General features: G+C 45.0%; 1 long non-coding RNA gene across 1 annotated transcript; it reads right to left on the reverse strand.

Annotated features, from left to right (window-relative positions):
• Window positions 1-18158: 18158 nt before the first annotated feature.
• Window positions 18159-58026, reverse strand: LOC138641431 (uncharacterized). Its single transcript, XR_011313833.1, has 3 exons — window positions 57947-58026; window positions 19258-19282; window positions 18159-18219 (listed from the first exon to the last, which is right to left on the reverse strand). It is a non-coding gene; the product is annotated as an uncharacterized lncRNA (long non-coding RNA).
• Window positions 58027-144179: the final 86153 nt, after the last annotated feature.

The following is a 144179-nucleotide window of genomic DNA, read 5'->3' on the forward strand; positions in this document are numbered from 1 at the left end:
ATGGACGGATTCTCAGTTAACTCATTCAGCAGTCAGATTTAGTCGGTGCAACACAAAGGCTATAGAAGGCAAACAGTACAAAATTTGGACTGAAACCAAATAGCAACAATTATTTTTAGCCCCAAATACATACATTTAATTAATCAAAAGTCCCCCAGAAGTGGTTCTTCTTTTATTTTGCCAACAAACGTACCTTTAGTTTATTGTAAAACTCAGGTTTTCTGCTGCTTTTCTCTTTATTGCATGTGTAAACTGTGCTGTAATTGGTGCCGGACCATTAAAAGGTGGCCAGAAGGAGAAAGTAAACAGCCCACATACCAACAAAAGGCATTATAAAGCTGTGTGCTTTATGGAGGCTATATTATATGTGAGACCTGGCAAACACAACTAAACCCAACAGACTTTTAATCTCTGGCTGGGGACAAGGATGGAGGGACATAAAGGTTAGAGATGAAAACTTTGGGTTGGAGCCTTGAGTCTGAAGATAAACAAATGTGCCTGGTGAGAGTGACCAGCAGTAGGTCAAGCGAAGGGTTATTCAGAGGTCAGGCCGACCTGGAGAAAATGCGCCATAGAAAAGACCCTGTAGACCCTCAGTAAACAGGCAGGGGGCAGTGTAGGACTCTTCACTCTGAGTCCACTCTCCACACATGTAGTATAAAGGAATACTTGCACGCTGATAAAGACTAGACATAAATGATATACAAAGAGACGTGAAAATGCACGTTGCACTGATAGCTAGCATTCATTTGCAGTTCCGCTATATGTCATTATCAAGTTTAGTCACAGGCTGCGCTATAACAGTCTGTGGCCCCCAATTCAGTCACAGACTGCTGTGTGTGAAACTTGCTGATAATAATAATAATCATCTTTTATTTTTATATAGCGCTAACATATTCCGCAGCGCTTTACAGTTTGCACACATCATCATCACTGTCCCCGTTGGGGCTCACAATCTAAATTCCCTATCAGTATGTCTTTGGAGTGTGGGAGGAAACCGGAGTACCCGGAGGAAACCCACGCAAACACGGAGAGAACATACAAACTCTTTGCAGATGTTGTCCAGGGTGGGATTTGAACACAGGACTCCAGCGCTGCAAGGCTGCTGCGCCACCGTGCTGCCCCTATATATGATGAGCCTGTAAGGCAGTTCTGATTGGGATCTAAATTTCGCCACCGCGCAAAAGATTTTATGGGTATAATGAAAGGTTAGGAAATAAGGCTTCTTCTACAATTATAATGGTAGCAAATAGAATTGGGCGGATATATTGGTGGTCTATTGGCCAGGTCAGTAGTCTCTGGCTATTGGATGGGAGGCTCACAAATCTCTTACCTTCCAATATTCCCACCCCATCCTGAGGTTTTTGATTAATGTTTTACTGCAATATTCTGTCCTCAAAAAACAATGGTTTTCAAACTTTCACCTAATAGACCAAGAAAGTTCCATAATCTGGTTTGAATTTTGCACAAAATGTTGTACCTTGTTGTCACTGTTATTGCCGTATTGTGCTGCGATACACTATATAATGTGGGCATATGGTATACAGTTAATTCCACTACAGTTATTGCTCCCATATTGTGCTTTCATAATGCATCCATTCAACTGGAGTAGATTCTGCCAAATATTGTAAAGATAATGTCTCCATTTTGTGCGCTATATGCAAGGTAGACCCTAGTGTTTACTGCTCGATACCATTTTTTTTTAATCATTTCAGCATTTGAGCCATATCTATAATATAACGCTGGGAGCGTCACTCTGTCCGAAGCCTCTATGGACTGCGCAAGCGCCGGCGCAGTCTGGGCCTCACAGAGCGACGCTCCCGGGAGATCGCGGTGTGCGTTCACACTGAACACACACCGCGATCTCCACCGCAGAAGCAGGGACCTCCAGGAGGGTGAGTATCGGCCTATATTCACCTGTCCCCGTTCCATCGCTGAGCGGCGCCATCTTCCCGGTCTTCGGTCTGTGGCCTTCAGTTCAGAGGGCGCGATGACGCGCTTAATGCGCGCCGGTGCCGCCCTCTGACTGAACAGTCACAGCCAGGAGATCGGGAAGATGGCGGCGCGCAGCGATGGAACGCCGGACAGGTGAGTATAGTAAGTGCTGGGGGGCCTGAGCTGGCGGCGATACCGGCACCTGACCCCCACAGCGCGCCGGTGTCCCCGCCTGCTCAGGCCCCCCAGCACTCGGCGCCGAGCGGGTCAGAGGCAGTATGGGGACGCAGGATGGAGCAGCACATAAGGATGGGGACGCAGGATGCAGCAGCACATAAGGATGGGGACGCAGGATGGAGCAGCACATAAGGATGGGGACGCAGGATGGAGCAGCACATAAGGATGGGAACGCAGGATGGAGCAGCACATAAGGATGGGGACGCAGGATGCAGCAGCACATAAGGATGGGGACGCAGGATGGAGCAGCACATAAGGATGGGGACGCAGGATGGAGCAGCACATAAGGATGGGGACGCAGGATGGAGCAGCACATAAGGATGGGGACGTAGGATGGGAGCAGCACATAAGGATGGGGACGTAGGATGGAGCAGCACATAAGGATGGGGACGTAGGATGGAGCAGCACATAAGGATGGGGACGTAGGATGGAGCAGCACATAAGGATGGGGACGTAGGATGGGAGCAGCACATAAGGATGGGGACGTAGGATGGAGCAGCACATAAGGATGGGGACGCAGGATGCAGCAGCACATAAGGATTGGGGACGCAGGATGGAGCAGCACATAAGGATGGGGACGCAGGATGGAGCAGCACATAAGGATGGGGACGCAGGATGGAGCAGCACATAAGGATGGGGACGCAGGATGCAGCAGCACATAAGGATGGGGACGCAGGATGGAGCAGCACATAAAAATGGGGACACAGGATGGAGCAGCACATAAGGATGGGGACGCAGGATGCAGCAGCACATAAGGATGGGGACGCAGGATGGAGCAGCACATAAGGATGGGGACGCAGGATGCAGCAGCACATAAGGATGGGGACGCAGGATGGAGCACCACATAAAAATGGGGACACAGGATGGAGCAGCACATAAGGATGGGGACGCAGGATGCAGCAGCACATAAGGATGGGGACGCAGGATGGAGCAGCACATAAGGATGGGGACGCAGGATGCAGCAGCACATAAGGATGGGGACGCAGGATGGAGCACCACATAAAAATGGGGACACAGGATGGAGCAGCACATAAGGATGGGGACGCAGGATGCAGCAGCACATAAGGATGGGGATGCAGGCTGCAGCAGCACATAAGGATGGGGACGCAGGATGGAGCAGCACATAAGGATGGGGACGCAGGATGGAGCAGCACATAAGGATGGGGACGCAGGATGCAGCAGCACATAAGGATGGGGACGCAGGATGCAGCAGCGCATGACAGGATGGGGATGCAGGATGCAGCAGCACATAAGGATGGGGACGCAGGATGCAGCAGCGCATGACAGGATGGGGACGCATGATGGAGCAGTGCATGACAGGATGGGGACGCAGGATGGAGCAGCGCATCACAGGATGGGGACGCAGGATGGGAGCAGCGCATCACAGGATGGGAGCAGCGCATCACAGGATGGGGACGCAGGATGGGAGCAGCGCATGACAGGATGGGGACGCAGGATGGGAGCAGCGCATGACAGGAAAGGGAACGCAGGATGGAGCAGCGCATGACAGGATGGGGACGCAGGATGGAGCAGCACATGACAGGATGGGGACGCAGGATGGAGCAGCGCATGACAGGATGGGGACGCAGGATGGAGCAGCACATACCATGATGGAGACAATATACCAATATAAATGCTCGCCACCCGGGCGTAGAACGGGTTCAATAGCTAGTAATCATATAATACCGTAATGTCTTCATATGGTGCTGACATAATACTATCATGTACAGTCCACATAACACCATCATATAGTGCACATGAAATGTGCAATTTCCAATAATACTCCTTTAAGGAGATCGGATAATATTGCCATATGGAGACTGTATTATATTATATTTCAATTTCCGAACTATGATCAGTAGAATCCCACCTCTGGATTATTATCACCTTTGCTTAAAGAGAACCAATGGTTGTTAAGAGCACTTTAGTCAGGGGACCTTTAGATACCTGTTTCCAAATAAACAAGAACAGTACCCAAGTCTTTTACAACTATCTAAAGGTACCTTCACACATAACGATATTGTTAACGATATCGTTGCTATTTGTGACGTAGCAACGATATCGTTAATGAAATCGTTATGTGTGACAGCGACCAACGATCAGGCCCCTGCTGGGAGATCGTTGGTCGCTGAATAAAGTCCAGAACTTTATTTCGTCGCTGGACTCCCTGGAGACATCGCTGGATCGGCGTGTGTGACACCGATCCAGCGATGTCTTCACTGGTAACCAGGGTAAACATCGGGTAACTAAGCGCAGGGCCGCGCTTAGTAACCCGATGTTTACCCTGGTTACCATGCTAAAAGTAAAAAAAAACAAACAGTACATACTTACCTACAGCGCTGCGCTCTGCACTCCTCCTGTACTGGCTGTGAGCCGGAAAGCAGAGCGGTGACGTCACCGCTCTGCTTTCCGGCTCCCAGACAGTACAGGAGGAGAGCAGAGAAGCAGAGCGCAGCGCTGGAGGACAGACGGCTGTAGGTAAGTATGTACTGTTTGTTTTTTTTTACTTTTAGCATGGTAACCAGGGTAAACATCGGGTTACTAAGCGCGGCCCTGCGCTTAGTTACCCGATGTTTACCCTGGTTACCGGCATCGTTGGTCGCTGGAGAGCGGTCTGTGTGACAGCTCTCCGGCGACCAAACAGCGACGCTGCAGCGATTCGGATCGTTGTCGGTATCGCTGCAGCGTCGCTAAATGTGAAGGGGCCTTAAGAGCTACTCCAGTGGGGATAATATTATGGTTCCAAAATTAGAAACCATTACAGTTCAAAAAAATATTTTTAGAAGGCTTTTTCCTGTACATACTACATAGAACAAGGCTGAATATAATATAATAGGCCAAGGTCTTATAATTCGCATTTTTGAGAAGTATTTCCTTTGTGTGACACAATATAGGTTATTTACAGCACATGCAGTATGACATAAACCTTTGCATCCAAATGTTGGTTTAGTCCAAATTTTATATTCTCCTTTCCGCTGCCCATTGGCAGCCAATTGCCTAATCAGTGCTTAGAGTTTATCATAATTTCTGTGTTTTTATTTATTCACCCACTTTTTTTGAGAATTGACCACAAGATCACAATGGGATTGAAATCTTGGGAGTTTCCCAGCCATGAACCAAAAAGGATATCTCCACCTAGCATGCCTCCTACAACACCTCCACAAGTGGCTACTGGGAGTTAGCATGAAATCTACAGTCATGGTCAAAGATTTTCATCAGAAAAAATTTTTGGAAGCGCAGGGAATGGACTGCAGAGGACGGCGATAAAGATATTTTCTCTGATGAAGAGACCCCTTCAGACTGTTTTGGACATCTGAAAGAATGAGTGTCCTGAGAAGAAAAGGTGAATGCTACTGAGTCGCCCCACGGGCTAGGAGTACTCGGTACCGGGTCCTGCGGTTCACAGGGGGATGTCACGGTGGCTGCGACCCGGTCCGTGTCCCAGGGTGCCCATGTAAAAGGGAAAGGTCTTTAACCTCTTTCTGACCTCTGATGGGATAGTACGTCCGAGGTCAGATACCGCGGTGAGCCCGCATCAAAGCCGGGACATGTCAGCTGTTTTGAATAGCTGACATGTGCCCGCAATAACGGCGGGTGAAATCTAGTTAAATGCCGCTGTCAAACGCTGACAGCAGCATTTAACTGGCGCTTCCGGCTGGGCGGCCAGAAATGAGCGCATCGCCGACCCCGTCACATGAACGGGGGTCAGCGATGCTTCTGCATTGTAACCATAGAGGTCCTTGAGACCTCTATGGTTACTGATGCTGGCCTGCTGTGAGCACCACCCTGTGGTCGGTGCACATAGCACACCTGCATTTCTGCTGCATAGCAGCGATCTGATGATCGCTGCTATGTAGCAGAGCCGATCGCGTTGTGCCAGCTTCTAGCCTCCTATGGAGGCTATTGAAGCATGGCAAAAGTAAAAAAAAAAAAAGTTAAAAAAATGTGAAAAAGAAATAAATCAAAGTTTAAATCACCCCCCTTTTGCCCCATTCAAAATAAATCAATAAAAAAAAAAATCAAACCTACACATATTTGGTATCGCCGCATTCAGAATCGCCCGATCTATCAATAAAAAAAGGATTAACCTGATTGCTAAACGGCGTAGCGAGAAAAAAATTCGAAAAGGCAGAATTACGTTTTTTTGGTCGCCGCAACATTGCATTAAAATGCAATAACGGGCGATCAAAAGAACGTATCTGCACCAAAATGCTATTAAAAATGCCAGCTCAGCATGCAAAAAATAAGCCCTCACCTGACCCCAGATAATGAAAAATGGAGACGCTACGGGTATCGGAAAATGGCGCAATTTTTGTTTTTTTTAGCAAAGTTTGGAATTTTTTTTCACCATTTAGATAAAAGAGAACCTATCCATGTTTGGTGTCTATGAACTTGTACTGACCTGTAGAATCATAATGGCAGGTTAGTTTTTAGCATTTAGTGAACCTAGCAAAAAAGCCAAACAAAAAACAAGTGTGGGATTGCACTTTTTTTGCAATTTTACCGCACTTGGAATTTTTTTCCCGTTTTCTAGTACACGACATGCTAAAACCAATGATGTCGTTCAAAAGTACAACTTGTTTTGCAAAAAATAAGCCCTCACATGGCCATATTGATGGAAAAATAAAAACGTTATGGCTCTGGGAAGGAGGGGAGCGAAAAATGAACACAGAAAAACAGAAAATCCCAAGGTCATGAAGGGGTTACAGGTATAGAGTTTATGTTTGTGACTCCACCTGTGGTATTCAGTCAGGGTGAACGACGCTGCTTTAAGGGGTCTGCTGGGGTGATGTTATGGCAGCTAGATGGTATAACTTCCAGGGCCATATTTGCCACTAGGCACTCGAGGGCACGTGCCTAGGGCGGGGACGATGCGGGGGGCGGCACTAGAGCAAGGTTTTTTTTTTTTAATAAAGTCCAGCGGCGTCACCTTAATCCCCCCCGCCCGCCCTTGCCCCGACATCATACAGTGTATGAGTCATGAGTGAGTAATCATACATACTCACCTAGCTAGCTCCAGCGATGCCTGGTCTGGTCTCAGCGTCGGCCGACTGCAGCTCGTTAAATAAATAGGGCAGCACACTGCAGCGCCAAAACATGCAAACTTGAAAAAACTAAATTTGAACTGCATTACTGCACTAGAAATATGAAAAATGAGAGCTTTTAGCGCACAAAAATGGCCAATTTTATGTGTACCTCGTAGCCACGTTAAGGCATCTCTCTTATACGAGGTCCTACGTTTGACCTACCTCACTGAGAATAAACGTCTCCATCTGAACGGGTACATGTGAAACCTCTTCTTGGACTCAAATTCTCTCTCTATGTGGAGGGGTATTGGACCTACTATAATTAAAACACCTGAAGCTAGGAGGCGGGGAGTGCACGATCAGAAGGCTAGAGAATACATTTCAAAAACCTGACCTGCACATCCAAACATAGACTGAGTGTGAACAGGTGCTGAACCCAGAGTCGCCAACTCGCATATAGTTAAATAAATAGGGCAGCACACTGCAGCGCCAAAACATGCAAACTTGAAAAAACGAAATTTGAACTGCATTACTGCACTAGAAATATGAAAAATGAGAGCTTTTAGCGCACAAAAATGGCCAATTTTATGTGTACCTCGTAGCCACGTTAAGGCATCTCTCTTATACGAGGTCCTACGTTTGACCTACCTCACTGAGAATAAACGTCTCCATCTGAACGGGTACATGTGAAACCTCTTCTTGGACTCAAATTCTCTCTCTATGTGGAGGGGTATTGGACCTACTATAATTAAAACACCTGAAGCTAGGAGGCGGGGAGTGCACGATCAGAAGGCTAGAGAATACATTTCAAAAACCTGACCTGCACATCCAAACATAGACTGAGTGTGAACAGGTGCTGAACCCAGAGTCGCCAACTCGCATATAGTTAAATAAATAGGGCAGCACACTGCAGCGCCAAAACATGCAAACTTGAAAAAACTAAATTTGAACTGCATTACTGCACTAGAAATATGAAAAATGAGAGCTTTTAGCGCACAAAAATGGCCAATTAACTATATGCGAGTTGGCGACTCTGGGTTCAGCACCTGTTCACACTCAGTCTATGTTTGGATGTGCAGGTCAGGTTTTTGAAAGGCCGACTGCAGCTCGTCCTGTGTGTGCGGTCAGGTGGTACAGCTCATTAAGGTCATGAATATGCGCATATTAATGACCTTAATGAGCGGTACCACCTGACCGCTCACACAGGACGAGGGTGCTGCGCCGGGACAGAGGTGGAGAGGATTCCGTTCCGCGAGGTGTGGAAAAGGACAAAGGTGAGTATGATGTGACAGCCAGGGTGGGAGGATGGTGGGGGGAGGATGAAGGAGGACCATGGACAGGGAGCAGCCAGGCCATACAAGAGAGGAGCGCGGAGCGGCGGGGAGCCGATGAAGATGAGCCATGCATGGAGCCTGGGGGCGGCTGGCCAGGGGGGGGGAGATGACGCCCATGCATGGAGCCTGGGGGCGGCTGGCCAGGGGGAGATGATGCCCATGCATGGAGCCTGGGGGCGGCTGGCCAGGGGGGAGAGATGATGAGCCATGCAAGATGGGAGCCGGCGATGAGCCAGGCGTACAGGGGGGTATCATATGGGAGATGAGCCAGAGCCACCCCTGCATACAGGGAGGGGGACATGAGCCCTGCATACGGGGGGATGGGAGATGAGCCAGAGCCACCCATGCATACAGGGAGGGGGACATGAGCCACGCATACGGGGGGGATGGGAGATGAGCCAGAGCCACCCATGCATACAGGGGTGGAATATGAGCCATGCATTCAGGGGGAAATATGAGCCATGCATACAGGGGGGAATATGAGCCATGCATACAGGAGGGGGAATATGAGCCATGCATACAGGGGGGAATATGAGCTATGCATTCAGGGGGGGAATATGAGCCATGCATTCAGTGGGGGGGAATATGAGCCAAGCATACAGGGGGGAAAATATGAGCCATGAATACGGGGGGGGGGGAATATGAGCCATGCATACAGGAGGGGGAATATAAGCCACGCATTCAGTGGGGGGGAATATGAGCCAAGCATACAGGGGGGAATATGAGCCATGCATACGGGGGGAATATGAGCCATGCATACAGGGGGGGGGAATATTAGCCATGCATTCAGGGGGGAATATGAGCCATGCATACAGGAGGGGGAATATGAGCCATGCATACAGGAAGAGGGGGATATAAGCCATGCATACAGGAGGGGGGCTCATTATACAGTATTGAGCATCATGTGGCATCATTATACAGTATGGAGAACTGTGTGTGGCCATTATACAATATTGAGCATCATGTGTGGCTGTTATACAGTATGGAGTATCATGTGTGGCCGTTATACAGTATGGAGCATCATGTGTGGCCAATGGCCATTATACAGTATGGAGCATCATGTGTGGCCGTTATACAGTATTGAGCATCATGTATGGCCGTTATACAGTATTGAGCATCATGTGTAGCCATTATACAGTATGGAGCATCATGTGTGGCCATTATACAGTATGGAGCACTATGTGTGGCCATTATACAGTATGGAGCACTGTGTGGCCATTATACAGTATGGAGCACTGTGTGGCCATTATACACTATGGAGCATCATGTGTGGCCATTATACAGTATGGAGAACTGTGTGTGGCCATTATACAGTATGGAGCATCATGTGTGGTGGCCGTTATACAGTATTGAGCATCATGTGTGGCCATTATACAGTATAGAGCATCATGTGTGGCCATTATACAGTATGGAGCACTGTGTGGCCATATTTTTTTTTGTTTATAATTATTGTATATAAAACAGTGTGATTAGCAGTGCTAAATGGGTGTGGTTGGGACGTGGATATGGATGTGACTAGTTGTGAAATGGGTGTGGTCAGAGGCATTGCCTAAAATTTGCCGTGGCGCACCACGCGCGTCGCAAAATTTATAACTCCTTCCCTTCTTCAAAAGTTGGGAGGAATGGTACTGCATTTGCCAGATCATGGCAAGTGCCGCAAATCCCATAGGGAATGAATGATGCCAAAAGCAGTGTTGCCGTAATTGATCTGTTATGCGGCACATGCAGAAAACACTGCCGGATCTGCTGCAAAAGGCGACTTTCACATCAGCGATTCTTGCCAAAGTCACTGCCAATAGTGTCATACTCAGCAATGGGGGAGGCAGCACTAAAAGTGCCTAGGGCAGCAGAAACTCTAAATACGGCCCTGATAACTTCCCACAGGTGAAGTATGTCCCCAGGGCTTCCCAGTGTATAGCTGGTGGTATGATGAGAGGCGCAGAGAAGAATGAGGGCACAAGGTTGCAGTCTCTTTACCTTTACTGAAGACGTCAGCATCCACAGTCCAGGGCACCAGATCACAGGGCAGACAGAGTCCGGTCGGTCTGGAGGCAAGTCCAGAGTTCCCTTTGTCCAGGTGGAAATCAGTAGCCTTCCCTTGCGCTGCGGTGGTGTAGTCCCTTACTGCCTATGGCTTCACATAAGTGTCTAACAGATGTGGTGTTTCGTAGGATAGGACAAAACCCGTATGACTGGTGACTTGAGCCTGTTTATAGGGTCTCTTAGATAACCCGGCTCTGTAGGTGTCACCGTGCCTCGAGGGTGTAGGTGCGGACAGGTAACCTGCAATTAGCTGTCCTGCCGGTCTCTGAAATAAGGTGTAGAGGTCCTTACTCCCTCGGTGTTCTGGCTACTGGGATTTTGCGCCTCAGAAGGAGATGGCCTGAGCGGAGCTGGTCTCCTTCTGGTATCCTCTCCTTTGCTTCAACTTCCTTCGCGCTCGATGCAATACAATTGTGCCTTTCAATGTCTCTTTCTGGGAGCTGCAGCTCTGAGGGCATGCACAGCTCCTTTAACCTTCTGTCCTCCTCACACTCTGGTCTGGAACCAACTGAGCTGAGCTCAGCCAGCAACTAACTAACTTTCCCTACAGACTACCAGTTATATCTATATATGGGGAGTGACCTAACAAAGCAGAAGCTCCCCCTGGAGGTCTGGAGTGTGAAATGTGTTGCATGTTTGTGATACCAGGATGCAGTTATCCTTCTTTGCTTCCAAACGTAGCATCACTCTCCTCGAGAGGAAAGCAATACCACTGCGATGACCAGAACCCTAGGGCGCCGCACTACTATGTGTCTTGTGTCATGCCATCAATAAAGCAATCATTCCTATGTGTGGTTGCTTTTAATTTAAGGGAGTAGGCTCAATGATGGATGGAGCATCATGTCAGAAGGAAAATGTGATAACTAAGTAGCTCAGTGACCAAAACATTGAAATTTTCTTCCATGGTCAAGAAACCTCCCAGATCTCAATCACATTGGGAACCTGAGGTCAATCCTCAAAGATCGGGTAGAGAAACAAAAAACACAAAAATTGTGATAAATTCCAAGTACTGATCAGGTATGAATGGGCTGACATAAGTCAGGATTACAACACTGTAAATATTCAGTCTTTTGATCATTTTGATGTATTTTTTAAAAAATATAAAACTTATGAAAGGTTCATAATAGTACTTCAGTAGCCATAGAAATCAGTGACTAAAACATCTAAAAACACTCTGTGTCAAAACTTTTGGCCTTGATTGAATATTTCATGCATTATTCCAGCAGCCACTAAGGTGTAGGAGGCATATTAAGTGGAGATACCCTTTACCCATCCAAAACTACCATCATCTATCAACTCAAGACACAATACAATCTTGATTTTCTGCTCTTCATAACAGGAACTTCCATTGTAAGTTTGTAGGAAGGAGAGATCTTCACTAGCCAACAAGAACATAAAGCTTCACAGCTGGAAGAAGGAGGGACTGTAACATACTTGGACCTGAAATCTTCTTAATTATTCATTTCCTTCTCTTGTTTGCTTTACATTACTTACAAACTCGGCATTTTACTCTGCGTACAGTTCTTAACGTACACTAACCAGCCATGGCATTAAAGCAACCAACCTAGCATATTGTATGTTCCTCTCATCTCACAAACAACTGGAAATGGTATCTAATATTGAGATATTAGCAGTTGATCCTTTAGAAGGGTTGGCCCCTTTCAAAAATTATTGAGGTGATGAAAACAAACAAATAAACAATCCAAGCTTTTACTCACCCTATAACGCTACTTCTTGCCCATACATTGGTCTGTGTTGACACTCTGCAGAGGTGACGTCAAGTTGACAGGACTGCCAACTGTCCCTAAGCTCAGTGGCCTTGCCAATGTAGCCGGTGGCAGCTGTGTCTGTATGACATCACCCTGGAAAGATCAAAAAAACTAGAGCGAGAGGCAGTGCTGGTGTCAAAGGAATACCGCAACTGAGAGGGGTCAGAATATCGTGGCGTTTGGTTACACAAACTTCTGTACTTATTAGAACTGCTTCACCATCCTATTAAACAGTGCAGGTTTTCCTTGTTCTTTCGTGGCAAGGGATAATCGGTTCAGTTGATCTCCATCATGAATTGTCTCAGCTGTTCTGTGTTGGCCACTGCCCTCTGGTATATATGCTTGTCACTGGCACTTGGGAGTTGCCAGTGATAGTTCTAGTTCCTAGTTTGGTGGTGAAGGAGAAATATCAGGGTTTGGAGTTGGTGGTTGGACAGTTTTCCTTGAGATTGCTGCTTGCAGTTGGTTTGTGTGTTTATCCTTATCCTATCACATTTATTTTCCTCTTCCTATACCTCCCCTGTTTCGCACTCGTATATTCGTATATTTGTATGATAGTAATTTTCTTTTATCCCTGTCTGTTTGCCCCTGTCTGTCTGGGTAGTGTTTTCCTATATACTTCGGCCTCTCGCCTCCCAAGGAGGTGGAGGGATCAGATAAGGGTTAAGTTAGTATCATAACTAGGTATGAGTTCCCAGTGTCTCTGTCATCCAGGGTAATCAGGGATAGACTAGGGTACCCCTAGTTTGAGGGATTGGGTAGATACCCACAGTCCCTTGTCACTTCATGACAGCTTGTTCCAAGGAGGGTTATTTTTTTCCTCTCTGTGCTTTTGGTGCAGGAATATTTAAAAGTGCTCCACAGCTTCAAGTTATATAAGTGGGATCACCATAAACCTTTTTTTTTTCAATACACCCCACAGGTGCTCAATAAGATTGTGATCTGGGGACCTTGAAGGCCAAGTCAACACTTTGATCTGATTGTCACGTTCTTCAAACCATTCCTGAACAGTGTTTGCAGTGTAGCAGGATGTATTATTGAGCCGAACTGCTCACTACTCTTAGGGAATAACAATGCGATGAAGAAGTGTACTTGGTTTGAAAAAAATGCTCAGGTAGATGGTGTCAAAGAAACATCCATATTAATGTCCGGTTCCAATGTTTCCCAGCAAAACATCTCCCAGAGTATCACAATGTCTCCATTTGCTGCTCATACAGACTCAGCCATCAACATGATATAAAAAAGTCATCAGACTAAGCTGCCCTCTTCTATTGTTCTATGGTTCAGTCTTAATGCTCATGAGTCCATTATAGGTGCCTTTATTGGTGAGCTGGGGCCAGAAAAGACACTCTTACCAATATACAGCTACGTAGCCCTACAGTGAACGCCGTGAGATTCTCTTGGAATCTTTCTTTACTGTATCAAACAAATCTGTGACTTTTCAATCATCTGTTCTTACAAAACATTATATTGGAAACTACAAAAATATATTGGTGCAATTAATGGACTATACATAATAGGTAAAATGGGCAAACGGTTTCTGACATAGTACAGGCAAGAAAAATGAAAAAGCAGCACTCACCCGATCCTTTTGGCTAAAAGTCCTTTAATTAGCTCAAATGACATTTTCATTTTCCATATGCAGTTATACCGCTATAAGGGAAATTTCAGCGAGGGGAGACAAATGACATGCACGGACCGCAAATTAAAGGACTTTAGGCAAAAGGATCGGGAGAGTGCTGCTTTTTCATTTTTCTAGTCTGGACTTTGTGTTCTCTTATAGCTTTGCACCACCTAGTTGATATTGTAGAGAAGATTGTCCAATAATCAGGTTTGATGAATTTGCTAAGGCTATAAAATTGGTGCCGCTTCATCTTTCTACATGGTTTCTGACATAGTGCCCTTCATTTTACATATATATATATATATATATATATATATATATATATATATATATATATATATGCCCAAGATAGTATTAGTATTAGTCTGTTCCCTCTCTCTCTGGGTGTGCTAAATACTGTGTGCATTGTATTGTGAGACTTCATAGAAAACTTTTCATTTCTCTTTAATTCAAAATCAGTGGCATGCTGTTCTTGAGTAGACATGTAACCGCCTTCCTCATTTTTTAAAAAAATTTGGAGACAAAAGGTGGAGATTGATGGAGATAATTGCAAGTTTAGGAGCTCTGACCATTTCTTTGTGTGAGGTCTAGATATTTTGGATGGTAGCCCAGCATATATTAATTTGTAGCAGTTCAATCATTAACCTACTTTGTACTAAAATTTCTGCTGCTGGGTACAAAATGTTGATTTATTTCTCAATTTTTCAGGGATTCCCTGCTCAGGATACCACTCAGTCACTGCAAGAGTTTACAATGATCCAACTTTCTCAGACTGATTTGTAGTAAAATTTGACACCACTTCACCCAGTCTTATTTAGGTGTTAACTTTACTCTGAAGGAAACCAATCACACATTTCCTTTGCTGATTAATATTTGGTCTCAATGACTAAGTTGTTTCTGGAACAATATTTTCTCGCAATTCTTTACTTGCTCAGTTCTGACCCAAAAGAATCAAAATATTTCGATATTATTATTTATTATTTTAGCACCATTTATTCCATTGGGTTTTACATGTGACAAGGGGTATACATAAAAGAAACAAATACAATTATCTTGAGCAAAACAAGTCACTGACTGGTACAGGAGGAGAGAGGACTCTGCCCGCAAAGGTTCACAGTCTACAAGGGATGGGTGAGGATACAGTAGGTGAGGGTAGAGATGGTCGTGCAGCAGTCTAGCGGACTAAGGGTTACTGCAGGTTGTAGGCTTTTTGGAAGAGGTGGTTCTTCAGGTTCCTTTGAAGGTTTCCACGGTAGGCGAAAGTCTGATGTGGTAGAGAGTTCCAGAGTTGGGGGGATGCGCGGGAGAAATTTTGTATGCGATTGTGGGAAGATGAGATAAGAGGGAGGTAGAGAAGGAGATCTTGTGAGGATTGGAGGTTGCGCGCAGGTAAGTACCGGAAGATGAGATAACAGATGTATGGAGGACACAGGTTGTAGATGGCTTTGTATGCCATGGTTAAGTTTTGAACTGGAGTCTCTGGGCAATGGGGAGCCAGTGAAGTGATTGACAGAGAGGAGAGGCCGGGGAAATATAGAGGAGACAGGCGGATTAGTCGGGTAGCAGAGTTTAAGATAGATTGGAGGTGTACGAGAGTGTTAGAGGGGAGGCCACAGAGAAAGAGGTTGCAGTAGTCGAGGCAGGCGATAATGAGTGCATGCATTAGTGTTTTGCAGATTCTTGATTAAGGAATTTGCAGATTCTGGAAATATTTTTGAGTTGGACAAGGCAGGAAGTAGAAAGGGCTTGGATATGTGGTTTGAAGGAGCGATCACTGTCAAGGGTTACTCCGAGGCAGCGAGTTTGCAGGATGAGGGAGAGTGAGCAGCGATATGCAGCTTTAAAGTCCCCTCCCCAGACTTTATGTTTGCAATGCAACTGCCTATGTGTATAGAAAAATGGTAGCATTTTGATTTTCATATTGCCTTTGACTTGAAGATGTAGTACAACAAGATAAGTATTATCCACCAGTTATATTTGTGTAAACCTGGCATGCCCTTAGTAACTCAATACTTAAATCTGTTTTCACTTCCCTTTCTTCCTCCCTTTAAGTAAGCCATAAATAAACAGCTATGTCTTTGTTTGTGCACTACTTGGCCAAAAAAGCATATGAGAAGCGTTATGGTATGATTTGCTAGTATAAAATGACTAGACAGTTTGGACCTGTATTTAGAGATTAAGAAGTTGCCAGGATGTCACTATGCGGCTATGTACTACTGCTATACTACTAATCCTTTAATACTCGCATTTCCTTCATCTGAACATACTAAATCTACTTAGCATCCTATAAGGCTATAATTATATCAGCTCGTTTAAAGGGAATGTCTAATCAGAAAGTTCTTATTGTTTAAATCAGGTTTTTATGTTAAAGGGAACCTGCCAACTGATTCATGCTGCCCAAACCATGGGCAGCATAAATCAGATTATAATACATACAAAGAAAAAAAGAGAGAGTTTGTGATCCAAACTAAAAAATATATATAATACTAAATCACGGTTGCTCAAAGGAATCACATCTCACAGTTTTGTAAAGTTACAAACCAATTTATTAAACATATTATACAACCATGAAAAAAATACATATAATACCAAACAAAAGAATAATGACAAAAAGGAAGGGAGCAAGCAGGCAACAATGTCTAACTATGGAAAACTGTGGGCAGACCCGAGAGCATATGTGACCAGTCAGAGAAAAAGGGGGAAACAAAAACCCCAATTTGTCAAAAAAGTGCATAGTGCATAATGAGCAGCAATTAAAGTTATCTGAATGTCACAGTGCTATACCAAAAACACGGGTATAGAGGGAAGGAGGTGAGATAGTATTCAGATGCGATCAGAGTAGTGATCGCCCAGACGCCGGTAAGGTATAATACCTTACAAGTATCATATACAAACAGAATGTCTCCTAACACACTCACCCATGTTACTGGCTGCCCGAAACGCTGATGCCCCGACGCGCGTTTCGCTGTTGCTTCTTCGGGGAGCCTGGTTGCATGATTGAAACCAGGTATATTTTTCTCTGAATCGCTCCAGCGTTTCAGAGGGAATAGTTAGTTAGAAGATCCATCTGGAGACCAGACTAGTCCAGTCCTGCCCCCAGCTAGTTCGCTCCAAGTGATTGACAAGTTGATGGGAGTTACTGGCCGGGGCCCGTAGCAGAAACGAGACTAGTCTGGGCCATTCCTGACCAGGCACATTTTTGGGTTTTATTGCATATGTGCTTTTAAGAACTATAAAATCTTTTCTCGTTCAGATGATTTTTCAGTCTTTTTTTAGCAATATATGGGACTTAATTTTTATATGATTTTTGTATTCCTTTTTTTTGCTGCTATGTATGGGAAAGTGTAATGAAAAATAAGAAATATAGCTTTAGCTTATGAGTCGCTCGCCAGGGCTGTGGGGTACCCGGTACCGGGTCCAGTGTTCACAGGGGGATGTCACGGTGGTGGCGACCCGGTCCGTGGCCCTGGGTGCCCATGTAAAAGGGGAATTGAATAAAGTTTATGTTCGTTACTCCACCTGTGGTATTCAGTCAGTGGGGACTGACGCTGCTTTAAGGGGTCCGCTGGGGTGATGTTATGGCAGCTAGATGGTATAACTTCCCACAGGTGAAGTACAGTATATCCCCAGGGCTCCCGGTATGTAGAGGGAAGATGATGGTGAATGGTGCACTAAGGAGCGAGGACACAGGTTGCAGTCTCTTTACCTTGTTTACTGAAGACTTCAGGCAGCCACAGTCCAGGGCACCAGATCACAGGATAGGGTATAGTAAATCTACCGCACTCCCTAAGTGGAATATCTTATGCAGAAATGTAGTTTTCAGAATGCTAATTTATTTAAATACAATAGAATCACTCATAAACATCGGATCAAACACGAAGTAACTAATACAATATGTACATGCGACACAACAGTGATGACGTTTCGACCCTCCCGGGTCTTAGTCTAAGGTCGCTGTGAATATAAAAACAACAACATATAGAAATGAACACAATAGTAAAGGATGCAACATAGTACAGATGCCGTAGTAAAAGTAGTTCACATTTATGTACGTTCCTAATATTATTCATAGCCCAGGGCAAAATATCGTCTCCATATGTAGTGAGGCTAAATTAGTTGTTTACTGAAAGGAATACATCACATGAACCGGTATCTAAGGAGAACCTAGTTAATGGTGATAAGGTATTACCTTAATCCAGGTACTGTGAGTGACTTTTTTTGGAGCAAGGTATCCCTGTAATATCCAGGGGCTAGAAGCAATAATAGTGGTATTAACATCTTGTGGTTAAATTGAAGGTTATCAGCCATATGGGGTTATGATTTACAGTTTAAAGCTCATTGAATGTGCGACCTGGTTGATGATCCGTATAAAATGAGAAACCTAAAAGGTCATAAGTGTGATGATGAGGGGAAATGACAGAAATGCATAGCAGGTTTTAATGTGGTGCCCTTATAATGTGGAATAGGCATTTACCTTAGTAGTGCGGTTTAAGCGGCGCATCTGCGTCTTGCTTATGAAAAAGTGAAAGCCTGCAAGGGTCACCAGAGCATACAGTAAGACGTGAGTAAAGCGTAATGAGGTATGGAGTGTGTACTCCATCTGTGGTGCGGCAAGGAGCTAGCGTTTACCTGGTAGAGTGGAAGAGCGGTGCTCCTGCATCCTGCTGTGTGGTGTGCCCTGATCGCTATGGAGCGACCTTACATAGTCCTGCCGCTCTGTGGACCGGAAATTGTAAACCGGAAGTGACGTCGCGTCACTCCTGTCCTACGGAATGCGCATGTCCGAGCGTTGTTAGGGACTCTCCCTGCTTGGTAACTGCAAGCGCTAATGTGCGCTAATGTGCGCTGTGTGGGGACATGAATACTTGTCGAGATGGTGGGTTTTATCTAACGGGGCATAGTCAGTGCTACCCGGATCATAGTTAATGAAAGCATGACCCCTATATTAGTTAGTAGTTAGTTAGTGAAGGTCTACATTCAAGTAATAGTCTGCAATGTAAGAACCTTTCACATAACCAAAAGAAAAATTATAAGGAAAAAAGGGAGGGAATAAATTAGAAAATAAAAGTAAAAATAAAAATAAAATAAAATATAGGCGGGTATATACATGAACCTAGGGAAAAAAACAGTTTATATGGTCAATGCCCAGAAAATTAAGAACGAAAAAATGAAAGAAATGCAAAAATTGAAAAGAATGAAAAAAATAAAAAGAATGAAAAAAATAAAAAAAATGAAAAAAATACAATGTAAAACTATAAAAGCCCCAGAGGTTAGGAGTAGACACTCACCTAGATATAGATGGCATCAGTGTGTCTAGAAGGCAAGAAAAAAACGGTTAATGATATCATAAAAGCCAATTAATTTCCCTGTTCAGGCCTTTAGGTTCAAGTGTGTCTAAAGTGTGAATCCAGTAAGACTCTCTTTGTTTTAGGATTTTCACCCGATCGCCACCTCGCCTAGGGCGATCTATTTGTTCCACCACTTGGAATTTCAACAGTGCCACCGAATGGCGATGTTTGAGAAAATGATCCGGGAGAGGGAGCCAGGTCTTCCCACATTTGATTGTAGATTTATAGCTGGCTATCCTGTCTTTCACATGCTGTGTGGTCTCCCCTACATAGAGGAGGCCACATGGGCATTTCACTATGTAGATGGCAAAATTGGTATCACAAGTGTAATAACCGCGTATGGGATAGGATTTGCCAGTCGTGGGATGTGTAATATTTTCAGACTTAATAATGTTAGAGCAGGAGGCACAATTCAAACAGGGGAATGTGCCATGGCGTCTAGTGCTTAAAAGTCTTTGTGTGGTAGTTAGGCGGGCGCTGCCTATATCTGCTCTTAATAATCTGTCCCTCAAGTTGGTTGCTCTTTTGGTACACATCAGAGTAGGAGTGTTGAAAGACTCAATTTTGGGGTAAGCACCGGCCAAAAGTGGCCAATGTTTTCTAATAATAGAGTGGACCTTTGGCATCAGGGGTTGGTGTGTGTGCACAAATAGTACCCTTTCCCTTGGTTAAATAGGTGGAGAAGGTGATGGTGGAGTAAGAGCGCAAGCTTTTTCTTTGGCTGGTAACTTTGAGGGATAATTCCTCTCTTTGAATTTCTGTGCCATAGTGTCCAATCTGGTTGTTACTGTGTCCGCTTCAGAAACTATACGTGTAACTCTGTTAAATTGTGAACGGGGTATACTGTCTCTAGTGGTTTTCGGGTGGCAACTTGAATAATGGAGTAAGCTGTTGCAATCTGTCGGTTTGCAAAACAGATCTGTTTGAAGGTGTCCCTCTGGGTCTTTGATTACTGAGGTATCGAGGAAGGGTACTGAGTCTTTGTCCTGGTGAATGGTAAATTGTAACTCAGGGTAAATGGAGTTCAGGTACCGGTGGAACGTATTTAAGGTAGCGGGTGTGCCTTTCCAGATGAGAAATATGTCATCTATGAATCTATGATAACAAATGGCATTTTGTTGGAATAAAGAGTGGGTAAAGACATATCTGATCTCAAAATGATTCATGAAGGCGTTTGCGTAGGCAGGCGCTACATTTGACCCCATCGCGGTACCCCGTTTCTGGTTATAGAAAGTGTCCTCATAAAGAAACATTTTTTCATGGAGCACCAATTTAAGTAAATCCAAACATAGTTGGATCGAATCCGCTGATAGATCTGAATCTTCTAAAAGGAATTTGGTTGCCTCAATGCCCTTGTCATGTGAAATTGACGTGTACAAACTATTGACATCTAATGTCACTAGTAGGGTGTCAGGGGGAATTGAACCCAGCTGTTTCAAGATAGTTAAGAAGTGGCCCATATCAAGTAAAAGGATTTTGTTGTTCTTATTAGGGGCGTGAGGACTTTTTCCAAAAATACTGACAGAGGGGAGAGATTGGACTCTGTGGAGGTCACGATGGGCCTCCCTGGTGGATTGTTGAGTGATTTGTGTATTTTTGGTGGAATGTAGAGAACTGGCATGATCGGGTGGGGATGTGATAAAAAAGAGGCCATTTTCTGGTCTATTGTGTTTTGCTCAAGATATAGTTTGATGAGATGTTTGATCTTACGATCAATGTCAAAGGTGGGGTCCCTTGGTATAACTTGGTATGTTTCAGTGTCTGACAGTTGTCTATATACCTCCTGGTTATACGTCAGTCGGTCCATGACCACAATGGCCCCACCTTTGTCAGCCGGTTTTATGATAATCTCCTTATTTTCCACTACATTTCTGCATAAGATATTCCACTTAGGGAGTGCAGTAGATTTACTATACCCTGTAATTAGACCTCACAGTCTGTCATACCAGCACCCCGATCTATCATAGAGTGCCGGTCAATATTTTGGATTTAAGATCACAGGATAGGCAGAGTCCGGTCGGCTTAGAGGCAAGGATTCCCCTTTTCCAGGTGGAGATTAAGAGCTTTCCCTCTAGCGCGGTGGTGTTGTAGTCCCTTACTGCCTATGGCTTCAGATAAGGTCCTCACAGATCTTCTCTGTCCCCCATATAGGATAGGACAATACCTGCCTGACAGGTAAGTCAAGCCTTTTTACAGGGACTCTATCACGCCCCGGGCTCTATGTGTTACTGTGCCTCAGGCGTGTGTGGTGGACAGGTAACTTGCAGTTCAGCTGTCCTGCCAGTTTCTGATGTAAGTCCTAGAGTCCCTTACAACCTCGGTGGTCCGGCTACTGGTGTCTGCGCCTTGACGGGGAGACAGTCTGCTCGCTGCCGTCCTCCCCCTGGTGTCTTTGCCTGTGCTCCTCTCTCCTACACGCTCACTGCAATATGTTCTGCTTTCGGTGTTGTCTCTGTTCAGGAGCTGCAGCAGTCTGTCGTGGCTGCACGGCCCCTCATACTTTCTCCCTGCCTCAGACTGATCCAGTCTGCTGTCTGGCACTAACTGTTTAACTTTCCCTCCAAACCACAATTTATATATAGGGGAGTCACCTAGGAATAGGATCAAAAGCTCCCCCTTGTGGCCTTGTGTTTACCTTGTGACAGTTATCCTCCCTTGCCTCAAAGCGTAACATCACTCTCTCCCTGTGGGGGAAGCAATGTTACCGTGACGACCAGGATCCTGGGGCGCCACACTTATAACATGTACCATATATACTTCATTCCTGTAATGAGCGGTACCAGTGACCGCTGACAGAGGAAGAAGCTGCAGTGCCCGGAGACCATCTGTCCGGGAGAAGGAGCCAGGGACCGCGCCGAAGCAGGTGAATATTTCATATTTACCTGTCTGCGTTCCACCCGCTGGGTGCCGCTCCGTCTTCCCATTCTCTTGCTGTGACTGTTCAGGTCAGAGGGCGCGATGACGTATTAGTGTGCGCGCTGCCCTCTGCCTGAACAGTCACTGAGGAGAGACGGGACGCTGAGGAGCAGTGGGCAGCATCTAGAAGTGAGTATGTCATTTTTTTATTGCAGCAGCAGCATTATATTTGGCACAGCTTTATATGGAGCATCTATGGGGCAATAATGAACGGTATGGAGCATTATATGGGGCATCTATGGGGCCATAAAGAACTGCATGGAGCATTATATGGGGCATCTATGGGGCCATAAAGAACTGCATGGAGCATTATATGGGGCATCTATGGGGCCATAATGAACTGAATGGAGCATTATATGGGGCCATAAAGAACTGCATGGAGCATTATATGGGGCATCTATGGGGCCATAAAGAACTGTATGGAGCATTATATGAAGCATCTATGGGGCCATAAAGAACTGCATGGGACATTATATGGGGCATCTATTGGGCCATAAAGAACTGCATGGATCATTATATGGGGCATCTATGGGGCCATAAAGAACTGCATGGAGCATTATATGGGGCATATTTTAATATGAAGCATCTTATGGGACCATAATGAACTGTATGGAGTATTATATGGGGCTCCTGATTCAATATGGATATTCAAAAACACTTAACCTACTGATGTCTCAATTAATTTTACTCTTATTGGTATCTATTTTTATTTTTGGCATTTACCGGTAGCTGCTGCATTTTCCACCCTAGGCTTACACTCGAGTCAATAAGTTTTCCCAGTTTTTTGTTGCAAAATTAAGGGGGGTCGGCTTATACTCGGGTCGGCTTATACTCGAGTATATACGGTATTTATTTTTTTACAATTACAATTACATTTTAATTGGCGTTCCCCTATATGTCAACTTTATTTTTATAAACATATTATTTGACAGGGGCGAGGCTAGTACCCATTATATAGACTGTTCAGTTTCTCATTTTTTGTCTTGTTTTCTTTTATTTATTTATTTTTTGCTTCTATTTTATTTTTGTTTTTTTGTTTATTTATTTTTTATTTATTTCACAAACTGTTTGCCCCATAAGGTCTTAAAGTATGTTTGGTGGGAATTTTAACTCACCACTCCAGCGTTTTTTTTATTGCAGGGCTGGAGTGCTGAAACTAACCCAAGCTCCCTAACCTTAGTTTTATACTCACAATCTGCCATCTTCATCTTTAACCTGCACCACTCCGGTCATTCTCCAGCAGTTTGTGACCTGCCGGATTGCTCCATTGGTTGTTGAAGTCACAACTCAATGGAAGTCTATGAGACCAATAACAAGGGGTCTCACAGACTTACATTGAGGGCTTGTTACCTTATCAGTCAGAAGTTGCGGTCCCAAGATGGTGGCACAGGACTGGAAAAAGCCAGAAAGAGCTGAAGACGACAGCTGGTAAGTACTATATAAGACTATGGTCAGGTAACTTAGATTAGGAGCATCATTCTAACGGTGAAATAAAAATAACACTAGAGTGATGCTATAACATATTAATTCTTTTTATTGCTGATTTCACATGGCCTAGCTAATACAGAGTGCTGCTGTGTTTTCTTTTTCTATATAATGCAGCCATCACAGCTTGTACCTGTTCACACTTAGGAGGCGCTAGTCAGGATTTCCTTAGTATTGCACAGGGGTTGGAATAATCACCTGTGCAGATGATCACATTACCACCGATGCAATACTAAAGAAATCCTGAAAATCTGCACTGTTGGCGGCCCTCGAGGCCTGGAGTTGGGGACCACTGGCCTAGCGTATGCAGAGTACTGATGTGTTTTCTTTTTCCATATAATGCAGCCACCACAGCTTGCACCTGTTCACACTTAGGAGGCGCTGGTCAGGTTTTTCGGTATATATATACAGTATATATATATATATATATATATATATATATGAGCCCTCAAGGGCAGGGTCCTCGCTCCTCTGTATCAGTCTGTCATTGCTAGTCTGTTTTCTGTAATTTGTATGTAACCCCTTCTCATGTACAGCACCATAGAATCAATGGTGCTATATAAATAATAATAATATATATATATATCAGATAAAAGCCGAAAGCCGTACTATTGATTTAGCATAACCAGCAACTATAGGGTCATAGCAGACAGGTGGTTAGCTCAGCCCCAGTGGATACTGGGAAAGTTGTTATTGTGGCCGGGACATCCAAGAGTAAGGTGCATGCTAGAGAGTCTCCAGTCAGGCTGAAGTCAGACAAGCTGTATAGGCCAGTTCTTCCTGGGAAGCAATTGCTGTAACCATGGAAGCAGTGAGGACAGACAGGAGCATATTTATTACCTCATGATAGTAGTGAGGGAGCTACAGCACCGGACTCAATTCCGTCCCCCCACTTCACTGCATGAGAAAGGTACAGTTCTGCTTAGGTTAAAGGTACCGTCACACTAAGCGACGCTGCAGCGATACCGACAATGATCCGGATCGCTGCAGCGTCGCTGTTTGGTCGCTGGAGAGCTGTCACACAGATAGCTCTCCAGCAACCAACGATCCCGAGGTCCCCGGGTAACCAGGGTAAACATCTGGTTACTAAGCGCAGGGCCGCGCTTATTAACCCAATGTTTACCCTGGTTACCATCGTTAAAGTAAAAAAAACAACCACTACATACTTACCTACCGCTGTCTGTCCTCGGCGCTGTGCTTCTCTGCTCTGGCTGTGAGCGCCAGGCAGCCGGAAAGCAGAGCGGTGACGTCACCGCTCTGCTTTCCGGCCGCTGTGCTCACAGCCAGAGCAGAGAAGCAGAGCGCCGAGGACAGACAGCGGTAGGTAAGTATGTAGTGGTTGTTTTTTTTACTTTAACGATGGTAACCAGGGTAAACATCGGGTTACTAAGCGCGGCCCTGCGCTTAGTAACCCGATGTTTACCCTGGTTACCAGCGAAGACATCGCTGAATCGGCGTCACACACGCCGATTCAGCGATGTCAGCGGGAGATCCAGCGACGAAACAAAGTTCTGGACTTTCTTCCCCGACCAGCGATATCACAGCAGGGCCTGATCGCTGCTGCCTGTCACACTGGACGATATCGCTAGCCAGGACGCTGCAACGTCACGGATCGCTAGCGATATCGTCTAGTGTGACGGTACCTTTAGACATTGTGTGTGAAGAAAAGTTATCTGTGAAGAGAAGTTATCTGTAAAGATACTTTAATATACAGCTCTGGCAAAAATTAAGAGACCACTGCAAAAATTAAGAGACCACTGCAAAATTTTCAGTTTGACTGATTTTTCTCTTTATAGGTATATTTTTGAGTAAAATGTAAATTGTTCTTTTATTCTATAAACTTCTGACAACATGTCTCCGAATTTCCAAGCAATAAATTTTGCTTCTTTTGTTGAAAAGGAGAAATGGTCCAAATAAAAAAAAACAATGCTTTCAGACCTCAAATAATACAAAGAAAAGAAGTTCATAATCATTTAGAAACAACAATACTAATGTTTTAACTCAGGAAGAGTTCAGAAATCAATATTTTGTGGCATAGCCATGATTTTTAATCACAGCTTTCATGCGTCTTGACATGCTTTCCACCAGGCTTTCACACTGCTTCTGGCGTAAAAATGTAAGCAGTTCTTCTTTGTTTGATGGCTTGTGACTATCCATCATCCTCTTGATTACATTCCAGAGGTTTTCAACGGGGTTCAGGTCTGTAGATTGGGCAGGGTTTTGATGCGATTGTCTCTTAATTTTTGCCAGAGCTGTATGTTGATGAAGCATTGCACGAAGAGAAGTTATTCTGTGTGATGAAAAGAAGCTTGAATAAAACCCCGTGATCAAATTCAGCTCAGAACTGTGTCATAGCTGTGTGTCTGTAAACCGTTATCTCTTTTCTACTGTAAAGAATTATAATTATTGATCGCCCTGAGTAAGATTTCCCCAGGATTCCATAAAGAACTCATGTTTCCTTTGTATCGCCCTCATAGAGTGGTGTGCATGCAACATAATAATAATAATAATAATAATAATAATCTTTATATATCAATAACATATTCCACAGCGCTTTACAGTTGGCACACATTATTATCACTGTCCCTGATGGGGCTCACAATCTAAATTCCCTATCATTATGCCTTTGGAATGTGGGAGGAAACCAGAGTACCCGGAGGAAACCCACGCAAACACTGGGAGAACATACAAACTCCTTGCAGATGTTGTCCTTGATGGAATTTGAACCCAGGACTCCAGCGCTGCAAGGCTGCAGTGCTATCCACTGAGCCACCGTGCTGCCCCAACATATATCTGAAGGCAAAAACAATTGAAAATACACACTAAAAGTATGAAAAATAGTGAATTTTAATAATAGCCCATTGTGGCAACATTTTGATCTATAGTGCTAAGTTTTCTCAAGCAGTTGATAAAGTGCAAATGCAATATATATAACTCCTTAACAACCGCCGATATGCATTTTAATGGCGGTAGTTAAGGGTACTTATTCCTCAGTGCTGCTTTTTAAAAACACTGAGAAATAAGAGAATAGCACCCCCTAGTGTCAGAAAATATCCAGGATCTTGGCTTCCGGGGGTAGCCGAGACCCTGGAGAACATGATTAGGGCCGGTTTTTATGGTCCCGTCACATGATCGCCATTATTCACCGAATAACGGCGATCACAAAAAGAAAGTCTGATTTACAATTCATTTCACTCTTCTCTGATATGATCTAGTCCCCCGAGCCTTCTTGGTGCCTCCTCCATCCCTGGACCCTCGTGTTCCATCCCCGGCTCTCCGCGTCGTCTTCCTGGAAGAAAATGGTGGGCGCATGTGCAGTGCGCCCACCGAGATCTGCCTGTCGGTACCCGCCGACATTTTTCCTATTGGTTTCTTTTGAGCACTGTGATAGACCCTAAAAATAGTAGATCAAACCCCCTTTTGTCACGCCCTTAGTTAGATTAAAAAAAATTTTTTAAACTTTTTTCCATTCTTTGCAGTTAGGGTTATGGTTAGGATTAGGGTTGTGTTAGGGTTGTGTTAGAGTTAGGGTTGTGTTAGGGTTGGGGTTAGGGTTGTGTTAGGGTTGGAGTTGTGCTAGGGTTGGGGTTAGAGTTGTGTTAGGGTTAGGGTTGTGTTAGGATAGAGTTGAGGTTGATGTTGGGGTTGGGATTAGGGGTGTGTTGGGTTTAGGGTTGGGTTTAGGGTTGAAGGTAGAATTGTTTTTTTTTCAAAGGTAAAAAAAATTATGATGATATGATGGCTAGTGTTGAGCGCAAGTGCTCAATGCTGAAGTTTGTATTGGTTGATTGGATATGCACGGAGAATTGCAGAACCCTGCATGCTTTTTTTTGGGTGTCTAATAGCCATGAAACATGCAGGGCAGGGACTTGTCACTCTCTCACCCACGATACTCAGGGCATACCGAGCACCCGATGCAAGCTGGAGTTGCAAGCACTTGCCATCAAAACTAATGATGACATATTCAATATTACGATCTAATGTTATAAAATTCTGTGACGTACCTGTGGGTTCAAAATGCTCACTATACCCCTGGATAAAATCTTTGAGGGGTGTGGTTTGCAAAATGAAGTCACTTGTGGGTGGCTTCCACTGTTTAGGCACATTAGGGGGCCATGGTGCCCGCCATCGATTCCCGACAATTTTGCATCAAAACGTCAAACGGTGCTCAATCCCTTCTGAGCCCTGCCATGCACCCAAACAGTGGATTTCCCCCACATATGGGGTATCGTTATACTGCACAACAAATTTTGTGGTCCATTTTCTCTTGTTACCCTTGTGAAAATAAAAATGTTTGGGTCTAAAATATTTTTTTTGTGAAAAAAGTTAAATGTTAATTTTTTTCTTTCGCGCTGCTTTAGTTCTTGTGAAGCACTTGAAGGGTTTTAAACACCTTGAGGGGTGAAGTTTTTAGAATAGTGTCACCTTTTGGTACTTTCTGTCATATTGACCCCTCAAAGTCACTTCAAATGTGATGCGGTCCCTAAAAAAATGTTTTTTTAAATTGTGTCGGAAAAATGAGAAATTGCTGGTCAACTTTTAACCCTCATAACGTCCTAACAAAAACCCCCATGTTTACAAAATTATACTGATGTAAACTTGACATATGGTAAATGTTGTTTATGAACTATTTTGTGTGACATACTGTAACTCTATGATTTAAGGGCACAAAAATTAAAAGTTTGAAAATTGCAAAATTTTCAAAAAATTTTTTCATTAATAACTGCAAATTATATCGAAGAAATGTTACTACTAACATGAAGTACAATATGTCACAAAAAACATTCTCAGAATCAGTGGGATTCGTTGAGGCATTGCAGTTATTATAACCTCATAAAGTGATAGTGGTCAGAATTGTAAAAATTGGCTTGCTCATTAAGGTCAAAATTTAAGAAACATTCAAAATGTGTCAAGATATAAATACATCATAATGATCAGTGAAAAATTTCACAGTGAAATGTAAAAAAGTCCATAGTGCTAAATTGACATACTGTAGTACACATGTAAGCATCATTATTGCAAATTAAATAGATGACTCACCCTGTCTTATAAAAGCTTATGATAGCCCAAAAACCTGCATTTGTTGTTCTAAGGGTATGTGCACACGTTAAGGATTTGGCTGCGGATCCGCAGTGAATTTGACGCTGCAGATTCGCAGCAGTTTTCCATGCGTTGTACAGTACCATGTAAACCTATGGAAAACCAAATCCGCAGTGCACATACTGCGGAAAATTCCGCGTGGAAACATTGCAGTTCATTTTCCGCAGAATGGCAATTTTTTGTGCGGATTCCGCAGCGTTTTACAACGGTTCCATAATTGGAATCCGCAGGTATAAAAACGCAGGTGAAATCCGCACAAAATCCGTAGTAAATCCGCTGTAAATCTGCAGGTAAAACGCAAGGCGTTTTACCTGTGGATTTTTCAGAATCTGTGCGGAAAAATACGCAATGGAATCTGCAACGTGTGCACATACCCTAATAGTTCCTCTGCGCTTGTCTAAAAAGATCAATAAACTAGAAAGGAAGAAAAGGTCCCGGGTGTGTTGTGCAAATTTGCATGTGTGCAGTGACATGTAAAGTCAATTGCACCAACTCGCAAGAGGCAAGCAGTATACTGCATATGTGGGCGCATGCTCTGTGATATATAGAGTCAACCGATGCCATCTTAAGGAAGGGAAAGAGAAAAATACATAGAGAAAAGAAGAGCAGCCGCACTACTAGATCCTTCCGTGTAATAAAAACCTTTGTCCTTTATTTCTTACAACATTGACATGGTGAGGAGGGCAGGAAGATTTGCAAAAATGCCGCTAACAAGATGGGACGACGTCCGTTTTGCGTCTTACATGCTTCAATGGGCCCTTCCAGAGTGCTCTGTACCTCAGACTTGGCTGAAGGTTCACCTTCCAACAAGACAATGACCCTAAGCACACAGCTAATATAACAAAGGAGTGGCTTCAGCACAACTCTGTGACCATTCTTGACTGGTCCAGCCAGAGCCCTGACCTAAACCCAATTCAACATGTCTGGAGAGACCTGAAAATGGCTGTCCACCAACGTTCACCATCCAGCCTGACAGAACTGGAGAGGATCCCCAAATCCATGTGTGAAAAACCTTTTGCATTATTCCCAAGAAGACTCATGGCCATTGCTAGACTGGCCATCTGGCAATTCTATAAAATGCCAGAAGAGCCTGTCTGGTCATGGGCCACCTTGTCTGCTACTTTGTTAACAGAATCAGTGTTCTCAAGATATCCATACTGTTAAAAAATGTGACGAGCACAAAGTCACTGACTCCCTCACAAACCCCAGCAGGCCACTGGTATCATTAGAAATACTGGTCTTGTAGTAAATCTAGCCAGGGTAATATTAGTAATATGGTGCTTCGGGACAGGGACAGCATGGGCCTGTGTGATTTCAAATGCCAGAGCTGAATTTCATCCCCAATCCATACCTGCTCATGGCTGTACTAGCTCAAAAGAGTGCTTCTACTCAATACTGAGCAAAGGGTCTGAATACTTATGACCATGTGATATTTCAGTTTTTCTTGTTTAACAAATTTGCAAAAATTTCTACATTTCTATTTTTTTCAGTCAAGATGGGATGCAAAGTGTACATTAAAGGTAAGGTACCGCGTTTGTAGATCATTAATAAATCACTGTAATGTAGCATAACATTCTACTATAAGCAAGTTTTGAATGCATGTGAAACAGATTTCATGTGTTATATGAGTTTAAAGAATGCACTGGGGGCTGACATCTTGGTTTTGCAGCAGTAGCAGGACACTATCAGTGTCAGATTACGGCACCCCATGGACATAGGAGATAATAGACCAGCGCTGACCCTATCTCTCACATTGTAGCAGCATTAGCAGTGAGCTGGGCACGCCTCTGTGGGCTGCACAACTCACTGCTGTAGGTGTGACTAGCTGCCATTTTATTATAGCCCTGTGCTACCTGCCGAGCTCCACTTACTCTCTATCGCAGGACAGAAGAAGCGCTCACTGCTCCTCTGTACTCCAGGCAGGCACATCCTGGGCAGACATCGTTTGCTCCTCACACGCTTCTCCTGCTGTGTCTCCGCCTCCCCCTCACACACAGTCCCTGTGATCTCCTGTAAACTGCACTCACAGCCTGCAGAGAGGGAGGTGACACCTGGAGAGAGAGAGCAGGGCAGCTGACAGGACAGGGATTAAGGTGGGGGAAGGGGGATGGCAAGAATGTTATTCAGAAAAATGCTGCTGAGCCCACTGTGTTCTGCTCCTCTGTAAACAAGCTGTGCCTCTGATGCAGTAACTGCTGGTGATAGCAGGTCACAGGGCAGTCACACACAAAATGGCGCTGCCCTGTGATGCTGCTCTTCATTCTGCCCCAGGGATATTAGACCACCCAGAAGGGGAGGGAAATAATGTCAGCAGTTACTGCCCCAATTTTGCTGCTAACAGTAAAGCTGGTAAATCTTACTATAGCTGCTTGAGGTCTAACACGGAAAATGCTCCCCCTAGTGGTAAATATGTATAATTGTAAAAAAATATATAATATTTTTCATATAGCAATGTTTGCAAACAGTGCAAACATTGCATTAATACATTTTAATTACTATTTTAAGCTTAATTTCACAAAAAAATAACACAAAATACAAGAAAACTGGTGGCACCTTCCCTTTAATGAGAAAAAAATGAACTTTTTTTTTAATTTACCAAATGGCTGCAATCAAACATAGAGTAAAAAATTTAAAGGGGTCTGAATACTTTCCGTACCCACTGTATGTATACGGGTGCTCAGTAGTAAGCAAAGACATAAGCTCCATCTTGGAGTAGGTAAAGCAGTGCCCATGAATGTAAATCCATCTGGTTGTAAAATCTGGGGAATGAATGGAATGCAGGGGAACGTAGCTACCTACATGCTAGAGTTCGTTTGATTTTATGCCAGCAGGGGGCGCATAACCAGGCTCCTGGTTGTAAATTTATTTCACCCCTTCAGATGGATTTACAGCGTGGGACATGACTGGTCACTGGAAAGGTATGGGATATTGTTGCTTTTTTATTTTATTTTTTTCACAGAATGAGGGTCTTCAGGTGGATTAAGCGTATAATAAAGATATTAAAACCCCATGTGTGTATTTATTTCATTAAAATACTTTATTCATAATGTGTTTGTATATTATTAACCTTTTACTACTATTGGATTAATAATGGATAGGTGTTTTATTGATATCTCTCCATTATTAACCTGGCTTAATGTCACTTTACATTAGCAAAGTGACATTAACCTTTATTACCCCTTATCCCACCGCTACTCGGGAGTGGGAAGAGAAAGGCTAAGTGCCAGAATATGTGGCGGATGTTTTTAGCCAGGGGGAGCCAATAACCATGGTCCCTCTCTAGGCTACTAATATCTGCCCTGCAGTCACTGGCTTTCCCACTCTGGTGGAGAAAATTGCGCGGGAGCCCACGCCAGTTTTTCAGTGATTTAACCCTTTATTTTAACAGCTAGAGCTACCAAATTTTGCACACAGACACTTCTAACATTAGTAGTGAGGAATATGTAAAAAATAAGGGATATTAAATGGTTTACTGTATGTAAACCATGTCTCATATCATGTCGGATTTGATAAGGAGATAGGAACAGCAGTCAATTGAATTACCGGCTTTTAAGCTATCAAACACTGTATGAACTATAAATATACATATGTGTGTCTCACTGACAAATATATATATATATATATATATGTATATATATATATATATATATATATATGTTTTCACGAATATTTGAGCCCATGGATCCATTATATGTCCATTTTGCAAGGTTGCGAGAAAAAGACACAGTACGGATGCCATACGGATTACATACTGAGGATCAAACAATCAAATAAATAAGGCAGCACACTGCGGTGCTAAGGCTAGGTTCAGATTGCGTTAGAGCAATCCGTTTAGCGCTAAGCGCTAGCGGGTTGCGCTAACGCAATGTGATTTTCGGGGTCGCGTTTAACGTCCCCGCTAGTGCAGATCCCTGATCTGCGAGAGCGGGGAACGGACCTCGGGCGCGCCGCGGACGCTGCAAGCAGCGTCCGCGGCGCGCTACAAAAAACCGGCACATCGCTAGCGCGTGCCGAAAATGGCACGCGCTAGCGATGCGCGTTCCCATTGCCTTGAATGGGCGCGCTAACGGACGCGTTGCACGGCGTTAATTTCGCCGTGCAACGCTGTCCGTTAAATGCGATCCCATAACGCAATGGGAACCCAGCCTAAAACATGCAACCTTGAAACATGAAAATTGAACTGCATTACTGCACTAGAAATATGAAACAATGAGAGCGTTTAGTGCATAAATTGGCCAATTCATATGTACCTGGTAGCCACATTAAGGCATCTCTCGTATTCCAGGTCCTAAACTTTCCTTTCCTCGCTGAGAATAAACGTCTTTATCTGAAAGGGAACCTGTGAATCCTCTTAGACTAAATTTCTCTCTCTCTGTGGAGGGGTAATGGACCTGCTGCGATTAAAACACCTGTGGCTAAGAGGTGGAGGAGTGCTCAGTCAGAAGGCTAATGAATATTCGCGAGCAGTCAAGCACAAGGGAGGGGATAATAAAGAGCGACTTTCTCTCATCAACACATACACTTTCACAAGTGTACACTAGCGCATGGCCGAGAGGCCATGCTAACCTTTTATAGCGGCAGTGCTACAAGACCTTTCTAGATGGACTAATAGGAGCCGCAACAGGACCTGAGCATGTGATCCCCGACCTCCAATGGGAGGTTGTCCCGTGGGCATGCTCAGTAAGGGAAAAGCAGGACTTAGTCCCAGAAAGACCTGCTCGCTGCTGAACATTGCTGGCTACAAGGACAGAGCCTGGAAGGGCAGTAGTAACCAGTCATCCAGTATCATCCTGAGCTAGACGCTGGGACTGACGTCTCCACTGAGCAGACTCCACTGCGGCTGGAGAAGAATGGGAGACCGCAGCGGAGATGGTTTGAGATTCCCCATGTGCAGAGGCGGGAACTCGACACCTAACATTGACCTCGCTACGCTCGAAGGCAGCAATGAGCTGTGGAGCTCGAATGTGCTCGGCAGGCTCCCAGGACCTGTCCTCTGGGCCATAACCTGTCCAAGCCACCAAATAGAATTTTTTGTCACGTACCACCTTGCACCCCAAAATAGCGTTCACCTCGTAATCGTCCGTAGATCAACCCGATGTCCCAGCAGATGACTCGGAAAACCGAGACATGTATACGGGCTTCAAGAGGGACACATGAAAGGTGTTGGTGATACCTAGGCATGGAGGAAGGGCCAGACGGTAGACCACAGGGTTAACCTGTTCGAGGACCTTGAAGGGACCCAAGTTGCGAGTTGCAAACTTAGTGGACTCAACTTGCAGCCTGATGTTACGGGCGGAAAGCCATACCAAGTAGCCAGGAGCAAAGGTCGGAGCGGGGCTCCGATGTGCATCGGCGGAGGTCCTCATTCTCTCCTTGGAGGCCCGAATGGCATCCTGAGAGCGGTCCTAAATGTCCCGTGTCTCCACAGCCCAGTCTGCCACTCTGGAGTTGTAGGAAGACACGGGCATGGGCACAGGGACACACGGATGCTGGCTGTAATTTAGGAGGAATGGAGTCTGACCGGTGAAGTCAGCTACGGCGTTGTTAAGTGCAAAACTCCGCCCACAGTAGCAAGGATGCCCAGTCATCCTGCCAGGCAGAAACAAAATGTCGTAAATATGTGACCAGGGTTTGGTTGGCCCTCTCAACCAACCCATTCGTCTCGGGATGATATGCCGAGGAGAGATTAAACTCAATACTGAGTAGACAACAAAATTCTCTCCAGAATCGAGATGCAAACTGGGGACCCCGGTCACTGAAAATTTTGTCCAGCATACCATCTAGAGGAAAGATATGCTTGATGAACAATGCTGCCAGAGCCTGTGCAGAAGGTAGCCATGGAAGAGGCACCAAGTGCACCATTTTGGAAAAATGGTCGGTGATCACCCAGATAATGGTGCAGCTACAAGACTTGGGTAAGCCCACCACAAAATCCATCCCGACCATCTCCCAGGGCCTGTCCACCACCAGCAGGGGGTAAAGCAACCCAGCTGGCCGTTGCCGAGGAGACTTGTTCTTGGTGCAAGAGACACACGCCCAAACATAGTCTGCGATGTCACGAGCCATATGCGGCCACCAGTAATGTCCTCACCAGTAGCTCAGATGTCCTTTTGGACCCAAAATGTCCACCCACCCTGGACGAATGAGCCCAAGAGAGAGCCTCCGGACACAGGCTGGATGGTACAAAAGTCTTGCCCGGAGGCACAGACTCTAGTGAAACCGGGGCCACAGTTCTCAGGATCTCGTGGGGACAATAAGCTGAGGCTCCTCTTCCTCCTCCTCAGATGATACAATGGAGCGAGAGAGAGCGTCGGCATGAATGTTCTTCTCCCCGGAAAGAAAATGGAGGGTGAAATGAAATCGGGAGAAGAACAAGAGCCATCTGGCCTGGCGAGAATTTAACCGCTGAGCTGTCTGCAAGTACACCAAATTCTTGTGGTCTGTGAAGACTTGGAAGGGAAAACGAGCCCCCTCCAAGAGATGTCTCCACTCTGAGAAGGCCAACTTCATAGCTAGCAGCTCCCTATCCCAATGGAATAATTGCTCTCTGCTGGTGAGAAGGTCTTAGAAAAGAAGAAGCAAGGATGCTTCCGACCTTGAGCATCCTTTTGGAAAAGGACTGCTCCAGCACCAACGGATGAGGCATCCACCTCCATTATAAATGGCTTATCTACATCAGGGCGATGTAGGATGGGAGTGCTAGCGAAGTGTGACTTAATGGAGTGAAAGGCCATGGAGACCTCCTCAGACCACAATTTGGAATTTGCTCCCTTCTTGATGAAGGCAACCAAGGGAGCTACCAAAGTTGAGAAGTGTGGAATGAAATGGAGATAATAATTAATGAACCCCATAAAGCGCTGCACCACTTTAAGAGAATGGGGTTACTGCCAGTCCATCACAGCCTGTAGTTTGGCAAGATCCATAGCCAATCCCTGGGCGGAGATAATATAACCCAGGAAAGGTAAGGACTCCTGCTCAAATACACATTTCTCCAACTTTGCGTAGATGGAATTTGCCCATAAGAGGTCAAAGACTCTGCAAACATCTCTCCGGTGGGAGTCAATATCTGGAGAGTGGATGAGAATATCATCCAGATAGACTACGACCGAGGTGGAGAGCATATCCCGGAAGATGTCATTCACAAAGTCTTGGAAAATGGCTGGGGCATTACAGAGCCCAAAGGGCATCACCAGGTATTCATAGTGCCCATCCATGGTGTTAAAAGCCGTCTTCCATTCGTCCCCCTCACGGATGCCAATCAGGTTGTAAACACCCCTCAGATGTAATTTTGTAAATACTCTTGCTGCCCGAAGCCTATCAAAGGGCTCAGATATCAGGGGCAGAGGATACTTATTCTTAACGGTGATGACGTTAAGACCCCTGTAATCTATGCATGGACATAGTTCCCCGTTCTTCTTCTGCATGAAGAAGAACCCAGCCCCTGCAGGTGACACTGACTTCCTAATGAATCCTCTTGCCAGAAATTCCAGGATGTACTGTGACATTGCCTCGTCTCCGTGAGAGATAACAGATAGACTCGACCCCAGGGAGGCTCAACACCAGGCAAGAGGTCAATAGGACAGTCATAGGGGCGGTGAGGCGGAAGGGTCTCCGCAGCTCTTTTGGAGAACACGTCCGCATAGGGCCAATATTGCTTGGGGAGAGGATAGATCTGCGGGTACCTCAGTAGTAGCAACCTGAACACATTCCCTCTGACATCTACCCCCACAAGATTCACCCCATCCCAAAATTCTGCCTGTGGACCACCATATGAGGAGAGTGGTACCGTAGCCAAGGTATCCCTAACAGGAACTCATCAATTTCCTCAGGAATGATGAGCAGAGATATAATTTCCTGATGAGATGGCGACATGGACAGAGAAAAAGGGATGGTCTGGTGTGATATCTGTGAGGGCAGTGTCGACCCACTTACCACTCGTACGGTTACTGGTTGAGCTAACATTACCAGGGGAATTGTGTGATGTTGGGCAAAGGCAGAAGACATAAAATTGCCCTCCGCCCCAGAATCCATGCAGAGCTCTACCGAGTGGGTAAATGAGCCTATAGTAATTGTCCCCTTAAAGGACAATTTGGAGGCAAACGTCGCTGTGTCTAGTGTACCTCCACCTACTACCACTAGAGGCTGACGTTTCCTCGACCGCTGGGGACATCGGGTGGCAAGATGTCCTGACTGCTGGCAAACATGACAAACCTGGAGTGCACGAGCGGTCCGGGACTTAGATCCCGCTCGTGACACTACCATAGCCTCATGTGACTCAGGGGCCTGGACTGGTGATTCCAAAGGTTTGGCGAAGGTGGGAGCCAGCCGAAACCTCTGCCTACACTGGGCTCACTCTAACCTCCTTTCATGAAAGTGGAGGTCAATACGAGTGGACACAGCTATTAACTCTTCCAGTGTGGCGGGAATCTCCCTAGTGGCTAGAGTGTCTTCACGTGGTCAGCCAGCCCCCTCCAAAATATTGGAATAAAGGCTTTATCCGACCACTCCAGCTCAGATGCTAGGGTGTGAAAGTGGATGGCAAAATGGCTGACCAAGGATAAGCCCTGAGTCAATGCCAACAGTTGTAGCGCTGTATCATGGGTGACATGAGGTCATAAAAAGACCTGTTTCAGAGTGCTCAGGAACAACGGCGCACTCAGCACCACATGATCGTCACGCTCCCATAGTGGTGTAGCCCACTCCAACGCCCTGTCCGACAGGAGAGACATAATAAATCCCACCTTAGCCCGCTCTGTGGGGAAACGTGCGGCCAGAAGCTCAAGATGTATAGAGCAGTGGCACGAAACCCCTACAAGATTTACTATCACCAGAAAATTTTACTGGCAGCAGGAGGCGAGATAGAGTCGGAACAGGGGTGGCAGTAGACAAGGTTGCTGCAGCCACGCTAGCAGCCTGAACAGCAATTGCGGCTACATCCACAGCTGAGGTTGTGTGCTCGAGAGCCGCCAACCTACCCTCCAGTTCCTGGATGTACCACAAGGATTGCTGTTTGTCCGTCATCACTAGCCAGACCCTGGCGCTAGTGTAATATTAGGACTAGCGGAATGCACCAAATAATTAGAAAGATAGGGTAAGGTGCATTCACAGCCCTGGGTCCACAGTGCAGAGATGGAACCTGCTGCTAAGTAATGACGGACTATATGGTGGTACAATATGGATTCACACACGGGTTAACTTCACCCAGTATGAAGAAAGGGAACCCTGTTGCATCACAGGGCCACGGTACCGCACAAAGAGAGCAAGCAAGGAGTCACAGAACTCTACCCCTAGACTAGAGGATTAGAGTAAAACTAGACCTCTTGCGCTCGACACTGCAACTGTGGTGTCAGCGTAACCGAAATAATAATTTAGATGCACAGGAGTGCGTGCGGTGCTGCTCTGACAGACACCACTAACCACCCAGGCTTGACTAGGGAAAGCACTGTGATAGCGCATGGCGCCGCACTGGCGGTCATAGCAAATAGACGCTGTTTTGTGTGTTCAAGTGTTGATAACAAAGTTGGACGCTAAATAGCAATCATCCACCTTTCGCAAGCAGTCAAACACAAGGGAGGGGATAATTAAAGAGTGACTTTCTCTCATCAACACATACACTTTCACAAGTGTACACTAGCGCATGGCCGAGCAGCCATGCGAACATTTTATAGTGGCAGTGCTACAAGACCTTCCAGATGGACCAATAGGAGCCGCAACAGGACCTGAGCATGTGACCCCCGACTTCCAATGGGAGGTTGTCCCGTGGGCATGCTCAGTAAGGGAAAAGCAGGACTTAGTCCCAGAAAGACCTGCTCGCTGCTGAACATTGCTGGCTACAAAGGCGGGGCCTGGAAGGGCAGTAGTAACCAGTCATCCAGTATCAGCCTGAGCTAAACGCTGGGACCGACATCTCCACTGAGCAGACTCCACTGCGGCTGGAGAAGAATGGAAGACCGCAGTGGAGATGGTTTGAGATTCCCACTGTGCAGAGGCGGGAACTTGACACCTAACACCTGGCCTGGAATGTGAACGTGTTGTGTGTTTGGTGATTACCTGGTGAAAGAGATCTTCCTTGGCTTCCAAGCGTGACATCACCCTCCCTGTGAGGAAAGCAATGCCACTGTGACGACCAGTACAGCACTGATTTTGTCAGGAGACTTGATGGTAATGTCATCATCATGAGTCAATTCACAGAGGGCCACCTAGACCCGTAGAAGCGCTGGCATAGCGCGAAACGGCCGTCGTTCTGACCTGCTCGCACTAACTCCTTTCCTCACTCTCCCGGCCATGGACTCTTTTTAATGAAGACTCAATAAAGCTAAGGATTTTTCAGATCGGTGAGTGCTTTTCTTTTTTCTATTGTACAAGTGATCACATTTATCCGGTGCTCCAGGTATGAGCACTCTCTTAGCCAGATTGCTACAAAGAAAAAGCCAATACAGATAAGGTGAAAAACCTTGGGGTTAAAGTTATTGTACAAGTGCTGGATAGTATAAATACAAAAATGTCCTCCAAGTCTTGAACACATGTATGACATGTAAGGTTTTTCCACCTCCCGAGTAAAATTATTATTATCATTATTTATTTATATAGCACCATTAATTCCATGGCGCTGGACATCAGATGGGGTTACATCAAAATTCAAATATCACTTACAGTAAACAAAACTAACAATGACAGACTGATACATAGAGGAAGAGGACCCTGCCCTTGCGGGCTTACATTCTACAGGATTATGGGGAAGGAGACAGTAGGTCAGGGGTTGCAGTAGCTCCAATGGTGTTGAGGTGGCCGTGTGGTCATTACAGGTTGTAAGCTTCTTTGAAGACATGGGTTTTCAGGTTCCATTTGAAGGATCCAAATGTAGTGGATAACTGGACGTGTTGGGGCACAGAATTCCAGATGATGGGGTATATTTGGGAGAAGTCTTGGAGGTGATTGGGTGAGGAGCGAATAAGCGTAGAGGAGAGAAGGAGGTCTTGGGAGGACCGGAGATTACGTGAAGGAAGATATTGAGAGATTAGTTCGGAAATGTAAGGAGGAGAAAGGTTATGGATGGCTTTGTAGGTCAGTGTTAGCAGTTTAAACTGGATACGCTGGGAAATTTGGAGCCAGTGAAGGGATTTGCAAAGAAGGGATGCAGGAGTGTAGCGAGGAGAGAGATTAATTATTCGGGCAGCAGACTTAAGGACAGACTGGAGAGGTGCAAGAGTGTTAGAAGGTAGGCGACAAAGAAAGATATTGCAATAGTAGAGGTAGGAGAGGATTAGGGCATGCACAAGCATTTTGGTAGAGTGAGGGTTGAGGAAAGGACGAATTCTGGAAATATTTTTGAGCTGGAGGCGACAGGAGGTGGCAAGAGCCTGGATGTGTGGTTTGAAGGACAGGGCAGAGTGGAGAATTACTCCGAGGCAGCGGATTACAGGTGCTGGAGAGAGCGTGATGTCGTTTACCATAATAAATAGATCGGTTAGGGGAGATACGTGAGATGGAGGAAAGATGATGAGTTCAGTTTTGTCTACATTGAGTTTTAGGAAGCGAGAGGTGAAAAAGGAGGATATGGCTGATAGACACTCTGGGATTCTGGACAGTAGGGAGGTGACATCTGGCCCAGAGAGGTAGATCTCCGTGTTGTCCGCATACAGGTGGTATTGGAAGCCATAGGACTTTATGAGTTGTCCTAGGCCAAGGGTATAGATGGAAAAAAGTAAGGGCCCCAGGACAGAGCCTTGAGGGACACCAACAGAGAGAGGACGGAAAAAGGAGGTAGTGTGAGTCAAGAGTCAAGGGTTACTCCTAGGCAGTGGATTACTGGGACAGGGGAAAGTGTGAATTTGTTTGTTGTGATAGATAGATCAGGTAGGGATGGTATGCGAGATGGAGGAAAGATAATTAGTTCAGATTTGTCCACATTGAGTTTGAGCAAGCAAGAGGGGAAGAAGGAGGATATGGCTGATAGACACTCTGGGATCCTGGGGAGCAGAGAGGTGACATCTGGGCCAGAGAGGTAGATCTGAGTGTCATCAGCATACAGATGATACTGAAAGTCACAGGACTTTATGAGTTTTCCCAGGCCAAGGGTATAGATTGAGAAGAGAAGGGGTCCTAGGACAGAGTCTTGAGGGACACCAACAGAGGGGGGGGGGGGGGGGGGTGAGATGAAGAGGTAGTATGGGAGTAGGAAAGGCTAAATGTGTGGTTGGTAAGGTATGAGGAGATCCAAGATAGGGCAAGGTCTTTGACACCAAAGAAAGAGAGAATCTGTAGTAGGAGGCAGTGGTCAACTGTGTTGAAGGCAGAGGACAGGTCTAAAAGAAGTATAGAGAATTATCTGTTATCTTTGGCTGTAAGTAAGTCATTCGTAAGTTTGGTCAGGGCAGTCTCAGTGGGACGGAAGACAGATTGTAGGTTGTCGAGGAGCGAGTTAGATGCAAGTTGAAAGGAAAGGTCAGCGTGGACGTGCTAAAAAATACTTTATTTAATAACAGCAAAAACAGATCTGTAGATCCAGTAGCGTAGCTACCGGGGGGGCAGAGGGTGCGGGCGCCCCGGGCCCAGTGCTCTGAGGGGGCCCACCCGGAGCTACGCTACTGTAACTGTATCGGCGCGCTGCTCGTGCCGATACAGTTACATTCTGCAGCAGAACAGGGAAAATTGATCTCCCTGCTCTGCCGCCCGGCCGCTATGGGGCCCCTGAGCAGGTGGGGGGGCCTGGTGCTAGTAGTGGGCCCCCACCGTCATCAGAAGATCAGCTGTATCGGCATTTAGCCGATACAGCTGATCGCATTGATGGGAGAAGGAGCGCCACGCTCCTCCCATCATCCCCCTGTCAGTGTCGGCATCTGACGCCGCCGACACTGACAGCGGGCGCGATGACGTCACTGCCCAGCGCCCACTGTCAGGAGATCAGCGGGAGCAGCGCAGGAACCAGGAAGAAGAGAGGTATTTATTTATATATTTTTTGGGTGCTGCTGACTTATTACAGGGTCTGCCTATGGGGATCTGTCGCCTTATTACAGGGTCTGCCTATGGGGATCTGCCGCCTTATTACAGGGTCTGCCTATGGGGATCTGCCACCTTATTACAGGGTCTGCCTATGGAGGTCTGCCGCCTTATTACAGGGTCTACCTATGGGGGTCTGCCGCCTTATTACAGAGTCTGACTATGGGGATCTGCCGCCTTATTATAGGGTCTGCCTATGGGGGTGTGCCACCTTATTACAGGGTCTGCTGCCTTATTACTGGGTCTGCCTATGGGGGTCTGCCACCTTATTACAGGGTCTAGCTATGGGGATCTGCCGCCTTATTACAGCTTCTGACTATGGGGATCTGCCGCCTTATTACAGGGTCTGACTATGGGGATCTACCGCCTTTTTACAGAGTCTGCCTATGGGGGGCTGACTTATTACAGGGTCTGATTATGGGGGTGCTGCCTCATTACAGGGTCTGACTATGGGGGTGCTGCCTCATTACATGGTCTGACTATGGGGGCTGCCTTATTACAGGCTCGACCTATAGGTGTGCTGCCTTATTACAGGGCCTGACTATGGGGGTGCTTCCTTATTACAAGATCTGACTATTGGGGTGCTGCCTTATTACAGGGTCTGTCTATGGGGGTGCTGCTTTATACTACAGAGTCTGCCTATGGGGGTACTGCCTTATTACAGTGTCTGCCTATGGGGGATGCCTTATGCTACAGAGTCTCCCTATGGGGAGTGCATTATACTATATTGTGGACTATTTGGCGCATTTATGCTACTGTATATGGAGCCTATCTAGGGGGCCATCATACAGTATGGAGATTACAGTGTGGGGGTCATTATACATTGTTGGAGCCATCAAACAGTTTGGGGATTACTAAGGGGTCAGCATACTGTGTGGTTGGTACTATACAGTGAGGGGGCATTATACTGTATAGGGGAGCTGTATAGGGGGAGACCCGGGACATTATTAAATCTAAAGTGGGCACTTATTGTTATAGGGGAACTCAGGTTACTGTGGCTATCAAAGGGGCACACAGGACAATATTACTTTCTAGGGGGCAAAATATGGGCACTGTTTTTCAGGGCACTTGCACCCGGTATTACTATATTATAGAGGGGTGCTTTAGACCTTAGAGGGCACAGAGAACCACACAGCAGGTGCAGTAATAGGGACACATACGGCAGCAGCGGCTCAGTATTAGGGTATCAGCGGCAGTAATAGGGACACATACGGCAGCAGCGGCTCAGTATTGGGGTATCAGGGGCAGTAATAGGGACACATTCGGCAGCAGCAGCTCAGCATTTGGATATCAGGTGCAGTAATAGGGACACATACAGCAGCAATGGCTCAGTATTGGGGCATCAGGTGCAGTAATAGGGACACATACGGCAGCAGCGGCTCAGTATTGGGATATCAGGGGCAGTAATAGGGACACATACGGCAGCAGCGCCTCAGTATTGGGGTATCAGGTGCTGTAGGACATATACGGCAGCAGCGGCCCAGTATTCGGATATCAGGTGCAGTAATAGGGACACATACGGCAGCAGTGGCTCAGTATAGGGGTATGAGGTGCTGTAGGACATATACGGCAGCAGCGGCCCAGTATTCGGATATCAGGTGCAGTAATAGGGACACATACGGCAGCAGTGGCTCAGTATTGGGGTATGAGGTGCTGTAGGACACATACGGCAGCAGCGGCCCAGTATTCGGATATCAGGTGCAGTAATAGGGACACATACGGCAGCAGCGGCTCAGTATTGGGGTATCAAGGGCAGTAATAGGGACACATACGGCAGCAGCGGCTCAGTATTGGGGTATCAAGTGCTGTATGACACATACGGCAGCAGCGGCTCAGTATTGGGGTATCAGGTGTAGTAATAGGGACACATACGGCAGCAGGGGCTCAGTATTGGGGTATCAGCAGGATGAGGAGTTTGTGCAGGTTGGAAATAGATGTGATGGGACTGGAATATGAGAAGTGAAACGTGTCTTTGTTGTATTCTCTGCAGACGAGTTGTAGCTGGAAGAAGCTGTCATGTCGGTCTGGGCCAGAGGGAAAAGACGGGAAAAGTGAACTATTCCATCAGAAAGGACGTCAGGGGTAAGACACTATCTGTAACTGTGCAGTGATCTCTTATATGTTCTGTAGGACTGGTATCTACCACTAACTATATGGCGGTAATATCCATATTGGTCTCTATATAGACGTTATCTTCAGTAATAGTGCGGTCATCTGCTGAGGTTCTCCTCCAGTATTAGGGCGCGTCACCCAGTTGTAATCAAGGTTACCTGGTAGGGGCCCACTCAGAAGTTTCGCCTCCCCTGAACCAAAACCCTAGCTACGCCTCTGTGTAGATCTGTTTGCTCTAGCATAGACTCAATCATGGTTGCAGTCTAAGAAAAATGTAATCCTTAGTGCAGATTTAATATCATAATTTATCCATAGACCTGTCACTCCCTCAATGATGACATATTTAAAAGGTAATTTAATTTTAATATTTTGGAATATTTTTAATATTTTAGATTTTTTAGTTTGTTATGTTTTCCCTTTTGAAAGTTTTTTTTATATCTTTGTGTTGATATAAGAGGAAAAAAGTTGAAATTAACTCGACTTTGACATTATCCACCTTTACTTTTGGAAATAATACAATACATTGTTTGTTTCCTCCAGGTTACACCTCTCTACTGCCAGCTGGGGAACAGGTGTTGGAGGCATAAATAACAGATGCTGTTCGTGAGGCTTTACTGAAGTTAATAAAATATTATACATAAGTATTTATATACATACACAAATACAAATACACATATCGTACACATAACCATGAACTAATATATTTACACAAAAAAGTATATTATTATTATTATTATTATTTATTAGTGATGAGCGAGTGTACATGTTGCTCGGATGGTCTCTGAGTATTTATGACTGCTCAGAGATTAAGTTTTCGTCACCTCAGCAGCATGATTTACAGCTATTAGCCAGCTTGATTACATGTGGGGATTACCTAGCAACCAGGTAACCTCCACATATACTCAGCCTGGCTAATAGCTGTAAATCATTTAGCTGCCGTGATGAAAACTAAATCTCCGAACACTAACAAATACTCGGAGGTCACCCGAGCAACGAGTACACTCGCTCATCACTATTATTTATTTATATAGCACCATTAATTCCATGGTGCTGTACATGAGAAAGAGGTTACATACAGGGTTATAGATATCGTTTACAGTACATGAATTTACAGTGACAGACTGGTACAGAGGGGAGAGGACCCTGTCCTTGCAGACTTACATTCTACAGGATAATGGAGAAGAGACAGAAGGTCGGCTGTCATGATCCCAATGGCAGGGGATCACTAAAGGACAAGCACAGATACAAACAAGCTCTAGGGCGATGGAACCTGAGCTGACCGCGACCCTGAACCTAACACACAAATAAAAGTAGCCGGGGAACGTGCCTACGATGATCCTAGACGTCTCGCTCCAGCCGAAGATCTAACTACCCCTATTAGAAGAAACACAGACCTCTCTTGCCTCCAGAGAAATACCCCACAGAAATAGCAGCCCCCCACATATAATGACGGTGAAATGAGAGGAAAGCACATACGCAGTATGAAAACAGTTTCAGCAAAATGAGGCCCGCTAAAGCTAGATAGCAGAGGATACAAAAGTGAACTGCGCGGTCAGCGAAAAACCCTTCAAAAAACCATCCTGAAATTACTTGAACTCATGTGCCAACTCATGGTACATGAGGAGCAATTTCAGCCCACTAGAGCAACCAGCAGCAGAGAATCACATATCTGCAGGCTGGACTAAAAACCAAATAAAGCAAAACACCAAAACAGGAAAATCCAAACTTAGCTTGACCAGAAGGTTCTAGGAGCAGGGAGCAGAGGTAACAAGACACACTGGATACAATGATAACCGGTGAGGAAATGCCAGCAAAGCCAGGTTAAATAGGAAACTCCCATATCCTGATGGAACAGGTGGAACCCAGAGACCCAGGAAAGACAAGTCACCCAGTACCATCAGTAACCACCAGAGGGAGCCCAAAAACAGAACTCACAACAGTACCCCCCCCTTGAGGAGGGGTCACCGAACCCTCACAAGAACCACCAGGGCGACCAGGATGAGCCCTATGAAAAGCGCGAACCAAATCATCAGCATGAACATCAGAGGCAACCACCCAAGAATTATCCTCCTGACCATAACCCTTCCACTTGACCAAATACTGGAGTTTCCGTCTGGAAACACGAGAATCCAAGATCTTCTCCACAACATACTCCAATTCTCCCTCCACCAGCACTGGAGCAGGAGGCTCAAGCGAAGGAACAACAGGTACCTCATACTTCCGCAACAACGACCGATGGAACACATTATGAATAGCAAACGATGCCGGGAGATCCAAACGAAACGACACAGGGTTAAGAATTTCCAAGATCCTATAGGGACCGATGAACCGAGGCTTGAACTTAGGAGAAGAGACCTTCATAGGAACAAAACGAGAAGACAACCACACCAAGTCCCCAACAAGAAGTCGAGGACCCACGCGGCGACGGCGATTAGCAAACTGCTGAGCCTTCTCCTGGGACAACTTCAAATTGTCCACCACATGACTCCAAATCCGATGCAACCTATCCACCACCATGTCCACTCCAGGACAATCAGAAGGTTCCACCTGACCAGAGGAAAAACGAGGATGAAACCCCGAATTACAAAAGAAAGGAGAAACCAAGGTAGCAGAACTAGCCCGATTATTAAGGGCAAACTCGGCCAGCGGCAAAAAGGTAACCCAGTCATCCTGATCAGCAGAAACAAAACACCTTAAATAAGTTTCCAAGGTCTGATTAGTTCGTTCAGTCTGGCCATTCGTCTGAGGATGGAATGCAGACGAAAAGGACAAATCAATGCCCATCTTAGCACAGAACGTCCGCCAAAATCTAGACACAAACTGGGATCCCCTGTCAGAAACGATGTTCTCAGGAATCCCATGCAAACGAACCACGTTCTGAAAAAACAGAGGGACCAACTCAGAGGAGGAAGGTAACTTAGGCAAGGGTACCAGATGAACCATTTTAGAAAAGCGATCACACACAACCCAGATGACGGACATTTTTTGAGAGACAGGGAGATCCGAAATAAAGTCCATGGAAATGTGCGTCCAAGGCCTCTTCGGGATAGGCAAAGGTGACAACAATCCACTGGCCCGAGAACAGCAAGGCTTAGCCCGAGCACAAACCTCACAAGACTGCACAAAAGAACGCACATCCCTCGACAAGGAAGGCCACCAAAAAGACCTGGCCACCAAGTCTCTAGTACCAAATATTCCAGGATGACCTGCCAACGCAGAAGAATGGACCTCGGAGATGACTCTACTGGTCCAATTATCCGGAACAAACAGTCTCTCAGGCGGACAACGATCAGGTTTACCCGTCTGAAACTCCTGCAAAGCACGTCGCAAGTCTGGGGAGACAGCAGACAAAATCACCCCATCCCTAAGGATACCAGTGGGTTCAGAATTTCCAAGGGAGTCAGGCACAAAACTCCTAGAAAGAGCATCCGCTTTCACATTCTTTGAACCTGGCAGGTATGAAACCACAAAATTGAAACGAGAGAAAAACAGTGACCAACGAGCCTGTCTAGGATTCAGACGCCTGGCAGACTCAAGGTAAATCAAATTTTTGTGATCAGTCAAGACCACCACACGATGTCTAGCACCCTCTAGCCAATGACGCCACTCCTCAAATGCCCACTTCATGGCCAAAAGTTCCCGATTACCAACATCATAATTCCGCTCAGCCGGCGAAAACTTTCTAGAAAAAAACGCGCATGGCTTCATCACTGAGCAATCGGAGCTTCTCTGTGACAAAACCGCCCCCGCTCCAATCTCGGAAGCATCAACCTCAACCTGAAAAGGGAGCGAAACATCTGGCTGACGCAACACAGGAGCAGAAGAAAACCGGCGCTTAAGTTCCTGAAAGGCCTCCACAGCCGCAGGAGACCAATCAGCAACATCAGCACCCTTCTTAGTCAAATCCGTCAAAGGCTTAACAACACTAGAAAAATTAGTTATAAAACGACGATAGAAATTAGCAAAGCCCAAGAACTTCTGTAGACTCTTAAGAGATGTAGGCTGCGTCCAGTCACAAATAGCCTGAACCTTGACGGGATCCATCTCAATAGTAGAAGGGGAAAAAATATACCCCAAGAAAGAAATCTTCTGGACTCCAAAGAGACACTTTGAGCCTTTTACAAACAAGGAATTGGCCCGCAGGACCTGAAACACCTTCCTGACCTGCTGAACATGAGACTCCCAGCCATCAGAAAAAAACAAAATATCATCCAAATACACAATCATAAATTTATCCAGATATTCACGGAAAATATCGTGCATAAAGGACTGGAAGACTGAAGGAGCATTAGAAAGTCCGAAAGGCATTACCAAATACTCAAAATGGCCCTCAGGCGTATTAAATGCGGTTTTCCACTCATCACCTTGCTTTATTCGTATAAGATTATACGCACCCCGAAGATCAATCTTAGTGAACCATTTAGCCCCCTTAATGCGAGCAAACAAATCAGTCAACAATGGCAAAGGATACTGATATTTTACGGTAATCTTATTCAAAAGACGATAATCTATACAAGGCCTCAAGGAACCATCTTTTTTGGCCACGAAAAAAAAACCTGCTCCCAAAGGGGACAAAGATGGACGGATATGTCCCTTTTCCAAGGACTCCTTAACATAATCCCGCATAGCAGTATGCTCTGGCACTGACAGATTGAACAAACGACCTTTAGGAAATTTACTGCCTGGAATTAAATTTATAGCACAATCGCAATCCCTGTGAGGAGGAAGCGAACTGAGCTTAGGCTCCTCAAAAACATCCCGATAATCAGACAAAAACACAGGAACCTCAGAAGGAGTAGATGAAGCGATAGAAATTGGAGGTGCATCATCATGAACCCCCTGACAACCCCAGCTTAACACAGACATCGATTTCCAGTCAAGGACTGGATTATGAGTTTGTAACCATGGCAGACCAAGCACTAGGACATCATGCAAATTATACAGTACCAGGAAGCGAATCACCTCCTGATGAACGGGAGTCATACGCATGGTCACTTGTGTCCAGTACTGAGGTTTATTCATAGCCAAAGGTGTAGAGTCAATTCCCTTCAAAGGAATAGGGACTTCCAGAGGCTCCAGACTAAACCCACAGCGATTGGCAAATGACCAATCCATAAGACTCAGGGCAGCGCCTGAATCCACATAGGCATCGACGGAAATGGATGATAATGAACAAATCAGAGTCACAGACAGAATGGCAGAAAAAGCAATAGTGTGCAAAAAACACACCATATATATACCCTCTGGCTCAAGACAGAATCAGCTGTGGAGGATATCCACTAATAAAACATAACTTTTAATATTAAATGCTAAAAACTGCACATCCAACAGGACACAAACGAAAAAAACATACAAAGTGCTCAGGTGAACCAGTGCTCAATAAAAAAGAATGGTTGGATCTCACCCAAGCTGCCGGACACTGTATACTTCCGTACGACACAGTAGAGATCCAATTAGATGAGGAGGGGCAGGGCTGAAGTAGTATGTCTACCCTGTAACCCCTCTGTAACTCCTGTCCTGACAAGGACAGGCCCCAAATGGACCTTGCTCTAAGGGACCAGCCCACCCAATATGTGTAAAGGCAGAGTCCCAAAACCTCTTGAAACGTAGAATCTTCCTCCCTACGCGTTTCAACTCCGGTCATGGAGAATCATCAGGGGAGTCATATGGAAAAAAGTGCCAACGGGCACAGAGATGTAAGTCCGTCTAAATTGTGGGGCCTGCAGTGGCTAGGTAACCCACGCTGGAGATGACCGTCTGTGTCCACAGTCTCTGGTAGACAATTTAGACGGACTTACATCTCTGTGCCCGTTGGCACTTTTTTCCATATGACTCCCCTGATGATTCTCCATGACCGGAGTTGAAACGCGTAGGGAGGAAGATTCTACGTTTCAAGAGGTTTTGGGACTCTGCCTTTACACATATTGGGTGGGCTGGTCCCTTAGAGCAAGGTCCATTTGGGGCCTGTCCTTGTCAGGACAGGAGTTACAGAGGGGTTACAGGGTAGACATACTACTTCAGCCCTGCCCCTCCTCATCTAATTGGATCTCTACTGTGTCGTACGGAAGTATACAGTGTCCGGCAGCTTGGGTGAGATCCAACCATTCTTTTTTATTGAGCACTGGTTCACCTGAGCACTTTGTATGTTTTTTTCGTTTGTGTCCTGTTGGATGTGCAGTTTTTAGCATTTAATATTAAAAGTTATGTCACAGACAGAATGAACTTAGACTGTAAAGTACTAATGGCAACAGACTTATCAACCTTTTTTGTGCGTTTAGAGCATGCTGATATAACATGAGCTGAATCACCACAATAAAAGCACAACCCTTTTTTCCGCCTATACTTTTGCCGTTCACTTCTGGACTGAATTCTATCACATTGCATTATCTCAGGTGACGGTTCAGACGACACCGCCAAATGATGCACAGGTTTGCGCTCCCGTAAACGCCGATCAATCTGAATAGCCATAGTCATAGACTCATTCAGACCAGTAGGCGCAGGGAACCCCACCATAACATCTTTAATGGCCTCAGAAAGGCCATCTCTGAACTTTGCAGCCAGAGCGCACTCATTCCACTGAGTAAGCACCGACCACTTCCGAAATTTTTGACAATAAATTTCTGCTTCATCTTGCCCCTGAGAGAGGGCCAACAAAGTTTTTTCAGCCTGAATCTCTTGGTTAGGTTCCTCATAGAGCAAACCCAATGCCAGAAAAAACGCATCCGCATTAAGCAACGCAGGGTCCCCTGGTGCCAATGCAAATGCCCAATCCTGAGGGTCACCCCGCAGGAAAGATATAATAATCTTGACTTGCTGAGCAGGGTATCCCGAGGAGCGAGATTTGAAAGAAAGAAACAACTTGCAATTGTTCCTAAAATTCAGAAAACGAGATCTATCTCCAGAAAAAAACTCTGGGACAGGAATTCTAGGTTCAGACATAGGAGCATGTACAACAAAATCCTGTATATTTTGAACCTTAGCGGCAAGATTATTCAGGCTGGAAGCCAAACTCTGGACGTCCATGATAAACAGCTGAGATCAGAGCCATTCAAAGATTAAGAGGAGGAGGAAGTAGCCAGGCTGCAATAAGGCTAGGCAGCAAACTCTGAGGGAAAAAAAAAAAAAAAAAAAACTTCCTCAGACTACTTATCCTCCTACTTCAGCCAATACAATTAACACTTTGTGGGCCGGTTATACTGTCATGATCCCAATGGCAGGGGATCACTAAAGGACAAGCACAGATACAAACAAGCTCTAGGGCGATGGAACCTGAGCTGACCGCGACCCTGAACCTAACACACAAATAAAAGTAGCCGGGGAACGTGCCTACGATGATCCTAGACGTCTCGCTCCAGCCGAAGATCTAACTACCCCTATTAGAAGAAACACAGACCTCTCTTGCCTCCAGAGAAATACCCCACAGAAATAGCAGCCCCCCACATATAATGACGGTGAAATGAGAGGAAAGCACATACGCAGTATGAAAACAGTTTCAGCAAAATGAGGCCCGCTAAAGCTAGATAGCAGAGGATACAAAAGTGAACTGCGCGGTCAGCGAAAAACCCTTCAAAAAACCATCCTGACATTACTTGAACTCATGTGCCAACTCATGGTACATGAGGAGCAATTTCAGCCCACTAGAGCAACCAGCAGCAGAGAATCACATATCTGCAGGCTGGACTAAAAACCAAATAAAGCAAAACACCAAAACAGGAAAATCCAAACTTAGCTTGACCAGAAGGTTCTAGGAGCTGGGAGCAGAGGTAACAAGACACACTGGATACAATGATAACCGGCGAGGAAATGCCAGCAAAGCCAGGTTAAATAGGAAACTCCCATATCCTGATGGAACAGGTGGAACCCAGAGACCCAGGAAAGACAAGTCACCCAGTACCATCAGTAACCACCAGAGGGAGCCCAAAAACAGAACTCACAACAGTCGGCAGTGCAGCAGCTTTGGTGGTGGCGAGGCGGCAGCTAGGGTGGTGTTGAGGCAGCAGAATGGTTATTGCAGGCTGTAGGCTTTCCTGAAGAGATGGGTTTTCAGGTTCCATCTGAAGGATCCGAGGGTGGTGGATAATCGGATGTGGTGAGGTGTAGAACTCCAGAGGATGGGGGATATTCGGGAGAATTCTTGGAGGTGGTTGTGTGAGGAACGAATAAGTGTGGTGGAGAGTAGGAGGTATTGGGAGGATCGAAGATTGTGTGAGGGAAGATATTGGGAGATTAGTTCAGAGATATAGGGAGGGGACATGTTGTGGATCAGTGTTAATAGTTTGAACTGAATTTGTTGGGGAATTGGGAGCCAGTGGAAGGATTTGCAGAGGGGAGAAACAGGAGAGTAGTGAGGAGAGAAGTGGATTAGGCGGGCAGAAAAGTTGAGAACAGACTGGAGTGTTGCAATGAGTTAGCAGGGAGGCCACAGATGAGGGAGAGAAAGGGACGGATTCTGGCAATATTTTTGAGTTGGAGGCGACAGGAGGTGGCAAGAGTTTGGATGAGCGGTTTGACGGACAGGGCAGAGTCAAGAGTTACTCTGAGGCAGCGGATTACAGGTGCTGGAGAGAGCGTGATGTCGTTTACCATAATAAATAGATCAGGTGGGGGAGATATGCGAGATGGAGGAAAGATGATGAGTTCGGTTTTGTCTACATTGAGTTTTAGGAAGCGAGAGGTGAAGAAGGAGGATATGGCTGATAGACACTCTGGGATTCTGGACAGTAGGGAGGTGACATCTGGCCCAGAGAGGTAGATCTGAGTGTCGTCCGCATACAGGTGGTATTGGAAGCCATAGGACTTTATGAGTTATCCTAGGCCAAGGGTATAGATGGAAAAAAGTAGGGGCCCCAGGACAGAGCCTTGAGGGACACAAACAGAGAGAGGATGGAATGAGGAGGTACTGTGGGAGTGAGAAACGTTAAATGTGCGGTCAGAAAGGTATGAGGCAATCCAGGACAGGGCAAAGTAGCAGTAGGCTGTGTTGAAGGCAGAGGACAGGTCGAGAAGGAGGAGGATGGAGAACTGTCTGTTGGCTTTGGCTGTAAGTCATTAGTAATTTTGGTCAGAGCAGTTTCGGTGGAGTGGTGGGGGCGGAAGCCAGATTGGAGGTTGTCAAGGAGAGAGTTAGATGAGATGTGGGAGGAAAGTTGAGCATGCTGCTCAAGGAGTTTTGAAGCAAACTGGAGCAGTGATATGGGGTGATAGCTGGGCATAGCAGTTGGGTCAAGGTTTGTTTTTTTGAGGATGGGTGCGACGGTGGCAAGTTTGAATGCAAAGGGGAAGATACCAGAAGATAGCGATAGCGACCAGTTTTACCAATGTGGGGAGTGACCTAATAAATAGGAGCAGAAGCTCCCCTTGGTGACCTGGAGTGTGAAATGTGTTGCATGTTTGTGATACCTGGATGCAGATGTCCTTTGCCTCCAAATGTAGCATAACTCTCCCCGAGAGGAAAGCAATACCACTGCGACAACCAGGACCCTGGTGCGCCGCACCTGCCTTTGCACTGTAGTGGTGTAGTCCCTTACTGCTAAGCTTCATATAAGGTCCTCACAGATGTTATCTCTCTCTCAGTCCCCTGGTTAGGATAGGACAAAACCTGTATGACTGGTGACTTGAGCCTGTTTATAGGATCTCTTGATGACCCGGCTCTATGGGGTGTCACTGTGCCTCCTGGGTGTGGGTGCGGACAGGTAACGTGCAATTAGCTGTCCTGCCAGTCTCTGATGTAAGGTGTGGAGGTCATCACAACCTCAGTGTTCTGGCTACCGGATTTCTGCGCCTCAGAAGGAGGCAGCCTGCTCGGGGCTGGTCCCCTTCTAGTATCCTCTCCTGTCCCTCCTCTCCTGCACGCTCGCTGCAATCAATTCTGCTTTCTAAAAAATGTCTCTTTCCGAGAGCTGCAGCTCTGGTGCATGCACAGCTGCGTTGACCCTCTGTCCTCCTCAGACGGATGTCTGGAACTAACTTTCCCTACAGACTACCAGTTATATATATATATGGGGAGTCACCTAGTAAATAGGATCGAAAGCTCCCCCTGGTGGCCTGGAGTGTGAATGTGTTGTATGTTTGTGGTAACTGGTTACAGTTATCCTTTCTTGCCTCCGAACGTAGCATCACTCTCCCCGGGAGGAAAGTAATGCCACTGTGATAACCAGGACCCTGGGGCACCACACTTGCACTTAGGGCGTAATTATACATTGCGCTTTTGCTTACCTAAAAAAACACCTAAAACGTAAATATCTTTATTAAATATACCAATGCTAAAAAAAACTAAAAAGGGGATCGTTCCTAATTGAAAAAAATTGCCTGATAACCTGGGCCCAAATGTCGACAAGTGATGCTGAGAATAATAGATTGAAGCTCAGCTATCTACATAATTAGTAACCAAAACATTGGAATACTAAAAAGACCCCTGCCATAATAAGGGTAAACAGGGGTATGCCCAGAAAAATACCTCAAAACTATTGACAGTACATTTGATATAGAAGTAATAGTGAAAATATTCTTGGGTGGATATAAACACTCACAACCGATGCGCAGAAAAGAATGTCCTAGCCCTAGGTGTAATTACTGTCTGGACATGCAGCGCCCCAGAGTCCTGGTCGTTGCAGTAATGTCGTTCTTCCACTAGGGGGAGCAATGTTACGTCTGATGGCACCGAAGGAGTTCATCCTGCCAGGTATCACAGCAACACACACACTTCACACGCCGGCCACCTGGGGGAGCAAAAGGTTCTATCTATTAGGCCACTCCTCACACTTGGGTAAAACTGGGGGTTTGGTTAAGAAGTGGGGTCAGTTGGAGGGGAAAGGAGTTCTGACTGGAGGGAGAAGGAGAGAGTCAGGAGGAGAGGAGAGGAGCAGACTGGGCCCGGCCCAGAGGAAGGAAAGAAGGATACGGAGCTGCGCCTGCAATCCATGTGGCAGCCTCCAAGGAAAGGACAAGAAAGGAAGTGTGCCGTAGTGAGTGAGCACCGAAGTCGTAGCAACAGGAGTAAAACACCAGTGGGAGACCAGCTAGAAGCAGGCTGCCTCCCACTGAGTGCAGAACCGGTAGCCGGAACACCGAGGGAGTAATAGACTCTATGCTTTACTTCAGAGACCGGCAGGACAGTCGATTCCAAGTTGGCTGCCCGACCTAAGAACCTAAGCAGACAAGGTGGCAACGCGGAGGAGGGGCAACACTAGGGTCCCTATAAAATAGCCTTAGGCCACCACGTCATACGGGTTTGTCCTATCCATCTGGGGGACAGAGAGAGAAGAGTAACAAGAGTGAGGACCCTATGGGAGCTAATGCACGTAGGGACCTACTACATTACTGTGCGCAAGGGGTAGGCTACTGATTTCCATCTGGATAAGGGGACTCTGGAATTGCCATCAGACCGGCCGGACTCTGCATACCCTGTCATCCGGCACCCTGGACTGTGGATGCTGAAGCCTTCAGTTTGTGTCCTCGTTATTCACCGAGCCTTGCACCATCCCTCATCACCATCTACACTTCTGGGAAGCCCTGGGGATATACTTCACCTGTGGGAAGGTATACCATCTAGCTGCCATAACATCACCCCAGCGGACCCCTAAGCAGCGTCGGTCACCCTGACCGAATACCACAGGTGGTGTCACGAACACTACCGTTATCTAAAAACTCTAACCCCTTTTATTTGGGCGCCCCTCATAGGGCCACGGTCCGGGTCGGGCCACCGTGACATCCCAGCTGAGGGAACTGAAGGACCCGGTACCAAGTACCCCATTGCCCTTACGTGGGGGCGATCCAGACACCTACCTAGGTGCAGAGGTTGGAACCCTAAGAAAATTTGAGAATGGCGCCCCCGCTTGTGCGAAGTCTGACCCTATCTCCTGCTATAACCCTATGATGCAGATAGTCAGAAACAGAGGGCCAGATGGCCTGTAATTCTGTATAGTATAAAATACTGTGAATATAGGGTATACAAGAAAAAATATGTAGAAAAAAGCATCACTGCATAACATGCACACCATCCAAATAATAACAAATGTGTAAAGAAAAATATAGTTTATTAATACATCTAAAACACACCAAAAAATAAATAAAACATACTTAAAAACCAAAAGCAAAACATCACAGGTTGAATAGCTATACAAAATAAGGCAAACACCAAAACCTAACCTAACTGGCTCATATAATGATATCCCATACGACTATAACAGAGTAGACCAGCCACTAATACGGATCCAGCAGGGGAAGATGAATATATCCCCACAGATACATGGCCATGGCCAAATTGGTGACCAAAGTCCTAAAATAAGCAGGACAAAGGGTAGAAACAATCAGCCATATGAGCGGCACAAATAAAGACTCATAGTGAGATCCAAAAGTGCATACAACCTGGTGTAATCCAATATTGGATATTGGATTACACCAGGTTTTATGCACTTTTGGATCTCACTATGCATCTTCCCCTGCTGGATCCGTATTAGTGGCTGGTCTACTCTGTTATAGCCGCATGGGATATCATTATATGAGCCAGTTAGGTTAGGTTTTGGTGTTTGCCTTATTTTGTATAGCTATTCAACCTGTGATGTTTTGCTTTTGGTTTTTAAGTATGTTTTATTTATTTTTTGGTGTGTTTTAGATGTATTAATAAACTATATTTTTCTTTACACATTTGTTATTATTTGGATGGTGTGCATGTTATGCAGTGATGCTTTTTTCTACATATTTTTTCTGGTTCTGTTTATTACTGCTTTTTGCACCCTCCTAGTTAATATTACATTTATATAGCTGTGCGCCTTGCCTTTATTCTAGTATAGGGTATACAAGATCAAAAATGGTAAATATATATAAGCAGGAGAGTGTACAATCAGCCTGTCACTCACACCACATGAGTTTGGGGATTAACAGATATAGTAGTCCCCATATATACAGTAACATAAACCTATATCAAACAAAATGTAAATTGGTACTGTCACACTGTGACCCTCATAAATATTCCAATGAATGCACAGTCATAGCCTGCATGATGAGGATACATAGATACTACCACACATGTAAAGGTATATGTATATGATGGTTTACCCCATTAAACATCAGAGTACTAGTAAAGTTACAAGATAAATCATACTCATCTGCTATTGTGTGCAACAAACATGCAGGCAGCTGGGCCTCATGGTGACATCAATCCTTAGATGACAAAGGAAAGCTCTAAGCAGGCTTTTTTTTTCCCTCAGAAGGTTCATCAGGAGAGATTGATACTGGCTTTATGATCAGAAGTCATGGCAAAAAAATGAGGCTGCCAAGGCATCATGGTCGCATCATGTACTCCATTATTTGCTGTACCACTATGAAATAAGGATTTTAATGGATTTGTCTAAATAAATTGAACTTTTATCCAAGTTTCACTCTGGGGATTTACTTCCTTTTTTCATCTCTTGTGGACAATGCCTCTGATCCTCGCCCCTCCGTGAGTGAATTTTATTCTGAGTCAATCAACACTTTTGCTCGTGTGCAAGCTTGCACACAAGGACTTCTGCTTCAAACTGGTGAGCTGAATATTTCCCCTTACTTTTTCCCTTGCATATACAATGCACTCCCTATAGTCCTCTATATAGTATAATTTACTCCCCATAGTCCTCCATTTGGTATATTGAGGCACTCTCCATAGTCCTCCATATAGTAAAAAACTCATACAAGAAAGACACATACAGAAGATGTCCCGGAATTAAAACCAATACCGAGACATTTCAAACTCGCCCATGATTGTAATGCCAGACTTCTGAAGGTGTCAGGAATCGACAAAGTTTTCATTGATCAAAGAGGAGGAAACTGGAGAAAGACCCTGGCCCAAATAGAGGCCAGGTGGATCATGAACATTGATTCTGTCCAACCAAACGGGTTAAATGAAATTCTAAGTTTTGCCCCGTTCCTTTAGTTCATTTTACATCATTAGTGTTTTTTTAGCTGTTTTATTTGTATCTTGTTTTTAATCTTTTTTTTTTGCAATTGTAGTTTCATTCAGTTTCATTTCAAAGATACTTACAGTCTTTTGGTGGTCCGGATGGTGGTGTCAATTTGAGGATGCCAGAAAGATATTGTCTGGTGGGGGTCTTGCCACTGTCTGTGTGTGTCCAATTATTGGAAGAAGAAAAGAAAAAAAGAAAAAAAAAGAAGAAAGAAGGGTTGGTAAATATGTTATGTGATTCCACGACTTTTTATCTTTTAATAATAGGCAAATTTTTGTCTTTATTCTTTGCTTTATTCTTTGCTTTATTCAATTCTTCTTGTGCTAGTTATTGTAATGTCATATATAAATTATTACTCCCCTCACCTCTTCACTTTTTAGTGCACCTTATTGCTTTATTAATATTAATATTACTTTAATGTCACGCAGTAACACATCCTCTGTAACACTTTATAAATACTTAACTGTCACTCAAAATCTTGGTGTTTGGTTTCCATTAGTCGTCATACACATTTTAATTTTGTATTTTCATCTGTTAACTATATAATTAGGTAGTTAATAATTAATACAAGTATCACCATTTAATAAGACCTTAGTTTAGGTTCAATCATAAAGTGCACCTGATGTAAATATATTCTTCTAGAGGCATCCTTAGTATGTACTGTACAAACCGAGGTTCAAGTTCTGAAACTATCCCTTGACCAAAATGCTTCATGCACTTTTAGCGATCTTTGCTGTGCAAAGAGTAACCTAGCATATCTGGTTATCCCCGCGGTGAGTGTGCTCTGTCAGTGTCCAGATGTTTGTGTCTCTGTGGTAACGTGTCCGTAGCGTTGCTGACTCCGCCCCCCATCCTGACGCGTCGGATGGGAGGTGTGGGTCAGTGACGTGGAACGCCGACCGGCGCCAACGCAGCATCCCGGTGCACTGATCCGAGCGCCATTACCACACCGCTGCCACCACTGAAATAAGAGGACTATAAATAGATTTGGCATCGATACGTCTAATAGACATATCCCCCAGGAAGAAGCTAACGCGAAACTCACGTTGGGGCTGAGGCACCGCAAATGCAGATCATGTATCAATTTATACATACTCTCCCCACTCTTTATATCTAAGCACTCTGTTATGGGGCTTCTATTTTAGATCAAGTCTCCCTCTGCTATATATTACTAGCTATTGAACCCGTTCTACGCCCGGGTGGCGAGCATTTATATTGGTATATGGTCTCCATCCTGGTATGTGCTGCTCCATCCTGCGTCCCCATCCTGTCATGAGCTGCTCCATCCTGCGCCCCCATCCTGTCATGTGCTGCTCCCATCCTGCGCCCCCATCCTGTCATGCGCTGCTCCCATCCTGCGCCCCCATTCTGACATGTGCTGCTCCCATCCTGCGCCCCCATTCTGACATGTGCTGCACCCATCCTGCGCCTCCATTCTGACATGTGCTGCACCCATCCTGCGCCTCCATTCTGACATGTGCTACACCCATCCTGCGCCTCCATTCTGACATGTGCTGCACCCATCCTGCGCCTCCATTCTGTCATGTGCTGCTCCCATCCTGCGCCCCTGTTCTTTCATGTGCTGCTTCTATCCTGCGCCTCCATTCTGACATGTGCTACACCCATCTTGCGCCTCCATTCTGACATGTGCTGCACCCATCCTGCACCTCCATTCTGTCATGTGCTGCTCCCATCCTGCGCCTCCATTCTGTCATGTGCTGCTTCCATCCTGCACCCCTGTTCTGTCATGTGCTGCTTCCATCCTGCACCCCCGTTCTGTCTTCTGTCATGTGCTGCTGCCATCCTGCGCCCCCGTTCTGTCATGTGCTGCTGCCATCCTGCACCCCCGTTCTGTCATGTGCTGCCCTATTCTGTCATGTGCTGCTCCCATCCTGCACCCCCGTTCTGTCATGTGCTGCTTCCATCCTGCACCCCTGTTCTGTCATGTGCTGCTGCCATCCTGCGCCCCCATTCTGTCATGTGCTGCTCCCATCCTGCGCCCCCATTCTGTCATGTGCTGCTCCCATCCTGCGCCACCGTTCTGTAATTTGCTGCTCCCATCCATATGCCCCATACGCTGCTCCATTAAGGTTTATGGCCCCCATAAGATGCTCCATATTATATGCCCCGTACACTGCTCCATAAAGGTTGATGGCCCCCATAAGATGCTCCATAGTATATGCCCCGTACACTGCTCCATTATGGTTGATGGCCCCATAAGATGCTCCATAGTATATGCCCCCGTACACTGCTCCATTATGGTTGATGGCCCCCATAAGATGCTCCATAATATATGCCCCGTACACTGCTCCATTATGGTTGATGGCCCCCATAAGATACTCCATAATATATGCCCCGTACACTGCTCCATTATGGTTGATGGCCCCCATAAGGTGCTCCATATTATATGCCCCGTACACTGCTCCATTATGGTTGATGGCCCCCATAAGATGCTCCATAATATATGCCCCGTATGCTGCTGCGATATATATATAAAAAAAAAATACCATACTCACCTATCGTCGCTGGGTGCCGAGTGCTGGGGGGCCTGAGCAGGCGGGGCATCCGATGCGCTGTGGGGGTCAGGTGCCGGTATCACCGCCAGCTCAGGCTCCCGACACTTGCTATACTCACCTGTTTGTCCCGTTCCAGCGCTGCCCGCCCCCCCGGAAGAAGCCAGGGCGAAACGCGCGTCGGGGCGCTGGGATTGTGACATGGGAGGACACACTTCGTAGAAACCTGCATTGGTAATTATTTTGACCCTTTCTCCCTTGTGCCATATTTTTGTATGAGTTTTCAGTATAGGTTTACTTATACATGGTGAGATAAGTGGGTTTGCATGACTACCGTTACTTTACCTCAGATTGTGAGGTGTCAGCAAGGGATGCTTTTGTGCACCTATACTTGTATATGTAAAACAGGTAGTCGACTATTATAGAGTGTATTGCATGGTATTCTTGTTAGGTGTTCCTCGCCACCCTCCCATGGGATATGACTAGGATGATATCTTGTAGCCTTTTTTTAGATGTTTGTATATTATTTGTATTTTTTCTGTAATAAATTTCTTATTTTTTATCTTTATGTATGGTTGGCTTCTTTATAGATGACAGGGATTTACTGCCATCTTGTTGTTTATATATATGTTAGGAAGTACCATTTGTTACTTAGCTGGACCTTTTTGGTTTCACTAGTCCTCCACATAGTACAATGCACCCCATAGTCCTTCTTATAGTAGAATCCACCCCTCTGGCTCACTGGCCAAATAGGGGCCATAAGGCCTGCCTGTGGCATTGGGTTCACTGGGTTCCCCCCACCCTGCATCACATTCTTATCTGTATCTGCTCCCTCCTTCATCATTCTCCTGTCTGTGTGTAGGTGTGGGGCCATTATACAGTTTGCAAGGCTATATAGGGGGCCATTTTATGGTTTGCAGGGCTATATGAGGAGTCTTTATATTGTTTTCAGGGCTTTGTTGAGGGAAATTATGCTGTCTGTAGGGCTGTATCCCCACACAGTTGCGCCATTATACTGTGTTGGGGTCACCACACTTTGCCGGGTAAAGGGGGGTACAGTAGAGTAATCCTACTGTATGTGTGTATGGAACTTTGGAGGAACTCACTGTGGAGGTATCATACTGTGTTTGGATGGCACTTTTTTGGGTATTATACTTTATGGGAGCAATGAAAGCTGAATTTAGGGTCTTCAATAGGAGAACAAATACTTTGTAAGGGCTGCAAAATTGTAAGATATGCTGATCTGTGACCCCTCCAAATTTATTTTTTTTTGCAGTAGGAGGGGGCACCAATTAGAAATTTTGCTATGGAGCCCCATGATTTCTATGTTCACCCCTGTTTATCACCCACAATTGTTTTGAAAAGTGGTAACCCCTTCTAGAATTATATTTTATAGATAGTTTTACTGTCTATACAGTACCAGTCAAAAGTTTGAATCTACAATTTTAATCAAAAACCATAACCTAGACTATAGTATTCAGTCTCAAATACTCAAAGGCAGGAACCAATAATGATCAAGTGGAGGGAAGAAAATATATCAAATAAATAACCTTTAGTGCAAAAAATAATTTGAAGAGAAAATATAATAAATTAAAATAATTAGGGTTGAGCGAAACGGATCGGTCATTTTCATAAGTCGCCGACTTTTGGCAAAGTCGGGTTTCATGAAACCCGACCCGATCCCTGTGTCGGCCAACCTTCGCACCAAAGTCGCGTCTCTATGACGCGTTCAGCGCCATTTCTCAGCCAATGAAGGTGGACGCAGAATGTGGGTAGCGTGATGACATAGGTCTCAGTCCCCACCATCTTAGAGAAGGGCATTGCAGTGATTGGCTTGCTTTCTGCGGCGTCACAGGGGCTATAAAGGGGCGTTCCCGCCGACCTCCATCTTACTGCTGCTGATCTGAGCATAGGGAGAGGTTGCTGCTGCTTCGTCAGAAGCAGGGATAGCGTTAGGCAGGGTACATTAACCCCCAAACCGCTTGTGCTGTAGCGATTTCCACTGTCCAACACCACCTTTTGTTTGCAGGGACAGTGGAGGCTAAATTTTTTTTTCCTCAGCGCTGTAGCTCATTGGGCTGCCCTAGAAGGCTCCCTGATAGCTGCATTGCTGTTTGTACGCTGCTGTGCAAACCAACTGCTTTTTTCAAAGCACAAATCCTGTTGCTCCTTCCTTTCTGCACAGCTATCTTGTTTGTCCACACTTTTGACTTTTTTGTGCAGCAGTCCACTCCTTGTTATTGCTGCCTGCCATACTTTGCTGAGATTACTGATTGCTGAGATACATTACTTGTATGTAACCCCTTCTCATGTACAGCACCATGGAATCAATGGTGCTATATAAATAAATAATAATAATAATAATTACTGCAGGGAGATAGTAATTGTAGTACAGTCCCCTTTTTTTTTTTTCGTTATATCTCTTCAAGACACTTTCTGCCATAGAAAATATACTCTAATACAGTGGCCCAGATTTATTCACTAGTCTCCCTGAAGAAAAAAAAAAAGGGTGCAGATTAAAATTGGCAAATCTGCATCAGTGGCAGTCCTGTGTGTGGCATCTGGGTCTCATTTTCTGGCACAGAAAACATACAGTCTAACAGTGGACCTGATTTCTTGCCAATTCTCCCATAAATAAAAAAAAAATAGTGGGAGATTTAGATTGGCAATTCTGCCTCAGTGCCAGTGCTGTGTGTGCGCCATCTGTCTCTCATTTTGTGCCACATAAAACCTAGTGTGTAACACGGTGCCAGATTTTTTGACAATTCTCCCATAAATAAAAAAAAAATAGTGGGAGATTAAGATTGGCATTTCTGCCTCAGTGCCAGTCCAGTGTGTGCCATCTCTCTCATTTTGTGCCACATAAAACCTAGTGTGTAACACGGTGTCAGATTTTTTGACAATTCTCCCAGGAACAAAAAAAAATAGGGAGATTAAGATTGGCATTTCTGCCTCAGTGCCAGTCCAGTGTGAGCCATCTGTCTCTCATTTTGTGCCACATAAAACCTAGTGTGTAACACGGTGTCAGATTTTTTGACAATTCTCCCAGGAACAAAAAAAAATAGGGAGATTAAGATTGGCATTTCTGCCTCAGTGCCAGTCCAGTGTGAGCCATCTGTCTCTCATTTTGTGCCACATAAAACCTAGTGTGTAACACGGTGTCAGATTTTTTGACAATTCTCCCAGGAACAAAAAAAAATAGGGAGATTAAGATTGGCATTTCTGCCTCAGTGCCAGTCCAGTGTGAGCCATCTGTCTCTCATTTTGTGCCATATAAAACCTAGTGTGTAACACGGTGCCAGATTTTTTGACAATTCTCCCATAAATAAAAAAAAAATAGTGGGAGATTAACCCCTTTACCCCCAAGGGTGGTTTGCACATTATGGATCGGGCCAATTTTTACAATTCTGACCACTGTCCCTTTATGAGGTTATAATTCTGGAACGCTTCAACAGATCCCGGTGATTCTGACATTGTTTTCTCATGACATATTGTACTTCTTGATAGTGGTAAAATTTATTTGATATTACCTGCGTTTATTTGTGAAAAAAACAGAAATTTGGCGAAAATGTTGAAAATTTCGCAATTTTCCAACTTTGAATTTTTATGCAATTAAATCACAGAGATATGTCACACAAAATACTTAATAAGTAACATTTCCCACATGTCTACTTTACATCAGCACAATTTTGGAACCAACATTTTTTTTTGTTAGGGAGTTATAAGGGTTAAAAGTTGACCAGCAATTTCTCATTTTTACAACACCATTTTATTTTAGGGACCACATCTCATTTGAAGTCATTTTGAGGGGTCTATATGATAGAAAATACCCAAGTGAGACACCATTCTAAAAACTGCACCCCTCAAGGTTCTCAAAACCACATTCAAGAAGTTTATTAACCCTTCAGGTGCTTCACAGGAATTTTTGGAATGTTTAAATAAAAATTAACATTTAACTTTTTTTCACAAAAAAATTAATTCAGCTCCAATTTGTTTTATTTTACCAAGGGTTACAGGAAAAAATGGACCGTAAACGTTGTTGTACAATTTGTTCTGAGTACGCCGATACCCCATATGTGGGGGTTAACCACAGTTTGGGCGCATGGCAGAGCTCGGAAGGGAAGGAGCGCCATTTGACTTTTCAATGCAAAATTGACTGGAATTGAGATGGGACGCCATGTTGCGTTTGGAGAGCCACTGATGTGCCTAAACATTGAAACCCCCCACAAGTGACACCATTTTGGAAAGTAGACCCCTAAGGAACTTATCTAGAGGTGTGGTGAGCACTTTGACCCACCAAGTGCTTCACAGAAGTTTATAATGCAGAACCGTAAAAATAAAAAATAATTTTTTTTCACAAAAATTATCTTTTCGCCCCCAATTTTTTTTGGTGTAGATACTGTGGTGGATAGGTTGCAGCAGATTTGGACTCATGTGGTGGACAATTTGACATTGTCCCAGGAGAAGTCTCAACGTTTCGCTAACCGCCGGCACTGTGTGGGTCCCCGACTTCGTGATGGGGATTTAGTTTGGTTGTCGTCTCGTTATGTTCCTATGAAGGTTTCCTCTCCTAAGTTTAAGCCTCGTTTCATTGGTCCGTATAAAATTTCTGAGGTTATAAATCCTGTGTCATTTCGTTTGGCCCTTCCAGATTCTTTTGCCATTCATAATGTGTTCCATAGGTCGTTATTGCGGAGATACGTGGCGCCTGTGGTTCCATCCGTTGACCCTCCTACTCCGGTGTTGGTTGGGGGGGAGTTGGAGTATGTGGTGGAGAAGATTTTGGATTCTCGTATTTTGAGACGGAAACTCCAGTACTTGGTCAAGTGGAAGGGTTATGGTCAGGAGGATAATTCCTGGGTTTTTGCCTCTGATGTTCATGCGGCCGATCTGGTTCTTGCCTTTCATTTGGCTCATCCTGGTCGGCCTGGGGGCTCTCGTGAGGGTTCGGTGACCCCTCCTCAAGGGGGGGGTACTGTTGTGAATTCTGTTGTCAGGCTCCCTCCTGTGGTCATGAATGGTACTTCGGCTGGTTCTGTCCATGGACTTTCTCTGGTGCCTGTGGGTGTTTCTGAGTTTCCTTCCACAGGTGACGAGGCTAATTCGTTAGTGGGCTGCTCTATTTAACTCCACTTATATCTTTGCCCCATGCCAGCTGTCAATGTTGTACTATGGCTCTAGTTCGCTCCTGGATCGTTCTGAGTTCCTGTTGCTCCAGCAGAAGCTAAGTTACTCTGTGCTATTTTGCTTGTTTGCTATTTTTTCTGTCCAGCTTGCTTTTGTCAATATTGCCTTGCTTGCTGGAAGCTCTGGGACGCAGAGGGGCGCCTCCCGCACCATGAGTCGGTGCGGAAGGTATTTTTCCCTGCACTCTCTGCGTGGTCTTTTGTAGGTTTTTGTGCTGACCGCAAAGTAACCTTTTCTATTCTCGGTCTGTTCAGTAAGTCGGGCCTCACTTTGCTAAATCTATTTCATCTCTGTGTTTGTATTTTCATCTTTACTCACAGTCATTATATGTGGGGGGCTGCCTTTTCCTTTGGGGAATTTCTCTGAGGCAAGGTAGGCTTATTTTTCTATCTTCAGGGCTAGCTAGTTTCTCAGGCTGTGCCGAGTTGCATAGGGAGCGTTAGGCGCAATCCACGGCTATTTCTAGTGTGTTTTGATAGGTTTAGGGATTGCGGTCAGCAGAGTTCCCACGTCCCAGAGCTCGTCCTTATTATCAGTAACAATCAGGTCCATTATTTGTCCTAACCACCGGATCATAACAGGTTAGGGCTAGGGTTAGGGCTAGGGTTAGGGCTAGGGTTAGGGCTAGGGTTAAGGCTACAGTTAGGGTTAAGACTACAGTTAGGGTTGGGGCTAAAGTTAGGGTTAGGGTTTGGATTACATTTGCGGTTGGGAATAGGGTTGGGATTAGGATTAGGGGTGTGTCTGGGTTAGAGGTGTGGTTAGGGTTACCGTTGGGATTAGGGTTAGGGGTGTGTTTGGATTAGGGTTTCAGTTATAATTGGGGGGTTTCCACTGTTTAGACACATCAGGGGCTCTCCAAACGCGACATGGCGTCTGATCTCAATTCCAGCCAATTCTGCGTTGAAAAAGTAAAACAGTGCTCCTTCCCTTCCGAGCTCTCCCGTGTGCCCAAACAGACAAAATTACCCCCTCTTTGAGAATACCCGCCGGCTCAGGAACACCCGGAGAGTCAGGCACAAAACTCCTTGACAGGGCATCAGCCTTCACATTCTTAGAGCCCGGAAGGTACGAAACCACAAAATCAAAACGGGAGAAAAACAACGCCCATCGAGCCTGTCTCGGATTCAACCGTTTGGCAGACTCAAGATAAGTCAAATTTTTGTGATCTGTCAAGACCACCACGCGATGCTTGGCTCCTTCAAGCCAATGACGCTACTCCTCGAATGCCCACTTCATGGCCAACAATTCTCGATTACCAACATCATAATTGCGCTCAGCAGGCGAAAACTTTCTAGAAAAGAAAGCACATGGCTTCATTCCCGAGCCATCAGAACTTTTTTGCGACAAAACAGCCCCTGCCCCAATCTCAGAGGCATCAACCTCAACCTGAAACGGGAGCGAAACATCTGGCTGGCACAACACAGGGGCAGAAGAAAAACGATGCTTCAATTCTGAAAAGCATCCACGGCCGCAGAAGACCAATTGACCACATCAGCACCCTTCTTGGTCAAATCAGTCGGTCGGTTTAGCAACACTAGAAAAATTAGCGATGAAGCGACGATAAAAATTAGCAAAGCCCAGGAACTTTTGCAGGCTCTTCACAGATGTCGGCTGAGTCCAATCATGAATGGCCTGGACTTTAACAGGGTCCATCTCGACAGTAGAAGGGGAAAAAATGAACCCCAAAAATGAAACCTTCTGAACTCCAAAGAGACACTTTGACCCCTTCACAAACAAGGAATTAGCACGAAGGACCTGGAACACCATTCTGACCTGCTTCACATGAGACTCCCAATCATCCGAAAAGACCAAAATATCATCCAAATACACAATCAGGAATTTATCCAGGTACTCTCGGAAGATGTCATGCATAAAAGACTGAAATACTGATGGAGCATTGGAAAGCCCGAATGGCATCACCAGGTACTCAAAATGGCCCTCGGGCGTATTAAATGCTGTTTTCCATTCATCGCCCCGTTTAATACGCACAAGATTATACGCCCCTCGAAGATCTATCTTGGTAAACCAACTAGCCCCTTCAATACGAGCAAACAAGTCGGACAGCAACGGCAAAGGATACTGAAATTTGACTGTAATTTTATTAAGAAGGCGGTAATCAATACAAGGTCTCAAAGAACCATCCTTCTTGGCCACAAAAAAGAACCCTGCTCCCAACGGTGATGACGATGGGCGAATATGGCCTTTCTCCAAGGATTCCTTTATATAACTCCGCATAGCGGCGTGTTCTGGCACAGATAAATTGAACAATCGGCCCTTAGGAAACTTACTACCAGGAATCAAATTAATTGCACAATCGCAATCCCTATGAGGATGTAGGGCACTGGCTTTGGGCTCATCAAATACATCCTGATAATCCGACAAAAACTCCGGAACTTCAGAAGGAGTAGAAGACAAAATTGACAAAAATGGAACATTACCATGTACCCCCTGGCAACCCCAGCTGGACACAGACATAGATTTCCAGTCCAATACTGGATTATGGACCTGTAGCCATGGTAACCCTAAAACGACCACATCATGCAGATTATGTAACACCAAAAAACGGATATCCTCCTGATGTGCGGGAGCCATGCACATGGTCAATTGGGTCCAGTACTGAGGCTTATTCTTGGCCAAAGGCGTAGCATCAATTCCTCTCAATGGAATAGGATGCTGCAAGGGCTCCAAGAAAAAACCACAGTGCCTAGCATACTCCAAGTCCATCAAATTCAGGGCAGCGCCTGAATCCACAAATGCCATAACAGAATAGGACGACAAAGAGCAAATTAGAGTAACGGACAAAAGAAATTTAGACTGTACCGTACCAATGGTGGCAGACTTAGCGAACCGCTTAGTGCGCTTAGGACAATCGGAGATAGCATGACTGGAGTCAAAATTTCAGAAACTAATATAATACCATAGGATCTCAAGAGACTAATCATAAACTATCCTAAAATAACAAATCTTTATTTATATATGCAAAGAACCTGTATTGGTTCGCACTGCAAAAAACCGGACAAAAATAACAAAAACAAAAAATGTGCTCAAAACAAAACACTAAGTTAAAATTAGGGGGTACTATGAATCCCTAATTAGTACTATGCTTCTACCCTACCTGGCTGTGGAGGTTGACACCCTACGGGGGAGCGTTGTGGCGCCCCCACTCCGCGGCGGCTGTCCCTGGGTTACTAAAGCACCCTACGATAGCCACGGGACACCCACTACCCACAGCCTAGGGCCCACTATAGGCTAAACAGAGAAGCTCCTGTACTAAGGGAACACTAGATCCCCACAGAATAAAAACAACGTGCAGAACACATAAGGCACATCGATGCAGACGTATTCGTCGGGGGGTGCTTATAGGGGCACAGTCTCGTACAGGTATATACTGCCAGTCATGGCCGATCCACTTGACCCTGGCTGAACCTGCAGACCAGTGTCACCCAAGCATGTGTACAAGTGTAATCACAACTCTAGATGATACATTGTGAGCACTTATCTCCCTCCGTACGTCCTTTGCCCTAGACCACAGCGCCTCAACGCGTTTCGCCCTCCGCGGGCTCCTCAGGAGGCAAGATTCACTGACGTGTGTCCTGATGCGGTGTCATGGCTGAGTGATCCCCAGCAAAGCCGCTCTTTTAACCCACTGCCGCCATAGCGGTGGACTAGATCGCCACGCCCCCTACCTGCGCATGTCCGGTGAGTCCGGCGTCACTGCGCTTGCTCCCGCTGATTCGCCTGAGACCCCGTCAGCGGCAGGCCGGCGTCCGGGTCCCCGCTGCCCCTTCACTTCCGGGGACGCGCTAAGCGACCAGCGCCACTTCCGGATTATCCCCCGCTTGTTCTCACTGCGCATCCTCCAGCCCCAGATCGTGCAGCTGCGCACATCCCCCGATATTTTACTGCGCTTGCGCACGGGTGATCAGCGTGATAACATATGTTTTATTGAGGCAAACAGACAATGCCTTCCCACGGACATAGGTCCCCAGTCCCCTAGATTTATTAGACATTTTGACGTCCCCGGATAGAGCCATGCTACACCGCCGCAGATAATTAGCGCATGCGCATGACCACAATCCATAAGGCATCATTATCTACACACATCTCTTAATGTTTTACTGCGCTTGCGCATGGATGATCAGTGCGATAATTTTCATTTTATTGAGACACTCAGATCATGTCTTGCTGCCGACATTATTCTCCAGCCCCTGAGTCTGTCAGACATTATGACGTCCCCGGATTTAACCATACAGCACCGCCGCAGATGATTAGCGCATGCGTATGGCCACAATCCATAGGGCATCACTATCTCGCGTCCAGTAAGGGGTGGGGGAGCCGGTTGAGAGGAGAGATAGAAGGAGGGGCTCATTCTATGGCTAAACCCATAGCCGAAGCGTCGTGACCTATGTCCGCCGCCACACTTATCCTCCGTTATACTCAGCGCCTGTGCGCTGTTTTTATACCCCACAGGACCCACTGATGAGATCACTGGCGGACACCTATTCCGATATTTGTGATCAAATGTATCCGCCCCCCAGTGGCATGATCATGCACCTAGAGGATTGTGCGGACCTGCTGTTGATAGGAGAGTGTATGGGGCTATAAGAGCCGGACATGCAACATTGATATCTTTATATTGCACATCGATCCATGCCGCTCCCCTATTACAACGGGAGACTCCAGACAGAAGTTAGACAAATGCACGGCTATTAAATTATTTACCCCTATCCCATACCCTTATTTTGACTGTGCTACAAAAAACAGGCATATGACAATTGGTCGTTCAGTCCCTTTGGTTCAAGACTCCCCATTCTAAATATCCATTCACACTCTCTCTTTAGAATGGTCTTATCTGTATTACCCCCTCTGGGGTTGATGTTAACCACCTCGATGACGGTAAAGGTCACACTCCTGACGTCACCTCCGTGATGGGTTTGTATATGCTTTGCTAGTGGGGTGTCCCGGTTGTTTCTGATGTCCCCCATGTGCTCCCCCACTCGTCTCCTAAATTCTCTTTTGGTTTTGCCTACATAATCTTTCGGGCATGAGCATTTCGCCATATATACCACCCCTGTAGTTTTACAGTTGGAGAAGTTCCTCTGATAGTATACTCTCCCTGTGGCTGAGCTACGGAATGATTTCCCTGGTTCCATCCATCTACACATACTACAGTTACCACACTTGAAGAAGCCACATGGCTTTCTGTCCAACCAGGTGCCGCTTGGTTCAGGTCTTCTATATTGGCTATGTACCAGCATGTCTCTAAGCGACTTCCCTTTCCTGAACGTAATGCTGGGATATTCCCCCACCACCTCGCTCAATTCTGGATCCAGTCTAATGATGTCCCAGTGTTTAAGTAATATTTTACGGATATCCTGATGCCTAGTGTCATACGTGCCAATTATCCTTATATCCTCCTTTTCTTCCTCATCCCTTCCCTTACTTTGTAGAAGTTTTTGTCTATCTGTTTTTTTGGCATGTTCATAAGCAGTGTCAAGTACATGTCTCGGGTATCCTTTTTCCCTAAATCTTCTGTACATGTCTCCTGCTTGCCTGTCAAACAGATCTATCCTGGAACAGTTCCTCTTCAACCTCAGGAACTGGCCCTTGGGGATCCCTCTCTTAAGGGGGGTCGGATGATGGCTTTGCCAGTGCAAAAGGCTATTGGTACTAGTCGGCTTCCGATATATCCCTGTGGATATTCCCCCCTAGGCTCTTTTTTGATGGTGACATCCAAGAAGGCCAGTTCCTGTTTTTGGATTTCTGAGGTGAACCTGAGCCCTAGATCGTTTTGATTGAGGTCCCATAAGAAGTCCCCAAATGTCTCTCTCGTTCCTGTCCATATTACAAACACGTAGTCGATAAACCTGTACCATACAAGGATGGAGTCTTGCCACCATCTAGCGTCACCCCCAAACACCACCGTCTCCTCCCACCAGCTCAGGAACAGATTTGCATACGATGGGGCACAGGGACTCCCCATCGCGGTGCCCCTGAGCTGGTGGAAGTGCCTTCCATCAAACATAAAGGTGTTATGGGTGAGTGTAAATTCCAGACGGGACAGTACAAATGTGTTATGCTCCCTGCAAGCCACCGACCTTTGTTGTAGATAGAACTGTACTCCTCTAATTCCTGCCTCGTGTGGTATACTGCTGTATAAGGCCTCTATGTCAATGGATGCCAACCAGTACTCCCCCTCCAGATGTATTCCCTCCAATTTCAACAATAAATCCGCTGTGTCCCTCAGATACGATGGAGTGGCCACCACAAATGGGCGCAAGATTTGATCTACATAAATCCCACAGTTCTGCAGCAGGGAATCTACCCCCGACACTATGGGTCGTCCCTTTAATGGATTCAGCCCCTTGTGAATCTTCGGGAGTGCATAAAACGTAGCCATGAGTGGATATTTGGGTAGCAGAAAATCAAACTCCTGTTTAGAGATAAGGTCCCGGGAAAGGGCACCCTCTAGTAATGTTCTTAATTCCTCCCCGAAAATCCCCATTTGACTGTGATCTAGTATCTCATATGTATCTCTGTCATTTAAGATGGATTGACACATTGACCTATATTCAGTGTGGTTTAGAATGACCAGATTCCCCCCCTTATCAGAGGGTTTAATTATTATCCGTTCATTCTTTTTCAGGGTGTCCAGGGCCAAGCATTCACTCTCTGACATGTTCCCTTCTCCCCCCACACTGTGTAATTTCCTCAGGTCCCTTTCCACCAATAGTGCAAAGATGTCGATGTTACTTGTGTCTCCCTGCGGTGGCATCCTTGTGCTCTTGTTTTTCAAGGATGTAAATGGACCCTTTCCATCTTGTGGGGCTCTGTCATTTTCTCTAAGGAGATCTCTGAGTGCCTGGTATCCCTCTACATCCTCACACCCCAGGCCATGTTGTTGGCATTCTTCCCGAGTGCTATGCTGAAAGAACTTTTTCCACTTTAGCTTCCTACAGAAAAGGTTCAGATCTTTCACCCATTCGAAGCAGTTGTATTTGTTGGTTGGTACAAAATTGAGGCCCCTAGATAGAACACGCATTTCATTATCAGTGAGTATGTGCGAGGACAGGTTCACGATCTGACCTTTTATTGGTTGAATCGAGTTCTCAATCCGTATCCTGTTCTCGCACCCTGCTCCAAAAAAGATGGTACTGAGGAGGATGAGGATGGTTGTGTAGATGTCACTCCCCCACTGTGTGGAAAGAAGGAGGCAGACATTCCTGTTGTCCCGTTGTATGCTCCTCTTCCTCTTTTTCCTGTCTTTCCTCTCCCCTTCTGCCATCTCGGTCTATGTGTAGCCCCCCGATACTGTTGTACCCCGACCCCTCTAGGGCCTGTTCTCTCTGTGTCCGAGGTATCAATGTCCGAGGATGACGCCTCGGACTGTCTGTCTATTTGGAAGTTGAGAACCTGATTTTCACTGAAGTCCTTCAAATCCCTCTGGAATTGCAGTGTCTTCCTTTCTTTTAGCAGTGCTTGATATCTCTCTACAGATGCTTGTAGCAGTCCCTCTCTTCTATTGAAGTCAGGATCGCTTTTACTCTTAAGGGCACGCTCAATAAGCTGATTTAATTCGCTATTGGCTTTCTCAAACACTTTTTTCTCTTCCACTAATAAGATGTTCATAAACATCAGTGATGATTCTACTGATTCCCGTACCCATATATTCATAAATTCAGGGGAAGCCACTCTTGGGGAGGGAGAGATGTTTATCCTTAAACCTCTGGGGACAATCCGATTTTTTATATAATTCTCTAGTGTTCTAATCTCCCACCAGGATTTCAAATACTCTTTATACCCACCATATACTTCATTGAATAAATTTTTAAGAGCTAGAGGACCCGTATTAGTGTCATGAGTGCCCCCAATACTAAATGCCTGATTTGCATCTTCCAGCCAAAATTCTGAGTTAATGGGGCCTTTAAGGAAGCCGGCCATTCCAACTTTGAATAATCAAAATTTCAGAAACTAATATAATACCATAGGATCTCAAGAGACTAATCATAAACTATCCTAAAATAACAAATCTTTATTTATATATGCAAAGAACCTGTATTGGTTCGCACCGCAAAAAACCGGACAAAAATAACAAAAACAAAAAATGTGCTCAAAACAAAACACTAAGTTAAAATTAGGGGGTACTATGAATCCCTAATTAGTACTATGCTTCTACCCTACCTGGCTGTGGAGGTTGACACCCTACGGGGGAGCGTTGTGGCGCCCCCACTCCGCGGCGGCTGTCCCTGGGTTACTAAAGCACCCTACGATAGCCACGGGACACCCACTACCCACAGCCTAGGGCCCACTATAGGCTAAACAGAGAAGCTCCTGTACTAAGGGAACACTAGATCCCCACAGAATAAAAACAACGTGCAGAACACATAAGGCACATCGATGCAGACGTATTCGTCGGGGGGTGCTTATAGGGGCACAGTCTCGTACAGGTATATACTGTCAGTCATGGCCGATCCACTTGACCCTGGCTGAACCCGCAGACCAGTGTCACCCAAGCATGTGTACAAGTGTAATCACAACTCTAGATGATACATTGTGAGCACTTATCTCCCTCCGTACGTCCTTTGCCCTAGACCACAGCGCCTCAACGCGTTTCGCCCTCCGCGGGTTCCTCAGGAGGCAAGATTCACTGACGTGTGTCCTGATGCGGTGTCATGGCTGAGTGATCCCCAGCAAAGCCACTCTTTTAACCCACTGCCGCCATAGCGGTGGACTAGATCGCCACGCCCCCTACCTGCGCATGTCCGGTGAGTCCGGCGTCACTGCGCTTGCTCCCGCTGATTCGCCTGAGACCCCGTCAGCGGCAGGCCGGCGTCCGGGTCCCCGCTGCCCCTTCACTTCCGGGGACGCGCTAAGCGACCAGCGCCACTTCCGGATTATCCCCCGCTTGTTCTCACTGCGCATCCTCCAGCCCCAGATCGTGCAGCTGCGCACATCCCCCGATATTTTACTGCGCTTGCGCACGGGTGATCAGCGTGATAACATATGTTTTATTGAGGCAAACAGACAATGCCTTCCCACGGACATAGGTCCCCAGTCCCCTAGATTTATTAGACATTTTGACGTCCCCGGATAGAGCCATGCTACACCGCCGCAGATAATTAGCGCATGTGCATGACCACAATCCATAAGGCATCATTATCTACACACATCTCTTAATGTTTTACTGCGCTTGCGCATGGATGATCAGTGCGATAATTTTCATTTTATTGAGACACTCAGATCATGTCTTGCTGCCGACATTATTCTCCAGCCCCTGAGTCTGTCAGACATTATGACGTCCCCGGATTTAACCATACAGCACCGCCGCAGATGATTAGCGCATGCGTATGGCCACAATCCATAGGGCATCACTATCTCGCGTCGACGCGAGTCTCAGGCGAATCAGCGGGAGCAAGCGCAGTGACGCCGGACTCACCGGACATGCGCAGGTAGGGGCGTGGCGATCTAGTCCACCGCTATGGCGGCAGTGGGTTAACCCTCCGTCACATACAACTGATCTGACAGGCGCTTCTCTTTTACTTTCATTTCTCCTTCCTCACCAGATTGTGAGGAAACCCCCTCCCTCCAGGTGGTCTCCTGTCTCTTGAAGGTCTGTGAAACCTGATATCACAGTTGGATTTCAGAGCTTCAGGGGAGAGGATATAGCTGCACAGATCTCTCAGGCTCATTGTATGTGAATACGTCACATTCAGTAAGGTTGGTATTTTATGTTTTTATTCATCACAATAGTTTATTTAGCTTGTTTTATGAATGTATAGCACAAAATGTGAGGATATTTCATAGAAATAAGGGAGATTTTATAAAAGAAAGTGTGCTGCTCAGGCATATACAGTAGTTCCCTAACATATTCCTTCTCTTGCTTCAGATTATCTGCTGAAATGGAGAGGAAAATGTACCAAACAACTTGATGTTGAGGAAGTAACAAACATGCTGTTAGATGATAGAGACCTCACACTGAATGAGGATTTAGGAGAGGAAAGTGAGATTGATTCTCATGATGAGGTGGAAGAATGTGTCCTGGATTCTGAAACAGAGCAAGATGGTGACAGTGGTGAGGATGAAGAAGTTGGATCATATTATATTGGAAAAGATAAAAATACTAAATGGAACAAGAAGCCATTCTAGAAAAAACGTAGGGAACCTTTAAACATTATTACTCACCTTCCTGCAGTAATAGGAACTGCACGTAATGCAAAAACTGCAGTTGAATGCTGGAACAGTATATTTACAGATGACATTCTGGACTCTATTGTCACATATACCAACCAATATATAGACATTATAAAGGATAAGTACATCTGCAACAGAACCATCAATCCCACAGATGAAATAGAACTGCGTACTTTTTTTGGATTACTGTACCTTGCAGGAGCTTATAGGGCAAATAGACAAAGTTTGGAGGAACTTTGGGGTAAAGATGGGGATGGAGTTGAAAAATTTAGCCTTGTTATGTCCATAAACAGATTCAAGATTCTAATTCGTTGCCTTCGGTTTGACGACAGAACTACCCGAACCGAACGCAAAACACATGACCGACTTGCTCCAATTCATGATATATTTCAAAGATTTGTTGTAAACTGTAAACAAAGTTATTACCCTGGAGAGAATCTCACTATTGACGAAATGCTCCCTGGTTTTCGTGGTAGATGTGCCTTCCGTCAATATATTCCATCAAAGCCAAACAAATATGGAATAAAAATGTATGCCCTTGTTGATGCCAGTAAGACCTACACTTACAACCTGGAAGTTTATGCAGGAAAACAACCAGAAGGTCCTTACTGTGTGAGCAACAAACCCATTGATGTTGTAAAAAGACTGGCTGAACCCTTATTTGGATCGGGTCGCAATATTACAGCTGACAATTGGTTTACAAGTTGTGATCTGATTGATTATCTGAAAATTCAGAAGCTGTCATATGTGGGAACTGTAAGAAAAAACAAAAGGGAATTGCCGCCACAGTTTGTAAGTGTGAAAGAGAGACAACAGTACAGCAGTATGTTTGCATTCCATAATGGAAAGGCTTTAGTTTCCTATGTACCACATGCCAAAAAAATCGTACTTCTTCTATCAACACTTCATGATGATGCTGCCATCGATCCTGGGACTGGGGCAGAAAAAAAACCGGAGATAATTACATTTTACAATGCCACCAAAGGGGGTGTGGATACAGCAGATCAGATGTGCTCCACTTTCAACGTCAGCAGAAACATCAAACGCTGGCCAATGGTCATATTTTTTGCTATGTTGAATTTGGGTGGTATAAATTCACAAGTAATTTATCTTGAAAACAAGCTTGAACCACTCCGTAGACGATTGTATCTGAAAAAATTGGCCAATGAACTAGTACTTGGAGAGCTACGCAGGAGAAGCGTGAAAACAATCGGTATCCCCTCTCGCCTTCAAGTTCAGCTCAAAAGGTTCCGCCCAGAAGATGATGGTGAAAAGTCACCATCTGCACCACCTCACAAAAGAAGGAGATGCACCACCTGCCAAACGGAAAGCGGAACCAGAAGGCTTTCAAATTATGAATGTCTCAAATGTCATAAAGCAATTTGCCTGACACATGCAAAAATGGTGTATAATTCTTGCTATTTGCTCTGCAAGTGTGACTTTTCTGGGGAAACCTCAGCATCTACTTCTGATTGAATATGTTTTTAATAGTACTTAAGGTACCTTAAAATTAAGTTTGTGTTCAAAAATTTTCTTTGTACATTTTTTTGAGAGAGTCGAACTGGGGACTATTTGGCGGGAGTTTTGAAAAGTTTGTAATTCATAGTTATTAGTTTTATGTTAAGTAAATGTTTTTTTTTGCAACTGATTATGTGTAGTCTCTTTTATTACATCCCTATGAAGGTCACTGATCACTTTTAGAGCACTGAAATTGCAAACATTAGATATTATAGGTATTTTTCCAGCAGGCGCCTGACAGGCACATTGTATGTGAACTCGTTAGTCCGAATATTGTATGTGACAGAGGGTTAAAAGAGCGGCTTTGCTGGGGATCACTCAGCCATGACACCGCATCAGGACACACGTCAGTGAATCTTGCCTCCTGAGGAACCCGCGGAGGGCGAAACGCGTTGAGGCGCTGTGGTCTAGGGCAAAGGACGTACGGAGGGAGATAAGTGCTCACAATGTATCATCTAGAGTTGTGATTACACTTGTACACATGCTTGGGTGACACTGGTCTGCGGGTTCAGCCAGGGTCAAGTGGATCGGCCATGACTGGCAGTATATACCTGTACGAGACTGTGCCTCTATAAGCACCCCCCAACGAATACGTCTGCATCGATGTGCCTTATGTGTTCTGCACGTTGTTTTTATTCTGTGGGGATCTAGTGTTCCCTTAGTACAGGAGCTTCTCTGTTTAGCCTATAGTGGGCCCTAGGCTGTGGGTAGTGGGTGTCCCGTGGCTATCGTAGGGTGCTTTAGTAACCCAGGGACAGCCGCCGCGGAGTGGGGGCGCCACAACGCTCCCCCGTAGGGTGTCAACCTCCGCAGCCATGACTGGAGTCACCACAGTAAAAACACAGCCCATTCTGACATCTGTGTTCCTGCCGTTCAGCTCTGTTCAAAGTCCTATCACACTGCATAGGCTCAGGCCCATGCTCAGATAGTACCGCCAAATGGTGCACAGTTTTACGCTCACGCAAGCACCGATCGATCTGAATAGCCAAAGACATAGACTCATTCAGACCAGCAGGCATGGGAAATCCCACCATGACATCATTAAGGGCTTCAGATAGACCCTTTCTGAAGATTGCTGCCAGGGCACATTCATTCCACTGAGTGAGCACAGACCACTTTCTAAACTTCTGACAATATATCTCTGCTTCATCCTGACCCTGACATAGAGCCAGCAAGATTTTCTTTGCCTGATCCACTGAATTAGGTTCGTCATAAAGCAATCCGAGCGCCAGGAAAAACGCATCTACATCACGCAATGCCGGGTCTCCTGGCGCAAGAGAAAATGCCCAGTCTTGAGGGTCGCCACGTAATAAGGAAATAATGATCCTTACCTGTTGAACAGGATCACCTGAGGAGCGAGGTTTCAAAGCTAGAAACAATTTACAATTATTTTTGAAATTCAAGAACTTAGATCTATCACCAAAAAATAAATCAGGAATTGGAATCCTAGGCTCTGACATCGGATTCTGAACCACAAAATCTTGAATGTTTTATACCCTTGTAGTGAGATTATCCATCCAAGAGGACAGACCTTGAATGTCCATGTCTACACCTGTGTTCTGAATCACCCAGAGGTAAAGGAGAAAAGTGAGACAGAACACGCTGCAAAGAAAAAAAATGGTCTCAGAGCTTCACTTATCCCTCTATTGAGATGCATAAATACTTTTGGCCAGCTGTACTGTTATGATCCGGTGGTTAGGACAAATAATGGACCTGATAGTTACTGATAATAAGGACGAGCTCTGGGACGTGGGAACTCTGCTGACCGCAATCCCTAAACCTATCAAAACACACTAGAAATAGCCGTGGATTGCGCCTAACGCTCCCTATGCAACTCGGCACAGCCTGAGAAACTAGCTAGCCCTGAAGATAGAAAAATAAAGCCTACCTTGCCTCAGAGAAATTCCCCAAAGGAAAAGGCAGCCCCCCACATATAATGACTGTGAGTAAAGATGAAAATACAAACACAGAGATGAAATAGATTTAGCAAAGTGAGGCCCGACTTACTGAACAGACCAAGGATAGAAAAGGTTACTTTGCGGTCAGCACAAAAACCTACAAAAGACCACGCAGAGAGTGCAGGGAAAAATACCTTCCGCACCGACTCACGGTGCGGGAGGCGCCCCTGAGCTTCCAGCAAGCAAGGCAATATTGACAAAAGCAAGCTGGACAGAAAAAAATAGCAAACAAGCAAAATAGCACAGAGTAACTTAGCTTCTGCTGGAGCAACAGGAACTCAGAACGATCCAAGAGCGAACTAGAGCCATAGTACAACATTGACAGCTGGCATGGGGCAAAGATCTAAGTGGAGTTAAATAGAGCAGCCCACTAACGAATTAGCCTCGTCACCTGTGGAAGGAAACTCAGAAACACCCACAGGCACCAGAGAAAGTTCATGGACAGAACCAGCCGAAGTACCATTCATGACCACAGGAGGGAGCCTGACAACAGAGTTCACAACCCTAGCCCTAACCCTAGCCCTAACCCTAACCCTAGCCCTAACCCTAGCCCTAATTTTTTAATTTTTCCCTAACTAAAGGGGTGATGAAGGGGGGGTTTGATTTACTTTTCTAGCGGGTTTTCTAGCGGGTTTTTATGATTGGCAGCCGTCACACACTGAAAGACGCTTTTTATTGCAAAAAATATTTTTTGCGTTATTACATTTTGAGAGCTATAATTTTTCCATATTTGAGTGCATAGAGTCATGTGAGGTCTTGTTTTTTGCAGGACGAGTTGACGTTTTTATTGGTAACATTTTCGCGCATGCGACATTTTTTGATCGCTTTTTATTCCGATTTTTGTGAGGCAGAATGACCAAAGACCAGCTATTCATGAATTTCTTTTGGGGGAGGCGTTTACACCGTTCCGCGTTTGGTAAAATTGATAAAGGAGTTTTATTCTTCGGGTCAGTACGATTACAGTGACACCTCATTTATATGATTTTTTTTATGTTTTGGCGCTTTTATACGATAAAAACTATTTTATAGAAAAAATAATTATTTTTGCATCACTTTATTCTGAGGACTATAACTTTTTATTTTTTTGCTGATGTTGCTGTGTGGTGGCTCGTTTTTTGTGAGACAAGATGACGTTTTCAGCGGTACCATGGTTATTTATATCCGTGTTTTTGATCGCGTGTTATTCCACTTTTTGTTCGGCGGTATGATAATAAAGCGTTGTTTTTTTGCCTCGTTTTTTTTTTTTTTTCTTACGGTGCTTACTGAAGGGGTTAACTAGTGGGACAGCTTTATAGGTCGGGTTGTTACGGACGCGGTGATACTAAATATGTGTACTTTTATTTATTTATTTTTTAAATTTAGATAAAGAAATGTATTTACGGGAATAATATTTTTTTTTTTTTTCATTATTTAGGATTTTTTTTTTAAGTTTTTTTTACACACTTGGAATTTTTTTTTCTTAACTTTTTTACTTTGTCCCAGGGGGGGGGGACAATACAGATCGGTGATCTGACAGTTTGCACAGCACTCTGTCAGATCACTGATCTGTCAAAGAACGCTGCAGCGTTACCAAGTGCCTGCTCTGAGCAGGCACTTGGTAAGCCACCTCCCTCCCTGCAGGACCCGTATGCAGCGGACATATTGGATCCGAGCCTTGCTGCAGGGAGGAAGGTAGGAGACCCTCGCAGCAACGCAATCACATCGCGTTGCTGCGGGGGTCTCAGGGAAGCCCGCAGGGAGCCCCCTCCCTGCGCGATGCTTCCCTGCACTGCCGGCACATCGCGATCATGTTTGATCACGGTGTGCCGGGGGTTAATGTGCCAGGGGGCGGTCCGTGACCGCTCCTGGCACATAGTGCTGGATGTCAGCTGCGATAAGCAGCTGACACCCGGCCGCGATCGGCCGCGCTCCCCCAGTGAGCGCGGCCAATCGCGCTGGACGTACTATTCCGTCCTTGGGAAGTAGGGCCCACCCCACATGGATGGAATAGTACGTCCAATGGCAGAAAGGGGTTAAGATTGGCATTTCTGCCTCAGTGCCAGTCCAGTGTGTGCCATCTCTCTCATTTTGTGCCACATCTAACCTAGTGTGTAACACGGTGCCAGATTTCTTGACAATTCTCCCATAAATAAAAAAAAAATAGTGGGAGATTAAGATTGGCATTTCTGCCTCAGTGCCAGTCCAGTGTGTGCCATTTCTCTCATTTTGTGCCACATAAAACCTAGTGTGTAACACGGTGCCAGATTTTTTGACAATTCTCCCAGGAACAAAAAAAAATAGTGGGAGATTAAGATTGGCATTTCTGCCTCAGTGCCAGTCCAGTGTGTGCCATCTCTCTCATTTTGTGCCACATGAAACCTAGTGTGTAACACGGTGCCAGATTTTTTGACAATTCTCCCATAAATAAAAAAAAATAGTGGGAGATTAACATTGGCATTTCTGCCTCAATGTCAGTCCAGTGTGTGCCATCTCTCTCATTTTGTGCCACATAAAACCTAGTGTGTAACACAGTGCCAGATTTTTTGACAATTCTCCCATAAATTAAAAAAAAATAGTGGGAGATTAAGATTGGCATTTCTGCCTCAGTGCCAGTCCAGTGTGTGCCATCTCTCTCATTTTGTGCCACATAAAACCTAGTGTGTAACATGGTGCCAGATTTTTTGACAATTCTCCCATAAATAAAAAAAAATAGTGGGAGATTAACATTGGCATTTCTGCCTCAATGTCAGTCCAGTGTGTGCCATCTCTCTCATTTTGTGCCACATAAAACCTAGTGTGTAACACGGTGCCAGATTTCTTGACAATTCTCCCATAAATAAAAAAAAAATAGTGGGAGATTAAGATTGGCATTTCTGCCTCAGTGCCAGTCCAGTGTGTGCCATCTCTCTCATTTTGTGCCACATAAAACCTAGTGTGTAACACGGTGCCAGATTTTTTGACAATTCTCCCAGGAACAAAAAAAAATAGTGGGAGATTAAGATTGGCATTTTTGCCTCAGTGCCAGTCCTGTGTGTGCCATCTGTCTCTCATTTTGTGCCAAAGAACATTTTATTGTATAAGAGTGGGCCACATTTCTTCAATATTCTCCCTGAAAAAATAAAAAGGGGGAGATTTTTATTGGTAGTGTGTGCATCTGCGTCAGTCCTGTTAGTGGCATATCTGTCTGCCACTGAAGCTGTGTACTGTTATACATTGGGCCTGATTTTCCCTGCAGTCTCACCCACCTATAAAGGGATATATAAATCCAACAGAAGTTAGAGTTCACCTTGTAACTGGTTTTACAGTAAGCAATACCTTTAGTTTGGTTACGTTTTTCAAACAATGAGGAAGTCTGGTGGAAGAGGTCGTGGCCGTGGGTGGTCATTGCCAGCTGGTAATGATGGTAGTGGTGGTGGAGCATCAGGTGGTCGTGGCAAAAGCAATATAGCACCTAAGTATCGAGTTGTTGAGCCAGCTTCATCATCTGGCTACACAAGGCCTTGAACGCTCCCTTTTCTGGGAGTAGGAAAACCGCTTTTAAAGCCGGAGCAGCAAGAACAAGTTTTGGCTTTCCTTGCTGACTCTGCCTCTAGCTCTTTCGCCTCCTCTTCTGAAACTGCTAAATGTAAAAGCAGCGCGTCGTTAGTGGATGTTCACGGTCAGGGACAAGTCGCTTCCTTGTCTTCTTCACCAAGAACAACAGAGAAGGATGCGTCAGGCGACACAACGGGTTACTCCATGGAGCTCTTTACACATACCGTTCCTGGGTTAGAAAGTGAAATAGTTAACAGGCCATGCCCATTACAAGTTGAATCGGACATGGAGTGCACAGGTGCACAGCCACAACCAGAATACTATGCTGTTCCTTTGACTCAGACCAGAACATTGCCCTCGCAGTGTACTGATCCACAATCTGACCCTGATGAGACTATGGTGCCCCGTCACAAACGCTATACCACCGGCTTACACAGTGACACTAACGAAGTTGCACACGAGATAGAAGAGGAGGTCATAGATGACCCAGTTGTTGACCCCGATTGGCAGCCATTGGGGGAACAGGGTGCAGGCGGCAGTAGCTCTGAAGCGGAGGAGGAGGAGCCGCAGCAGGCATCAACATCGCAACAGGTTCCATCTGCCAGGCCCGTATCTGGCCAAAAAAGCGTGGCAAAGCCAAAACCAGTTGTAGGACAGCGTGGCCATCCGGTTAAAGAAGCTCAGTCTGCAATGCCTGAAAAGGTATCTGATAGTAGAAAGAGTGCAGTCTGGCATTTTTTTAAACAACATCCAAATGATCAGCGCAAAGTCATCTGTCAAAAATGTTCAACTACCTTAAGCAGAGGTCAGAATCTTAAAAGTCTAAATACAAGTTGCATGCGTAGACATTTAAGCACCATGCATTTGCAAGCCTGGACTAACTACCAAACGTCCCTTAAGGTTGTAGCACCCTCGGCCAATGAAGCTAGTCAGCAACGCTACATCCCTTCCCTCACTGTAAGCCCACCATTTCCCGCACCACCTGCAGTAAATGTGCAGGTTTCGTCGCCAGGCCAAAGCAGTCAGGGATTCACCAGGTTCGTGGTAGGAAACACTGCATGTAGGGCACCGGCAAGAATACCATCTCCAACCCTCTCTCAGTCTGCCATGTCCACCGGCACCCCTGCTAGTTCCACGATTTGCAGCTCTCCAGTCCAGCTCACCCTACATGAGACTCCCGTTAGGACAAGGAAGTACTCATCCTCGCATCCGCGTACACAGGGTTTGAACGCCCACATTGCTAGACTAATCTCGTTAGAGATGATGCCCTACTGGTTAGTTGAAAGCGAAGGTTTCAAAGCCCTGATGGACTACGCTGTACCATGCTACGAGCTACCCAGTCGACACTCCTTTTCGACAAAAGCCATCCCAGCCCTCCACCAGCATGTAAAAGACCGCATCGTCCATGCACTCAGGCAATCTGTGAGTACAAAGGTGCACCTGACAACAGATGCATGGACCAGTAGGCATGGCCAGGGACGTTACGTGTCCATCACAGCACACTGGGTTAATGTGGTGGATGCAGGGTCCACAGGGGACAGCAATATTGGGACAGTTCTGCCTAGCCCACGGTCTAGGAAACAGTTGGCTGTAGGCATTCGCCCCCCCTCCTCCTCCTCCTCGTCTTCCTGCAGAAGTGAGAGCTCGTCCACAGACCGCAGTCGCATGAGCACTCCATCCGCAGCTGCCACTGTTGCACACGAGGTGTCCCATTATGGGACAGCTAGTGGCAAGCGTCAGCAGGCTGTATTGGCAATGAAGTGTTTGGGCGACAACAGACACACCGCGGAAGTTCTGTCAGAGTTCTTGCAGCAAGAAACTCAGTCATGGCTGGACACTGTACATCTTGAGGCAGGCAAGGTAGTGAGTGATAACGGAAGGAATTTTATGGTTGCCATAGCCCTTTCACAACTGAAACACATTCCTTGCCTGGCTCACACTTTAAACCTGGTGGTGCAGTGCTTCCTGAAAAGTTATCCGGGTTACCCGACCTGCTCCTCAAAGTGCGCAGACTTTGCTCGCATATCCGCCGTTCGCCCGTGCACTCAAGCCGTATGCAGACCTATCAGCGGTCTTTGAACCTTCCCCAGCATCGCCTAATCATCGACATTGCAACAAGGTGGAACTCAACACTGCACATGCTTCAGAGACTGTGCGAACAGAGGCGGGCTGTTATGTATTTGTGGGAGGATACACATACACAGGCAGGCAGTAGGATGGCAGACATGGAGTTGTCAGGTGTGCAGTGGTCGAAGGTACAAGACATGTGTCAAGTCCTTCAGTGTTTTGAGGAATGCACACGGCTGGTTAGTGCAGACAATGCCATAATAAGCATGAGCATCCCCCTAATACGTCTGCTGATGCAAAGTTTGACGCACATAAAGGAGCAGGCGTCTGCAGCCGAGGAAAAGAGAAGCCTTGATGACAGTCAGCCATTGTCTGGTCAGGGCAGTCTACAGGATGAGGTAGCGGGCGAAGAGGAGGAGGACGAGGAGTATGATGGGGATGAGTATTTTTTGAATGAGGAAGCTTCTTTGGGGCCAATAGAAACTGGTAGCGTTGCAAGGCCGGGTTCAGGCTTTTTGAGGGAGACAAGTGACGTAGATTTGCCAGAAACTGACCCTCAACCCAGCACAAGCGCACAATTGACAACTGGAACTTTGGCCCACATGGCGGATTATGCCTTACGGATCCTCAAAAGGGACCCACGCATTATTAAAATGATGACCAATGACAATTACTCGTTGGCCTGCCTCCTTGATCCTTGCTATAAAGGCAAATTGCAAAATATCATGCCACATGAGAACCTCGAACAAATATTAGCAACCAAACAAGCAACTCTTGTAGACCGTTTGATTCAGGCATTCCCAGCACACAGCGCCGGTGATGGTTCTCACACGAGCTGCAGGGGGCAACAGGGCAGAGGTGTTAGAGGTGCACAAATCAGAAGTGGCGTTTGACAGAGGGGTTTTCTGACCAGGTTGTGGAGTGATTTCGCAATGACCGCAGACAGGACGGGTACTGCAGCATCAATTCAAAGTGACAGGAGACAACATTTGTCCAGTATGGTTACTAATTATTTTTCATCCCTTATCGATGTTCTCCCTCAACCGTCATTCCCATTTGATTACTGGGCATCCAAAATAGACACCTGGCCTGAATTGGCAGAATATGCTTTGTAGGAGCTTGCTTGCCCAGCAGCTAGTGTGCTATCAGAAAGAGTATTCAGTGCTGCTGGTTCAATATTGACCGAAAAAAGGACTCGTCTGGCTACCCAAAATGTTGATGATCTAACCTTCATTAAAATGAACCACTCATGGATTTCGAATTATTTTGCCCCACCTTTCCAGGCTGACACCTAGCTTTCCTATAAAAAGGTCTTGATTGTCGACTGGTCTTACTGACTGTTCCAATCTCTTAATTTGCAGCAGCTGTTTGTCCAGCATACAACAGGTTTACACCTCCCTAAATGGGCTAACTCCCCCCACGGGGCCGTGGTCTCGCCACTTGGCGCAAGCACCCGTGAGAGTGCCGTTTGTCTGAAGAGGTGGGTGTGCCCGCTTTTGGTCGACGGTGCTGCAACTGGGTCCCTCATAGTACAATAAAGTGTCTCTGGCGGTGGTGGCGCGCACCCAACGTCAGACACGCCGTTGTAACATGAGGGGCCCTGGGCCTGTACCGCCGGCCACAAGAGAGTTTCCCCCCCCAGCTCAAACAGTGCTCTACCACTTGCAAAATTATCTCTCACAGCTCCACCAATGTTTAGTCTATGCGCTGACATCCTTCAATGCCTGGCACTGACAATACCAATTTGTTGACATATATGATGCTAGTTAAAATAGTCAGGATCAGTATCCTATATTGACACCAGTAAATACTTAGCACCAAATTACTATGTCTGAAACTCAGCAGAGGAGCCCACCCCTATACCTAAGTATGCCACCCTTTTTTTTTTATTTTGTTGTTTTGCGAGACATTAACATCTATTTCTTTTTTGGGAGTACTAACTGTGTCAGACACTCCTTCCAATCGTCCTCCGCTGACCACACCAATGCTGCCTGTGTACCCCTGCCACATAATCAAAGGTGCTTTGAGCCTATTTTTTTAATTTTAGGTCTACTAAGTCTGTCTGTGGTCCATCCTTCCAATTGTCCTCCCCTGACCACACCAATGCTGCCTGTGTACCCCTGCAAGATAATTCAAACTGCATTGAGCCTATTTTTTTAAAATTTTAGGCCTACTAATTCTGTCTGTGGTCCCTCCTTCAAATTGTCCTCCGCTGACCACACCAATGCTGCCTGTGTACCCCTGGAACCTATTTAAAAGTGCATAGAGCCACCTTTTTTTATGTTAGGCCTATTAAGTCTGTCTGCGGTCCATCCTTCAAATTGTCCTCCGCTGACCACACCAATGCTGCCTGTGTACTCCTGCAAGATAATTCAAACTGCATTGAGCCTAATTTTTTTTAATTTTAGGCCTACTAATTCTGTCTGTGGTCCCTCCTTCAAATTGTCCTCCGCTGACCACACCAATGCTGCCTGTGTACCCCTGGAACTTATTTAAAAGTGCATAGAGCCACCTTTTTTTATGTTAGGCCTACTAAGTCTGCCTGCGGTCCCTCCTTCAAATTGTCCTCCGCTGACCACATCAATGCTGCCTGTGTACCCATGTAACCTTTTTTAAACCTGCAGCGAGCCAACTTTGTGTTGTAAGGCCTACTAGCAGTGTCTGTCTGCGTCACTCAATACAGCTGTCCTCCTTCTCTTTTAAAAAAAATGAGCTGCAATTGTCTGGTTTTCAGCCTGTCGGAATTTTAAAACTGCAGTGGGGCCACAAGTTTCGTTGGGGTCTACAATCTGTGTCTGCAGCTCCAAGGTGTTCTCCAGGTTGCCTCTCCCTAGCTTCTATCTTCATGCTCTTGTTAAGTAGTTGTTTAAACAACACTGCATTAGGCCTACAAGTTGGGTCTGGGTTGTAGAGACGGTGTCTGCCGCTCCAAGGTGTTCTCCAGGTTGCCTCTCCATAGCTTCTATCTTCATGCTCTTGTTAAGTAGTTGTTTAAACAACACTGCATTAGGCCTACAAGTTGGGTCTGAGTTGTAGAGACGGTGTCTGCCGCTCCAAGGTGTTCTCCAGGTTGCCTCTCCATGGCTTCTATCTTCATGCTCTCATTAAGTAGTTGTTGAAACAACACTGCATTAGGCCTACAAGTTGGGTCTGGGTTGTAGAGACGGTGTCTGCCGCTCCAAGGTGTTCTCCAGGTTGCCTCTCCATAGCTTCTATCTTCATGCTCTTGCTAAGTAGTTGTTTAAACAACACTGCATTAGGCCTACAAGTTGGGTCTGAGTTGTAGAGACGGTGTCTGCCGCTCCAAGGTGTTCTCCAGGTTGCCTCTCCATAGCTTCTATCTTCATGCTCTCGTTAAGTAGTTGTTGAAACAACACTGCATTAGGCCTACAAGTTGGGTCTGGGTTGTAGAGACGGTGTCTGCCGCTCCAAGGTGTTCTCCAGGTTGCCTCTCCATAGCTTCTATCTTCATGCTCTTGTTAAGTAGTTGTTGAAACAACACTGCATTAGGCCTACAAGTTGGGTCTGGGTTGCAGAGACGGTGTCTGCCGCTCCAAGGTGTTCTCCAGGTTGCCTCTCCATAGCTTCTATCTTCAAGCTCTCGTTACGCAGTTGTTGAAACAACACTGCATTAGGCCTACAAGTTGGGTCTGGGTTGTAGAGACGGTGTCTGCCGCTCCAAGGTATTCTCCAGGTTGCCTCTCCATAGCTTCTATCTTCATGCTCTTGTTAAGTAGTTGTTGAAACAACACTGCATTAGGCCTACAAGTTGGGTCTGGGTTGTAGAGACGGTGTCTGCCGCTCCAAGGTGTTCTCCAGGTTGCCTCTCCCTAGCTTCTATCTTCAAGCTCTCGTTACGTAGTTGTTGAAACAACACTGCATTAGGCCTACAAGTTGGGTCTGGGTTGTAGAGACGGTGTCTGCCGCTCCAAGGTATTCTCCAGGTTGCCTCTCCATAGCTTCTATCTTCATGCTCTTGTTAAGTAGTTGTTGAAACAACACTGCATTAGGCCTACAAGTTGGGTCTGGGTTGTAGAGACGGTGTCTGCCGCTCCAAGGTGTTCTCCAGGTTGCCTCTCCCTAGCCTCTATCTTCAAGCTTTCGTTAAGTAGTTGTTGAAACAACACTGCAGTAGGCCTACAAGTTGGGTCTGGGTTGTAGAGACGGTGTCTGCCGCTCCAAGGTATTCTCCAGGTTGCCTCTCCATAGCTTCTATCTTCATGCTCTTGTTAAGTAGTTGTTGAAACAACACTGCATTAGGCCTACAAGTTGGGTCTGGGTTGTAGAGACGGTGTCTGCCGCTCCAAGGTGTTCTCCAGGTTGCCTCTCCCTAGCTTCTATCTTCAAGCTCTCGTTAAGTAGTTGTTGAAACAACACTGTATTAGGCCTACAAGTTGGGTCTGGGTTGTAGAGACGGTGTCTGCCGCTCCAAGGTGTTCTCCAGGTTGCCTCTCCATAGCTTCTATCTTCATGCTCTTGTTAAGTAGTTGTTGAAACAACACTGCATTAGGCCTACAAGTTGGGTCTGGGTTGTAAAGACGGTGTCTGCCGCTCCAAGGTGTTCTCCAGGTTGCCTCTCCATAGCTTCTATCTTCATGCTCTTGTTAAGTAGTTGTTGAAACAACACTGCATTAGGCCTACAAGTTGAGTCTGGGTTGTAGAGACGGTGTCTGCCGCTCCAAGGTGTTCTCCAGGTTGCCTCTCTGTTATGATCCGGTGACCTTGGAGCTGCATGAGAACTTTCACTGGAGAAAGTGGCCACTATACTGACCGCAAACCTGAACTTAACACCGCAACTAGAAGTAGCCGTGGAGTGTACCTAACACACCTAGACACTTCGTCACAGCCGGAGGACTAAATCCCCCTAAAGATGGAAATCGGAATACTGTCTTGCCTCAGAAAAAATCCCCAAAGGATAGACAGCCCCCCACAAATATTGGCGGTGAGTCGGAGAGGAAAAAACATACACAGGCAGAAAAAACAGGATTTAGCACAGGAGGCCACTCTAGCTGGATAGGACAGGATAGGACAGAGTTTTGTGCGGTCAGTATAAAACCCTTCAAAAATCCACAGCAGAATATACAAAAAACTTCCTACATCTAAATAAAGATGTAGGAGCGTATATCTGCAACTCCAGTGAAACCTACCAGACTGAGAATACACAGACACAGTCTAATCTGGACAAAAGACAAACAAACGAACAGTACTGAAAATAAGCACACTGCGTGTGTGCCACAGGAAAAGAAACAGACACTTATCTTTACTGAACTGGCAGATAAGCAGGAGAGGCCAGGCAGAGATCCAATACTTCCAAAGAAACATTGACAACTGGCAAGGGCTAAAGGATCCTGCACACCTAAATATCCCAGTCAGAATTGTAATTATCCGATACACCTGGCCAGGACTGCGAGTCAGAAACAACTGCATTCCCACCAACAACCACTGGAGGGAACCCAAGAGCAGAATTCACAACACCTCTCCATAGCTTCTATCTTCATGCTCTTGTTAAGTAGTTGTTGAAACAACACTGCATTAGGCCTACAAGTTGGGTCTGGGTTGTAGAGACGGTGTCTGCCGCTCCAAGGTGTTCTCCAGGTTGCCTCTCCCTAGCTTCTATCTTCAAGCTCTCGTTAAGTAGTTGTTGAAACAACACTGCATTAGGCCTACAAGTTGGGTCTGGGTTGTAGAGACGGTGTCTGCCGCTCCAAGGTGTTCTCCAGGTTGCCTCTCCATAGCTTCTATCTTCATGCTCTTGTTAAGTAGTCGTTGAAACAACACTGCATTAGGCCTAAAAGTTGGGTCTGGGTTGTAGAGACGGTGTCTGCCGCTCCAAGGTATTCTCCAGGTTGCCTCTCCCTAGCTTCTATCTTCATGCTCTTGTTAAGTAGTTATTGAAACAACACTGCATTAGGCCTACAAGTTGGGTTTGGGTTGTAGAGACGGTGTCTGCCGCTCCAAGGTGTTCTTCAGGTTGCCTCTCCATAGCTTCTATCTTCATGCTCTTGTTAAGTAGTTATTGAAACAACACTGCATTAGGCCTACAAGTTAGGTTTGGGTTGTAGAGACGGTGTCTGCCGCTCCAAGGTGTTCTCCAGGTTGCCTCTCCCTAGCTTCTATCTTCAAGCTCTCATTAAGTAGTTGTTGAAACAACACTGCATTAGGCCTACAAGTTGGGTCTGGGTTGTAGAGACGGTGTCTGCCGCTCCAAGGTGTTCTCCAGGTTGCCACATAATCGAAGCTGCATAGAGCCTATTTTGTTATTTTAGGCCTACTAAGTCTTTCTGCGGTCCCTCCTTCCAATTGTCCTCCACTGAGCACACCAATGCAGACCGTGTACCCATGTAACCTTTTTTAAACCTGCGTTGAGCCAACTTTGTGGTGTAAGGCCTACTTGCAGTGTCTGGCTGCGCCACTCAATACAGCTGTCCTCTTTAAAAAAATGACCTGCAATTATCAGGTTTTCAGCCTATCGGAATTTTAAAACTGCAGTGGGGCTACTAGTTGGGGCCTATTAACAGTGTCTGCCGCTCCAATGTGTTCTCCTGGTTGCCTTTCCTGAGCTTCTATCTTCAGGCTCTTGTTAAATAGTTGTTAAATGGAACAACTGCATTTGGCCTATTAGTTGGGTTGGGGCCTACTAACGGTGTCTGCCGCTCCTTGCTGTTCTCCTGGTTTCCTGTCCTGAACTTCCATTTTCAGGCTCTCGTTAAGTAGTTGTTAATGTTACACTGCATTTGGCCTACTAGTTGGGATGGGGCCTACTAACGGTGTCTGCCGCTCCTTGCTGTTCTCCTCCACTGAACAAAGCTGTGCCGCCTGTTTACTACTGTTGCCAATTTTGAACTGCATTTAGACTACTTACTGATTTGGGCCTACTCTCTGTGTCAGCCTCTCATTACAGTTGTTCTCCACTGAACAAAGCAATGCCACCTGGTTAGTCTTGTTACCAATTTTGAAATGCATTTAGCCCACTTTATTATTTGGGCCTATATCTGTGTTTCCTCCTCATCCTGCCCATTGCCCAGCCAGTGCTAGATGACACTGCTGGTACATTGACCCAGACCGCTACATTCCCCTTGCACGCTACACAGCCAGATTCTGACCCTGCTGAAAGTGATGTTCCCATTCCCGCATACTATACCACCTTACACGGGGACAAATAGGAAGGTGCAGATGAAAGTGCAGGTTCCTTAATCAGGTGGGGGGGGCCCACTCGTTCTCATTGCCACTGGCACAGGGCCCCTCATAGTACGCAAAAGTGTCGCTGCCGGTTTACCCCCAATGTCCAATGCCTAACTATTATTATAAGGTAAATTAAGATTGATAATTTTCAGTACCAAGAATGGATGTTTTGGCCATTAAAATGGGCACTGTAGGTGTTTTCCTGGCCTCCACTCACTGCCGACTATGCTTCCCCATTGACTTGCATTGGGTTTCGTGTTTCGGTCAATCCCAACCCCGACTTTACGCGATAATCGGCCGATTTCACTCGACTTGACTTTTGAGATAGTCTGGTTTCGCGAAACCCGACTCGACCCTAAAAAACTAAAAGTCGCTCAACCCTAAAAATAATCCCAACACACAGGACACAATTGACACATGTTCGAGAAATATTAAAAATTAATTCTAGTTGAGGGCTTACTTAATGCAAAGTGAAAAATGCGTGATAAGATAAAAAAAATGGCATGCCAAAAGGGAAGTATGTAAATGTAATTAAGATCACTAATAGAAAGCAGTAATATGCATTGTGGCAGCCAAGTTGGAGAGGCTCACCCACCAAACACAAGTGCATTTCACAAATGCTTCGTCAGGGATGGCTGGGATACTTAAATGAGACATCATCAGGGGTGCAGAAGCTTTAGTCAGTGCACTCCCTCACAAGCTTGGATGAGAAGTGATGAGTGAGCAATAGAGTGAACTGTCAGTGCGCATTGAAAGGAGAGAATGCAGTGAGGAGAGACCAGCCCCACCTCCAAAATCTGTTTCGGGGGTGGTACTGGTGTCTGCTCACTGTGTTCTTTCCTCACAGTGCGCACTGACAATTCTCATCGGAGCCGACGAGGGAGCACACTGTCATTGTGCATTGAGAAAAATATTGCACAGGAAGAAGGTATCTCATACTGATCATATGTCAGAATTGACAACCGATGCATGTTCAGTAGAGCATGGACCAGCCCAAACCCTGAAACGGACATCACTGATGACTAGAATTGAGCAAATTTGTTCGGATTCAGTTCCGAATACGATCGGCATCAAATATTGTTTTTACAATATTCGGCGAACACAGCCAACATCATTAGAGTCAATGGGAGTAGAACTTACCGAATATGTTTGGAACCGATCATCAAACATACATTCGGCACGAATAGGGTGCCAATATGTCACGAATATGGCAAATTCAGATTCGGCGACCAAATCTGAACAAATTTGCTCAACTCTACTGATGACGCTTCACTTCGCTTCAGGATGGTGACAGAGACTGCGGCAGGGACTGTAGCCTCTGCCTCCTGATGATGTCCCATTTGAGTATCTCAGCCTGCACTGAGGATAATCAAGCGAAGCAGAAGCACGTCAAAAATAAAATAAAGCAGTTATATTAGCGAGAGAGTGATGGGGACTTTTTAATAAAACCATGATAGAAAAAGTATTATATTATTAAAATAAACTGAGAGACATTTAGGATGAAAAATCAATATTAGTTTCGGAACATCCCTTTAAGGGCTTTGTTATTTCTATAGCACTTACATAATGTTTGGTTAATCATGCACATATTTATTTGATAGCATTTCAGCATGCTTTCTTATTCTGTTTTTGTATCATGTAAATCACACCAGATTTTTATATGTTTTACGATATTTTTATTATGTGATGAATCTACAAAGACCATACTAAGAACCAGGGGCCACTCATTACAGGTGGACGAAAGGCGATTCCGACAGCTAAATAGGAAAGGGTTCTTTACAGTTAGATCACTCAGAATGTTTAATGCTCTATCACAAGAGGTAGTAATGGCAGGCACTATAACAGCTTTTAAAAAAGGGCTGGTTGATTTCCTCAAAAAATATAACATTGTGTTCATAGTTAACCCACTTAACATCCAATCATGGACATAGCCTTTCATGGCCGGGTGTCTGTTCCCACATCAGGACGGGCTATGTCATGCATTTAGCCCCTTAACACCCAATGAAGTGCAGTGTCCATCATTGGGTGTCTCCCCCTATTTGGTGCGGGCTCCGGTAATGAGCCTGCACCTTTTCCGGCACACGACAGCTGATCTGTCACTATCTACACTTCTGCAGTGTGCCATTAAGACCACTGGTTTCACATGCCTTCACTTCCCTCACTGGTAATTGAGAGCACTTTCTACAGTCAAGCCAGAATGTCCATCACCAGTGAGAGACGTGGGTTAAGCAAAATCATTGGGGGCAGTGGTGCACTATGCCTCTTAGCCATGCCAAATGTGCACTGGGAACCCTAAATAGCATATTTGATTACATTTCAGTTTCTATATAATGGAGGCATTAGAACAATAAAGGAGCAATTGTTTCTTCTGACAGTATGGGCTGAGAGGCACTTTTTACATTTCTTATTTTGACATGGACTGAGTTAGAGTACAAGCAAATGGAAAATAAAATTGTAATGTCTTCTTTGGAGAAAGTGATATAGGACTGAGAAACACCAGCAATGAGCAAGTTAAAACTATTGTAAGACTTCATATCTTTAAATAGCATTTTCCTTCTTTAATAAGCCATCATTTAGGCAATTTCTAAACAGATCATTAGTGACTGTAAAATTGCGCACATGTGTTTGTCCCTTATCAAAAATTTCCTTGTGTGGGATTGCATGACAGATTAAATATTTCTATTAAACCAGACAATGACAAATGTTTGGCTGGTGGAAGTGCTATTTTGGTGGAATCATGACAGAGAACAGGAAATGCAACTATCTAGAAGACCATCTCCAATAGATTTTGCTAGGAAGTTTTTGGTGAGACTTCCTGTAGGATATTTGGTGGGTGGTCAACTTGTGATCTGTCAACACATACATTACTTTTGTCTTCTTTGCCTGCATCACAGCCTTTTTCCTTCTTCAGAATACACAGACTCCCTGAAATGACATCTCTACAATTCCGTGTATGGTGCCAGGATGTGTCTAAATATCAACAATGCAATGGAAAACAGAATCTATTGTTGACTGCCACTGGTAATTTCTTCCTTAATGATTGTATTAATAAACCTGTGAAGAATGTAGTATAATAATTGGCTCTTATTATTGTACAACTGAAACCATGGACTTAAATGTTTTTCCAATCTTAGATATTTCTAACGAATGCACAAGACTGTCTGTATCCCGCGCTCATAGGGTGCTTTCACATTGCGTTTAGACACACTAAGATGGTCATCCGAGCACACGTTTGCTCTGGCACTTTTATAGTCTTTGGTCCCATCGGCGCATACGTCCGAATCCCGTTTTGCGAGGGGTTCAGCTGTAAGCCCCGACTGGGCCACTGAACAGGTGCCTGGAGGCAGTGTGAAAGCACCCTAAAAGAAGCGAATGTAGACAGTAGTCATTCCATGACCACTGATCCATTCATATAGGGTGGAGACAGAGATCAAAGACTACTGTTCTAGAGATAGGTGAGGTTCCAAAGGTGAAATTGGGGAGAGAAGTCTGAGGGTACCGTCACACAGTGGCACTTTGATCGCTAAGACGGCACGATCCGTGACGTTCCAGCGATATCGTTACGATCTCGCTGTGTCTGACACGCTACTGCCATCAGGGACCCCGCTGAGAATTGTACGTCGTAGCAGATCGTCTGAAACTTTATTTTGTCGCTGGATCTCCCGCTGATATCGCTGAATCGGCGTGTGTGATGCCGATCCAGCGATGTCTTCACTGGTAACCAGGGTAAACATCGGGTTACTAAGCGCAGGGCCGCGCTTAGTAACCCGATGTTTACCCTGGTTACCAGCGTAAACGTAAAAAAAACAAACACTACATACTTACCTTCAGCTGTCTGTCCCGGCGCTCTGCTTCTCTGCACTCCTCCTGCATCCTGTGTCAGCGCCGGCCAGCCAGAAAGCACAGCGGTGACGTCACCGCTCTGCTTTACGGCTGACCGGCGCTGACAGTGCAGAGGAAAAGCACAGCGCCGGAGGACAGACACGGAATGTAAGTATGTAGTGTTTGTTTTTTTTACGTTTACGCTGGTAACCAGGGTAAACATCGGGTTACTAAGCACGGCCCTGCGCTTAGTAACCCGATGTTTACCCTGGTTACCAGGGGACTTCGGGATCGTTGGTCGCTGGAGAGCTGTCTGTGTGACAGCTCTCCAGCGACCACACAGCGACGCTGCAGCGATCGACATCGTTGTCGATCGTTATCTGATAGGGAATGCTGTCATCTTGGAATTCACAGAAAGTTAGAACTCACAGCACAATAAAGGGGGAAAATGCATAGATGCAACCGAGATGGTATTAAGCAAATTACATTACCAGAATAATGACAGTAAGTTATAATTATAAATGCAAAAAACTCCAGGATTCTTTTGTTAAATTAATATTGCAAGAAAAATAAAATTGAAGCATTGAACCGTTGAAGCGCCAGGTCGGCGCGAAACGGCCGTCGTTCAAGCTATCACATTCCTTTGTACATATACCCCGGAGCCGTGAAGATTGTTATGCAATAAAGAGATACCTGCTCTGAAGATTGGTGAGTGCTGCCGCTTTTCTTCTTTAGTATGATCAATTATATAGGTATGTAAGGTGTTATGATCTGGTGGTTTAGGAACAACATGAGACAAGCTCTGAAGGAGGTGGTATCTGTACTGACCGCAAACCCTGAACCTAGCAGCGCAACTAAAAATAGCCGTGGGGGGTACCTGACGCTCCCTAGACCCCTCGGCACAGCCTAAGATCTAACTTCCCCTAAAGATGGAAACAGGAAACCTATCTTGCCTCAGAGAAAATCCTCAAAGGAAAGATAGCCCCCCACAAATATTGACGGTGAGAGGAGGGGAAAATAACATACGCAGAAATGAAATCAGATTTTAGCATAGGAGGCCAGTCTAGCTTGATAGATAGGACAGGAAAGGATACTGTGCGGTCAGTGTAAAAACTACAAAACAATCCACACAGAGTTTACAAAATCTGACTAAAGGTGTAGAGGGTAAATCTGCTTCCCAGAGCTTCCAGCTAACAGAAATAATCCATACTGACAAGCTGGACAAATATAGAATGCACAGAACAATAAGTCCACAACATGTGGACTGAAATGAGCAAAGCTAGAACTTATCTTTGCAGAACTGGTCAGGAAACCAGGAGAATCCAAGCAGAGATGTGAATCCAGCCAGGAAACATAGACAAGTGGCACAGGCTGAAGAAAGAGCCAGACTTAAATAGCGGACGATAAGTGGAGGCAGCTGATAACAGCTAACTCCAAGGAGCAGCCATACCACTAGAAACCACAAGAGGGAGCCCAAGAGCAGAACTCACAAAAGTGCCACTTACAACCACCGGAGGGAGCCCAAGAGCGGAATTCACAACAGTAAGGGACTTAACTTCTTTAAAACTAATACCTCTAGTATAATTTTTAGTGTGGTAGCTGACATAAAAAAGACTATATATTTCGTATGTAAATGAGGAGGCTTTGGTGCACCCTTAGCATGGCCAAGGGCTCAGTGCTAAGTTACGACCCCTCCTTTTGAATACTGAGCACTGTCATATTGTAGTTGATAGCACTCAGCCTAGCAATGCCTGAACTCTGCAGCTGAAGTCATTTAGCGTTACTGCCAGATCTCACATCACTGTCTCCTATCTACAGTACAGTACCAAGCAGCGACCACAGACAGAAGTGGTTGATCAGAACCATCAATGACACCATATGAGCTGCAGTGTCTATGCAGAGCTGCCGTCACTCATTGACTGACAGCGCTGATCTCATTCAGCTCTGAACCTAGTGTCCACACGGACACTGCAGTCACTCTCACAGAGTCATTTCCAGCTCTCATCTCTGGTTTCTGTCTGCAGCCACCAATCAGTTCTGTACTCCAGATAGGAAATAGCAGAGAGTCAGCAATAACCCCATGTAAGCATGGCTGCAGAGTATAGGCAGCTGTTCTTTGAGTGCAGTCAATGAAAATATGACAGTACTCAGCATACAAATTGAGGGGGTGTAATGGTACACTGAGCCCATGGCCATGCCAAAGTGGCACTAAAGCACGCTCATTTGCAAAAAATATATATATTTTTTATGTCAATTACACCATTAAAAGATATGCTACTGGTATGACTTTTGTAAGGGGAAAGTATCCAACATACCTTTTTAAGTGGCTTAGTCAGCATTTTGTGCATGACAGAAAGCCTTGTTAACAATTTTTGTCCAATAAAGTTTATCAAAGTCCAAGCTTCCCCCCCAGCAGTGACCTGCTTTATTCTCTGTATGTCCCCGTTTCTGCTCAACATGTCATTACTGCTTGATATACAGTGGGGAAATAATTATTTGATACACTGCCAATTTTGCACGTCTTCCCACCTACAGAGAGGTCTGTACTTTTTATCATAGGTACACTTCAACTGTGAGAGAATCTAAAAATAAAATAAAACAGAAAATCACATTGTATGATTTACTACTTCCATAGGAATTAAGAAGGTGAGAAGTAGTCAGATGCAGCTAACCCTTATTTTTTCATCAGCAAGTGTGACTACCTCTAACCAGAGCCTCTCACCTAGCCAAATTAGTTCTCATGCTTCGCACTGACGAGGGCCAAAAACCCGAAACACCATGTCTGCGAATTGAGATACTGATTTGGCTTTTATCCTAAGTCATATTGCACGACTGGTTAAAGAGTTGATTGTGACTTGTAGGATCGCTACTTCCAACAGGTGGCACTATAGAGTTTAAGTCCTCTTTTTCTCAGAAGAGGCAATTTGCATATCTAAAAAAACAGAAATTTTGTCAGTTTGCTGGTCTATAAGATTGAGTCCATCATTCTATGGTTCTATGGCAATAAATATTATTCACAAGTGAAAAACATTCAAGACAATGAGCAGTCTTTCCAGCAAATTGACCCCAAGGTCAGACAATGTAATGCTCAGAGAATTTGAAAAAAAAAAAAGATATAGCTCAGACTCTAAAGTTCTCAGTTAGCATGTTAAATGTTGAAGTTCACAACGGTATAATTAGAAAAAGACTGAACACATATTGGCTAGTTCGGAAGGGTTGCCAGGAGTAAGCCACTTCTCTTTAACCCTTTCACCACCAGTTAAATCCGGCTGGCAATCACTTACAGCAGGATTTAACACATCACAGAAGGAGGCCCGTCATTCATCCCGCTCAACGGTGCCCCTGTCACGTGATCGTGAGGCGCTGATGTGTTGTCATGACAGCCAGGGGTTTTCTGAACACCACCGTACTGAAGCACTGCTAAATATAACACAGGCGATTGAATGATCGCAGCTTCAAGTGTCCTCAGGAGACTATTAAATAAAGTAAAAAGTAAAAAAAAGTTTTTGAAAATATCAAAAAATGTAAAAGCACAAAGTTTCAAATCACATCCTTTTTATCATTAAAAATAAATAAATAAAAAATACACATTTGGTATCACTGTATTTGTAAAAGTCTTATCAATCAAAATATAAATTAATCCGAACGAGAAAAAAAATCAAAAAGCCCAAATTACATTTTTTTGGCTGCCATAAGATTGCAATAAAATGCAATAAGAGGCAATCAAAACGTCATATCTACCCCAAAATGGTATCAATAAAAATATCAGCTTAGGGTACAAAAACTAAAATCTCACACAGCCAGAGATCCTAAAAAATGGAAACGTTATGGGTCTTGAAAAATGGCAACAGAAGAAATGTTTTTTCTTACAAATTTCGATAAAAAAATTTCACCACTTAAATAAAAAAAACTACACATATTTGGTGTCTGTGCAAGCAGGCACAGGAATGCAGTAATGGTCGGAGGCAGAGCAAGGGTTAACGTGGAAATATACTATAACAGATATAATCCGCGCAGGGAGGATGTGTAAAATAGACAGTATAGTAGAGCAAGTGATTGGAGTCTTAAAGGGAACCTGTCACCCACAAAATCGAAGGTGAGCTAAGCCCACCGACATCAGGGGCTTATCTACAGCATTCTGTAATGCTTTAGATAAGCCCCCGATGTATCCTGAAAGATGAGAAAAAGAGGTTAAATTATACTCACCTGGGCCCATCGGACCCGGACCGCAGCGGGACCGCCCCTGGGTGAGTATAATCTAACCTCTTTTTCTCATCTTTCAGGATACATCGGGGACTTGTCTACAGCATTACATTACATTACATTACAGCATCTGGGGGTTCAAGGTTTTCACCACACATCTAGATACATTGCTTGAGGGGTCTAGTTTCCAAGATGGAGTCACTTGTGTTGGGTTTCCACTGTTTAGGAACATAATCAAAGCAATAAATCTGCATAGAAGGAAAAGACCCTGCAGATGATCCCACTGACAAGTAATACAAAAAAAAGCAAAAAGTGGAAAAAATAAAACTTAACTTTTAATACACAAAAGTAGTAAAAAACAGGTCACCCAAGTAAACTCTAAATACGGGGCCAGGTCACCACCATATATAATGGACATAGAAAGATGACAGGCCCTATATGGGATTAAAAGTTTCCAGCAATGTATGCGGAATCAATCCGGGATGAGGTACCTAAAGAAGCTGTTCAAAACATATAACAAACAGCCACTGACCTCATGCAACCAGACACATAAATACAATAGACAGTAAACAACATGTACTGTAAGAATATGCTTACTGTACTAGTGAAAAAACAGGAACGGTCTCACCAATTCCATAAGGCAGGCAGTGGAGCACCGGATTTTCTTAAGTCAGACAGATATCCGGATAATGAAGAGATGACAATCCCTATGTCAATCCCTACGGGGCTGCAATAAGCTATCCCCCAAGCTCCTGCCCTTACAAGGGCAGTCCACATCTACCCCTGTAAGCATATGCCCTGCACTCTCCCTATGTTGTTCCCTGTTTAGGAACATCAGGGGCTCTCCAAACGCAACATGGCGTTCTCTAATAATTCCTGCAAATTTTGTGTTCAAAAAGTCAAATGGCTCTCTTTTCCTTCTGAGCCCTAGCATGCCCTCAAACAGTAGTTTTCCTCCACTTATTGGGTACCAAGCCCCCTTGGTACCCAATAAGTGTGTTGCCGAAACGCGCGTCGGGGAGGGCGTACGGTCCCAGGGAGGATTGCTCTGCTTCTTATATTCGAGGTAAGCACCGCGCCATGGCCATTATTAATATACTGCATGTACTTTGGTGCTGCTTTCTGTAGCAGAGTTTCATTGTATGCACCAATTTGGGCTTAATTATGTATGAATAGGTGATCTCTGTCTACCTTTAAGCATTGCTCAGCAGTGTTTCTTCTGTTGGGCCCCTGTGGCTGCGGATATTTCTAGCTCCCTTGTTACAGTTAATTTACCCTTTATGCAGATGTCCTCCCTCCCTGGTACCGGGCGCCTGTGGTGTTTTATGCATTGGTGAGGCAGATGTGCACACCATGCGGTACTTCCTCCCACCTGTTTCTTTGTTGTTTCATGTTCTTTGTTTTAATATTGAATAAAGATTTTCTATATTTATATTTATACATTGACTGCTTGGTCGTTTGTTCTTGGTCCCCGTGGACCAATGTTGCTTAGTTATGTTATATAGCGACTAGTCTTGTTACAGTCCCCCATTTCGGGCTCAGCGTATAGTTTGTGGTTTATATTTGATATATGTGGATATATAATGCTGAGGTCTGTCGTGCTACTTACTTATTATTGGGTACCAGCATACTCTGGAGAAATTGAACAAGAAATAGCATGTTGCATTTTCTCCTGTTACTCTTGTTAGAATGCAAAATTTGGGGCTAAAAAACATTTTTGTGGGAAAAAATCCCATTAGAGGTATAGCCAGGAAGGAAATGTAGTGAAGAAACAATATATAGCCCAACCGAGAATGTAATAGGGCAACCAAAACGGGACAATGGGAAACACCTGAAGAGCAAACCCAGAAAGAAAAAATAAAGGCAATAAGGACACAGCATAAGGACACAGAAGAAAAGGGCGAGAGCTCAGCAGACAGGAGAACTGACCACAGAACAAGAGGTCACCATGTGAAATCCCCAAACCGTGCCATGACGCATTTTATGATGTTATTTAGTCTGTGATCTATACTCAAAGATCCTTATTTACAAGTGACTCTGCTAGTTTTACTCCTCCTAAAACATTTTGTGCTCACATTGTATTAGTGCTAGTTACATAATTTTACATTTTTCCATATTGACCCTCATCTACCACGTGGATGCTCAAACACTCAGTTTTTCCAAGTCAGCTTGTAACTTATGAACATCTTCCATAGACTGCACTATAGTACATAGTTTGTCATCTGAAAAGATAAAAATACCACAGTTAATTCCATCTTTTATAGCATTAATAAATAAGTTGAATATTAATGGAATAGTGCACTAAACCTTATGGTACTCTACTTCTAAAAGGAAATCATTCAGAGTTTTACAGTCATCTACAATATCTCTCTGGGTGCCCAGTTTTCATTCCAATTTCAACCCTTACTTTATAAGCTTATAAACCTTAATTAAGTCTGTGTCTGTGTGGGACAGTGTAAAAGACATTTGCAAATTCCCAAAACACTATATCCACAGGTACCCCCCTTCCAGTGTTTCTACTCACCTATTTATAAAAACTTGACAGGCTGACAACCCCTGTACTTCATAAAGCCACACTGGTTTTCACTTGTAATGTTATTTTCTATCATATTCTCCTTCATATATTCACTTACAAGTTCCTCTAAAATTTTTACCACAATTTATGTTAAGCTTACTGGTTTATAATTACCCAGTAAAGGCCTACGAATTTTTTTGAAAATAGGCATCACATTAGTTTTGCATGGTACAGTACCACTCACTAAAGAGTCTCTACAAATTATGTAAAGTAGCCCAGTGGCAATCACTGAGCTGAGCTCCTTAAAGGGGTTGTCCGGTCCAAATCGAGAAGTCTACAGGCACTGTGTGTGACTGCAGACTTATGAATCCCCACAACACATGCACTGTGTGCTGCAGGAATTCGCTGGTTTCTAAGCCAGTGCTGGATGGTATATATGTGTTATATACATACTCCAAGCCATTGCCCATCTAGTGAGCGTGGCCTCACTCCACACACTTGTATTGAGCGAAAGAGTGTCCCAATTAGTGATGTGGCCTTCCATGGGGTGTGGCTGACTAGAGGGCGCAGCCTCGCCCCATACAAGTGTATTGAAACGAGGCCACACCCACCCACTGAGTATGTAAAACTAATATATACCCTCCAGTCCCTGCTCAGAAACTGGCAAATCCCCGCAATGCATGGTGCCCATGTATACATTTTCTGGTACAGCCGCATTTGACAGTGCCCATCTATACATCAGCCGATCCAGCCACATCTGGCAGTTCTCATTTGTACATCAGCCGGTCCAGATGCACCTGCAAGAGTTCATCTGTTCTTCAGCCGGTCTAGCCGCACCTGCCAGTGCATATCTGTACATCAGCTGGTCCGGTCTGAATCCATGGTTCCCTTGTTCGTACAGCACCTGCCTGCACTGCGGTACCTTCCTATGGGTCGTCCCAGTTACCTGTCCCTAGTGGGTCAGCTGCCATCTACCTAAGGTCAGTCCTGGTGTAGCACCAGATCCACCTCCCTTGTCTCTCCTTGGATCACGGTATCATCAGTCAAACATTATGTATCCGAGGTTGGATTAGATGGGACTAGTTACGACCCTCCAGGCTTTCCTTGGGCCCTGACCCAGTGGTTCCACCACGCAGCCCATTACATCTACACAAGCAAAGTATTAATTATACATCTCTCAGATATCTATCTATCTATCTATCTATCTATCTATCTATCTATCTATCTATCCTATAATCTATTTGACTCATATCTAGCTATCTATCTCTATCTAAGCACAACATTCCGGTACATGTCACACGGATGGTGCACATTGATAGCAGCCGGATGACACCTGAATGAGGCACACCTACACACGGGCAGGGATAACACCAGTACTGGACAAATTTGATAAAGATTCAACAAATTGAAACATCAAATAAAGTATTGTCACGATCAGGATGACAATTTCATAAATGAATACACCTGCTGGACCTTTAGAAATAAAAGTTTCATCATCACTACTTTACCATCTGAGTGTGAACTTATTTCTCCTTTGATTAATTGAGATTCTGCTATTATTAGGTTGGAAAAGGCTACCTTGAGGTCTGAAGTCTAATGTTTCTGCTGTTCTCCACCCCAAGAAGTAGTTGTGGATTTACCAGTCGGATATTCGGCAAGCGGTCTGGGATGGTAAGAATGATTATCATGCCCCACTCAATGACCGATTCTGTGGTTACAGCTGTTCATTGCAAGCAGAAAAAAGCTTTGGTGTTATCGTTTGGACAGGAAAGCATGAAGATGCGCTTGTGTCAGTGTTGGTTGTAATACTACACTGTAAACCATTCGATGAATTGCAAGTATTGTCACTGTCACAATATTTTATTAAAAATATTTGGAGCATGTCTATTCCATGATCTATGCATTCTCCTCATATGTAAATACATGTCTGCTCTAGACTTATTATTCTTCACGCCTTTCTGGTTAAAGCTGAAATAAGAAGTAGCATAGACCGTAGTTACATAAAGACCAATCTGGCCAATGCAAATATAAGTAACACCTGCGCCCAGGAATGAGAGAAAATAACAATGGCAGAAACAGAGACATCTGTGACAAACGTTATGATGTATGATTATCAGAAGCTGAGGCAACAGTCTGGTTGCATCTTATAAGTGGTGACTCCGCCCTGAGTCAATATGCCATTCAAATAGTAGGCGACAAGAGCCGTCTTTAGTACTGCCTGGTACCGTACACCCGCCTGAGCTCACATGGCCGATAGAAAGGAGGCAGCATGGTTTCTGTGTTCTGATGGCAATCTGATAACAACTTTAGTCACCTGAAGCCTCATTGTTTTACTCACCTCCGCTCTAGCCCATACACGATAACAGTCTTTGCTTTTTATAGGCCTCTGTTTGAGTATGTGCTAGTTCCATTCTGATTACTAAAATATGAGATGTTGACATGCTTGCTGAATTGCTAACTAGTGGTACAGGAACTGTGTGTTAGAATATAGAGCTAATAATGATTCATGTTTGACAGCCATTGCTATGTACAACCAACTGCAGGATGGAATGTGGACACATTGAAACATTCACGGAATTCTTTTTTCCTTTCTTTAAAAGAAACTACAAAAAAAATCCCCTACCTTACATACCTGTAATATGTTATTAATGATATACTTTCTTATTAGGACCATTAAGGCCATGTTCTCACAGTGAGTATTTGGTGTGTTTTTGTTGCTGCAGATTTTCCATACCACTGCTTGCATTTTTCATTGCATTTTTGCATGAGTTTTTTTTACATGCATCTTTATTGCATTTTTTTGTCTCTTTTGGTATGTTGTATTTTCTATAGAACTACTTTGTTTTTTAAACTTACTCTTTGTTGAGTAACCTAGCTTTGTTTTTTTAATAAAGTCATGTATGGCCTAAATGCGTTTTATTACGTTTACTCGGCGAAAATGGACTAAAACACATATGCAATTTCATTTGAGGATTTTCTGCATCTTATTCAAAACTATGGAGACCATCTGCAAATAAAGTGCATGTTTACCACAAGAGGAATGGACATTGCCAAGACTTCATAAGCGAACTTCAGGTCAATGTCCATGGCATTAAAAAAATGCACAGTGGGAATGAGATTTACATAAATTTCATCCACTTTGCTGAACCTGTAAGATGATGCATTCTTTGCAAATGGAAAAAGCTGCTGAAAAAAGCACCAAATACTCATTGTGGGAACGTATCCGAATAAATTAATATCCACAAATTTACAATTAAAGGGGTTGTTCTCTTTCAGACAATATTAAGTCCCTGCTGCAGTTCAATAAAATATAACAAACCACGCTGTACTAACCATTCCCAGGTCCAGTCTCCACTGTCGCTCCCACTATGGGGCATTGGCTACAGCACTGAAGCCGCGTTTACAGCATGACAGTCAATTAGTGAGCTCAGCAGCTCTAAATGGGGCATCATATCCACACTGGCATGCTGCTTAACTCACTGATTGGCTGCCACAATGTCGACGTGACGTCAGCACCCCAGCCAATGCCAGACACTGTGAGCAGCAGCGGAGACTCAACGGTGGATCCAGGGAATGAGAGTACAGTGTGGTTTGTTATGTTTTAACACGCTGTAGCCAGTGCCAAACATTGTCTGAAAGGGAACAACCTCGTTAACTCGACTTTTTACTAATTGACATAAAATCTTTTATTCCAGCAACTTCCAAATATATTAACTCTAAGGCCGGGGTCACAATTGCAAGACCACTGCGAGAAACTTGCGTGAGTCTCTCACATCAACACCAGGCACTGCCGCCAGCACTCGGGGCTGGAGTGTTCAGCCTCATAGAAATGAACGCTCCGGTCCCGAGTTCCGGCGGCAGTGCTGTTTGTTGATGCGAGAGACTTGCGTGAGTTTCTTGTATTGCACTCGCAAGTGTGACCCCGGCCTTAAGGCTCCAAAAGCAAACTAACTTCCTCCTTGTGCTGGGATCTATTTTTATTCCAGATTATCCAGATAAATAAAGATGGAACAGAAAATTTTACATGCTCCAGTCATTTAAAAAAGAAAGGAAACTTAGTTTATAAAATATGTGTGATTTCTAATATAAAAAACTATTATTCAATGTTTCATTTATATTTTATGAAGATTAAAAAAATCCAGTTGACACTTTGACTCTTCCTGTATTTTTTTGTTCTATTGTCAGCTTTACTGAACACACTTAGACAAAACCAAAGCAAAAAACCTTCACAAAGGGGGACCGCCAAATGTATATAAAAGGTACAAACTTTATTAAGTACATATAAAAGGAATAAAACAAGGCAGAAGTCACCAGTGCAGCAGCAAAAGTGGGACTCACTCGGGGGTAACTTCAATACTAGCAGCATACATGATAATATACAAACAAAGAATATGCAAAAAATAATAATACTAACAATAGATATACACCAAATAACTGTGCATATAACACATGCATAAATATGTGTAAAGTAGGTAAGATGCTGATAAGCAATCTTAAATCACATAGGCACAAGTGAAGTGCACTAAACCATTAGGATGTGAACCATAAATACATAATAATAATAAAGGTATAATTACCATGTACGAGCACCCGAGGACCCACCACACCCGACGCGCATTTCGCAATGAAATGGATGAAGCTTATCAGCATTTTACCTACTTTACACATATTTATGCATGTGTTATATGCACAGTTATTTGGTGTATATCTATTGTTAGTATTATTATTTTTTGTATATTCCTTGTTTGTATATTATCATGTATGCTGCTAGTATTGAAGTTACCCCCGAGTGAGTCCCACTTTTGCTTCTGCACTGGTGACTACTGCCTTGTTTTATACATAGCCAAAATCCAAATAGTGGGCAACCCACCTCAAAAAAACATTTTTATACACAAAAAAAACACACAGATAGTGGGTGAAAAAGAGGCATAGGCAAATAGATTACTCATAAAAATAGAATTTTATTACACATATATATTAAAAGCCAAACAAGAAGACTCATACAAAAATGACTGAGCAGAAAAATGGATGGTGCTGCGAGTGCCTACACTCCAATCTGGCACTTTAAGTATTATGAACTGCACTATATTTTATAGGCTACCCTCACACAAAATGTCCATATGCATAAATAGCATTAGTATACAAAGTGCCTAGTGCATGAGACCCATCCAATCAAAATTCAAATAGGACAAAAATATAAAGCTTAAATTTACAGCCTGCCACATGCTATTCAAAAAGTGCCTTAGGACAGAGACATATATAAACATACAGTAAGTGCCGCTCCCGCAACACAAATCCTCATTTACTCACATCAGTGTGTGTCCTGCTCTGGATATCCGTCAGTGACCCCGACAGCGCCGTTTCGCCAAATGGCTTCCTCAGATAGGGGCATTTTACCTACTTTACACATATTTATGCATGTGTTATATGCACAGTTATTTGGTGTATATCTATTGTTAGTATTATTATTTTTTGTATATTCCTTGTTTGTATATTATCATGTATGCTGCTAGTATTGAAGTTACCCCCGAGTGAGTCCCACTTTTGCTTCTGCACTGGTGACTACTGCCTTGTTTTATTCCTTTTTATATATACTTAATAAAGTTTGTACCTTTTATATACATTTGGTGGTCCCCTTTGTGAAGGTTTTTTGCTTTGGTTTTCTCTTATTGGTTCATTCATGGTCCAGTCTGGGATATTATTTGGTGTTTCTTGAACACACTTAGACAGAAAGAACAGAGTCATGTACAGTAATTATCATTAGAGGGTGATTGGTTGGTTGGTAGCACTATTACACTGCTAGAGGCCAAGATATGATAGGATAGCAACAATTTACACTATACAAACGTACAGTATGACAGCTGCGCTGTCAATTCCTAGTCTATTGCATTGCACCTTATTTTTTTCTGTACTGTAGACTTCTTTGACATTTGATTCCAATTAATTTCAGCTGCAATGATGCAAGTAACTATTCAGACCATACAGGGAGAAATATGTGCCTCACATCTTATTTCTTATTATATTATTAAATACATGAAAAATTCCCTTTAAATATTGATGAAAAGGAAAAATACTAGATCACAGAGCATCAACTTTGCCATGTATAAGATTTCCTTGGTGATGCCATATACAGTACTATGATTGGGCTTGATGGGCAGAAGTTTCCTACATTGGTAAGGTTCTCAGATGGCGCATGTGCCGTTTTCATGGCTCCAAAGTATGACGCTTCATGATTCTATGACACATACATGACGTGTCCTTTTTTTTATTAGCCAATTGCTGATTGAGGCAAGGTTTATATACTAATCTTCCTGTTTGTTATGCTAATGTAGTAACTTACTCTGGATAACAGGTAAAGCTAAAAACTGCAACTAATTCTGCCAATTCCTGTACATACTAGAGAGCCTTTCCCCGCAGTCCCTAGTGGTGCCAGTGTTAGCTGAGATAACTGTAACCACAATCTAGACAATAGCAACTTGGACCTATGCTGCCTGAAAGTTCGTCGAGCAATTCATGTTCCTCCTAAAGAACCAGAGGACAGAGCAGGAAATGCCAGCAGGGAGAAATAATCTACAGTCGCACCTGAAAGGTGATAGGGCAGACAAATGAAAATCTTGTGTGTTATGCTTAGCGGACTGCAGCCAAGATAACAGAACTTAAACATCCGGAGAAAGTGTATCTGCTGTGGCTTGGCAGAAAGAGAAGCTAACCACAAAACACAGGCTTAATGGTTTGAACCCAGAAGCATGAAACTGCTCCTTTCCAAACACGCCCCTGATAAAGCTGGGTGAAACGTGAGTTGTGCTGCTTGGGCTATACACAAGGGTTTTACCTCAGCATTATGTAAGTTATTTGTAATTAATTTGTTCAGCCGATGCACTTGCAACCCACAGGGATCTATACTTTCTGATGCACCTATATACTTGAGCACTTATATGTTATAACAGGTGCTGGGCAAAACAAACAGTAAAGCTCAGCGTCCAAACTGAACACCTACTGTCCGTGCATGGACCCCGAATAGGACTTCTCCAGGAAGTCTGTGTTGCTGCTCAGGTTCGGCAGCACGAACATCGGCTTTTTCCCACGCTGTCATCTGCGTGACAGTGCAAGAAACACTGGCTGCTCTGATTGGTGATAAGTTTGTTGCTGCTGTCAGAGCGCTGCGGATCCCACTCTGTAATACAGACAAAAGCGTGTGAGCCAGCAGTTATTACTGGTGGTAAAAAGGTTAACGCCGGTCACAGGCGTCTGCTGATGAGAGTACTACTCTCATCATCCTACACCTGCTCTCCCCGATAGCAGCAAAAGCAGGCGAGGCTGATGAGTGTTCTACAGCCAATGCCTATGTAACAAATAAATAAATTGAAAAAAAAATTGCACAGGTTCCCCTCTAGTTTTGATAACCAGCACAGGTAAAGCTGACAACTGCGGGCTGCAACCACCAGCAGTCAGATTTATTTTGGCTATCAAAAATAGAGGGGTCCCTGTTGTGAATTCTGTTGTCGGGCTCCCTCCTGTGGTCATGAATGGTACTTCGGCTGGTTCTGTCCATGGACTTCCTCTGGTGGGTGTTTCTGAGTTTCCTTCCACAGGTGACGAGGTTAATTCGTTAGCTGGCTGCTCTATTTAACTCCACTTAGATCTTTGCTCCATGCCACCTGTCAATGTTCCAGTATTGGTCTAGTTCACTCCTGGATCGTTCTTGTGACCTGTCTTCCCAGCAGAAGCTAAGTTCCTGCTTGTATTTCTTTGGTTTGCTATTTTTCTGTCCAGCTTGCTATTTTTATTGTTGTCTTGCTTGCTGGAAGCTCTGGGACGCAGAGGGAGCGCCTCCGCACCGACTCAAGGGTCTTTTTGCGCCCTCTGCGTGGTCTTTTTGTCGGTTTTTGTGCTGACCGCAAAGCAACCTTTCCTATCCTCGGTCTGTTCAGTAAGTCGGGCCTCACTTTGCTAAATCTATTTCATCTCTGTGTTTGTATTTTCATCTTTACTCACAGTCATTATATGTGGGGGGCTGCCTTTTCCTTTGGGGAATTTCTCTGAGGCAAGGTAGGCTTTATTTTTCTATCTTCAGGGCTAGCTAGTTCCTTAGGCTGTGCCGAGTTGCATAGGGAGCGTTAGGAGCAATCCACGGCTATTTCTAGTGTGTTTGATAGGATTAGGGATTGCGGTCAGCAGAGTTCCCACGTCCCAGAGCTCGTCCTTTAATACCAGTAACTATCAGGTCATTCCGTGTGCTCTTAACCACCAGGTCCATTATTGTCCTGACCACCAGGTCATAACAGTACAGGTGGCCCAAAGTACTAATGTATCTCAATAGAGGGATAAGAGAAGTTCTGAGACCATTTTTTTTTCTTTGCAGTGTGTTTTGTCTCTCTTTTCCCCTTTACCTCTGGGTGGTTCAGGACACAGGTGTAAACATGGACATTCAAGGTCTGTCCTCTTGGATGGATAATCTCACTACAAGGGTACAAAACATTCAAGATTTTGTGGTTCAGAATCCGATGTCAGAGCCTAGGATTCCTATTCCTGATTTGTTTTTTGGTGATAGATCTAAGTTCTTGAATTTCAAAAATAATTGTAAATTGTTTCTTGCCTTGAAACCTCGCTCCTCAGGTGATCCTGTTCAACAAGTAAAGATCATTATTTCTTTGTTACGTGGTGACCCTCAAGACTGGGCATTTTCCCTTGCGCCAGGAGATCCGGCATTGCGTGATGTTGATGCGTTTTTCCTGGCGCTTGGATTGCTTTATGACAAACCTAATTCAGTGGATCAGGCAGAGAAAATCTTGCTGGCTCTGTGTCAGGGTCAGGTTGAAGCGGAGATATATTGTCAGAAGTTTAGAAAGTGGTCTGTGCTCACTCAGTGGAATGAATGTGCCCTGGCAGAAATCTTCAGAAAGGGTCTCTCTGAAGCACTTAAGGATGTCATGGTGGGATTTCCCATGCCTGCTGGTCTGAATGAGTCTATGTCTTTGGCCATTCAGATCGATCGACGCTTGCGTGAGCGTAAAGCTGTGCACCATTTGGCGGTACTATCTGAGCATGGGCCTGAGCCTATGCAATGTGATAGGACTTTGACCAGAGCTGAACGGCAAGAACACAGACGTCGGAATGGGCTATGTTTTTACTGTGGTGATTCCACTCATGCTATCTCCGATTGTCCTAAGCGCACTAAGCGGTTCGCTAGGTCTGCCACCATTGGTACGGTACAGTCTAAATTTCTATTGTCCGTTACTCTGATTTGCTCTTTGTCATCCTATTCTGTTATGGCATTTGTGGATTCAGGCGCTGCCCTGAATTTGATGGACTTGGAGTATGCTAGGCGCTGTGGTTTTTTCTTGGAGCCCTTGCAGTATTCTATTCCATTGAGAGGAGTTGATGCTACGCCTTTGGCCAAGAATAAGCCTCAGTACTGGACTCAATTGACCATGTGCATGGCTCCTGCACATCAGGAGGATATCCGCTTTCTGGTGTTGCATAATCTGCATGATGTGGTCGTTTTGGGGTTGCCATGGCTACAGGTTCATAATCCAGTATTGGACTGGAAATCTATGTCTGTGTCCAGCTGGGGTTGCCAGGCGGTACATGGTGATGTTCCATTTTTGTCTATTTCGTCTTCCACTCCTTCTGAAGTTCCAGAGTTTTTGTCGGATTATCGGGATGTATTTGATGAGCCCAAAGCCAGTGCCCTACCTCCTCATAGGGATTGCGATTGTGCAATTAATTTGATTCCTGGTAGTAAGTTTCCTAAGGGCCGATTGTTCAATTTATCTGTGCCAGAACACGCCGCTATGCGGAGTTATATAAAGGAATCCTTGGAGAAAGGCCATATTCACCCGTCGTCATCACCGTTAGGAGCAGGGTTCTTTTTTGTGGCCAAGAAGGATGGTTCTTTGAGACCTTGTATTGATTACCGCCTTCTTAATAAAATTACAGTCAAATTTCAGTATCCTTTGCCGTTGCTGTCTGATTTGTTTGCTCGTATTAAAGGGGCTAGTTGGTTCACCAAGATAGATCTTCGAGGGGCGTATAATCTTGTGCGTATTAAACAAGGCGATGAATGGAAAACAGCATTTAATACGCCCGAGGGCCATTTTGAGTGCCTGGTTATGCCATTCGGGCTTTCCAATGCTCCATCAGTATTTCAGTCCTTTATGCATGACATCTTCCGAGAGTACCTGGATAAATTCCTGATTGTGTATTTGGATGATATTTTGGTCTTTTCGGATGATTGGGAGTCTCATGTGAAGCAGGTCAGAATGGTGTTCCAGGTCCTTCGTGCGAATTCCTTGTTTGTGAAGGGGTCAAAGTGTCTCTTTGAAGTTCAGAAGTAGGGTTGAGTGACCTTGACCTTTTTAGAGTCGAGTCGTGTTTCGCGAAACCCGACTATCTTAGAAGTCGAGTTGAGTGGAATCGGCCGATTATCGCGAAAAGTCGGGTATCGCCCGAAACACGAAACCCAATGCAAGTCAATGGGGGAGCATAGTCGGCAGTGAGTGGAGGCCAGGAAAACACCTACACTGCCCATTTTAATGGCAAAAACATCCATTCTTGTTACTGAAGCTTGTCAATCGTAGTTTTGCTTATAATAACTGGAAGGCATTTGAAATTGGGGGTCATTTGGCTAAAGTTGTGGGGGGTAGGGCTGGTTCAAGTAATTAGTGGGCCCAGGAAATATGGAACACGTCACGGCAGTGGAGCAGGGAGAGGTAAGTATTTAAACTTTGCAAGTGCTGTGATCCTGAGCAAGCAGGGGGGGCCCACTAGTTGGCATTGGCACTGGCACAGGGCCCCTCAAAGTACAGCGGTGTGTTTGCACGGCGGGGGCGCCTCCCACCGGCAGCAACACTTTTGCGTACTATGAGAGGCCCTGTGCCAGTGACATCGCCAACTAGTATTCCTCCCCCCACCTGATGAAGGAACCTGCACTTTCATCTGCACCTTCCTCTTTGTCCCCGTGTAAGGTGGTATGGTATGCGGGAAGAGGAACCTGACTTTCAGCAGGGTCACAATCTTGCTGTGTAGCGTGCACGGGGAATTTTGCGTTATGGGTCAATGTACCAGCAGACTCATCTATCACTGGCTGGGCAATGGGCAGGATGAGGAGGAAACACCGATATAGGCCCAAAGAATAAAGTTGGCTAAATGCAGTTCAAAATTGGTAACACAGGACTACCCAGGGGGCATTGCAGTGGAGGACAACTGGAATGAGAGGCTGACACAGAGAGTAGGCCCAAATCAGTAAGTAGTCGAAATGCAGTTCAAAATTGGCAACCGTAGTAAACAGGCGGCACAGCTTTGTTCAGTGGAGGAGAACAGCAAGGAGTGGCAGACACCGATAGTAGGCCCCAACCCAACTAGTAGGCCAAATGCAGTCTAACATTAACAACTACTTAACGAGAGCCTGAAAATGGAATTTCAGGACAGGAAACCAGGAGAACAGCAAGGAGCGGCAGATACTGTTAGTAGGCCCCAAACCAACTAGTACGCCAAATGCAGTTGTTCCATTTAACCACTATTTAACAAGAGCCTGAAGATAGAAGCTCAGGAAAGGCAACCTGGAGAACACCTTGGAGTGGAACACACCGTCTCTACACCCCATACCCAATTTGTAGGCCTAATGCAGTGTAGTTTCCAACAACTACTAAACGAGAGCCAGAAGATCGAAGCAATGGAGAGGAAACCTGGGGAACACCTTGGAGTGCAACACACCATCTCTCTACACCCCATACCCAATTTGTAGGCCTAATGCAGCGTAGTTTCCAACAACTACTAAACGAGAGCCTGAAGATAGAAGCTCAGGAAAGGCAACCTGGAGAACACCTTGGAGTGGAACACACCGTCTCTACACCCCATACCCAATTTGTAGGCCTAATGCAGTGTAGTTTCCAACAACTACTAAACGAGAGCATGAAGATCGAAGCAATGGAGAGGAAACCTGGGGAACACCTTGGAGTGCAACACACCATCTCTCTACACCCCATACCCAATTTGTAGGCCTAATGCAGCGTAGTTTCCAACAACTACTAAACGAGAGCCTGAAGATAGAAGCTCAGGAAAGGCAACCTGGAGAACACCTTGGAGTGGAACACACCGTCTCTACACCCCATACCCAATTTGTAGGCCTAATGCAGTGTAGTTTTCTACAACTACTAAATGAGAGTCGGAAGACCGAAGCAATGTGGATGAAACCTGGGGAAGACCTTGGAGTGTAACACACCATCTCTCTACACCCCATACCCAATTTGTAGGCCTAATGCAGTGTAGTTTCCAACAACTACTAAACGAGAGCCAGAAGATCGAAGCAATGGAGAGGAAACCTGGGGAACACCTTGGAGTGGAACACACCATCTCTCTACACCCCATACCCAATTTGTAGGCCTAATGCAGCGTAGTTTCCAACAACTACTAAACGAGAGCCTGAAGATAGAAGCTCAGGAAAGGCAACCTGGAGAACACCTTGGAGTGGAACACACCGTCTCTACACCCCATACCCAATTTGTAGGCCTAATGCAGTGTAGTTTCCAACAACTACTAAACGAGAGCATGAAGATCGAAGCAATGGAGAGGAAACCTGGGGAACACCTTGGAGTGCAACACACCATCTCTCTACACCCCATACCCAATTTGTAGGCCTAATGCAGCGTAGTTTCCAACAACTACTAAACGAGAGCCTGAAGATAGAAGCTCAGGAAAGGCAACCTGGAGAACACCTTGGAGTGGAACACACCGTCTCTACACCCCATACCCAATTTGTAGGCCTAATGCAGTGTAGTTTCCAACAACTACTAAACGAGAGCATTAAGATCGAAGCAATGGCGAGGTAACCTGGGGAACACCTTGGAGTGGAACACACCATCTCTCTACACCCCATACCCAATTTGTAGGCCTAATGCAGTGTAGTTTCCAACAACTACTAAACGAGAGCATGAAGATCGAAGCAATGGAGAGGAAACCTGGGGAACACCTTGGAGTGCAACACACCATCTCTCTACACCCCATACCCAATTTGTAGGCCTAATGCAGCGTAGTTTCCAACAACTACTAAACGAGAGCCTGAAGATAGAAGCTCAGGAAAGGCAACCTGGAGAACACCTTGGAGTGGAACACACCGTCTCTACACCCCATACCCAATTTGTAGGCCTAATGCAGTGTAGTTTCCAACAACTACTAAACGAGAGCATGAAGATCGAAGCAATGGAGAGGAAACCTGGGGAACACCTTGGAGTGCAACACACCATCTCTCTACACCCCATACCCAATTTGTAGGCCTAATGCAGCGTAGTTTCCAACAACTACTAAACGAGAGCCTGAAGATAGAAGCTCAGGAAAGGCAACCTGGAGAACACCTTGGAGTGGAACACACTGTCTCTACACCCCATACCCAATTTGTAGGCCTAATGCAGTGTAGTTTCCAACAACTACTAAACGAGAGCATGAAGATCGAAGCAATGGAGAGGAAACCTGGGGAACACCTTGGAGTGCAACACACCATCTCTCTACACCCCATACCCAATTTGTAGGCCTAATGCAGCGTAGTTTCCAACAACTACTAAACGAGAGCCTGAAGATAGAAGCTCAAGAAAGGCAACCTGGAGAACACCTTGGAGTGGAACACACCGTCTCTACACCCCATACCCAATTTGTAGGCCTAATGCAGTGTAGTTTTCTACAACTACTAAACGAGAGTCGGAAGACCGAAGCAATGTGGACGAAACCTGGGGAACACCTTGGAGTGGAACACACCATCTCTCTACACCCCATACCCAATTTGTAGGCCTAATGCAGTGTAGTTTCCAACAACTACTAAACGAGAGCATTAAGATCGAAGCAATGGCGAGGTAACCTGGGGAACACCTTGGAGTGGAACACACCATCTCTCTACACCCCATACCCAATTTGTAGGTATAATGCAGTGTAGTTTCCAACAACTACTAAACGAGAGCATGAAGATCGAAGCAATGGAGAGGAATCCTGGGGAACACCTTGGAGTGCAACACACCATCTCTCTACACCCCATACCCAATTTGTAGGTATAATGCAGTGTAGTTTCCAACAACTACTAAACGAGAGCATGAAGATCGAAGCAATGGCGAGGAAACCTGGGGAACACCTTGGAGTGGAACACACCATCTCTCTACACCCCATACCCATTTTGTAGGCCTAATGCAGTGTAGTTTTCTACAACTACTAAACGAGAGTCGGAAGACCGAAGCAATGTGGACGAAACCTGGGGAACACCTTGGGGCGGCAGACACCGTTAGTAGGCCCTACCAAAGTTGTACCCCCAATGCAGTTTTAAAATTCCTAGAGGCTGAAAACAAGACTATTGACGCTCAGCTTTTTTCAAAGGAACACAGCTGAATTGAGTGGCGCAGACAGACACAGGTAGTAGGCCTTAAACCAAAAAATGTGGCTCACTGCAGCTTAAAAAAGGTTACAGGGGTACACAGGCAGCATTGCTCTGGGCAGTGGAGGACAATTTCAATAGTGGACCGCAGACAGACTTTGTATGCCTACTATTAAAAAAAGGATGCTCTATGCAATAAAATATTGGTTCCAGGGGTACACGGGCAGCAGTGGTCTGGTCAGTGTAGGAGTAGTAGAAAGAACGGGCCGCAGACAGGCTTCGAAGGCCTAACATAAAAAAATATTGGACTGTAGGCACTTTAACATTGGTTCCAGGGGTACACGGGCAGCAGTAGACTGGTCAGTGTAGTAGTAGTAGTAGAAAGAACAGTCCGCAGACAGGCTTCGAAGGCCTAACATAATAAAATGGGCTGGCTGTAGGCAATTTAAAATTGGTTCCAGGGGTACACGGGCAGCAGTAGACAGGTCATTGGAGGCCTAGTGGAAGGAGGGACCGCAGACAGGCTTCGAAGGCCTAACGTAATAAAATTGGACAGGCTGTAGGCACTTTATAATTGGTTCCAGGGGTACACGGGCAGCAGTAGACAGGTCAGTGGAGGCCTAGTGGAAGGAGGGACCGCAGACAGGCTTCGAAGGCCTAACATAATAAAATGGGCTGGCTGTAGGCAATTTAAAATTGGTTCCAGGGGTACACGGGCAGCAGTAGACAGGTCATTGGAGGCCTAGTGGAAGGAGGGACCGCAGACAGGCTTCGAAGGCCTAACATAATAAAATTGGACAGGCTGTAGGCACTTTATAATTGGTTCCAGGGGTACACGGGCAGCAGTAGACAGGTCAGTGGAGGCCTAGTGGAAGGAGGGACCGCAGACAGGCTTCGAAGGCCTAACGTAATAAAATTGGACAGGCTGTAGGCACTTTATAATTGGTTCCAGGAGTACATGGGCAGCAGTAGACAGGTCAGTGGAGGCCTAGTGGAAGGAGGGACCGCAGACAGGCTTCGAAGGCCTAACATAATAAAATTGGACAGGCTGTAGGCACTTTATAATTGGTTCCAGGGGTACACGGGCAGCAGGAGACAGGTCAGTGGAGGCCTAGTGGAAGGAGGGACCGCAGACAGGCTTCGAAGGCCTAACATAATAAAATGGGCTGGCTGTAGGCAATTTAAAATTGGTTCCAGGAGTACACGGGCAGCAGTAGACAGGTAAGTGTAGTAGTAGTTGAAAGGAGGGACCGCAGACAGGCTTTGAAGGCCTAACATAATAAAATTGGACAGGCTGTAGGCACTTTATAATTGGTTCCAGGGGTACACGGGCAGCAGGAGACAGGTCAGTGGAGGCCTAGTGGAAGGAGGGACCGCAGACAGGCTTCGAAGGCCTAACATAAAAAAATATTGGACTGTAGGCACTTAAACATTGGTTCCAGGGGTACACGGGCAGCAGTAGACTGGTCAGTGTAGTAGTAGTAGAAAGAACGGGCCGCAGACAGGCTTCGAAGGCCTAACATAAAAAAATATTGGGCTGTAGGCACTTTTAAATAGGTTCCAGGGGTACAAAGGCAGCAGTAGACTGGTCAGTGTAGTAGTAGTAGTAGAAAGAACGGGCCGCAGACAGGCTTTGAAGGCCTAACATAATAAAATGGGCTGGCTGTAGGCAATTTAAAATTGGTTCCAGGGGTAGACGGGCAGCAGTGGTCTGGTCAGCGGAGGCCGATTGTAATGAGTGTCTGCCAGTTAGTAGTCCAAAACAATAAATAAATGTGAATGTCTCGCATTAAAACAAAACGAAAACACTAAAGGGTGCAATCATTAGGTTCAGGGGTGGGATCCTCTGCGTAGTTTCAGACCTACTAATTTAGCGCAAAGTATTTACTGTGGTAAATAGAGGACACTGCCCCTGACTATGTTAAGTACCATCATACATGTCAACACAATGGTATTGTCAGTGGCAGGAATGGAAGGATGTCAGCGCATAGACTAAACATTGGTGGAAGTGTGAGAGATAACTGTGGAAGTGGTAGAGCAACGTTTGACCTGGGGTTGGGTGAACTCTCCAGTGGCCGGCAGTACAGGCCCAGGGCCCCTCATGTTACAACAGTGTGTCTGACGTTGGGTGCGCACCACCACCGCCAGAGACACTTTATTGTACTATGAGGGACCCAGTGGCAGTGCCGTAGACCAAAAGAGGGCACACCCACCTCTTCAGACAAACAGCACTCTCACGTGTGCTTGCGCCAAGTGGCGATACCACGGCCCCGTGTGGGGAGTTTGGCCATTTAGGGAGGTGTAAACATGTCGTATGCTGGACAATCAGCTGCAGCAAATTAGACATTAGAAAAGTAATTCACAGTAGTCCACAGGCAAGAGCTTTTCATAGGAAAGCTAGGTGTCTGCCGGGCAAGGTGGGGCAAAAGAATTTGAAATCCAGTTGTGGTTCATTTTAATGAATGTTAGATCATCAACATTTTGGGTAGCCAGACGAGTCCTTTTTTCGGTTAATATTGAACCTGCAGCACTGAATACTCTTTCTGATAGGACACTAGCTGCCGGGCAAGCAAGCTCCTGCAATGCATATTCTGCCAATTCTGGCCAGGTGTCTAATTTTGATGCCCAGTAATCAAATGGGAATGACGGTTGAGGGAGAACATCGATAAGGGATGAAAAATAGTTAGTAACCATACTGGACAAATGTTGTCTCCTGTCACTTTCAATTGATGCAGCAGTACCTGTCCTGTCTGCGGTCATAGCAAAATCACTCCACAACCTGGTCAGAAAACCCCTCTGTCCAACGCCACTTCTGATGTGTGCACCCCTAACACTCCTGGTCTGCTGCCCCCTGGAGCTCGTGTGAGAACGATCACGTGCACTGTGTGCTGGGAATGCCTGAAGCAAACGGTCAACAAGAGTTGATTGTTTGGTTGCTAATATTAGTTCCAAGTTCTCATGTGGCATAATATTTTGCAATTTGCCTTTATAGCGTGGATCAAGGAGGCAGGCCAACCAGTAATCGTCATCGTTCATCATTTTAGTAATGCGTGTGTCCCTTTTGAGGATACGTAAGGCATAATCCGCCATGTGGGCCAAAGTTCCAGTTGTCAAATCTGCGGTTGTGCTTGGTTGAGGGGCAGTTTCAGGCAAATCTACGTCACTTGTGTCCCTCAAAAAACCAGAACCCGGCCTTGCCACGCAACCAATTTCCAGTGCCCCCGGGAAAGCTTCATCATTAAAAATATACTCATCCCCATCATCCTCCTCGTCCTCCACCTCCTCTTCACCCGCTACCTCGTCCTGTACACTGCCCTGACCAGACAATGGCTGACTGTCATCAAGGCTTTCCTCTTCCTCTGGTGCAGACGCCTGATCCTTTATGTGCGTCAAACTTTGCATCAGCAGACACATTAGGGGGATGCTCATGCTTATTATGGCGTTGTCTGCACTAACCAGCCGTGTGCATTCCTCAAAACACTGAAGGACTTGACACATGTCTTGTATCTTCGACCACTGCACACCTGACAACTCCATGTCTGCCATCCTACTGCCTGCCCGTGTATGTGTATCCTCCCACAAAAACATAACAGCCCGCCTCTGTTGGCACAGTCTCTGAAGCATGTGCAGTGTTGAGTTCCACCTTGTTGCAACGTCTATGATTAGTCGATGCTGGGGAAGGTTCAAAGACCGCTGATAGGTCTGCATACGGCTGGAGTGTACAGGCGAACGTCGGATATGTGAGCAAAGTCCACGCACTTTGAGGAGCAGGTCGGAGAACCCAGGATAAGTTTTCAATAAGCACTGCACCACCAGGTTTAAGGTGTGAGCCAGGCAAGGAATGTGTTTCAGTTGGGAAAGGGAGATGGCAGCCATGAAATTCCTTCCGTTATCACTCACTACCTTGCCTGCCTCAAGATCTACTGTGCCCAGCCATGAATGCATTTCTTGTTGCAAGAACTCGGACAGAACTTCCGCGATGTGTCTGTTGTCGCCCAAACACTTCATAGCCAATACAGCCTGCTGACGCTTGCCAGTAGCTGCCCCATAATGGGACAACTGGTGTGCAACAGTGTCAGCTGCCGATGGAGTGGTTGGCCGACTGCGGTCTGTGGAAGAGCTGTCGCTTCTGCAGGAGGACGAGGAGGAGGGGGTGCGAACGCCTACAGCCAACTGTTTCCTAGACCGTGGGCTAGGCACAACTGTCCCGAAATTGATGTCCCCTGTGGACCCTGCATCCACCACATTCATCCAGTGTGCTGTGATGGACACGTAACGTCCCTGGCCATGCCTACTGGTCCATGCATCTGTAGTCAGGTGCACCTTTGTACTCACAGATTGCCTGAGTGCATGGACGATTCGCGCTTTAACATGCTGGTGCAGGGCTGGGATGGCTTTTCTGGAAAAAAAGTGTTGACTGGGTAGCTCGTAGCGTGGTTCAGCGTACTCCATCAGGGCTTTGAAAGCTTCGCTTTCAACTAACCGGTAGGGCATCATCTCTAACGAGATTAGTCTAGCTATGTGGGCGTTAAAACCCTGTGTACGCGGATGCGAGGATAAGTACTTCCTTTTTCTAACCAGAGTCTCATGTAGGGTGAGCTGGACTGGAGAGCTGGAGATCGTGGAACTTGCGGGTGTGCCGGTGGACATGGCAGACTGAGAGACGGTTGGAGACGGTATTGTTTCCGCCGGTGCCCTAGATGCAATATTTCCTCCTACAAAACTGGTGATTCCCTGACCCTGACTGCTTTTGGCTGGCAAAGAAACCTGCACAGATACTGCCGGTGGTGCGGAAAATGGTGGCCTTACAGTGACGGAAGGGATGTTGCGTTAATGACTAGCTTCATTGGCCGAGGGTGCTACAACCTTAAGGGATGTTTGGTAGTTAGTCCAGGCTTGAAAATGCATGGTGGTTAAATGTCTATGCATGCAACTTGTATTGAGACTTTTCAGATTCTGACCTCTGCTTAAGCTAGTTGAACATTTTTCACAGATGACTTTGCGCTGATCAATTGGATGTTGTTTAAAAAAATGCCAGACTGCACTCTTCCTAGCATTGGATCCCTTTTCAGGGATTGCAGACTGAGCTTTAACCGGATGGCCACGCTGTCCTCCAACAGGTTTTGGCTTTGCCACGCGTTTTGGGCCAGATACGGGCCCGGCAGATGGAACCTGTTGCGATGTTGATGCCTGCTGCGGCCCCTCCTCCACCTCCGCTTCTGAACTACTGCCGCCTGCACCCTGTTCCCCCAATGGCTGCCAATCGGGGTCAACAACTGGGTCATCTATTAACTCCTCTTCTAGCTCGTGTGCAACTTCGTCTGTGTCACCGTGTCGGTCGGTGGTATAGCGTTCGTGACGGGGCAACATAGTCTCATCAGGGTCTGATTGTGGATCAGTTCCCTGAGAGGGCAATGTTGTGGTCTGAGTCAAAGGACCAGCATAGTAGTCTGGCTGTGGCTGGGCATCAGTGCACTCCATGTCAGAATCTACTTGTAATGGGCATGGCCTGTTAAGTGTTTCACTTTCTAAGCCAGGGACGGTATGTGTAAAGAGCTCCATGGAGTAACCCGTTGTGTCGCCTGCTGCATCCTTCTCTCTTGTTGTTGTTTTTGCTGAAGAGGACAAGGAAGCGACTTGTCCCTGACCGTGAACATCCACAAGCGACGCGCTGCTTTTACATTTACCAGTTTCAGAAGAGGAGGCAAAAGAGCTAGAGGCTGAGTCTGCAAGGTAAGCCAAAACTTGCTGTTGCTGCTCCGGCTTTAAAAGCGGTTTTCCTACTCCCAGAAAAGAGAGCGTTCGAGGCCTTGTGTAGCCAGACGATGAACCTGGCTCCACAGCTCCAGACTTAGGTGGAATATTTTTTTTCCCACGACCACCTGATGCTCCACTACCATCATTACCAGCTGACAATGAACGCCCACGGCCAAGACCTCTTGCACCAGACTTCCTCATTGTTTTAAAAACTTAACCAAAGTAACTTTATTTGTTGCTGTCAAACAACTTACACGGTGACCTATAACTTCAGTATGATTTCAATATCCCTTTACAGGTTGTTGAGACCACAAGGAAAATCAGGCACAATGTTACACACTCTGTTTTCTGTGGCACCAAATCACAGAGATGGCACACACGCAGGACTGTCACTCAAGTACAAATGTCAATATTAATCTCCAACCTATTTTTTTTTTTTTTTTTCAGGGAGACTTTATAAACAAAATAAAATAAAATGATTTTTTCAGGAAGAATTTAGAAACCAAATAAAATAAAATTATTTTTTCAAGGACAATTTAAAAACCAAATAAAAAAAAAAAGCTTTCTATGGCCCACTGAGTGAGAGATGGCACACACAGGAGTCAGGAGTGGCACACAAGCCCTGAGGCCAATATTTTTCTCCCACTGATTGATGTAGTGATTTTTTCAGGTAGATTTTGGAACCCAAATCAAGCAAAAAAAATAATAGGCTTTCTATGGCCCACAATTTGAGAGAGAGAGAGAGAGAGATGACACACCCAGGAGTCAAGACTGGCACACAAGCAGAAAGGGCAATATTAATCTCCCACCAATTTTTTTTTTTTTCAGGGAGACTTTATAAACAAAATAAAATGAAATGATTTTTTCAGGAAGAATTTAGAAACCAAATAAAATAAAATGATTTTTTCAAGGACAATTTAGAAACCAAATAAAAAAAAAAAAGCTTTCTATGCCCCACTGAGTGAGAGATGGCACACACAGGAGTCAGGAGTGGCACACAAGCCCTGAGGCCAATATTTTTCTCCCACTGATTGATGTAGTGATTTTTTCAGGTAGATTTTGGAACCCAAATCAAGCAAAAAAATTAATAGGCTTTCTATGGCCCACAATTTGAGAGAGAGAGAGAGAAAGAGATGGCACACCCAGGAGTCAAGACTGGCACACAAGCAGAAAGGGCAATATTAATCTCCCACCAATTTTTTTTTTTTTTTTCAGGGAGACTTTATAAACAAAATAAAATAAAATGATTTTTTCAGGAAGAGTTTAGAAACCAAATAAAATAAAATGATTTTTTCAAGGACAATTTAGAAACCAAATAAAAAAAAAAAAAAAAAGCTTTCTATGGCCCACTGAGTGAGAGATGGCACACACAGGAGTCAGGAGTGGCACACAAGCCCTGAGGCCAATATTTTTCTCCCACTGATTGATGTAGTGATTTTTTCAGGTAGATTTTAGAACCCAAATCAAGCAAAAAAATAAATAGGCTTTCTATGGCCCACTGAGTGAGAGATGGCACACACAGGAGTCAGGAGTGGCACACAAGCCCTGAGGCCAATATTTTTCTCTCACTGATTGATGTAGTGATTTTTTCAGGTAGATTTTAGAACCCAAATCAAGCAAAAAAATAAATAGGCTTTCTATGGCCCACTGAGTGAGAGATGGCACACACAGGAGTCAGGAGTGGCACACAAGCCCTGAGGCCAATATTTTTCTCCCACTGATTGATGTAGCGATTTTTTCAGGTAGATTTTAGAACCCAAATCAAGCAAAAAAATAAATAGGCTTTCTATGGCCCACTGAGTGAGAGATGGCACACACAGGAGTCAGGAGTGGCACACAAGCCCTGAGGCCAATATTTTTCTCCCACTGATTGATGTAGTGATTTTTTCAGGTTGATTTTAGAACCCAAATCAAGCAAAAAAATAAATAGGCTTTCTATGGCCCACTGAGTGAGAGATGGCACACACAGGAGTCAGGAGTGGCACACAAGCCCAGAGGCCAATATTTTTCTCCCACTGATCGATGTAGTGATTTTTTCAGGTAGATTTTAGAACCCAAATCAAGCAAAAAAATAAATAGGCTTTCTATGGCCCACTGAGTGAGAGATGGCACACACAGGAGTCAGGAGTGGCACACAAGCCCAGAGGCCAATATTTTTCTCCCACTGATTGATGTAGTGATTTTTTCAGGTAGATTTTAGAACCCAAATCAAGCAAAAAAATAAATAGGCTTTCTATGGCCCACTGAGTGAGAGATGGCACACACAGGAGTCAGGAGTGGCATACAAGCCCTGAGGCCAATATTTTTCTCCCACTGATTGATGTAGTGATTTTTTCAGGTAGATTTTAGAACCCAAATCAAGCAAAAAAATAAATAGCCTTTCTATGGCCCACTGAGTGAGAGATGGCACACACAGGGATGGCACTCTAGCAGAAATGCCAATCTTAATCTCCCACAAAAAAAAAAAAACAGGGACTGTCCTACAATTACTATCTCCCTGCAGTAATCTCAGCAAGGTATGGCAGGCAGCAATAAGGAGTGGACTGATGCACAAATTAAATAAAAAGTGTGGACAAACAAAAAAGATAGCTGTGCAGAACGGAAGGAACAAGAGGATTTGTGCTTTGAAAAAAGCAGTTGGTTTGCACAGCGGCGTACATACAGCAATGCAGCTATCAGGGAGCCTTCTAGGGCAGCCCAATGAGCTACAACGCTGAGAAAAAAAAAAAATGTAGCTTCCACTGTCCCTGCACACCGAAGGTGGTGTTGGACAGTGGAAATCGCTACAGCACAAGCGGTTTGGTGGTTAATGGACCCTGCCTAACGCTATCCCTGCTTCTGACGAAGCGGCAGCAACCTCTCCCTAGGCTCAGATCAGCAGCAGTAAGATGGCGGTCGGCGGGAACGCCCCTTTATAGCCCCTGTGACGCCGCAGACAGCAAGCCAATCACTGCAATGCCCTTCTCTAAGATGGTGGGGACCAGGACCTATGTCATCATGCTGCCCACATTCTGCGTTCACCTTCATTGGCTGAGAAATGGCGCTTTTCGCGTCATTGAAACGCGACTTTGGCGCGAAAGTCGCGTACCGCATGGCCGACACCGCACAAGGGTTGGATCGGGTTTCATGAAACCCGACTTTGCCAAAAGTCGGCGACTTTTGAAAATGAACGACCCGTTTCGCTCAACCCTATTCAGAAGGTTTCATTTTTGAGGTTCATTTTTTCCCCTTCTACTATCGAGATGGACCCTGTTAAAGTCCAGGCCATTTACGATTGGACTCAGCCAACATCTGTGAAGAGCCTGCAAAAGTTCCTGGGCTTTGCTAATTTTTATCGGCGCTTCATCGCTAATTTTTCTACTGTTGCTAAACCGTTGACTGATTTGACCAAGAAGGGTACTGATGTGGTCAATTAGTCTTCTGCAGCTGTAGAGGCTTTTCAGGAGTTGAAGCGTCATTTTTCTTCTGCCCCTGTGTTGTGCCAGCCACATGTTTCGCTCCCGTTTCAGGTTGAGGTTGATGCTTCTGAGATTGGAGCAGGGGCTGTTTTGTCGCAAAGAAGTTCTGATGGCTCGGTGATGAAGCCATGTGCTTTCTTTTCTAGAACGTTTTCACCTGCTGAGCGTAATTATGATGTTGGTAATCGTGAGTTGTTGGCCATGAAGTGGGCATTCGAGGAGTGGCGTCATTGGCTTGAAGGAGCCAAGCATCGCGTGGTGGTCTTGACAGATCACAAGAATTTGACTTATCTTGAGTCTGCCAAACGGTTGAATCCGAGACAGGCTCGATGGTCGTTATTTTTCTCCCGTTTTGATTTTGTGGTTTCGTTCCTTCTGGGCTCTAAGAATGTGAAGGCTGATGCCCTGTCAAGGAGTTTTGTGCCTGACTCTCCGGGTGTTCCTGAGCCGGCAGGTATTCTCAAAGAGGGGGTAATTTTGTCTGCCATATCCCCTGATTTGCGGCGGGTGCTGCAAAAATTTCAGGCTGATAGACCTGACCGTTGCCCAACGGAGAAACTGTTTGTCCCTGATAGATGGACTAGTAGAGTTATCTCTGAGATTCATTGTTCAGTGTTGGCTGGGCATCCTGGAATCTTTGGTACCAGAGATTTGGTGGCTAGATCCTTTTGGTGGCCGTCTTTGTCACGGGATGTGCGTTCTTTTGTGCAGTCCTGTGGGACTTGTGCTCAGGCTAAGCCCTGCTGTTCTCGTGCCAGTGGGTTGCTTTTGCCCTTGCCGGTCCCGAAGAGGCCCTGGACGCATATTTCTATGGATTTTATTTCGGATCTCCCCGTCTCCCAAAAGATGTCGGTCATTTGGGTGGTTTGTGATCGCTTTTCTAAGATGGTCCATTTGGTACCTTTGTCTAAATTGCCTTCCTCCTCTGATTTGGTGCCATTATTTTTCCAGCATGTGGTTCGTTTACATGGTATCCCGGAGAACATCGTTTCTGACAGAGGTTCCCAGTTTGTTTCGAGGTTTTGGCGATCCTTTTGTGCAAGGATGGGCATTGATTTGTCTTTTTCCTCGGCTTTCCATCCTCAGACACATGGCCAAACCGAACGAACTAATCAAACTTTGGAAACATATCTGAGGTGCTTTGTTTCTGCTGATCAGGATGACTGGGTGTCCTTTTTGCCTTTGGCTGAGTTCGCCCTTAATAATCGGACCAGCTCGGCTACTTTGGTTTTGCCGTTTTTCTGCAATTCTGGTTTCCATCCTCGTTTCTCTTCAGGGCAGGTTGAGTCTTCGGACTGTCCTGGTGTAGATACTGTGGTGGATAGGTTGCAGCAGATTTGGACTCATGTGGTGGACAATTTGACATTGTCCCAGGAGAAGGCTCAACGTTTCGCTAACCGCCGGCGCTGTGTGGGTCCCCGACTTCGTGTTAGGGATTTGGTTTGGTTGTCGTCTCGTTATGTTCCTATGAAGGTTTCCTCTCCTAAGTTTAAGCCTCGTTTCATTGGTCTGTATAAGATTTCTGAGGTTATCAATCCTGTGTCATTTCGTTTGGCCCTTCCTGCTTCTGTTGCCATCCATAATGTGTTCCATAGGTCGTTATTGCGGAGATACGTGGCGCCTGTGGTTCCGTTGATCCTCCTGCCCCGGTGTTAGTTGAGGGGGAGTTGGAGTATGTGGTGGAGAAGATTTTGGATTCTCGTGTTTCGAGACGGAAACTCCAGTACCTGGTCAAGTGGAAGGGTTATGGTCAGGAAGATAATTCCTGGGTTTTTGCCTCTGATGTTCATGCTGCCGATCTGGTTCGTGCCTTTCATTTGGCTCATCCTGGTCGGCCTGGGGGCTCTGGTGAGGGTTCGGTGACCCCTCCTCAAGGGGGGGGGTACTGTTGTGAATTCTGTTGTCGGGCTCCCTCCTGTGGTCATGAATGGTACTTCGGCTGGTTCTGTCCATGGACTTCCTCTGGTGGGTGTTTCTGAGTTTCCTTCCACAGGTGACGAGGTTAATTCGTTAGCTGGCTGCTCTATTTAACTCCACTTAGATCTTTGCTCCATGCCACCTGTCAATGTTCCAGTATTGGTCTAATTCACTCCTGGATCGTTCTTGTGACCTGTCTTCCCAGCAGAATCTAAGTTCCTGCTTGTATTTCTTTGGTTTGCTATTTTTCTGTCCAGCTTGCTATTTTTATTGTTGGCTTGCTTGCTGGAAGCTCTGGGACGCAGAGGGAGCGCCGCCGCACCGTGAGTCGGTGCGGAGGGTCTTTTTGCGCCCTCTGCGTGGTCTTTTTGTAGGTTTTTGTGCTGACCGCAAAGCAACCTTTCCTATCCTCGGTCTGTTCAGTAAGTCGGGCCTCACTTTGCTAAATCTATTTCATCTCTGTGTTTGTATTTTCATCTTTACTCACAGTCATTATATGTGGGGGGCTGCCTTTTCCTTTGGGGAATTTCTCTGAGGCAAGGTAGGCTTTATTTTTCTATCTTCAGGGCTAGCTAGTTCCTTAGGCTGTGCCGAGTTGCATAGGGAGCGTTAGGAGCAATCCACGGCTATTTCTAGTGTGTTTGATAGGAATAGGGATTGCGGTCAGCAGAGTTCCCACGTCCCAGAGCTCGTCCTTTAATATCAGTAACTATCAGGTCATTCCGTGTCCTCTTAACCACCAGGTCCATTATTGTCCTGACCACCAGGTCATAACAGGTCCCTACTCCATAATTTTTAGTCATTTAAAAAAATGTCTTGGGGGACCCCCTTTTGATATAACCAGCCAAGTTAAAGCAAACAGCTGGGATCTGGTATTTTCAGACTGGGAAGGGGCCATGGATATTGGACCTCCCCAGCCTAAAAATAGCACCCTGCATCCACTCCAGGAAAGACGCATCTATTAGATGCGCCAATTCTGGCACTTTGCCCGGCTCTTCTCACTTGCCTTGCTTCAGTGGCAAGTGGGGTAGTAGGTTTGGGGTCTATAAGACACCCCATTACTAGCCCAATAGTCTGATTGTAAAAAATACACAGCCAGCATAAAGTCCTTTATTTGAAATAAAAACTCTCTACCCTCTTTTACCAATTTACTGTCAAATAGTAAAAATAAAAAAGCAAAGTTATACTCATCTTTCCGCCAATAATCCATTAATGCCCATACCTCACTGTAAAAGGCAAAAAATAAAAAACACCATATTCCTCACCTATCCGATGAGAAGATAATCCATATCTGTCCCATGACAATCCAGATGGCTTGAAGAGCAGTTACATCAATGATGTGACCGCCCTTCATGCCAGTTGGAACACACTGAGCAGAGCTTGAGAAGTGCTCAGCGTGGGCCTGTGTGATTTCAATTACCAGGGCTGAATTTCAGCCCCAGTCCGTCCCTGTAATATGCCCACATCGGACTCCCTCCCTTTGATGTGGGCTCCAGCGCTGAGCCCACATCATTCCCGACACATGTCAGCTGTTTTGAAGAGCTGACATGTGCCTCTAACAGCTGCGAGTGGAATGTCAATCCACCCACTGCTGTTAACCTGTTAAATGCTGCTGTCAATTCCCGCCCATTGGTGACCCTGACACGTGAATGCGGGTCACGATAGGTTGGCATGACAAACAGAGGTCTCCATCAGACCTCTATGGTTGTTATATCCAGATTACTATGAGCACCGCCTGGTGGTCGGGCTCATAGCAAGTGAGCATTTCTGCTACATACAGGCAATCTGATCATTACCTGCATGCAGTAGAGCTGATCTATCAAGTGCAGCTTCTAGTTTCCCATAGAGACTATTGAAGCTGGAAAAAATAAAAAAATAATGTTTTTAAAAATATAAAAAAATAAAAAAAATATAAAAGCTCAAATAACCCCCTTTCACCCTATTCAAAATAAAACAATAAAAAAATCAAACATACACATATTTGGAATCACCACATTCAGAATTACCCGATCTATCAATATAAAACAAGAATTAACCTGATCACTGAACGACGTAACGAGAAAAAAAAGTAAAAATGCCAGAATTAAATTTTTTGGGTCACTGCTACACTGCAATAAAATGTAATAACGGGAGATCAAAAGATCATATCTACACCGAAATATATCAATAAAAACGCCAGCTTAGTGCAAAAAATAAGCCCTCACCCAGCCCCAAATCACAAAAAATGGAGATGCTACAAGTCTTCGAAAATGGGGCCTTTTTTTAAAACTAAAGGTTGGATTTTTTTTCACCATTTACCGTAAATTAAAAAAGAACCTAGACGTGTTTGGTGTCTATGACTTGGAGAATCATAATGGCAGGTCAGTTTTAGCATTTAGTTTTAGCATTTAGTGAACGTGGTAAAAAGAAAAACAACTGTGGAATTGCGCTTTTTTTGCAATTTCACCGCACGTGGAATTTTGGTCCTGTTTTCCAGTACACAATATTTTAAAACCAATGGTGTCGTTCAAAAGTACAACTTGTCCCACAAAAAAACAAGCTCTCACATGGCCATTTTGACTAGGGGTTAAGGGGTTAATCATTTCTACCACACTTGATTGTCAAACATTATGTACCTAAGTTAGCATAACAACAAGTCAGAAACAATGGATATAGTATGTGAGATAGAATCATCTTTGGTATTGACAGCCTTGCAATGTATATGGAGCTTCATGATCATTTTCTCTTTTTTGAATGTGTTAACTAACTAGCTATAACGCCATTCACATCACATCTGGGATTCTCACTTTCCTGCACATTTCTGTTTGAATTTAAAGTGGAAATATCCATTCACCCCTGATTATATCTTCTTTCTGCACCTTAACTTCTGCTTTTCCTTTTCCCTATTGGTATGTAATAATAATATCCAAACTCAAGGCTATTGAGCACAGTCTCACTTGAGGACAAGTAACATTTTTTCAAGGTTTGCACTGGCTCATTTTTTTTTTTATTTGCCCGTCAAACCTTGGACATAAACAATCTTTAACTGGAAAAAGTAATGGGAACTACCCAAGGTCACACATCTGCTGCTTTACACACTTTGTTATCAGTGACGTCACAATCAAGGACCTTCTATTCATTAAAGTTGACTCATCAGGAGGATAAAATATGTGACTCTTAAGGTACCTTCACACATAACGATATTGTTAACGATATCGTTGCTATTTGTGACGTAGCAACGATATCGTTAATGAAATCGTTATGTGTGACAGCGACCAACGATCAGGCCCCTGCTGGGAGATCGTTGGTCGCTGAATAAAGTCCAGAACTTTATTTCGTCGCTGGACTCCCTGGAGACATCGCTGGATCGGCGTGTGTGACACCGATCCAGCGATGTCTTCACTGGTAACCAGGGTAAACATCGGGTAACTAAGCGCAGGGCCGCGCTTAGTAACCCGATGTTTACCCTGGTTACCATGCTAAAAGTAAAAAAAAAAAAAACAGTACATACTTACCTACAGCCGTCTGTCCTCCAGCGCTGTGCTCTGCACTCCTCCTGTACTGGCTGTGAGCCGGATAGCAGAGCGGTGACGTCACCGCTCTGCTTTCCGGCTCCCAGACAGTACAGGAGGAGAGCAGAGAAGCTGAGCGCAGCGCTGGAGGACAGACGGCTGTAGGTAAGTATGTACTGTTTGTTTTTTTTACTTTTAGGATGGTAACCAGGGTAAACATCGGGTTACTAAGCGCGGCCCTGCGCTTAGTTACCCGATGTTTACCCTGGTTACCGGCATCGTTGGTCGCTGGAGAGCGGTCTGTGTGACAGCTCTCCAGCGACCAAACAGCGACGCTGCAGCGATTCGGATCGTTGTCGGTATCGCTGCAGCGTCGCTAAATGTGAAGGGGCCTTTACAGCTTCACCCCTACAAATATAATAGAAACTTCAAGTGAAATAATGTTTTGAAGCCTCTTTTATTTTTCACTAAGGTATTACATTATGAGCAAATCAAATAATTGGCTTTGGTAGAGGAGGGGAATTTGATTTTCCAGCAGTCATACAGGCCTATTATGAGAATTATGGTTATAGAATAATCAATTTTATTAAAAGCATTTCTTTAAAGTGGTTTTATTGAACATAGGTACTTAAATGTCTTTGTTACACCTCAGCAGTGTGCAATAGCTCGTATTTTGCTCTGTCAGCTGAAGTGGTTGTCATGTGACTGTTCATAGGTGATTTGCATACTTGCAGTCACGTGCCGAATAGCAAATCTTCCTGAATCTCTTAATGAAACACCGGCAAACAGAGCAAAATCCGAACAGTGTGCACTGATATGATTTGGAGAATCTACTAAAGTGAACCTAACAGATGTTGCATGCTGCTAAATCCACGAGCAGTTTGTATCAGGCATTAGCTGTAAAAACTCAGATTGGTATGTTTGAATGTGAAAAAGAAAAACTTAGTTTAATAGATGCCAGAGACCGAGCCGCAGGAGAGACTACTCAAACAAGAGGGATTCTGGCAGCTTTTCGACTCCCGATGCCCTGCATTGAAAGGCCTCTGCCTACGTGTGTGTGTTTGTGTGTGTGTATAGGCAGAGGCCTGTCAATCAAGGGAAGTGGGCAGGGAGAAACTGTCAAGCCTGTCCAACTAGTCTCTAGTGCTGCTCGGTCCCCGATGGCTTTTGGAGTTCATACAGCCAGTGTTTGATACATGCTACTCGTGATTTGGGCAGCATGTATCAGCTGTCAGGTTCACTTTAATCGGATAGAGACACTAAAGAAATGTATATTTGGCTCATAAAACCCTTTAAATAATGGCTTGTAATGTGATTTTCCATAGTTAAAGAGGAAACAATTTTAGGCTATGTGCACAAGCCAAGTTGTTCAGGCAAAGTCTCTTCATGAGAATGCAGATGGTCATTTTCCTAAAGCAGCTTCATCTGCGGCTTTGCTGCCGTTCTTGTGTAGGCTTCGCTAACAACTTTTGGGGGTAGAGAGCAGGAAGCCACCATAAAAATGAGCATGTCACTTTTTGTAACAGGTTCAGGGTCTTTAAACCCTTAAGCGATGAAAAGATGTGACATATGATGGAACATGTGCACAGCAATATCACTGTGGCATTACTGTGCATTATGTACATTTTACTGTCCTACTTTGTGACAATTTTTCTGAAAAAGACACCTTAATAGTTTGTATAAAAAACTAATCTACATACAGTAAAAGGCAATCTCTAGCTTTTAACACCATGTATTTTAAATTCCTCGCATTCTCATTAACTTTGTAATATCTTTATAGGACCCAGGTTTCCATTAAAGTGAACCTGCTAACACAATTTAGTAAGTTAAAATAAAGGTATGGTCATAGTGGCACTTTTATATTGATTTAATAGATAACTGTAGGTAAGAAATCTTCATCCTGGTTGCTTAATTCACGTTAGACTTTTTGGTGCAATATCCTCTTTGTGCATTGTGACGGGACTGTAGGTAAGGTTTTTGGCTCTGCCACAACCCCTCTGCATTTGTACAAGCCTTCTTTTTTAAATTTCTTGTTAGCGCATTCATCTCTCAGTGGTCTTCAGCAAAATGTTGCTGGTGAGACCTCGACTCATCATTGAGACTACACTTGGGGTACTCGAGAGGATTAAATCTTGCCAACAGAAGACCAGGGTGATGCAGGGTAATGCATGGAAGGCATGGGCTATGTTGAAGAAGACAATAGGGTGGTCAAAAATGGCTTTGAGCATGGGACTTAAGATGGTGGATAGAGGCGCAGCTATAAAAGAAGATTCCACCAGTCATGACAACAATGAAGCAGAAGAACATGAAAATCTGTCCCGCCCTTAAGAGGCTATGCCTATCAAAGGGAGTGTCACGTTGGGAAAGGCCAGCCTATGTTATGGAATGTCCAGCACTGGAGAATTTGGAGAAAATGACGTTGCTGCAGTGTGGCGTGTAGGCCAGGAGAGGAACAGGACAAAGCGGATGGCGATGGCTCTGATGTTGGAGGAGGTAAGATGAAGTGGCTTGGCCAAGAAGGTTACCTGGTTCCCTGAACCTGCATCCCAGTTGGAAGTAAAGGCCTACACCCCATCCTGGTCCCTGGCCCAAGGATGTGCTAGCGTTGTAAAGCTCTGAGGACCAGTGAAACAGAAACAGAGTTGACTGCTGAAGTCCACATTGTGTTCATTGAACATTTATCTGAAGCAGCTTGAAGCTTCAGGAGGACAAATGTTTTTGACATCTGTCTGGAACTCCTTGTTGTTGGCCGTGGACAGCCGAAGGTTTGGTTTGCCCCTTGTTTATTTCCATGCTGGTTTGAGGAAATTAGAGCAGTGAGAGTGTTATAAATCCTTTGACATGGATCTTCTCCAACCAGTTGGGGACTTTATCCTAATACCCCTATGGACCTTGACCTACAGTTAGGGCCAGAAATATTTGGACAGTGACACAATTTTCGCGAGTTGGGCTCTGCATGCCACCACATTGGATTTGAAATGAAACCTCTACAACAGAATTCAAGTGCAGATTGTAACGTTTAATTTGAAGGGTTGAACAAAAATATCTGATAGAAAATGTAGGAATTGTACACATTTCTTTACAAACACTCCACATTTTAGGAGGTCAAAAGTAATTGGACAAATAAACATAACCCAAACAAAATATTTTTATTTTCAATATTTTGTTGCAAATCCTTTGGAGGCAATCACTGCCTTAAGTCTGGAACCCATGGACATCACCAAACGCTGGGTTTCCTCCTTCTTAATGCTTTGCCAGGCCTTTACAGCCGCAGCCTTCAGGTCTTGCTTGTTTGTGGGTCTTTCCGTCTTAAGTCTGGATTTCAGCAAGTGAAATGCATGCTCAATTGGGTTTAGATCTGGAGATTGACTTGGCCATTGCAGAATGTTCCACTTTTTGGCACTCATGAACTCCTGGGTAGCTTTGGCTGTATGCTTGGGGTCATTGTCCATCTGTACTATGAAGCGCCGTCCAATCAACTTTGCAGCATTTTGCTGAATCTGGGCTGAAAGTATATCCCGGTACACTTCAGAATTAATCCGGCTACTCTTGTCTGCTCTTATGTCATCAATAAACACAATTGACCCAGTGCCATTGAAAGCCATGCATGCCCATGCCATCACGTTGCCTCCACCATGTTTTACAGAGGATGTGGTGTGCCTTGGATCATGTGCCGTTCTCTTTCTTCTCCAAACTTTTTTCTTCCCATCATTCTGGTACAGGTTGATCTTTGTCTCATCTGTCCATAGAATACTTTTCCAGAACTGAGCTGGCTTCTTGAGGTGTTTTTCTGCAAATTTAACTCTGGCCTGTCTATTTTTGGTATTGATGAATGGTTTGCATCTAGATGTGAACCCTTTGTATTTACTGTCATGGAGTCTTCTCTTTACTGTTGACTTAGAGACAGATACACCTACTTCACTGAGAGTGTTCTGGACTTCAGTTGATGTTGTGAACGGGTTCTTCTTCACCAAATTAAGTATGCGGCGATCATCCACCACTGTTGTCATCCGTGGACGCCCAGGCCTTTTTGAGTTCCCAAGCTCACCAGTCAATTCCTTTTTTCTCAGAATGTACCCAACTGTTGATTTTGCTACTCCAAGCATGTCTGCTGATGGATTTTTTCTTTTTTTTCAGCCTCAGGATGTTCTGCTTCACCTCAATTGAGAGTTCCTTTGACCGCATGTTGTCTGCTCACAGCAACAGCTTCCAAATGCAAAGCCACACACCTGGAATCCACCCCTGACCTTTTAACTACTTCATTGATTACAGGTTAACGAGGGAGACGCCTTCAGAGTTAATTGCAGCCATTAGAGTCCATTGTCCAATTACTTTTGGTCCCTTGAAAAAGAGGACGCTATGCATTACAGAGCTATGATTCCTAAACCCTTTCTCCGATTTGGATGTGGAAACTATCATATTGCAGCTGGGAGTGTGCACTTTCAGCCCATATTATATATATAATTGTATTTCTGAACATGTTTTTGTAAACAGCTAAAATAACAAAACTTGTGTCACTGTCCAAATATTTCTGGCCCTAACTGTATATGTACTGTGTCATTGTCAGAGGACTATTGTTGAGGCAGGGGAGATGAAGGACATGATTTCCCAACCGGGTTGAAGCCAAAGGGGCTGTGTCCCTGTCTGTTGTGAGTTCTGTTTTTGGGCTCCCTCTGGTGGTTACTGATGGTACTGGGTGACTTGTCTTTCCTGGGTTTCTGGGTTCCACCTGTTCCATCAGCATATGGGAGTTTCCTATTTAACCTGGCTTTGCTGGCATTTCCTCGCCGGTTATCAATGTATCCAGTGTGTCTTTGTACCTCTGCTCCCTGCTCCTAGAACCTTCTGGACAAGCTAAGTTTGGATTTTCCTGTTTTGTGTTTTGCTTAATTTGGTTTTTAGTCCAGCCTGCAGATATGTGATTCTCTGCTGCTGGTTGCTCTAGTGGGCTGAAATTGCTTTTCATGTACCATGAGTTGGCACATGAGTTCAAGTAATTTCAGGATGGTTTTTTGAAGGGTTTTTCGCTGACCGCGCAGTTCACTTTTGTATCCTCTGCTATCTAGCTTTAGCGGGCCTCATTTTGCTGAAACTGTTTTCATACTACGTATGTGCTTTCCTCTCATTTCACCGTCATTATATGTGGGGGGCTGCTATTTGCTGTGGGGTATTTCTCTGGAGGCAAGAGAGGTCTGTGTTTCTTCTGATAGGGGAAGTTAGATCTTCGGCTGGAGCGAGACGTCTAGGATCATCGTAGGCACGTTCCCCGGCTACTTTTATTTGTGTGTTAGGTTCAGGGTCGCGGTCAGCTCAAGTTCCATCGCCCTAGAGCTTGTTTGTATCTGTGCTTGTCCTTTTTGTGATCCCCTGCCATTGGGATCATGACACCTGTCACTTGGACAGGGCTTTAAAAGGTTTGTGCCTCCATTAAATGTATGTTGATTCTAAGGACTGTGTCCCCTCCTCATGGACTGATGGGGACTGCATTGTTGACCTAAGGGCCATTGCATGGTAATGTTAGACTAACTAGAAGGACTGATGTTGGGTTGGAAATAGTACTAACATGAACTCGGAAGGTTATGAGTTCTAGGGTGCTAACCGAGAGGACCGGCTTATATGGAACAAAAAGAGCTGTTCAATAACTTAAGAAATGTGCAGGAGAGCAGTTAGGGAACTTCGGTGACAAATGGGCATTGGAAGCTTGACTGATGAGAACTGATCACTCAAATTAATGTGCGGGAAGATGTCTGGGTGTCACAATGTTTTTGGTGCATTATAGGTTCCGGATGGTTGAGGATGACCATCATTAAAGTAGGGTGAAATATAACAGTATGGACATGCTGCTCTTGTTTCCCCTTGAAGAAGACAAGTTTTATTGTTATAACTAGATGGTGGCCCGATTCTAACGCATCGGGTATTCTAGAATATGCATGTTCACGTAGTATATTGCACAGCCCACATAGTATATTGCCCAGCCACGTAGTATATTGCCCAGCCACGTAGTATATTGCACAGTCACGTAGTATATTGTGCAGCCACGTAGTATATTGCCCAGCCATGTAGTATATTGCACAGTCACGTAGTATATTGTCCAGCCACGTAGTATATTTCCCAGTCACGTAGTATATTGCCCAGGGACATAGTATATTGCCCAGCCACGTTGTATATTGCCCAGCCATGTAGTATATTGCCCAGCCACGTAGTATATTGCACAGTCACGTAGTATATTGTACAGCCACGTAGTATATTGCCCAGACACGTAGTATATTGCCCAGTGATGTAGTATATTGCCCTCACATGGCCATATTGACGGAAAAATAAAAAAGTTATGGCTCTGGGAAGGAGGGAGCGAAAAACGAACACGGAAAAATGGAAAATCCCAAGGTCATGAAGGGGTTAAAAAACCCTTGCCCCACTGTGTATTTTAGGAAAGGAGTAAGGGAGTATAAAAACCATGACATACTGTGTTTAACAATACTTTGCTATATAGATGGTAAAGTAAGAGATCAGAATTAACCTGGTACTAAAAAGTAAAAAGCGATGTATTGTTTGCATAGGAAACGATTTAAACACAATGCTTGTAAAATACATTCCAGTAACACATTAGCGTTTAGCGGGAACTCCATTATTCTTGACAGCTGTTCTCTTAATCATTTGCTTGATAAATATAAGCTGAAAATGTTTATGCTGTTAATTTGTGGTTGCCAAACGTGCCGCTACCTATCACAGTTCATCATCATTTTCGTCTGCTTTGAGTTTTATGCCAAGTTTCTGGAGATGTCATTAATAGTAATAATGCTGACAAATTCCATAACGACTATTAGAAGAACAATTATAAGGATGTAGATTACAAATACAGATTACACTCAGTTTACTACAGCAAAGGGGAGTGCTCCCAAAATATACAAAAAGTATTCCAAAATAGGAGCGTGAGCATTATAAGGTTTGTAATGACACTATATGGGCTTCCTGTTTGTGCCTCCCATGTAAATATAATTGTTTTCTGCTAAGCATGAATGTGATGAGGACATATTTGACCAAAATTGGTTTAGTTAAATGTCAAATCTACTGGTTTTAATACACATATTAGATCAGGATCTACAGGTGTTTCTCACTAAATCATCAAAAAGTTAATTTATTTCAGTTCTTCAATACAAAAAGTGAAACTCATATATTATATAGAGTTATTACAAACAGAGTGATCTATTTCAAGTGTTTTATCTCTGTTTATGTTGATGATTATGGTTTACAGACAATGAAAACCCAAAAGTCATTATCTCAGTAAATTAGAATAATTAGCAAAAAACACATGGAAAGGCTACTTTAGCATTTAAAAAGGACCCTTAGTCTGTTTTATTAGGCTCCACAATAATTGGGAAGACTACTGACTTGACAGATGTCCAGAAGGCAGTCATTGACACACTCCACAAGGAGGGTAAGCCACAAAAGGTCATTGATAAAGAAGCTGGCTGTTCAGAGAGTGCTGCATCCAAGCATATTAATGGAAAGTTGAGTGGAAGGAAAAAGTGTGGTAGAAAAAGGTGCACAAGCAACCGGGATAACTGCAGCCTTGAAAGGACTGTTAAGAAAAGGCCATTCAAAAATTTGGGGTAAATTCACAAGGAGTGGACTACTGCTGGAAAAAAGCCACCACACACAGACGAATCCAGGATATGGAGTACAAGTGTGGCATTCCTTGGATCAAACCACGCAGTCGTGACCAATAAACAATGCCAGAAGCTTCTTTCCTGGGCCTAAGAGAAAAAGAACTGGACTGTTGCTCAGTGGTTCAAGGTGTTGTTTCCAGATTCAGGTAAATTTTGCATTTCATTTGGAAATCAAGGTTCCAGAGTCTGGAGGAAGAGTGGAGAGGCCACAATCCAAGCTGCTTGAGGTCTAGTGTGAAGTTTCCACAATCAGGGATGGTTTGGGGAGCCATGTCATCTGCTGGTGTAGGTCCACTGTGTTTTATCAAGACCAAACTCAGCTCAGAAGTCTACCAGGAAATGTTAGAGCACTTCATGCTTCCTTCTGCTGACAAGCTTTTTGGAGATGGATATGTCAGTCTCCAGCAGAACTTGCCACCTGTTCACACTGCCAAAAGTACCAATGCCTGATTTAAAAACGGCACACATGTCACATGACCGCGGGTTGCTGAAGGGCTGACATAACAACCAGAGGTCTCCAGCAGACCTCTATGGTTATCACTGCAGGATTACTGTGAGGGCCACCCGGTGGTCGGCGCTAATAGCAAGTTAGCAATTCTGCTACATATGGAACGCCCGCCAGGACAGTGGCGTACTTGGTACCGGGTCCTGGTACTTAAAGGGGATGTGGTCATGGTGGCGGCGGCCCGATCCATGGCCCTGGATGCCCAAGTAAAAGGGATGGTCTTTAAAGGGGTTTGAATAAAGTTTGTTCGTGACGTCACCTGTGGTACTTGGTCAAGGGTGTCCGACGCTGCTTAAAGGGGTCCTCCGGGGTGATGTTGTGGCAGCAGGGATGGTATGGCTGTGAGCACTGAGTTTGTTTTTTTCTGAAAGCCCCAAAGAGAATGAATTGAGCTGCAGTCAGACATCCCATCTGCCGCTCCATTTTAAAATGGGGATAAAAGTGTCCTATCTGGGATAAAACTTCCCAATACTTCTGATGAGTGTGGTTTCCAATGGTCAGACCAAAACGATCAATAAGTTAATATCATCTATCCTGTGGAGTCTATGGATCGGTGTGTTTTACCAAAGAACCATTTTAATGCAAGCTACTGTAATTGTATATCCCAGTTATGGTGTGCACAGGAGTCACCTGTGTTTTACAGTCGATGTTCCACTATAACAAGGATAACGGCTAACAGGCATATGCATATAGCAGTAGGATGGGCCCCTAGGGTTAATTTCTCCTGTGGGCCCCAAACACCTCAGTCTGACGCTGAATGGGTACATGTGGCCAGGGCCGGAATTAGCGGCAGGCAGACCAGGCAGCTGCTTAGGGCCCCCACTCACCCAATCGCTGCTGCCGCCGCCGCATTGAACTACAGTTCAAAGCAATGATGGAGGAGAGAGCATTAGCTGATGCTCCCTCTCCCATCATTCCCCTCTGCCTCTGACACTGTGGGTGCGCAATGAGAGCATATCATATACTGTATGTACAGTCCCATTTTAAACTTTTGCCTAAGGCCCACTTTGCCTAAAACCGGCCCTGCATGTGGTATCTGTGATAACAATAGAAACACAAACATGTGAAAAGGGCCAAAAGGTACCTTCACAGTCAGCGACGCTGCAGCGATACCGACAACGATGTCGATCGCTGCAGCGTCGCTGTTTGGTCACTGGAGAGCTGTCACACAGACAGTTCTCCAGCGACCAACAATGCCGGTAACCAGGGTAAACATCGGGTTACTAAGTGCAGGACCGCGCTTAGTAACCCGATGTTTACCATGGTTACCATTGTAAAAGTAAAAAAAACAAACACTACATACTTACCTTCGCTGTCTGTCCCCGGCGCTCTGATTCCTGCACTGACTGTGAGCACAGCGGCCGGAAAGCAGAGCGGTGACGTCACCGCTGTGCTTTCTGGCTGGCCTGCGCTCACAGCCAGTGCAGAGAAGCAGAGCGCCGGGGACAGACAGCGAAGGTAAGTATGTAGTGTTTGTTTTTTTAAACTTTTACGCTGGTAACCAGGGTAAACATCGGGTTACTAAGCGCGGCCCTGCGCTTAGTAACCCGATGTTTACCCTGGTTACCAGTGAAGACATCGCTGAATCGGCGTCACACATGCCGATTCAGCGATGTCTGCAGGAGGTCCAGCGACGAAATAAAGTGCTGGACTTTCTGCAGCGACCAACGACATCACAGCAGGATCCTGATCGCTGCTGCGTGTCAAACTGAACGATATCGCTAGCCAGGACGCTGCAACGTCACGGATCGCTAGCGATATCGTTCAGTGTGAAGGTACCTTAACACATATATTGTATGAAATCCTCACCACAATTCTGCAGCAATCCTAGAGGTGAACGAAAAAATCTCTATGTTATGCAGTTTCAGATCAGCATTTGTTGCCTTTTATATTATTGTAGATCATTGATCACTTAAATGACAGTCTACTGACGAAAAGGAGTTGGCTGCTCCCTCGGAAACCACATTTCCGCTTACTCTGTTAAACCTTCTTAGCATTTTTGCTTCAAAGACTGTTTGCTTGGTTTTATTATGGTTCACTTTTGTCATATACATGACATATGAGAAATGATTGTGTTTGGTTAATAATCGTGTTATGTTAACACAGACCTGCTGGACATCTTGAGAAGAAGTCATAAGTCCTTCCCTTCATACTGTTGCTTTCGTTAAACTTTTTTAAGCCGCACGTGAAAACTGAATACAGTGGCTACGGAAAGTATTCAGACTCCTTTCAATTTTTCCCTCTTTGTTTCATCGCAGCCATTTGGTAAATTCAAAAAAGTTTATTTTTTTTTTCACATTAATGTACACTCTGCACCCCATCTTGAATGAAAAAAACCCCAGAAATGTAGACATTTTTGCAAATTTATTTAAAAAGAAAAACTGGTCATAAGTATTCAGACCCTTTGCTCAGACACTCATATTTAAGTCACATGCTCTCCATTTCTTTGTGATCCTCCTTGAGATAAGTCTACTCCTTCATTGGAGTCCAGCTGTGTTTAATTAAACTAAGCTGATTAAGGCTACTTTCACACTAGCGTCGGCCCGTCGCAGTGCGTCGGGCCGATGTACCGACGCATCCTGTGACAGCGCAGTACAATGGGGGCAGCGGATGCATTACTACAACGGGGGCAGCGGATATATTATTATGCTGCCCCATTGTGAGTTGCAGGGTGGAGGGGGCGGAGTTCCAGCCACGCATGCGCGGTCGGAAATGGCGGACACAACGCACAAAAAACGTTGCAACATCTTTTGTTCCGACGGTCCGCCACAACACGACGCAACCGTCGCACGACAGTTGCGACGTGTGGCAATGTGTCGCAATGTGTCGCTAATGTTAGTCTATGGGGAAAAAACGCATCCTGCAGACAACTTTGCAAGATGCGTTTTTTCTCCATAACGACGCATTGCGACGTGCGTCGTACGACGCTAGTGAGAAAGTTGCCTTAGTTTGGAAAGGCACACACCTGTCTATATAAGAACTCACAGCTCAAGACCTCACAGACCAAATGAGAACCTGGAGGTCAAAGGAACTGGCCAAGGAGCTCAGAGACAGAATGGTGGCAAGGCACAGATCTGGCCAAGGTTACAAAAGAATTTCTGCAGTACTCAAGGTTCCTAAGAGCACAGTCGCCTTCACAATCCTTAAATGGAAGAAGAAGTTTGGGACCACCAGAAGTCTTCGTAGATCGTGAGAGAAGAGCATTGGTGAGAGAGGTAAAGAAGAATGCCAAGATCACTATGGCTGAGCCCCAGAGATGCAGTAGGGAGATTGGAGAAAGTTCCACAAAGTCAACTATCACTGCAGCCCTCCACCAGTCAGACCTTTATGGCAGAGTGGCCCAACGGAAGCTTCTCCTCAGTGCAAGACATAAGAAAGCCCACATAGAGTTTGTTAAAAAACACATGAAGGACTCCCCGACTGTGAGAAATAAGATCCTCTTGTCTGATGAGACAAAGATAGACCTTTTTGATGATAATTCTAAGCGGTATGTGTGGAGAAAACCAGGCACTGCTCATCACCTGTCCAATACAATCCCAAGGAGTGGCTTCAGAACAACTCTGTGACCATTCTTGACTGGCCCAGCCAGAGCCCTGACCTAAACCCAATTGAGCTTCTCTGGAGAGACCTGAAAATGGCTGTCCACCAACGTTCACCATCCAGCCTGACAGAACTGGAGAGGATCTGCAAGGAAGAATGGCAGAGGATCCCCAAATCCAGGTGTGAAAATCTTGTTGCATCATTCCCAAGAAGACTCATGGCTGTACTAGCTCAAAAGGTGCTTCTACCCAATACTGAGCAAAGGGTCTGAATACTTATGCCCATGTTATATTTCAGTTTTTCTTTTTTAATAAGTATGCAAAAATCACTACAATTCTTTTTTTTTCCAGTCAGGAAGGGGTGCAGAGTGTACATTAGTGGGAAATTTACTGGCTGAAATGAAACAAAGAGTGAAAAATTTAAAGGGGTCTGAATACTTTCTGTACCCACCAATTTTGTCAGAACAGTACAACTAATATTTTAAAAGGGTGCTGTTAGGGGAAAGAAGGATCAGCAGGTTTTACCGTGTATCTATTATGGAAAAGTAGGGAAGATTAGTGGTCAGCCAACTGAGTAATCAGCTGACAGCTATTGACCCCTTCTCAACATCTGCCAAACGTATAAAGCACATTTCGGGGATGGGTGTATGAAACAAGTTCAGTAGCTGAGCCCACACCATACCTGGCAGGTGCTGGTTGTGTTATACAGCCGGCTTCTGCCTGTAACATCAGTGTCTGGAGAGAATTTCCAATACCTGCTGCAAATCCTTTGAACGCTACTGTCAATCCTGATTCTGGGGCAGCTTCATTCCTGGCACGCAATAACCTTCCAAAACATGATTGCTGGAGGGGAAATTGGTTGCCTTGCAGCCAGGGGCTTGCTGAACCCTCAACAATGTTGCTTTATACTTGACCATGATTTAATTTACATTATTATTCCTTTAAATAACC

The sequence above is a fragment of the Ranitomeya imitator genome, chromosome 6 (assembly GCF_032444005.1).
Source record: "Ranitomeya imitator isolate aRanImi1 chromosome 6, aRanImi1.pri, whole genome shotgun sequence".
Taxonomy (NCBI): Eukaryota; Metazoa; Chordata; class Amphibia; order Anura; family Dendrobatidae; genus Ranitomeya; species Ranitomeya imitator.